The sequence below is a fragment of the Glandiceps talaboti genome, chromosome 23 (assembly GCF_964340395.1).
Source record: "Glandiceps talaboti chromosome 23, keGlaTala1.1, whole genome shotgun sequence".
NCBI classification, from domain to species: Eukaryota; Metazoa; Hemichordata; class Enteropneusta; family Spengelidae; genus Glandiceps; species Glandiceps talaboti.
This window is the reverse complement of record NC_135571.1, coordinates 14687634-14831812: the sequence shown is the minus strand read 5'-3', so window position 1 is coordinate 14831812 and position 144179 is coordinate 14687634. Positions and strand designations below refer to the sequence as shown.

At 35.8% G+C, this 144179-nt stretch overlaps 5 protein-coding genes across 7 annotated transcripts in view; 4 read left to right on the top strand and 1 right to left on the bottom strand.

Annotated features, from left to right (window-relative positions):
• LOC144453039 (DENN domain-containing protein 5B-like) overlaps positions 1-9617 on the top strand; it is a 77649-nt gene extending 68032 nt beyond the window's left edge. Inside the window, exons 17-22 of the mRNA XM_078144309.1 lie at positions 314-456; positions 844-962; positions 3785-4037; positions 6704-6830; positions 7652-7826; positions 9320-9617. Of these exons, the coding sequence (XP_078000435.1) occupies positions 314-456; positions 844-962; positions 3785-4037; positions 6704-6830; positions 7652-7826; positions 9320-9503 (1001 nt within the window). The 3' untranslated portion in view covers positions 9504-9617. The remainder of the gene's footprint in view (positions 1-313; positions 457-843; positions 963-3784; positions 4038-6703; positions 6831-7651; positions 7827-9319) is intronic.
• Positions 9618-24752: 15135 nt separating this feature from the next.
• Positions 24753-62372, top strand: LOC144453040 (G1/S-specific cyclin-D2-like). Of its 2 annotated transcripts, XM_078144310.1 has the most exons (6): positions 24753-24811; positions 49636-49876; positions 50394-50609; positions 51735-51894; positions 54850-54995; positions 60382-62372. In XM_078144310.1, exons 2-6 carry the CDS (start codon positions 49685-49687, stop codon positions 60529-60531), a joined length of 864 nt encoding a protein of 287 aa, XP_078000436.1. In that variant the 5' UTR covers positions 24753-24811; positions 49636-49684; the 3' UTR covers positions 60532-62372. The 2 variants fall into 2 exon arrangements, with proteins under 2 accessions (XP_078000436.1, XP_078000437.1); XM_078144311.1 differs by lacking the exon at positions 24753-24811 and having other exon boundaries at positions 49445-49876.
• A 2308-nt stretch (positions 62373-64680) lies between these two features.
• LOC144452979 (dynein axonemal assembly factor 3-like) lies at positions 64681-93296 on the bottom strand. Of its 2 annotated transcripts, XM_078144226.1 has the most exons (11): positions 93145-93296; positions 89427-89453; positions 84712-84818; positions 82185-82372; positions 78279-78425; positions 74231-74447; positions 71930-72052; positions 71209-71419; positions 69553-69667; positions 66438-66594; positions 64681-65457 (listed from the first exon to the last, which is right to left on the bottom strand). In XM_078144226.1, the coding sequence occupies exons 1-11, from the start codon at positions 93209-93211 to the stop codon at positions 65395-65397; spliced, it is 1422 nt and encodes a 473-aa protein (XP_078000352.1). In that variant the 5' UTR covers positions 93212-93296; the 3' UTR covers positions 64681-65394. The 2 variants fall into 2 exon arrangements, with proteins under 2 accessions (XP_078000352.1, XP_078000351.1); XM_078144225.1 differs by lacking the exon at positions 89427-89453 and having other exon boundaries at positions 84712-84854.
• A 280-nt stretch (positions 93297-93576) lies between these two features.
• On the top strand, positions 93577-116099 carry LOC144452798 (CWF19-like protein 1). Its single transcript, XM_078143953.1, has 14 exons — positions 93577-93657; positions 95903-95987; positions 101019-101103; positions 102138-102239; positions 104695-104912; positions 106305-106508; positions 107086-107202; positions 108250-108373; positions 109988-110073; positions 111290-111382; positions 112031-112147; positions 112577-112690; positions 112829-112926; positions 115640-116099. Exons 1-14 carry the CDS (start codon positions 93638-93640, stop codon positions 115779-115781), a joined length of 1605 nt encoding a protein of 534 aa, XP_078000079.1. The 5' UTR covers positions 93577-93637; the 3' UTR covers positions 115782-116099.
• A 20539-nt stretch (positions 116100-136638) lies between these two features.
• LOC144452826 (arylsulfatase J-like) overlaps positions 136639-144179 on the top strand; it is a 20882-nt gene continuing 13341 nt past the window's right edge. The window contains exon 1 of the mRNA XM_078143991.1: positions 136639-136885. Within this exon, the coding sequence (XP_078000117.1) occupies positions 136643-136885 (243 nt within the window). The 5' untranslated portion in view covers positions 136639-136642. The remainder of the gene's footprint in view (positions 136886-144179) is intronic.

The following is a 144179-nucleotide window of genomic DNA, read 5'->3' as shown; positions in this document are numbered from 1 at the left end:
ATCACATATATATAACGTAGATAACAAGTTGATTAGTAGACAAAGGAATAAACATTTTAAAATGTATGCGAATATATCTAGTAGCATGACCATGCCCATAGCAACAGCCAAATGATTGCAAAGATAGCAACATGGTTGGATAGTCATTCAACAAATGAACACCTATTGTTAGCATGGACTAGCATATGCATTTTTAAAAACTGTACAGTTGTGCTATAACGCCATTGGCGGTATTTTTTATTAATGTAAACTGAACCAAACCAAATTGTTGTTGTTGATCCACTATTAATCTGATTGATTTTTTCATTTCCAGGGATTAGCTATCGAGTGTTAATCTTCACCAGTAAAAAGTTCAACTCAGCAACCAGTGCTAATCCATGGCTTAGTGTGGCAGGTGAATTAGGAGATACAGGGATTATACCTCTACAAAAACACGCAGTGGAGTTGGTATTTGAGGTAAGCATTCACATCTATCATTGACATCAAAGTCAGCTGTTGAACTCATTCCATGACAATATTGAGTTCAGAAGAGATGTGGAGACATAGTTAGCCATTACACGCATTCCATGACAATATGTTCAGAAGAGATTCTTACAAAGTTAAAACGAATGAGTATTTTCACTATTTTAACTTTTGAATTAAAAGAGAGGTCAGAGGAAAAAATGTAAAAACAAAGTTAAAAGTAAATTTAAAATGTTATGATGCACTTTTAAGTTGAGAGGTCAGCCACCCTCCTCACCTACAAACAATCATACAAGGGCAATAAAATTGAATAATATTGAATCTGGAAAATAAGGAATGATATTGGTTTGAATTGTGAAGTTGGTTTGTTTGTATTTTCAGCATCCTAACCTTGGTTTGTTAAGTACAGTAAGGATAGGACATGATAATTCTGGTATGTCCCCAAAATGGATGATTGATTATGTACTGGTTAGAAATGAACTGACAGCACACACATACAAGTAAGTATTATGTACTGGTTAGAAATGAACTGACAGCACACACTTACAAGTAAGTATTATGTACTGGTTAGAAATGAACTGACAGCACACACTTACAAGTAAGTATTATGTACTGGTTAGAAATGAACTGACAGCACACACTTACAAGTAAGTATTATGTACTGGTTAGAAATGAACTGACAGCACACACTTACAAGTAAGTATTATGTACTGGTTAGAAATGAACTGACAGCACACACTTACAAGTAAGTATTATGTACTGGTTAGAAATGAACTGACAGCACACACATACAAGTAAGTATTATGTACTGGTTAGAAATGAACTGACAGCACACACTTACAAGTAAGTATTATGTACTGGTTAGAAATGAACTGACAGCACACACTTACAAGTAAGTATTATGTACTGGTTAGAAATGAACTGACAGCACACACATACAAGTAAGTATTATGTACTGGTTAGAAATGAACTGACAGCACACACATACAAGTAAGTATTATGTACTGGTTAGAAATGAACTGACAGCACACACATACAAGTAAGTATTATGTACTGGTTAGAAATGAACTGACAGCACACACTTGCAAGTAAGTATTATGTACTGGTTAGAAATGAACTGACAGCACACACATACAAGTAAGTATTATGTACTGGTTAGAAATGAACTGACAGCACACACATACAAGTAAGTATTATGTACTGGTTAGAAATGAACTGACAGCACACACATACAAGTAAGTATTATGTACTGGTTAGAAATGAACTGACAGCACACACATACAAGTAAGTATTATGTACTGGTTAGAAATGAACTGACAGCACACACATACAAGTAAGTATTATGTACTGGTTAGAAATGAACTGACAGCACACACTTACAAGTAAGTATTATGTACTGGTTAGAAATGAACTGACAGCACACACATACAAGTAAGTATTATGTACTGGTTAGAAATGAACTGACAGCACACACATACAAGTAAGTATTATGTACTGGTTAGAAATGAACTGACAGCACACACTTACAAGTAAGTATTATGTACTGGTTAGAAATGAACTGACAGCACACACATACAAGTAAGTATTATGTACTGGTTAGAAATGAACTGACAGCACGCACATACAAGTAAGTATTATGTACTGGTTAGAAATGAACTGACAGCACACACATACAAGTAAGCAGAGTCTAATATTCCTTTCAAGCTGGTCAAGTGAATTTCATTGTAATACAATGTATTTTCAAGTGTGCTTGATTATAAAGAAGTCGTGTCCTCTTGTACAGACAGCTGTCTACATTTCTTGTTAATCAAACATCACTGCCAGAAGATCTCAATCGCAATGGTTGGAAATGAACTGTTGATATTCAATGTTTGTTGATATTTGTTGATATTCAATGCATACATGTATGCCCATGACAAGTAAGACGCAACCTGATTGGATGTGTGTCTCACTGAGCAGAAATTCATTTGAATGGGTGCCATTTCAGATGTAGAGGAGGCGATCAGGCTAAAAAATGTAAATGTACCAAGAAGGTCAATTCAGGCAAAATAACGAAGGTAAAATAGCAATGAACGATTAGCCGACAGCTACATCGGATTTTAATCAGATTGAGGTTTACCTGTGGTTGGTGGTTAGTATCAGATGTACTACAGTGCCATTGACAGTATTGTTAATCTATTGTACAGGTTTACCTGTGGTTGGTGGTTAGTATCAGATGTACTACAGTGCCATTGACAGTATTGTTAATCTATTGTACAGGTTTACCTGTGGTTAGTATCAGATGTACTACAGTGCCATTGACGGTATTGTTAATCTATTGTACAGGTTTACCTGTGGTTAGTATCAGATGTACTACAGTGCCATTGACAGTATTGTTAATCTATTGTACAGGTTTACCTGTGGTTAGTATCAGATGTACTATCGCGCCATTGACAGTATTGTTAATCTATTGTACAGGTTTACCTGTGGTTAGTATCAGATGTACTATCGCGCCATTGACAGTATTGTTAATCTATTGTACAGGTTTACCTGTGGTTGGTGGTTAGTATCAGATGTACTACAGTGCCATTGACAGTATTGTTAATCTATTGTACAGGTTTACCTGTGGTTAGTATCAGATGTACTACAGTGCCATTGACGGTATTGTTAATCTATTGTACAGGTTTACCTGTGGTTAGTATCAGATGTACTACAGTGCCATTGACAGTATTGTTAATCTATTGTACAGGTTTACCTGTGGTTAGTATCAGATGTACTATCGCGCCATTGACAGTATTGTTAATCTATTGTACAGGTTTACCTGTGGTTAGTATCAGATGTACTATCGCGCCATTGACAGTATTGTTAATCTATTGTACAGGTTTACCTGTGGTTAGTATCAGATGTACTACAATGCCATTGACAGTATTGTTAATCTATTGTACAGGTTTACCTGTGGTTAGTATCAGATGTACTACAGTGCCATTGACAGTATTGTTAATCTATTGTACAGGTTTACCTGTGGTTAGTATCAGATGTACTACAGTGCCATTGACAGTATTGTTAATCTATTGTACAGGTTTACCTGTGGTTAGTATCAGATGTACTACAGTGCCATTGACAGTATTGTTAATCTATTGTACAGGTTTACCTGTGGTTAGTATCAGATGTACTACAGTGCCATTGACAGTATTGTTAATCTATTGTACAGGTTTACCTGTGGTTAGTATCAGATGTACTACAGTGCCATTGACAGTATTGTTAATCTATTGTACAGGTTTACCTGTGGTTAGTATCAGATGTACTACAGTGCCATTGACAGTATTGTTAATCTATTGTACAGGTTTACCTGTGGTCGATGGTTAGGTAAAGGAGTAGATGATGGCAGTTTAGAGAGACTACTTGTTGGTGAATTAATACCTTGTAATACTGATACCGAGGAGATTGTGAACTCGTGTCAAACGCCACCACACCCTAGATCTCCAGTACAAGTCAGAAGAAACACACCAATCAAGAGTTCAATCCCACAGATCCAGGAAATGTTGACAGATGCCATCAACCATATTGTGAAGTATTTCTACAAACCAGAGAAAGAGGTGAGATTATAGACTTATTGCCAGACTATGGTGACATTAGTAGATGTCTATTGCCATGAGGACTGTCATGTAATCTAGTCTAGCATTGTCCTTCATCAAGTCTAGTTCAATCAGGTGCCAAGGTAAAATTTCAAATCCAACTACGGCAATCCAAACAGTCATTAACATCGTGTCCATGTTAATCAATCATAGGATTCTACCCAATGATAAGTTAGTGTTAATTTCTGGATATAAAGGGAAGGGAGGGTCTGGTAATCAAATTGAAGTGAAAGGGCAAAAATATGTAGATGAGCTAAATGATTTCTATGCTAGATTTGAGTGTCACAATTTTTCACAAGATCGAGACTCTATATGTAGTCGACTTCATAAGACGACCGATGGGAATAGCTCTAGAATTACTATCAGTACTGAAGATGTGAAGCGTCAAATGAAGCGGCTGAAAGTTAACAAAGCTTCGGGTCCTGATACATGTAGTGTCTCAGCACACATACTAAAATTGTGTGCTGATCAGCTGTCACCTGTTCTTTGTAGGCTATTTACATCATTCTTAGGTACTTGTTATGGTCCATGTATTTGGTAAAAGTTGTCCATCAATGATTGTACCAGTACCCAAGAGATCTACTGTTTCCATATTGAATGACCTAAGACCAGTAGTGCTGACTTCTCAGGTTATAAAAGTGTTTGAGCGTTGTATAAGATCTCAAGTCATAGATTTTTTAGATCCTCTACAGTTTGGCGTCGAAGACACAATTTTGCGTCTTTTACACAAGGTCTATTCCCATTGGAAAAGAAAGGTTGTGTGGTTCAAATAATGTTCTTTGACTTTAGTATCACATTTAACACAATCCAGCCCCATCTCTTAGCAGAAATATTAACGAAAATGTCCATTCATCCATCCACTATTTTATGGATACTTGACAGGCCGCCCACAGTTTGTCCATGTACAGAATCTAGTTTCAGGTAATTTATACACAGATACAGGTGTGCCTCAAGGCACTGTGCTTTCCCCATTTTTATTTTCATCGTATACAGCGGATTGTCGCCATGCCGATGACACCTGTTCTCTTCAGAAATTTGCAGATGACTCAGCTTTGACTGGGTTTATTCAGAATGATGATGATACCATGTATAGAGAGGAAGTCGATAATTTTGTCCAATGGTGTGACAGAAATTTCCTGTATTTGAATGTTAGCAAGTGTAAGGAGCTGGTTATAAATTTTAGGAAAAAGTCAACAGCAATTACACCTATTTATATCAATGATAAAGAGGTTGAGATAGTTCATTCATATAAGTATCTTGGTATGGGGGATTGATGGAAAACTAAATTGGAGAGAAAACACTGAAAATTAGCTCAAAAAAATATAACTCCCAAATTCGTAAAGTGCAATCCTTTGACATCAGTCGTGAGTTTATTGGTAATTTCTACACATCTGTTGTAAGCAGTGTCTTGTTTTTTGGTGTTGTGTGTTGGGAAGGGAATTTGAATAAATAACTAAAATGTGGTATAGGTAAGATTGTTAAGAGAGCGGGTTCTGTGCGGTAAAAGACGAGAAATTTGAAGAGATATACAATAAGAGAGTTTTGAAAAAGCTGTTAACAATTCTGATGACCAGTGTTGATCTGCAGTGCAGTGATTATGTGGGTTTAACCCTTTCACCACCAATTCCCGCTACAATGGGAATACTCTAAGGTGCCCACCGATTCCTGTTACAGTGGGAACACCAAAGTTCATTTTTCTATTCTGCCATAATACCATTCAAGGCAGCTATTGCTGTAAAACTTGCTGCCATAACTAGTTCCACACATGCGTATTAGCCTTGTTTATCTAGCCTGCCAGTACAAAGTGGACGGTTTTTTGTGCATTTTTCACAGCAAAATCGAATTTCAACATGGCAGCAGTTATTAACGGCTCTCATAACATATCTTACGATGTAAATTTGTCAACTTTCCAAAGAAATTTCCACCGAATTTCACCAGAAATACAACATTGAATACATGTAGTTGGTCATGGGAACGGTACATACATCAGAAGTACTGCTAAGTTTGTATGATCTCCCAACAGGGAATTTACGGGTGTCGTAGTGAAAGTCAGCAAAATGCGTAACTTGTTGTCCCGTAGTCTGTGCCCATACTATCGTCTTGGGACCAATTTTTATCGATGTAAAGAATTAATTTGTTCATATTTCTTTGTGGTAATGTTCAATAATGAATAATACTCATACAAGTTCAATTTATACTGGTCAGTGGTGGGTAGATTACGCACGATCTGAGGATTTTCCGATCGGATTTTTAGCGTGGTTTTTTTTCAGGTTAAATTCAAATTTCAACATGGCCGTAGTCAAAATTGTCTCCCCAAACATTGTAAAATAATGGCTCTGTACATGACAATTTCTATTCAATTTCGACTTGGATAGCATTATTGACTACTAGTAGGTGGCTGTCGAAACTCGGTGTACTCTATGAAACGATCATATTACCGTGTGTGGCATACAAGATTACGTTGTCCTTATCAGTGTCAAGGTGTTAACATAACAGGTAGATTCCAACCCTCATCACTCAAGTAAACAATTGCCTTCCATTGATATTTTTCAACAGTTTCCTGTCTCTCTCTCTGTCTTCAAATGTCTGTGCAGAGAGACTGATAGCTATGTTTTGCTTTATTACAGAGAGGTAGCCTAACTCTACTGTTATGTGGAGAGAAAGGGTTGGTACAATGCTTGGATCTCCTGTTTCAGTGTGGTTTTAAGTCATCTAGACTCTTCAGAAATAATTTCTTCATCTGGGATTTTATAGGTAAGTCAATCGCATCATATTAACAAATTATCCTTCAATAGAAATTATTATTGTAATTCTGTTTCTGAGCTTGTACCATTATTATGTTGGTACAAGAGTAGGGGTTTCAGTCATGCAACTTCAGGAGGATTCCCACTGGGAGACCTCTCATAAATTTCCTTTTGTCAGAATGGTTCCAGGAGGCCTTTCATAAGTGTCCGTAGTCAGGACCTTTCACTTCTTTAGTCAGGAGGGTTCTGAGAGACCTTTCACGTCCTTAGTCAGGAGGGTTCTGAGAGACCTTTCACGTCCTTAGTCAGGAGGGTTCTGAGAGACCTTTCATGTCCTTAGTCAGGAGGGTTCTGAAAGACCTTTCATGTCCTTAGTCAGGAGGGTTCTGAAAGACCTTTCATGTCCTTAGTCAGGAGGGTTCTGAGAGACCTTTCATGTCCTTAGTCAGGAGGGTTCTGAGAGACCTTTCATGTCCTTAGTCAGGAGGGTTCTGAGAGACCTTTCATGTCCTTAGTCAGGAGGGTTCTGAGAGACCTTTCATGTCCTTAGTCAGGAGGGTTCTGAAAGACCTTTCATGTCCTTAGTCAGGAGGGTTCTGAAAGACCTTTCATGTCCTTAGTCAGGAGGGTTCTGAAAGACCTTTCATGTCCTTAGTCAGGAGGGTTCTGAAAGACCTTTCATGTCCTTAGTCAGGAGGGTTCTGAGAGGCCTTTCTTGTCCTTAGTCAGGAGGGTTCTGAGAGGCCTTTCATGTCCTTATTCAATGTGGTGTTCTGAGGGCTAAAATCACAGTAGCCCTCTAACTCCTATTGTGTTCTATTTTATCAACAGAGAAAGTAAGTACTTATTTTGAGAGTGTAGACTATGATGATGAGGGTAGAAGAGGGCCAGTGGATGAAAGACAGGCCAGGAGAATGTTTTGTAATTACGTCAGGAAAATTAATGATTCATCTCAGAACATTGGTAAAGATGGCAAGTTTCAATTACTAATGTGCCTTGGTATCAGGTAAGTCAGTCTTTAAATCATGTTATATTGTAAAGTGGATATATGGATGAGGATTTGATACCTATTTCAGATTTTTTTAATTTATAAAACAATGTTATTATGGCTTCCTACTTGAAAAATAAATATGAAAAACATTGACTAATTCCTTGTTTGTAATTCAATAAATTGCAAATAGATTATAATATTAAATGTGTAAAACTTTTAAAACATTTTCTAGTACAACTGAACTGTAAGGTTCAGTAGTACTATAGGCATGGCAAAGTGTATGTCTGTCTAACTGTGTGGATGTGTGTGTGTGTAAACAACTTATAAAAGTCAAAAACCACTGGACCGATTGCCATGATATTTGGTTGGTGTATTACATTGGATGTCTAGTTGGGAAATTGTTCAAATCAAAATGATCTTGCCTCCGGTGTGTGATTTGGGTCAAAAAGTGTTTTTGACCACACTCATTGGTGTATTCTCTATCTGAAATTTAATAGGGACATTCTTAGGGGTGTGTAGATTAAGATTTGTTCATGACATGATAATTCCATTAGTAATATGCAAAATTAGGGCTTAAAATACGTCTTTTTGGTCAAAAATCTTTAATTCCAAAACTATTCAGCAGATTGTGATGAAATTTAATGGGGATGCATCTGGGGGTGTATAGATGGAGAAATATTAAGTATTGGTTTAAAAATGTGAATTTTGGTCAAATTTCAAAAAGTACTTGGCCAGTGAGACTGAAATTTGGTGAGATGTTTCTAGATGTGTTATTCTGCAGATTTTGTGTAAAATATTTTGACACAATTGGCCCTAGCAACCATGACCACGCCCTTATTGACAACCAAATTCCAGTATATTTTGCTAAAGTAAAATAACAACATTATCTGGTAGGCAAGGAAGTAAACATTCAAAAAATGTATGCAAATTTCCCTAGCAACCATGACCACGCCCATAGCAACAGCCAAAAGATGATGTATTTCACAAAGATAACAGTAGGGATTAATAGACAAGCGAATTTTCATAGCAACAAGACCATGGCCATAGGAACAGCCAAATGATTATGTATATTGTAAAGATAACATCAGGGATTCATAGACAAGTGAATAAACATTCTAAAAATGTATGCTAATATGTCTAGCAACAAGACCACACCCATAGCAACAGCGAAATGGTCTTGGTATACATATTGCAAAGATAACAGGGCAACTGGATAATTATTCACCAAATGAACATCTCTACCCAGCATGTGGGTAAACATTTTATTTTAACTGTACAGTTGTGCTACGATGGTGCTATTTTTAGCTTTTTGCAATGTATTGAGTCACAAACAAGGACTTGGTCTGTGTTGTGTTGTTGTGACGTGTGTGTGTGTGTGTGTGTCTTTGTGTGTGTTTGTTTGTCTGTGTATGTATGTATGTATGTATGTATATTTGTGTGTGTATGTGTCTGTCTTTATAGAGTAGAGTGATTTGTGTAATAATTGTATCATTGTATTTTATTGACAGGGATCATGTACTGCAATTGTGGCTACCACAGATAGCTGCTACCCCAGTAACAACAAGTATGTATGAAGAAGTAGCTTTACTCAAAGATCAATCAGCTGTTACTTTCTTGACCCAGATTTTGGGAACACTACGAGAGTTCAATATCATGTTAGAAGCCTCACTAGTAAAAGGACTAGATGTTTAGTCAAGCTACAAAACATAACAACACAGTCACAGTTTGAGGACTTGGTGATAGAAAGCTGGAACTCAGACAAGGATGAATCATCAATAACATTACATTGTGTATCAATTGGCCATTTGTGATTGGATGCCACTGAATAGCAGCAAGTAAGCTGGCATGTGATTTGAGGCCATCAACTAGCAGCCAATAAGCTGGCATGTGATTTGAGGCCATCAACTAGCAGCCAATAAGCTGGTGTGTGGTTGGATGCCATCAACTAGCAGTCAGTAAGCTGGCGTGTGGTTGGATGCCATCAACTAGCAGCCAGTAAGCTAGTGTGTGATTGGGTGCCATCAACAAGCAGCAAGTAAACTGGCATGTAATTGGATGCTGTCAACTAGCAGCAAGTAAGCTGGTGTGTGATTGGATAACATTACAATGCAGCAAATAAGCTGGTTTATGCTTGGTTGTTATCACTGTGTAGAAAGTAATTGTTTTGTTATTGGAAACCACCAACTTGTAACTGTACCAAGTCACATGGTTTTTCATTTGATACAATTGACCTGCAGCATATCACCAGGTGTTTTTTATTTCTACGATTGAATGACAACCTGGTTTCAGGTGCAATATGTATAATACATGTAAATTTCCAGATATGTGTGACATAAAATAAGGCCTGAAACCATATAACTGACTACACACACACTAAGGCCTGAAACCATATAACTGACTACACACATACTAAGGCCTGAAACCATATAACTGATTACACACATACTAAGGCCTGAAACCATATAACTGACTACACACATACTAAGGCCTGACTACACATATACTAAGCCATATATTGTAGAAAACTGTAAAATAATTGTATAGATATTGACTAAAAAAGAGTATTTTTTAGATTTTTGAAAGATAAGGTGCCATGAAAGTTTATGAGTGTAACTTTTCATCTAGGTAGGATAAGCAATCAACATTTCTATTAATTACAAGAATTTTACATTTACAATGTTTTACTGGCTTCAAATTGTTATGTAGTGATTGTGTCTAGTTATAGTGAGACATGACTGTGTAGCTATATGTAGTGAGACAAGAATATGTCTAGATATGTAGTGAGACATGACTATGCCTAGCTATGTAAATGAATATACCTAGCTATGTACTATGTAGTGAGACAAGACGCTATCTAGATATGTAGTAAGACATGACTGTGCCTAGCTATGTAGTAAGACATGACTGTGCCTAGCTATGTAAATGAATATGCCTAGCTATGTACTATGTAGTGAGACATGACTATGTCTAGTTATGCAGTGTAAGACATGACTATGTCTAGCTATGTCGTGAGACATGACTATGTCTAGATATGTAGTGAGACATGACTATGTCTAGATATGTAGTGAGACATGACTGTGTAGCTATGTAGTGAGACATGACTATGTCTAGATATGTAGTGAGACATGACTATGTCTACCTATGTAGTGAGACATGACTATGTCTAGCTATGTAGTGAGACATGACTATGTCTAGTTATGTAGTGACATGACTGTGTAGCTATGTAGTGAGACATGACAATGCCTAGCTATGTAGTGAGACATGTATGTAGTGAGACATGACTGTCTAGTTATGTAGTGTAAGACATGACTATGTCTAGCTATGTGGTGTGAGACATGGCTATGTCTAGCTGTGTGGTGTAAGACATGACTATGTCTAGCTATGTAGTGTAAGACATGACTGTCTAGTTATGTAGTGTAAGACATGACTATGTCTAGCTATTTGGTGTGAGACATGGCTATGTCTAGCTGTGTGGTGTAAGACATGACTATGTCTAGCTATGTAGTGTAAGACATGCCTATGTCTAGCTATGTGGTGTAAGACATGATTATGTCTAGCTATGTAGTGAGACATTGACTATGTCTAGCTATGTAGTGAGACATGGCTATGTCTAGCTGTGTGGTGTAAGACATGACTATGTCTAGTTATGTAGTGAGACATGACTATGTCTAGCTATGTGGTGACATGACTATGTCTAGCTATGTAGTGAGACATGACTATGTCTAGTTATGTAGTGAGACATTGACTATGTCTAGCTATGTAGTGAGACATGACTATGTCTAGTTATGTAGTGAGACATTGACTATGTCTAGCTATGTAGTGAGACATGACTATGTCTAGTTATGTAGTGAGACATTGACTATGTCTAGCTATGTAGTGAGACATTGACTATGTCTAGCTATGTAGTGAGACATGACTATGTCTAGTTATGTAGTGAGACATGACTATGTCTAGTTATGTAGTGAGACATGACTATGTCTAGCTATGTAGTGAGACATGACTATGTCTAGTTATGTAGTGAGACATGACTATGTCTAGCTATGTAGTGAGACATGACTATGTCTAGTTATGTAGTGAGACATTGACTATGTCTAGTTATGTAGTGAGACATGACTATGTCTAGTTATGTAGTGAGACATGACTATGTCTAGCTATGTAGTGAGACATGTGTATGAAGTGTGTCTTATAGAATTCATAATGTTCTGTAGAATTTGTAATGCAAAATGTTTGTTTTATCATAAATTTATTGAAATGTAAGTTCCTGTTTAGAAAGTTTTAAAAGTTTGCTGTGTTTTAAAATAAACTGATTAGGTGTCAGTGTCTTAAAATAAAAGAGGGTTAAATTTGGATAAATGTGTACAAATACGATGCTGCAAATTATGACTGACTCAAACACTTCTAACTTAGCTATTACAATATTGAGGTCTATGGTTACTTAGAATTAGTCAAATTTACATTGAAGTGAGTGCTCAGAATAAATGTGTGCCTATTTGTAAGTAAATAATTGAACTCAGGACTCACAAAGTTACAGTGTTGTTTTCTCTCTCAAAGTAAGAAACCAAAGATAACCATTTGTACATTAATACAAAGTAATCTTTATTATAAGTATATCCATTGTACGATTTCATCATGAAGACCTGTTCACACTATAGTTTTTGGATGAATCAGGATTAATTTGATATTCATGTTCAGCACATTTCAAGATATTCTGAGACATCACTGACATATGATAAGTGTTTCCATGACAGTGTGAACAGGGTCTGAGATAGATAATGTTATATACATGAAGTCAAATATACTGTTTAACTACTTGTACATTTTCATTCCAAACTTGTGAGTATTCAACATTTATAACATAATTGTTATTGTTAACCCTTTAAAAGCCTGACACCCCATATTTAGGGTGTAATTACATAGAGTTACAGAAACCAAGTCATTAAAGCCTGACACCCTATATTTAGGGTGTAATTACATAGAGTTACAGAAACCAAGTCATTAAAGCCTGACACCCCATATTTAGGGTGTAATTACATAGAGTTGCAGAAACCAAGTCATTAAAGCCTGACACCCCATATTTAGGGTGTAATTACATAGAGTTGCAGAAATCAAGTCATTAAAGCCTGACACCCCATATTTAGGGTGTAATTACATAGAGTTGCAGAAACCAAGTCTTGAGAGGGTGACACCCCATATTTAGGGTGTAATTACATAGAGTTGCAGAAATCAAGTCATTAAAGCCTGACACCCCATATTTAGGGTGTAATTACATAGAGTTGCAGAAACCAAGTCTTGAGAGGGTGACACCCCATATTTAGGGTGTAATTACATAGAGATACAGAAACCAAGTCTTGAAAGAGTTCTTATCAATCCTTGCAAATCCTTTTTGTTTTAAAAACACTACCTTTTTAATCACACATGTAAGATTTTAGCACCATATTTTTTCAAGCACAGCCTGGGGGAGCATGTGCTATTACAAAAAGTTTCAGGTTTGCTATGGAGGTTAGTACTTGAACCCAGTCTGGTTTCAATAACTTGGCCACATGGTCAGTAAGAAGATTGTCATTTAAGTTAACTCTACTGTACGATAGAGATACGTGGTGATACTATCTGGTAGAGATAAGTGGTGATACTGTATGGTAGAGATAAGTGGTGATACTGTATGGTAGAGATAAGTGGTGATACTGTATGGTAGAGATAAGTGGTGATACTGTATGGTAGAGATAAGTGGTGATACTGTATGGTAGAGATAAGTGGTGATACTGTATGGTAGAGATAAGTGGTGATACTATCTGGTAGAGATAAGTGGTGATACTGTATGGTAGAGATAAGTGGGATATTGTCCAGTAGAGATAAGTGGGATATTGTCCGGTAGAGATAAGTGGTGATACTGTATGGTAGAGATAAGTGGTGATATTGTCCAGTAGAGATAAGTGGGATATTGTCCAGTAGAGATAAGTGGGATATTGTCCGGTAGAGATAAGTGGTGATACTGTATGGTAGAGATAAGTGGTGATATTGTCCAGTAGAGATAAGTGGGATATTGTCCAGTAGAGATAAGTGGGATATTGTCCAGTAGAGATAAGTGGGATATTGTCCAGTAGAGATAAGTGGGATATTGTCCAGTAGAGATAAGTGGGATATTGGCCAGTAGAGACAATTGGTGATACTGTACGGTAGAGATTATTATTGACTTGTAATGTAATTTAACTCCTACGTTATGTAATACTAGTACTATACAAGTAACCTAATGTATAACAGAGGCAATAATTGGTTTATAACACATATTAAGATTTGTAGATTTGAAATAGGATATGATGTCTTTGTTTTGAATCATGTACACTTCATAAAGTGCTAGGTCTGTATGTACACTTCATAAAGTGCTAGGTCTGTATGTACAGTATACATTGTCAGTTTTGGACAAACTAAAATGATCATAACAAAGTCCCTGGTGTGTATTTTGAACTGATGATTTTGGCAATGGCCCGTTCTCAAGGTTTGTTGTGGTATGATTTGAAAATCCAGACATTCATTGGGTATGATCTTAAAATATCATTTATCTCAGAAAAGAACATGTTAGATTCCAAGAACCATTAATTAATAAGTACTTTCATTCAAAATGTTGATTATAGTGCAATATTAAGATGAAATTTGTTAGTGTGATGTTTTATTTTTTACATTTAACACCAGTACTTTTAAGTTGACAACACTTTTGTCCTTTGATAATGTGACAATAACATCTGTATGCCCTTGTAATGTGCCCAAATGCCCAAATGATAGATATATCTACCCTTGTAATGTGCCCAAATGATAGATATATCTACCCTTGTAATGTGCCCAAATGATAGATATATCTACCCTTGTAATGTGCCCAAATGATAGATATATCTACCTTTGTAATGTGCCCAAATGATAGATATATCTACCCTTGTAATGTGCCCAAATGATAGATATATCTACCCTTGTAATGTGCCCAAATGATAGATATATCTACCCTTGTAATGTGCCCAAATGATAGATATATCTACCCTTGTAATGTGCCCAAATGATAGATATATCTACCCTTGTAATGTGCCCAAATGATAGATATATCTACCCTTGTAATGTGCCCAAATGATAGATATATCTACCCTTGTAATGTGCCCAAATGATAGATATATCTACCCTTGTAATGTGCCCAAATGATAGATATATCTACCCTTGTAATGTGCCCAAATGATAGATATATCTACCTTTGTAGACAGACTGACTGTTTTTTTTCTGCTTATTTAACCACTCATATGCTCTAAACTGTAGCAAGTGGTTTACAAGTGAAAACAACTGAGGATCTTTCTGACTATATTGTAGAACACCCCCAACAATAGGATAGTATGTATCTACCTGTACAACATGCCCCTATGACTACCTCTGTGGAGTAAACAAATTACAACTGAGCACTGTTTATGAAGAGACTTTCATTATTTATATTTTGATTTTTGATTTCCAATGTCTTCATAAATTTATTTTGAAAATGTGTACTGTCCAAATATAGAATGCATTATAATGTCCATGTATATATGTTGAGTGTATTTGCAGTACTTAAAAGCAATAAAATAAGTGTAGCACATTGTATCTATCAATAGATGTCAAGTTTTATGAATAGTTTAAAAATAATACTGAAGTCTTACTAAGTTTGCTACATGTAGGTTAAATGTAGTCTAACTCTGCCTTTACAAATGTTGACTTCAATGCATGTATTACTTATACATGTCTCAGTAGACACTATATGTTGTAATATTGAGTTGCAATCATTTTGTTAAAAATTAAACAATTCTGAAATAGGACATTACTATATATTTAGTTGTGTTTCAGTGCCATTGGCTGTACTGTTTTGTAGCCCCCAATGGGCACCACCTTGAGGGGCATATACATTGGTTCCGTCTTTGTGTCCATCCATCTTTGCATGTGTGCATTCACTCTCATATCGCTGCACTAACTCATACTATGTGAGACATATGCATGCCACTTTTGTTTTATGACCGAATCAAATATGGCCGAATAGCGGCCATATTTATTGTAAAATTCACAATTTGCATGATCTTTGGAAGTGTTATATGTAGCAACTCCATTCAAGTGTCTACACCCATATTATCAAACATGAGCTTTGTTTTATAAAGACCTTGACCTTTAATGTTCTTCAAAGGTCAAATAGCCAAATTTGGGGTTATGTTCCAGTGTTTTGGGTCAAACATTTCAAGTGATGATATTTTAATCTTGACAATGTGACTTAATTTTGCAACCTTTGCAAACAGCAGCCATATTTGTGAATACAAACACATTTTGCCTGTTATCTCCAAATGTTTGATATATATGGACACTATTGAAGTGTTTACCCCCACATTAACAATGTAAGCTTTCTAATGATACATTGACCTTTGACCTCGGCAAACAGTTTCAGAATGAGATGACCAAAATTGTTCTATGTTAACTCTAGAAGTTGAAGACACAGAAACTGTTTAAATGTCTATACCATATAAGCAAAGATCATAGCTTTCTTAAATTTATACCTTGATCTTTGACTTTGACCTCCATACTCAAGGTCAAATGATAAATTGGTTCATAAATTGTGCAGTTTTGTATCAATAGACACAATTCAAATCTGCAATTAACTTTGCCATAAAACACAACCAGTTGGGGTATTTGTCATTCATGAAGGCTTGTTGTTGCTGAAGTGATGTCTGATCCATATTCAAGTACTGCAGTGATCCCATGCACATTAAATTTAGAAATTTTATGATTTATTATTGACCAAGTTCATTTAAGATGTATTAACACCAACTGTCATTTTCAGATATAGACTGCCTGTATACACAGTGGCATAATCACATAGATAATGCCAAGACTTATTTTTTGAAAATTATCGTAACAAATAAAATGTAATTACAATTCATGATTGCCCTGTGGTTGTGAAATATTATATTATGTGTGTTGGGTATGGATGATGTCAATGAGACATGGGGCTGAATTGAGGAATGGGGTTGTACTGGACTGTGAATGAGACATGGGGCTGAATTGAGGTTGAATTATTTAGGGGTGGATGATGTTGAGACATGGGTTGAATTGAGGGGTTGGGGATTAGTGGACAGTTCATGAGGGGTGGGGACTAGTGGACGATGTTGAGACGGGTTGAATTGAGGGGTGGGGGTCTAGTGGACAGTGTAGTCTCAGTTACCCAAACTCTCACCAATGGGGTCTCTTCTACAAAACCATTCAGATGAGTCTGGGATAACGTGATCCAAAGCTGCCCACACTGGAAGAACAAATTATATTTCTTCCAAGTCATAAAAAATGGACTTATGAGGCCTTTTTATTGTGATTAGGTCTTGCCTTGGATAATTTACTTACCTGGTGTTTTCACATTGACATATGTTTTGTATCTCTCACTTTTAGACATGATAACCCATCATGAAGGTACCTAGATTGGTCAGCATGCAATGTACGATGTGAAGTATTCCCCAGCATGCACTGCTCTGGGAAAGAGATCCCGTGCAGGCGACTTTGGAATACATCTCCCCAGACACATCCGAGTGGTCTTGTAGTAGCGCCCTCAGTGGTGAGAGTTTGGGTAACTGAGACTAGCAGACTGTTGAGACACGAGGTTGAATTGAGTGATAGGGGGTGTAGTTACATTTGTAACGGTGGTGAAGGGGAGTGGCATTCAGTCTTTTCTGTGAGTCCTAATTTGTTGTGCAGCCTTCTATTTTCAAAAGACATTGACCATACTCCTTACATACACACAGTCTTTATTTTGCATTTTTTTCTTGTATGCTTTTACTACTTTTATTATAAAACATTGACTAATACAGTCACACATATTTCATTTGGATCACTCATGTGAATCCTAATGTGTATTTTCAGAAAAGTATTTAGAGTAAAACTTTGACTACGCGTGCTTCTTCCATACAACTGACATTTTGTTTATGTAGATTCCCATGTACTTTCTGATTCCAACTTGGAGTAAAATTGTGACCACACTACTTACATATGGTCTTTCATTTTCATTTGTGTGGATTTTCCTGTCTTTCTAGATTGTCATGTACAGTACATTTTGTGTAACCTTTGACAATTATTGATGTGTGTACATTTTATTGTCTATCTTTCTATCACAATACTCTATACAATGTTCAACAGTCTCTTCCTCCACATTATTGCGTTGTAGTTCTTGAAGAATTCTGGTTGTCATTGGTTACCAGCCCATCATATTCACGGCTTTATTTGCATTACACACATTGTATATTATTTCTCAACATTCTTCTTCATTAATGACTTCCTCCAATTTAACAAGTTCATGTTGACAAAGGTCATCTTTTATCATTGATTTATCTGTTAAGACATAAAATACAAATAAATGTACATTAGTGATGCATGAATGAATGTTCATTGAAATGAAATTTCTACTCCCAGAGACAAAAAAATGGGATTTACTTCCAAGAAATATTTTGATTCTGAGGAGAAATTTCCATTACATAAGTGATGATGAAATAGCTTTAAAGTAATCAAGTAGTTGATTCTATTTGCCAAAATGCAAGTCAATCAGTGCAGTACTTTTGGAGAAGTCCGAGATTTTTAAATTTTCGTAAAATCCAATATGGCCACCATAGCGGGCAACCGACTGCAACACTTTTCACAAAATTGAAAGACATCACTTTAATGATGCTATACACAAAAGATCACACCAAGTGGACTGCTCATTCTGGAGAAGAAGATTACTGAAGGAAAAATACCATTTCTCCGAAAATCCAATATGGCGGCCAAGGTCACATGACTACACAAGATTTTATTACAAACTTCAAAGTAGTCAAGTAGCTGATTCTATTTGCCAAAATGCAACTCAATCAGAGCAGTGCTAATGATAGCTGCAATAACACAGCTAACGATAGTCATAATAGCACTAGCTAATGATAGCTGTAATAACACCAGCTAATGATAGCTGTAATAACACTAGCTAATGATAGCTGTAATAACACTAGCTAATGATAGCTGTAATAACACTAGCTAATGATTGCTGTAATAACACTAGCTAATGATAGCTGTAAGAACACTAGCTAACAATAGCTGTAATAACACAGCGAACGATAGTCATAATAACACTAGCTAATGATAGCTGTAATAACACTAGCTAATGATAGCTGTAATAACACTAGCTAATGATAGCTGTAATAACACAGCGAACGATAGTCATAATAACACTAGCTAATGATAGCTGTAATAACACTAGCTAATGATAGCTGTAATAACACTAGCTAATGATAGCTGTAATAACACTAGCTAATGATAGCTGTAATAACACTAGCTAGTGATAGCTGTAATAACACTAGCTAATGATAGCTGTAATAACACTAGCTAATGATAGCTGTAATAACACTAGCTAATGATAGCTTTAATAACACTAGCTAATGATAGCTGTAATAACACTAGCTAATGATAGCTGTAATAACACGAGCTAATGATAGCTGTAATAACACTAGCTAATGATAGCTTTAATAACACTAGATAATGATAGCTGTAATAACACTAGCTAATGATAGCTGTAATAACACTAGCTAATGATAGCTGTAATAACACTAGCTAATGATAGCTGTAATAACACTAGATATTGATAGCTGTAATAACACTAGATAATGATAGCTGTAATAACACTAGCTAATGATAGCTGTAATAACACTAGCTAATGATAGCTGTAATAACACTAGCTAATGATAGCTGTAATAACACTAGCTAATGATAGCTGTAATAACACTAGCTAATGATAGCTGTAATAACACTAGCTAATGATTGCTGTAATAACACTAGCTAATGATAGCTGTAATAACACTAGCTAATGATAGCTGTAATAACACTAGCTAATGATAGCTGTAATAACACTAGCTAATGATTGCTGTAATAACACTAGCTAATGATAGCTGTAATAACACTAGCTAATGATAGCTGTAATAACACAGCGAACGATAGTCATAATAACACTAGCTAATGATAGCTGTAATAACACTAGCTAATGATAGCTGTAATAACACTAGCTAATGATAGCTGTAATAACACTAGCTAATGATAGCTGTAATAACACTAGCTAACAATAGCTGTAATAACACTAGCTAATGATAGCTGTAATAACACTAGCTAGTGATAGCTGTAATAACACTAGCTAATGATAGCTGTAATAACACTAGCTAATGATAGCTGTAATAACACTAGCTAATGATAGCTTTAATAACACTAGCTAATGATAGCTGTAATAACACTAGCTAATGATAGCTGTAATAACACGAGCTAATGATAGCTGTAATAACACTAGCTAATGATAGCTTTAATAACACTAGATAATGATAGCTGTAATAACACTAGCTAATGATAGCTGTAATAACACTAGCTAATGATAGCTGTAATAACACTAGCTAATGATAGCTGTAATAACACTAGATATTGATAGCTGTAATAACACTAGATAATGATAGCTGTAATAACACTAGCTAATGATAGCTGTAATAACACTAGCTAATGATAGCTGTAATAACACTAGCTAATGATAGCTGTAATAACACTAGCTAATGATAGCTGTAATAACACTAGCTAATGATAGCTGTAATAACACTAGCTAATGATAGCTGTAATAACACTAGCTAATGATTGCTGTAATAACACTAGCTAATGATAGCTGTAATAACACTAGCTAATGATAGCTGTAATAACACTAGCTAATGATAGCTGTAATAACACTAGCTAATGATAGCTGTAATAACACTAGCTAATGATAGTCATAATAACACTAGCTAATGATAGCTGTAATAACACTAGCTAATGATAGCTGCAATAACACTAGCTAATGATAGCTGTAATAACACTAGCTAATGATAGCTGCAATAATACATGTGCATATCCATTTGTTGTCATGATACGATCCAATATGGCCTCCTAGCAGCCATTTTGTTTGTGAATTTTCCATGTCCAAAGCCATAACTCAGACATGCTTGAACAGATCTCATTCAAAGTTGGTATTAGGACAGTGTTCTATGACATACATGTGCATATCCATTTTCATCATGATACGATCCAATATGGCTGCCTGGCAGCCATTTTGTTTGCGAATTTTCCATGTCCAATGCCATAAGTCAGACATGCTTGCACAGATCTCATTCAAAGTTGGTATTAGGATAGTGTTCTATGACATACATGTGCATATCCATTTTCATCATGATACGATCCAATATGGCTGCCTGGCAGCCATTTTGTTTGTGAATTTTCCATGTCCAACAAGCAGACACAACATATCTAAGTCTGTTTGATTTAGGTTCACAAGTGTTGTTGCGTGATCAGAGTAGTGAAAATTCCTTAAAACCCAATCATAGCGGGCTATGTCATTCTCAATGACTTGTTACAGCTGAAAATCAGTCATAAATTAGCAAATGATATGTGTGGGGTTTTTTTGTGTGTTTTTTTTACTTTGTTGTGTACAATGCACTGAGACGTATGTGTAGTGCGTTCTTTAAGAATTAAATAATAAATAATAATAATAATGATATAGTATGTCAGCAAAAATACAGTAAAAGCCTATTTGAAGATGCTTCATTACAAAATCCTGTTACCAAGACAACTGATATCAAGATCCACAATTATGAAAAATATCACAATACTGAAGATCTCAAGGTCTCCAAGTGCTATAAATGTGACCGAAGTGTCTGTATATGGGTTTCAGGGGACGGATAACTCACTTATCACATTATCTTTTCGATCAATAAGAGTTTAAGTCGTCAACACACACGCACACGTGCACACACATGCACACACACACACACACACACACACACACACACACACACACACACACACACATGCACACAGCCATTGATGGACAGACACTGCACCATGCCTATACACTAACTATTGAACCGTATCAGTCCAATTATGCTAAAATCATGATACAAGCTCTATTATCTTCTTGACTACCTATGCTCATAGTAAATTTCACGACTCCCTAATCTTAGTAATCTTGATGTAGACTTTCACAACCTTTTACAGTTACATCCATTGCAATGTAACACCTGTTGTTTCATTGTCTCTAACTGATAGACAGTGTATGATAGTGTGCATAGTATATCAGTTGAAATCTTCACCCCATTCACCTTTACCTAGAATTGTTATCTTGTCTGGACCTTACTAGGGTAGTCACATGACATACATCTATGCCATGCCATGCCAGGCCATGCTATGCTAGGCTAGCCTATGCTAGGCCATGCCATGCTATGCTAGGCCATGCCATGCCAGGCCACGCTAGGCTAGGCCATGCCATGTGCTGCCAGGCCATACTAGGCTAGTACTAGGCCATGCCAGGCCAGGCCATGCCATGCCATGCCATGCTAAGCTAGGCTATGCTATAGGCCATGCCATGCCAGGCCAGGCCATGCCATGCTAGGCTAGGCTATGCTAGGCCATGCCATGCCAGGCCAGGCCATGCCATGCTAGGCTATGCTAGGCCATGCCATATGCCAGGCCAGGCCATGCCATGCTATGCTAGGGTAGGCCATGCCATGCCATGCCATGCTATGCTAGGCTAGGCTAGGCCATGCCATGCCATGCCATGCCATGCAATGCAATGCCATGCCATGACATGCCATGCATTGCTAGGCTATGCAATGCCATGCTATGCCAGGCCATACTAGGCGAGGCTATGCTAGGCCATGCCATGCCAGGCCATACTAGGCTAGGCCATACTAGGCCATGCCATGCCAGGCCATGCTATGCTAGGCCATGCCATGCGCTGCCAGGCCATACTAGGCTAGTACTAGGCCATGCCAGGCCATGCTAAGCTAGGCTATGCTATGCTAGGCCAGGCCAGGCCAGGCCATGCCATGCTATGCTAAGCTAGGCTATGCTATGCTATGCTAGGCCAGGCCAGGCCAGGCCAGGCCATGCCATGCTAGGCTAGGCTATGCTAGGCCATGCCAGGCCATGCCATGCCATGCTATGCTATGCCATGCTATGCTAGGCTAGGCTATGCTAGGCCATGCCAGGCCATGCCATGCCATGCAATGCAATGCCATGCTAGGCTAGGCTATGCTAGGCCATGCCAGGCCATGCCAGGCCATACTAGGCTAAGCTATGCTAGGCAATGCCATGCCAGGCCATGCTAGGCTAAGCTATGCTAGGCCATGCCATGCCATGCCATGCCATGCCATGCTAAGCTATGCTAGGCCATGCCATGCCAGGCCATACTAGGCTAAGCTATGCTATGCTATGCCATGCCAGGCCATGCTAGGCTAGGCTATGCCATGCCAGGCCATGCCAGGCCATACTAGGCTAGGCTATGCTACATTACAGCCAGTATATTGTAGCAATGGCTTCAAAGGGATATACATGTAGGGCTTATAGTTGAAATGACCGCTTTTTATTTTCTACAACAATGCTCTATTTTTTTAAAGGTCTCAGAACAGAACAATTAACAAGACAGTATTCAGATTTGGTGATATTTAGTTTTCTATTCACTGACATACTATTTGTGACTCATATACAATGTACATTTGAATAAAGTCATATGATTCAATAGAAAATGTCTGAATACAGTGCAAGGAAGTCAAAGACAAGAAAAATCTGGTAGAATTTGCAGTTTTTAAAACAGTTTGACTAACTTAGTAGTAAGGAACACGTCAAATTGCTGTATAGCTTTGGGATAATATACCATCTAAACTGATTTGAAGGTTTTAGATTAGTAAGTAGAGATTAAAATCTACAGATAGTACATGTATTATATTCATTTTGTTATGCTTTGATTGACAAGTTTATAATCTAAATTGTGTCAAAATTCTTAGGAAATTCAGCCAGTTTTTACTGATGGCTAATAGTCCTACTTATTTATGCTAACATTTTATTCAAATTGTTATAATTCATGTTTTGGAAGAAATTGTGTCAAAAAACCAGGTAACTCAGATAGCACACACCTGATGGTAACTATGACAACCTTTTGGATGTAGTAAAACATTACCTTATGCCTCATAAATAAAAACACACCAAATAGACATGTATATATACATTTTAAATAGCCTGTGCTTGTTTGGTTGCCAAGGTGATAGCATTGCTGTAAACTGCAAGGTTAGCTAGGCTAAGGACAGGAGTTCTTTATTAAGGTCTCAACCAGTGTTTCAAGCTACAATACAATCTGATTGTAATAGAATCACAGAGGGTCACTCCTTTAAAGGAAAATTCCCCAGCAGGTCCAGACATGCTACTATTTACACCTACAACACGTACTTTAGTTGGGTAACATTTGACATCAACTTTGTACAACTAATAGTATGTATCAGTGAAGGACACTTGTTTCTCACAAACTTAACTTGTCAGAAAATCATCTTGATAGACATCATATAGAGATATCTAATCTTGTCAACATAAAGTCTTATCTAGAAGTGATACTCTGTACCTTAGCATTCAATATTTTACATTTAGTGTGAGGAAAGACTGTGCCTTACATCGGCTTCATTCTTACAAGGCTAGAAGACATTAAAGAGGTTCACAATACATTGTCACTATCACAATTAAATAAAACATGTAAATTTTGTCTTTTTAATGGTAAACTTTTCCTTTAAAGATTGTCGGCAGTTTTTGTGTAAACTGAAAACAAGTTAGAACACATCTCTAAGATTTCAATTGTCATGTGCCAACAAGTCATTGTTTCTTTCATTTCAAGTAGGTCATTCCTGTGTTGCTGTAGGACACAGAGTCCCACCTACTTGTATTGTACACTGTGTGTATTGACGTCAGGTGAATAACATAGCTGCAGCTTACCCTGTGTTACCTGTGACACCGCTGTCAGCTACCAATCACACCCTGGCACACACACATACATACACACATAGATAGTCAGTCCACATTCCATCCAAGTCTCTCTCTGCAAGCTTCTGCTAGACTCAGATTGTGGTTTGTGGAGCCGTCCTTTCCCACCTGCCCCTACAGACATCCGTCCATATCAACTAAAAGTAAGTGTTTTTAGACATTTTACTTTGGACTTAGGACATATCAAATTTTTTAACAGCATATGTGTTAATTTGTTTGAATTTTGTGTAGAAAAAGTTAAAGCAATACATACATGCATACAAAGCATAGTTGTAACTAGCTTGATCTGACGTGCCTTTAAATTATCTGCAGTCAATTTAGAGTGCATACATTATATTACAATAAATGTTGGTGAATGGCATGTTTGAACTGAATAATTTAACATTGTATTTATACACCTGTATATTTCATACTGAAAATACGCTGTGTTGATAAGAAATTTCCCGCTAACTTTTATAGCGAGCAATTGATTGGTATGCATTGGGATCATGTGATAATAGCGGCCTGAATCTATCCAATAGAAATACCACGTGCCAACTAACTGTAAGTCTCAGCTGTCGCGTGCCAACTGTCGCAGTCGTAACTGTCATACCATAATTGACAATGTTCAAGTTTGATATCGTGCCAAATCGCAAGAATAGAAGCAATAACATCCGACGCGTGCCAGAGATAACATTTCATATGATAATAGTGGTCTGAGTCTACCAAATAAGAATGACCACGTGCCAATTGTCAGTCATAACTGTCACGTGCCGTGTTGTAATTGGAAATGTTCAAATTTGATATCGTGCCAAATCGCAAGAAAAGAAGTAATAACATCCGATGCGTGCCAGATAACATATCAAGGTTTGACATAGACCTATCCATTCAACACACACAAAATAAAACCAAACATTTCAAAACTATTTCTGGGCTTAGTTTGTAACAGTTACTAACGTTTCTGAAACTTTCAGTTAAAGTCACATATCAAACTTATCGTTCCCATTGCTAAGTTGTATGCAGGCTTACAGCAAATATACTGTGTTTGTGTCTTGGTCTCACAAATATGACAACAGAGAATATCATAACTTGTCAAATTTCAAAAGTTTCCAAGACTGGATCATACTGTGGTATAAAAAGCCAGATAGAAAGATGATAACTATACTTATAATATGTACAGTAGTCAGATTGTTTCAAAGTGTAATAACTTCATCTCATTACAATGTTTACACTTTGCTAAAATCTTTAAATCATATTTCACTGGAAGCCTGGACACATATCATGAAGTTATCAAGGTCCAGGACACTGCCGACAGCAAGCATCAGTTGCTAGGCGATAACCTTATATGCAAATGAGGGTGATAGATCTAAGCGTGGGAAGTTGCTATAGGAGCTATTGGAGATCTGACTGGCCAGGGTTTGGAATTATTTGCACAACGACAATGATCAGTTATGCTTGAATAGAGGAGTACAACCTAGCAATCAATTAATTGTCATCACCTCCAAACACACCCTACACACTCTGTTTTGTATACACCAAAAACAAATCATAAATGTTGCAAAGAGATGTGATTGATAATTTTTGTGCATTTTTAAGTTAATGGGTTTCAACACCAATTATCCAAATATCACATATAGTTTTATTAGCACATTTATTATTTTAGTCAACTGCACCAATTGCCACCACTGCATAGTACATTGATATAAGATATTATCTGACAAATTAGTAACCCTGACTTTGCATTGCTTTTCACATGGCAGTATAATATGTTGATTAGATTTTGTGGTTTAGGAATGTGCAAAGTATCCCCAGGGGCGGACTGTGTAAAGTGTTTAGTGAGACTGGCACATTGAAGTAGCAGTGAAAAGGTCACCTCAGGCAGTTTGTAGACAATAAACATCACAATACACCTGTAGATTCCATCACCTGCTGACATCATCATGACCCTTCACCTTTACATTGTTGGTTTGACCTCTGACCCTTTATTATTGGTATATGTCACCGCATACCTACTTGATATATGTTAATCAAAACCAAAATATTTACTAAGGACAGAGTTTATGAACAGTTAATCTTACCTCCCCTGTTTAACCAAATACCAACTGTTCAAAATTCTAATTTCTTCTACAACTTTTAAATGTTTTGACTTTATTTATAGTATCAAAATGTCAGATAAACAATGAAAGTGATAACTGACACTACAAGATAAATTTCCCAAATGTTTGTTTATGTGACTGATAGTACAACTTCTATCTATCACTTCATGTGAGGTCATGTCACACCTTTAATGTGTACACTATGTGGGCCAATTCAGGTGACCTATACAAATCTTGTTCATTTTAGGGTGTCTGGCTATATAGTACATATCCTTATCCCAAATCTCACCCACTCCTGACTCCCTAGCTTGAGGTATTTCCATCAATAAAGTAGAAAATGCAAGATATGTCATTTGTAGAGTACCATGAATGATGATGACAACACATTATTCTTTACATGAATCATAAACAGAATCAGTTCTTTCTTTTTTTAGCCTACGTGTAGACTATAGACTTAGGATCTATCACTACCTGTATAGACTATAGACTTGGGATCTATCACTACCTGTAGACTATAGACTTAGGATCTATCACTACCTGTAGACTATAGACTTAGGATCTATCACTACCTGTATAGACTATAGACTTAGGATCTATCACTACCTGTAGACTATAGACTTAGGAGCTATCACTACCTGTAGACTATAGACTTGGGATCTATCACTACCTGTAGACTATAGACTTGGGATCTATCACTACCTGTAGACTATAGACTTAGGATATATCACTACCTGTAGACTATAGACTTAGGATCTATCACTACCTGTAGACTATAGACTTAAGATCTATCACTACCTGTATAGACTATAGACTTAGGATCTATCACTACCTGTAGACTATAGACTTAGGATCTATCACTACCTGTATAGACTATAGACTTAGGATCTATCACTACCTGTAGACTATAGACTTAGGATCTATCACTACCTGTATAGACTATAGACTTAGGATCTATCACTACCTGTAGAGTATAGACTTAGGATCTATCACTACCTGTATAGACTATAGACTTAGGGTCTATCACTACCTGTAGACTATAGACTTAGGATCTATCACTACCTGTATAGAATATAGACTTATAATCTATCACTACCTGTAGACTATAGACTTAGGATCTATCACTACCTGTATAGACTATAGACTTAGGATCTATCACTACCTGTAGACTATAGACTTAGGATCTATCACTACCTGTATAGACTATAGACTTAGGATCTATCACTACCTGTAGACTATAGACTTAGGAGCTATCACTACCTGTAGACTATAGACTTGGGATCTATCACTACCTGTAGACTATAGACTTGGGATCTATCACTACCTGTAGACTATAGACTTAGGATATATCACTACCTGTAGACTATAGACTTAGGATCTATCACTACCTGTAGACTATAGACTTAGGATCTATCACTACCTGTATATACTATAGACTTAGGATCTATCACTACCTGTAGAGTATAGACTTAGGATCTATCACTACCTGTAGACTATAGACTTAGGATATATCACTACCTGTAGACTATAGACTTAGGATCTATCACTACCTGTATATACTATAGACTTAGGATCTATCACTACATGTACCTGTAGACTATAGACTTAGGATCTATCACTACATGTACCTGTAGACTATAGACTTAGGATATATCACTACCTGTATAGACTATAGACTTAGGATCTATCACTACATGTATAGACTATAGACTTAGGATCTATCACTACCTGTATAGACTATAGACTTAGGATCTATCACTACATGTACCTGTAGACTATAGACTTAGGATATATCACTACCTGTAGACTATAGACTTGGGATCGATCACTACCTGTAGACTATAGACTTAGGATCTATCACTACCTGTATATACTATAGACTTAGGATCTATCACTACCTGTAGAGTATAGACTTAGGATCTATCACTACCTGTAGAGTATAGACTTAGGATCTATCACTACCTGTAGACTATAGACTTAGGATCTATCACTACCTGTATATACTATAGACTTAGGATCTATCACTACATGTACCTGTAGACTATAGACTTAGGATCTATCACTACCTGTAGACTATAGACTTAGGATATATCACTACCTGTATAGACTATAGACTTAGGATCTATCACTACCTGTATAGATTATAGACTTAGGATCTATCACTATCTGTATAGACTATAGACTTAGGATCTATCACTACATGTACCTGTAGACTATAGACTTAGGATATATCACTACCTGTATAGACTATAGACTTAGGATCTATCACTACCTGTATAGACTATAGACTTAGGATCTATCACTACATGTACCTGTAGACTATAGACTTAGGATATATCACTACCTGTAGACTATAGACTTGGGATCGATCACTACCTGTATAGACTATAGACTTAGGATCTATCACTATTTCACTATTATAACTATCCTAACTGACATTTTGATTTTTAAAATTAAATTGGTTTGTCTTTCCTTGTCAACACACAGACAGATTTCACATTCCAAAAGCACTACTGAACTTCAGTACAGTTCTCAAAACAAAAATAAAATAAAATAATATTACAAGATTTAAGGGTCTTAGACCATATTGTTATCATTGCTTTTAAAAACTAATTTGAAAACTATTTACCTATGATGGTTTTCAAATGGTATAAAATATTGTAACATGTCGGGTAGTATTGACTAGAAGCTAATCCTTCTACTCTATGATTAATTGTATGTGTACAAAGTTTAACAAATCTACAAGTGCAAAGTACAGATTACAGTTACATTCTAGTACAGGTTGGTAAGTCTGCTCAAAATACAGATTTACATTCTATTCTAGTACAGCTTGGTAAGTTAAAGCACAATTCATGTAAATTTCAGTACAAGTCAACAAAAAATGTCTAGAGTATTGAAAGAATTTGACCTGACCTGCCCAATGTAATAGATTAAAAAACGAAAGTAGAAAACCAGGCAACAAATAAGTAGAATCTAGGGTCTGTGTGAAGCACCGTATAGTTGCATAACATTCACCTTCAACACATATTGGTTTATACCTTGTTAGGACTAGGTATAAAAAAGGACCTCAATTGAAATTTAAATGACGAGGGTGTGATGAATATGTCTTGAAAAGACATCATTGTACATTACTAAATAGACAAGAAACACTCACAAACCTAGCAGTTCTTTACACTATATTTGTAAAGGGTGGTAAGTAGGTAAAATGTACCTGGGTTCTCCAGGTTTTTACCATGTTTCCCCAACATATTTTGTGTGACATGTTGTACTACGGAATATCATACTACTATACATAAATGCAGGACAGTTGACAAATACTGTAGTGTCAACTGGTGTGTTACAACATGCAATGTAAACAAAACAAAAACTACCCACTTTGTGTTATTAACTGTAATTGGGTGCAATTGTTCCTTTGCAAATTATAACACAGAGGAATGTGATTAGCTATGCCATGATTTAATATATTCTGTACACACAGTGACTCTTTCATTGAAATAACTGTTTTTCAAGTCTTCACAGGTTATGTGTACATAACTCATTTTAACATCAACATTTTTCTAAGATTTACTCAACTGATGTGTTAGAGATTAATGTGGTACAGGGTGAAATCGTTCAATCTGATAATATTAGACTTATCTTTTTGGGAGAATGAAATTACCAAAATCTTCAAGATATAATAAATCATCTTCAAGACATAATAAATCACACATCAACAGAATTCTTTTAATCACCAATATTTCAATCACATCTTTCAATCCAACAAAAAAAGAGGAATAACTTGTTGTAGATTTTTACTTTACTTTTAATTAGTTGCTAGACTAATTTCTACAAACAAAGTTCACTTCTAATTAATACTAAAGTGATTAACAGCATATCCAGCAAGAAGTCCCTTCTAAATGTCAAGTTACATCAGAATGCGACTTGTAAAAGGTATATATGTACTGTGTTGTAGGCCAGGAGAATATACTATGAAGTAATGGCTGTTAAAGTCTATAAAACCTATATACTGTGTTGTAGGCCAGGAGAATATACTATGCAGTAATGGCTGTTAAAGTCTATAAAACCTATGTACTGTGTTGTAAGCCAGGAGAATATACTATGAAGTAATGGCTGTTAAAGTCTATAAAACCTATGTACTGTGTTGTAAGCCAGGAGAATATAATATGTAGTAATGGCTGTTAAAGTCTATAAAACCTATATACTGTGTTGTAGGCCAGGATAATATACTATGTAGTAATGGCTGTTAAAGTCTATAAAACCTATATACTGTGTTATAGGCCAGGAGAATATACTATATAGTAATGGCTGTTAAAGTCTATAAAACCTATGTACTGTGTTGTAGGCCAGGAGAATATACTATGTAGTAATGGCTGTTAAAGTCTATAAAACCTATATACTATGTTGTAGGCCAGGAGAATATACTATATAGTAATGGCTGTTAAAGTCTATAAAACCTATGTACTGTGTTGTAGGCCAGGAGAATATACTATGTAGTAATGGCTGTTAAAGTCTATAAAACCTATATACTGTGTTGTAGGCCAGGAGAATATACTATGTAGTAATGGCTGTTAAAGTCTATAAAACCTATATACTATGTTGTAGGCCAGGAGAATATACTATGTAGTAATGGCTGTTAAAGTCTATAAAACCTATATACTGTGTTGTAGGCCAGGAGAATATACTATGTAGTAATGGCTGTTAAAGTCTACAAAACCTATATACTGTGTTGTAGGCCAGGAGAATATACTATGAAGTAATGGCTGTTAAAGTCTATAAAACCTATGTACTGTGTTGTAGGCCAGGAGAATATACTATGTAGTAATGGCTGTTAAAGTCTATAAAACCTATATACTATGTTGTAGGCCAGGAGAATATACTATGTAGTAATGGCTGTTAAAGTCTATAAAACCTATATACTGTGTTGTAGGCCAGGAGAATATACTATATAGTAATGGCTGTTAAAGTCTATAAAACCTATGTACTGTGTTGTAGGCCAGGAGAATATACTATGTAGTAATGGCTGTTAAAGTCTATAAAACCTATATACTGTGTTGTAGGCCAGGAGAATATACTATATAGTAATGGCTGTTAAAGTCTATAAAACCTATGTACTGTGTTGTAGGCCAGGAGAATATACTATGTAGTAATGGCTGTTAAAGTCTATAAAACCTATATACTGTGTTGTAGGCCAGGAGAATATACTATGTAGTAATGGCTGTTAAAGTCTATAAAACCTATATACTGTGTTGTAGGCCAGGAGAATATACTATGAAGTAATGGCTGTTAAAGTCTATAAAACCTATGTACTGTGTTGTAGGCCAGGAGAATATACTATATAGTAATGGCTGTTAAAGTCTATAAAACCTATGTACTGTGTTGTAGGCCAGGAGAATATAATATGTAGTAATGGCTGTTAAAGTCTACAAAACCTATATACTGTGTTGTAGGCCAGGATAATATACTATGAAGTAATGGCTGTTAAAGTCTATAAAACCTATATACTGTATTGTAGGCCAGGAGAATATACTATATAGTAATGGCTGTTAAAGTCTATAAAACCTATATACTGTGTTGTAGGCCAGGAGAATATACTATGTAGTAATGGCTGTTAAAGTCTATAAAACCTATATACTGTGTTGTAAGCCAGGAGAATATACTATGTAGTAATGTCTACAAAACCCATCTTTTTCCTCTAACACAGCAACTCACCTCTATAGATCTTGGAGATGTTTTAGCCAAATGATATGGGCTAAACCATTTGATTGGGGGGAGGGGGGGGGAACTGGAGGATTTGGACCAAGGAGAAGTTTTTTAAACCACCATGACAGCAAAAAAAATTTCCTCAAGCAACTAGACAGCAAATTTGTAAAGTTTAGGTGTTACAGCCACATGTGCTGATGTTGAAGACATGTATACCTGGGTGTTACAGCCACATGTGCTGATGTTGAAGACATGTGTACCTGGGTGTTACAGCCACATGTGCTGATGTTGAAGACATGTGTACCTGGGTGTTACAGCCACATGTGCTGATGTTGAAGACATGTGTACCTGGGTGTCACAGCCACATGTGCTGATGTTGAAGACATGTGTACCTGGGTGTTACAGCCACATGTGCTGATGTTGAAGACATGTGTACCTGGGTGTTACAGCCACATGTGCTGATGTTGAAGACATGTATACCTGGGTGTTACAGCCACATGTGCTGATGTTGAAGACATGTGTACCTGGGTGTCACAGCCACATGTGCTGATGTTGAAGACATGTGTACCTGGGTGTCACAGCCACATGTGCTGATGTTGAAGACATGTGTACCTGGTGTTACAGCCACATGTGCTGATGTTGAAGACATGTATACCTGGGTGTCACAGTCACATGTGCTGATGTTGAAGACATGTATACCTGGGTGTTACAGCCACATGTGCTGATGTTGAAGACATGTATACCTGGGTGTTACAGCCACATGTGCTGATGTTGAAGACATGTATACCTGGGTGTTACAGCCACATGTGCTGATGTTGAAGACATGTTTACCTGGTGTCACAGCCACATGTGCTGATGTTGAAGACATGTATACCTGGGTGTTACAGCCACATGTGCTGATGTTGAAGACATGTTTACCTGGTGTCACAGCCACATGTGCTGATGTTGAAGACATGTTTACCTGGTGTCACAGCCACATGTGCTGATGTTGAAGACATGTGTACCTGGGTGTCACAGCCACATGTGCTGATGTTGAAGACATGTTTACCTGGAAATTTGACAGTTAAAATTAGTTTCTGCACTGGCACATTTGCAGCACAATTTTTTTTCCATGTCATACCTGGTAAGCAAATTTTGTTCTCTTTGAGTTGGTAAGCAACTAGCTGCAACCATTTTTTCCAACAAATCCCCCCCCCCCCAAATCAAATGGTGTACCCCTAAGTAAACGGTATTCATTGGTTGAGCACATTAAAAGGTTAGAGGTCAAAATTAAAGCAGCTTAATATCTTGCTCAGCCTATTACAGCGCCCTCTATTGGGCACAAACAATATATCCATGATCATACTGGGCAGATTGGACAGTCAGCTTAATTTAAATATACCTAAAAAACGTACATTACTTTCATAGATTAAAAAATTATTTTCAATGATTTTACACTCTACGTAACAAGACAAAGTATTTAATATTTTTTACCTAGCCATATATTCGCTATATACTTGCCATATATATGTTTCACCTAGCCATATGTATACTTTTCATCTTGCCACTGTTCATCTTGCCACATACTTTTCTTACATATTACAGTTGTTATTGTGTTCATATAAATTTTGTAAATGGTTAGTTAGTGTTCATTCAGTGCTGGTATGTGATAACACTTTGTCAATTATCATGGAATATATCACTTATTATCACACAAACATGTGCAAATCTTCACCTGTGTGACGTCAAACAGAGCAGATCAAATACCCATATCACTCCTGTTCTACTGAAAAAAATACAGTGATAGCATACACAACAAGCACTTATCCAAAGTATACCACACTTGTACTAACACAGCATAGGGTTCTGTCATTACTAGTGGATAGTGCACAAAGGACACCGCTAGAATATCTAACTCCCTTTCAAACACAAAGTGACACATTTGATTAAGAAAATGGAAGAATTCAGGTTTTGTACTTTGGCAATCAGATCAATCAGATCAATCAGATCTTAAAGAACAAGCCTACAGGTACACTTGCATCACTTTCTTATTAGACAGTAAAACTGACCCAAACTCACTAACTGACCCAAACTCAGTAAAACTGACCCAAACTCACTAACTGACCCAAACTCAGTAAAACTGACACAACTCACTAACTGACCCAAACTCAGTAAAACTGACACAACTCACTAACTGACCCAAACTAACTCCATGCTAACTGCATGCTAACTCCATGCTAACTGCTTAATTTCTCTCTTATATAATGTCTACACAATAACCTCATCTCTGCTAATGAATACTTAACACAACCTGGATATGTATGATTCAATACATTGTAATACAAAGACAACTTTAAATTCCAAACATAGTACAGACATTGGAGAGAGATGCAAATGTCTATGGTTTAGTCAAAGACAGACCCTGAAAAACATGCCATGGTTCCTAGTAACATAGGACAGACATTGGAGAGAGACGCAAATGTCTATGGTTTAGTCAAAAACAGACCCTGAAAAACATGCCATGGTTCCTAGTAACATAGGGCAGACATTGGAGAGAGACGCAAATGTCTATGGTTTAGTCAAAAACAGACCCTGAAAAACATGCCATGGTTCCTAGTAACATAGGGCAGACATTGGAGAGAGACGCAAATGTCTATGGTTTAGTCAAAAACAGACCCTGAAAAACATGCCATGGTTCCTAGTAACATAGGACAGACATTGGAGAGAGACGCAAATGTCTATGGTTTAGTCAAAAACAGACCCTGCAAAACATGCCATGGTTCCTAGTAACATAGGGCAGACATTGGAGAGAGACGCAAATGTCTATGGTTTAGTCAAAAACAGACCCTGCAAAACATGCCATGGTTTCTAGTAACATAGAAGCTCTCAAAAATTGTTTCTTTTCTTTAAAAAAAACAACAACACTAAAAACAATGTAGCAGCTGACCCCAACACTGTTACTAGCTATGTTTAAAACATAGTAATAATTCATTGGAATGTAATGGAACTTTTAAAGTTGCTAAGAGTTGTGCATAGTTTAATACATTGCCTCTTTATAATACATATATAGCAGCTGCTGCTATCCATTCACTGTGTATTTGCATTGCCAGAGGAGAGATAGTACCGTTACAATGATACAGAACCACTAAAATGGCCTGTGACTTTATACAATGAGGCACGTGTGGCGGGAAATTAGCATGTGACAATTCAAAGGATCTCTCTTGAGTGTGCCCTTATAAATGAAGAATAATGTTTAGGAATTTGTCTAAACTTCTAATCTATTGATAAGAATGATAATGTACCGGAATTTGAAATTCAATGGCCTGCCACGTGCCAGTAAACATGGTATGAATGAAGGCCTACTGTAAGCACACCTGCCGTGGTGCCATGCCATCAGATGTCTGCTGCCTATAGCACTAAACAATACCCTATACATCAGCCTGATCTCAATTAGTTAAGAGACGCGTGCCTATAGTACCTTGTTAAGATATCCATTGTCAATCTCTGCAGATTATCTTCAATCTTAACCCCATTGTCAATCTCTGCAGATTATCTTCAATCTTCCCTTTGTCTTGCCAACTTCAGATCTGAAATCAGTTCAGCAGGTATTAATCACTTTGTTTTGTTCCAGTGCACAATTTGTCATTTCCATAATTATATCTGGTTTAAATGAGATGGGAAGTTAAAAAAAAAAACTGCCAACTTCAACCACATTTACTTCAACCTGAAAGAAGTCAGAACTGAACTTTAAAGTTTTTACAAACTTCTATTTTTAGCTTTATGGTATTTGTGAACCGTCATGCCTTGTTAACTGAGTACCAGTAGCCAGATAACTAGAACGAATATTTACATAAGTTTGTCAAAAGTCTTCCAGAACCCACCTGTCGCGTGCCGCACCCATTCATTCTATTGACCGTTGCACACGACCAGGAGAGGTCCTTATGTACACAGTATTGTTTAGATGCAAATTACCAGTTATAGAAATTCCACTACGTTCTTGAACATATCCGGCAGGACTAACTTCAAAAGAAAACACACTTCTAAGACGAGGTTGTATTATTTGGCAGATGTGGGGACAATTCAAGCCCAACTGAGCTGCATCAGATATCTTAGAGTTCAGTCAAGCATTGCTGTCTTTGTTCCATGTATAGATTTAGACCTATAGCCTTGTCTAGGGATATTTCTCTTTCAAGGGTTTTTAAATCAAGGCTGTCTAACTAACTGTATTCACAAATCATGCAAACAGTTAGAACCAAGTAAAAGCACCATGGCCTACACCAGTAATATGTATTGTAGAAATCTGGTGCACTATGTTCTCTAGTCATCGTCAACTGTGATGTGGTCCAAAAATGATATTTTAGTTTGTGAATTAAAATCTAGTACAACTTTACAAGAAAGACGTCAAAGAACGTGTGTTATTCAACAACTGAGTGCATGCAGACACCTATCACAGTGACAGACTTGATGCAGGTGATGAATTGATAACTGGAAATGTTTACACTCAGTCATCATCCACTTGGTAGGATTAAGCCAGGGACATTTATGTTGACAACTTTAGACTACATATTGACAAATACAATTGATTTAAAGGGGCACAGCTGTCCCCATTTGAAACTTTACATGAGTAACACTAGAATTACCAACATATAGTCATACTAGTAACTGACTGGTAACTGCTAGTAAACAGTAACTTAGTCTTTGTTCTATAATATCACACACAATTAAAGAGGTCAACATATGTCTTTACATCATTTCTCAATCATGTTATTTCAAATGTAATACAGACAAAACAATTAAACCTAAACATAATAACATAAGGGATGTCATCTTGGAACTGACAAATTGACTATGAAGGTGTTGTAGCACAAATGTCCAGTTTATGTGATAGTATTTTCAAATAATATTTATTGATATGCCAATCTATCCTTGTGGTCATGCATATGGACCATCATTTTTCTATTGCTACATGTATATGTATATGTATGTGTGTTATGTTTTTCTACTGCTCTAACTACCCCTGTTGATATCATTGTCATGTACACCATCATTTACTTAGCTGTTGCATGGACATGGTCTTGTTTCTAGGCATAAGTGTTCACTTTTTGGATGTTTATTCACTTGCCTACCCATCCCTGTTTAAATCTTTGCGATAAACACCATCATTTGACTGTTGCTAAAGGGCATGATCTTGTTGCTAGGCACTTAAACATACATTTTTGGAATGTTTATTCAATTGCCCACCACAATGTTATCTTTGCAAAATATGCTGCCATTTGGCTGTTGCTAAGGGCACAGTCATGTTTGTTAGGTTCAGGTGTGTCAATACATGTAGGTCTTGAACACTATGTACAGAATATCACCTCTAGTCACATCCCCACCAAATTTCAGCACTATTAACCAACTAGATTTTAGGCTATAACTTTTTGACCAAAAGCTACTTTTTTAGACCTAATTGCAAATACACATAATTTGCACTGTCATCATGTTCTGAATAATTCTTAATCCCCAGATACATTCTTGTCAACCCTATAATACCTGATACCCTATATTTAGGGTGTAATTACATAGAGTTACAGAAACCAAGTCATTAAAGGTAAAATTTCAGTCAAATCTGCCCAGTATATTTAGAATTAAATATCTTTGGCCAAAAAGACACATTTTTCCACCTTATTTGCATATTACTGATGGAATCTGACAAACTCTGAATTTATGAATTAAAATGAATCTGTCTTGACTTCTCCTGTAACCATGGTAACAATCCTAGTAGACAAGAATTATACATCATGAATTATAGATATTCTAAGACACCCTAGTTTTGTGGAGGATAATTTGATAAAATATTGTATACATTAAAGCCTATAACATTACAAGTTTTAGGTTTACATCTCTAATTAGTGACTGCAGACTAATTAGAGATGTAAGTTATTGAGCTGGTGTGCAAACACTTTTTTTACCCATTTGTTGTCGTGGGAAACACACTTATAACATGGCATGTTAGTTTGCTTCATTTCTGAGGCTGAGAGCTAGAGACAAATATTTGACAGGAAAAATGTAAAATAGTGGATAAAAATTAATACCATACCACACTCTCTACTTTATTTCATAAACTGTACCATACCACACTCTCTACTTTATTTCACAAACTATAATATACCACACTCTCTACTTTATTTCACAAACTATACCACACCACACTCTTTACTTTATTTCACAAACTATACCATACCACACTCTCTACTTTATTTCACAAACTATACCATACCACACTCTCTACTTTATTTCACAAACTATACCATACCACACTCTCTACATTATTTCATAAACTATACCATACCACACTCTCTGTTAACTAATGTGTATAGTAAAGATTGACTGACTGACTGACTGACTGACTGACTGACTGACTGACTGACTGACTAGACTGACTGACTGACTGACTGACTGACTGACTGACTAGACTGACTGACTGACTGACTGACTGACTGACTAGACTGACTGACTGACTGACTGACTGACTAGACTGACTGACTAACTGACTGACTAACTGACTGACTGACTGACTGACTGACTGACTGACTGACTGACTGATAGATCGGAATAGACTTTGATATCACAACTGCTATTAATTGTCAATTGTTCTACATTGATACATTTACACTACCTAACCAAGAAATAGGGCTGAAAGTAGTGGTGTGGATAGTTCAATATGTTAAAGTCAGAGAGTGTAATCTCACCGCTTTACATCATTGTAATCAATAAATAATCAAATTTTAAGACTATTACAAGGTCACCTTTTTTCATTAGCAAATATCATAGATAGTGTTCACTGTTTGTGGTCTGAAATTTAACAGTAAACAAATATACAACATGAATTGTAACTGGTCCTATCTCATATTCTTGAACCATTACTGTTACCAATGAATGAACAAATCCCAATTCATCACAATTTTACAAGATCACTTTTTTCATACTGACTCAGTAACAGCTGTCAGGGTTAACTGTGTGACAACTTTTAGACAATTCTGACTCTGAGTACAATATACCCTTTTCAGCAATACCTTCACTGATGGTATACTTCACTTAATTACTACTGGATGTCTTTACATTGTTATAAACACAGCATCTGCTAACAGGTCATATGCAAATTTCACAAGGTCATTAACTTGGTAAAGTTCAAGGAATATCTAATATAGTCACACTTGTCATTGAGATGTGTTACCATGGTAACATAGACATGTAATTTGTATATGTTAACGATTCATTGAATCCATATCATCCATACTACAGACAATACATGTAAGGCTAACTTAGACAGTCACTTGTCAACTCATATTCCATTCCAGGATGGTGATATTCTAGTCTAGGATGATCATAATACAAAATAATGATGTTATAATAGGTATTTACGATATTCAAAAAATTCTTTTACCGATGACTGTCTCAGATAAGAGAGAAGTTGGGAAACAGCAGAAGTTACAAGCTAATATAGCAGAGGTAGACGACAATTTGAACAATCTGATGTAATTCCAGAATCAACAAATTTAAGATGCACCCATGGCACTCCTTGGAAACACTGTACCCTACCTGAAAACTAATCTGTAAAAGGCATTGATCCAAAATGGGTTTATGAACGTGTTTCAACTTTCTGAAGCAATACCTCCAAATTTTGAACAATCTGCCTTTTCATGGTGATCACCAACATCTTAACGTTGGAACGAAAAAAAAGGCGCAAAAACAGACGAAAAAGCCCTCAAAATCACATCAAACGCTATAATTATTGCAGCTAGGAGAAGACGTGTCGAAACCCCGTAGCGTGTATATACACCCAGCGCTAGCGAGCTGTTTATTTTCTTACGGGGTTTGCAAAGAAGCGGAGGGCGCAACTTAGTGAAACCGCAATGATATCGCTGGCCTAAATATTCCATGCACTGTTGTAGAGTGTTGCATTGTATTTACCTGTGAACGTTGAAATGTGTCGTCGCGGTATCACTGATGTAATCTTGCTAATGGAGTCATCAGCTGTAGACTGTCCACCGCAGTATCTCCATTATATCTCGACTCACTTCTATCGTCAGCGAACGCTAATTAGATGACAATAGTGATTATGCAACATAGATACCAGGCTGCAAAGCTATAGTATTATAATATATCTTGGCTAAAACCAACATGAACATGTCTTCGTGTTTACATCTGTCGTTCCGAAACGATTTCATTTACATCTGCAACTCTCCCATGGAACCAATATCAACCATAGACATGCGGGTGAGAAAGACCCTTTAACTTTACGGTAAAAAGAGTTGAGTCTATCGTTCAGTAACACATTGGTCATTGGAATGTACACGTCATTTGTACAAAGTAAATGCTGCCTGCATTTCAATGTTCACGTTTCGGTGACAGCACAGTTCAACAAAAGTGTATGTTGACAAGTCGTAGAGTGACTATACGCAATAGAGGAAACGCCATGTAGATATAGCATATACTTTAATGCCGGTATTGGTCCTTGGCTTAAGTGGATCTTTCCGGAATTAATAAGCAGGTGCAACATTGACACAAACAACCAACAAATCACCAGTAACATACGTTGACTTGCCTTCCACTGGTGTGTGACCATGGTGACGAGAAACTGCTTGTGCACTCGTCCTGCTGAGTTGTAGACGATGCACGGGTCTAGATTGCTCACATGACCCTAGGGAGGGACGACTTACTCCGTATGCAAGCAGGACTACTTGTGCGCAAGTTACGATGTAGTTCTCTTGTATATGACCACTATGGCCGGGCCATCCTGCTGCTGCTCTACCAATTTATGGTTGTAAGGTGGTGAGGGTGGTGGTGGTGGTGATGGTGGTGGTGGTGGTGGTGGTGGTGGTGGTGGTGGTGGTGGTGGTGGTGGTGGTGATGATGATGATGATGATGATGATGATGATGATGATGATGATGATGATGATGATGATGATGATGATGATGATGATGATGATGATGATGATGATGATGATGATGATGATGATGTATACCTGTAACCCACTTTGCCATTCACCAAATAACTGTCTGAGGCAAGGCGTGAGTTAAGAGTCGCCATAACCCCTTGTCAAGCCTAAGAAACAAAACTATTGTAACAAGTGTGGGTGTGTGTTTTGTTTTATTTTTGTTTGGTCGTTTTTCTTTTCTTATCGGGGGGGGGGGGGTTAACAAGTTGTAATTGTTGCGATCGAAGTATATCACTATTTCAATAGCTAGTGTATTTCGTCGTATTTAGTTCTGAATTCATTCATAGACATGGACACAGCCTATAACACACACACATAACGCACACACACACACACACCACGTGTTTATGGACGTCACACGTTCAGCTTGGTACACCACAACCATAATATGCCAACACGAGGACTCGAAAAAAATTAAGCATGCTACCTGTAATACACTGCCAGACTTTCACCATTGATAACATTATTGAAAAGTTTAATAGACAGAAATTTAGGGTATTATAAATTTTCCATGAATGTTAGTGAAATTATCATTGTTATGCACCCCAGTTTGATGAGTACGAGGACGTGGTAGAGAGAAGCAGAAAGGTCGCAAAGTTATAGATATGAGTATTCCTATAATGCCGGTGATTGAGTATCGGTATCGTAGCCTCCCTTCCAAAGTTGTCAACATCTCAGTGATCCTGGAGGGGTACGGAATAGCCCTCTTCTCCGATATGGGGAGGGGGTAGCGGGATAAGATAAGATTGGTCAAGATTATATGTAAGGAGATTGCATTTCAATGGCAAGTTAACATACAATAATTGGGAAGAGATAAGAAAAAAATCTCGAACTTAAATACAGAAAAAAGTAGAATAAATAAAATAAAAGGCAATTTACATGTAAAACTAAAATTTACAAAGACATCTCGGGGATTTGGAATGGAATGAAACGATGGACGGCACTGCGACTACTATCATAAATCAACATATACATGATATAGGGAAATGAACACAAAACGAAATAAACACCGACGAGTTTAACCTATCATCTATTCCATTCCTCAAATTCTTCCTGATAGTTTCCCACGGATTGAACGGCCGATCAAGGGAAACTCTATAACGTGTTAAGTATACAAATATCTGTGGTTAACTGTGCCCAGCTCAGACCTTGGCCTATCTATGTAATGTGTGTGCACGCCGGCAATTCCCTCTACATCACTACTTCATCACACGACATAATTCGACAAATTTATTGTTTCCGATGTCAATATCATATATGCTTCTCTGTAGTATTCGACCTGAGCATAAGAAACAGGTAGGGAGACGAAATAGGCGATTGTACTCTGTTGCTATGGCAACGTGACATAGGGTGTTGAGTTCAAGTTAAAGTGTCGTAGGCTGGTCACATATAATCATCATTAAATGGGTATGTAGACCCCGGATGTAGACACACAGAGCTGACTATGAATATGATGATGTAGGAAGCATATGTTAAATGGACATTTTGACATTAATTAATTGTATGATTTGATAAACCATGTATAATCTTTAACTTGCCGAATACTCTATGGTTAAATGTTTGCGATAAACTATGGTCAACTCTGATATTGCTAATTACTTTTGGATTGCATGTTTCGTCTGGCAAAACGTCACTGTTTTAACTCGGTAAAGGTATACACCAACTATTAATTGGCCCGTATGAGGGTTTTGGGATCGTTTAGGGTAGGGCCAGCAATTTAAAATCATTTCATTTCAGGTGGTGGCATTGCTAATGGGGTACGGGTAAAGCATAATTATAGTTCCACGCCTGTGATATATCGACACATTATTAACGATGTACGAAGGCCTCACTCAACAAATACATTTTTCTTGAATTTTTACAGTTAACCCAACAGGCGTCGTTGGTTTTTCAAAATTTGACAAAATTATATTTTAGTAGTTATCTTTGCAGGTGTTACTTATATTTATTTAGCAAGTATTTAACACTATCTTCAGTTACGGATATTTCAGTGTCGGCTAGTCGAAATAAGACCTGTCATGACCTTTGTGTGACCTTTGTTGCCGACTCGTCTGTTTCGTCCCCGTGCTCGTAAAAGTCGACATTGACCTTTCATTATCAAGGTTGAGCCATCAATCACGTTCGTTCAGATTATTGTTATTGGTGAGATTGTTACCTTGACATGGCCGTAGTCATGACTCGGGTTGGACGTGTTGAGTTTATAACTTATTTTTTACATGTATTTTAACTGTCTACAGGTTGTGTTATATTTTAATACAACGTAAATGTCAACCAATGTAATGTATATGTAACGTTATAAATTATGAAATCGTTACGTAATGATACTAGGTTTGTAGCCTACCTGTAGACGTAGTGATACTAGGTTTGTAGCCTACCTGTAGACGCCAAGGGCTATATATACCTACCTAACACTATCATAAATGACATTTAGATTTTTTTTTAATTCTCGCTGTCATTCTTTGAATAGTGTAGTAGCGACAGTCGTTCAAGTCTACAGCTAGGCTAGTACTAGGTTAGTGGTTTATAGCAGAAAAGTCAACCTGGTAATTACATGCAACATAATGTGACGTCACAGACAGGTATCATGGTAATTAGTGAAGCGGTGCTGGCCTTGATAAGCCATGACAAAATGATAAGATTACAGAAGTTGTATCATTTGTGTACTCCTTATCATGTCATCGTACTATTCTACAGACTGGGTTTATAAACTTCTTTGCTTAAAGTAAAAATAATTACACAAACCCTTGACTAGACTATTGTAGTTATAATGCTAATATCAATGGCAATTGTCTTCTGGCATTGTTAGATTAGATGACATGGCAATTGTCTTCTGGCATTGTTACATTAATTGATTTCGTAGTAGAGATTTCCTGATATTTTTCATCAGCGTACAATAAAGACAGATTCAAATATAACTGGAATCATTAATACTTCTAATGTAATAAATATATTAATATTTATACATTCAGATTGACCAGAAACTAACAATTTGTGAAGTCTTTCATCAGTCATACCATAGCATTCTGATCAAACTCCGCCTAACTTCTCTCAGTCGCGACCATCTTTTGTTTTCATTTTAAAAAACAACAACAAATATAAGATATTCTTTCCCGTCTGAATCTTTGCAATTGATTATATTTGACAAAACATTTATATACGGTAATAGTTTCATAAATTGTACATTGTACATAATTCGTTACAAGAATAACATTGAAACTGGTTTATTTTTTTTAAAACGTACAAAATACGATTCTCAGAATAAACAAAACATGTTGAAGAATTCATCTTTCTTGACATGAATTTGGTTTTCTCAAAAAAGCATCTGTGGTCATGATATTTTTGCGTACTTGGGTCCTAAATGCTATATTCTGATATTCAGGGACAAAACACGGGATGGGTTAAACAACAATGTCTTTCAACTTAAAGTTCCCATATCGTCACTAAACTCTGTCAATATTTAGTTTTTAATCTCACACAATACAAAGTTGACCTCAAGGATTTTCTGAGGGTTAAATTATCAAAATATGAGCTGTGCAGTTTGTTTCATTAGACGTTGATCCACTGTCCAATATTTAGTTTTATTAGACGTTGATCCACTCTCCAATGTTTGGAAACCGACTATGTATACAGTGATACAAGTTATATACATGGCTAAAACAATACAACGTTCTCCACGTGATCTGTTCTTCGTGTGTCACTTTCATGTTTCGTGTCAAGTTCGGCTGGTTTACTTGTGAGAACACGATATGAAATGTCGATTACAGTACGTATTACGAAGTATATTTACTTAACTTGATTTGGATAGAGGTGGATTTGTGACCATTTAATTCATGGTGATATTTCCATGGTTACGTAAATCTGCATAGGCAATATCCCCCTCTCTATCTGTCTGTCTGTCTGTCTGTCTGTCTGTCTGTCTGTCTGTCTGTCTGTCTGTCTGTCTGTCTGTCTGTCTGTCTGTCTGTCTGTCTGTCTGTCTGTCTGTCTGTCCGTCCGTCCGTCCGTCCGTCCGTCAGCCCGCCCGCCCGCCCGCCCGCCAAGCCCGCCCGCCCGCCCGCCCGCCCGTCCGTCCGTCCGTCCGTCCGTCCGTCCGTCCGTCCGTCCGTCTGTCTGTCTGTCTGTCTGTCTGTCTGTCTGTCTGTCTGTCTGTCTGTCTGTCTGTCTGTCTGTCTGTCTGTCTGTCTGTCTGTCTGTCTGTCTGTCTGTCTGTCTGTCTATCTATCTAACTAACTAACTATCTATCTATCTATCTATCTATCTATCTATCTATCTATCTAACTATCTATCTATCTATCTATCTATCTATCTATCTATCTATCTATCTATCTATCTATCTATCTATCTATCTATCTATCTATCTATCTATCTATCTATCTATCTATCTATCTATCTATCTAACTGACTGACTAACTATCTATCTATCTATCTATCTAACTAACTAACTATCTATCTATCTATCTATCTATCTATCTATCTATCTATCTATCTATCTAACTAACTAACTATCTATCTATCTATCTAACTGTCTGTCTGTCTGTCTGTCTGTCTGTCTGTCTGTCTGTCTGTCTGTCTGTCTGTCTGTCTGTCTGTCTGTCTGTCTGTCTGTATGTCTGTCTGTCTGTCTGTCTGTCTGTCTGTCTGTCTGTCTGTCTGTCTGTCTGTCTATCTATCTATCTATCTATCTATCTAACTAACTAACTATCTATCTATCTATCTATCTATCTATCTATCTATCTATCTATCTAACGATCGATCGATCTATCTATCTATCTATCTATCTATCTATCTATCTATCTATCTATCTATCTATCTATCTATCTATCTATCTATCTATCTATCTATCTATCTATCTATCTATCTATCTATCTATCTATCTAACTATCTGTAGTTGTGTATCTATCTGTATGTGTCTATGCGGGTGGGTGCGTACTTACAAAGGTCTAAATTATTATATAGATTCCAAGACAGTTTAAAATAAACAAATATAATGTCACCTTTGTGTTTTTCTTTTATTTGGATAGCATATCAAAATTATAAACTTTGTACAATGGTAGACAGGCATTATCAAAACGGTGGTGGTTTCTAAGTTGAGTCCATGGAAACAATAGCTTTCTTTATGATGTATGGGTGGTTACCTCCAAGGTGCCGAACAAGGTCACAGTCTGCGCAGTCACGTGGGCCGGGGATATAGAAGATACCACTGGAAAGCAGTCTACTTTAATTTAGCGTCACGTGACTTACACTGTCCCGTGTCTTTTGAAAACAACCACCATTTCCAATATCAACGAAACAAAGGATTCCAACGGGGAAAAATTTAGTGTAAGAAATTTAGTGTAAGAAATTTAGTGTAAGAAATTTAGTGTAAGAAATTTGAGAAAACTTCCTACAACTACTCCTCTGATAAAAGTCATATGATAAAGATGGAAGCAATAAATAAAAAAACAACATGATACATGGATGGGTTGGTAGATATATGTGGTTGGCACGAACGATATACAATGTGTGTCGGATAGTTTATAGTCAGCAGATACTCAGGATACAGATGAAGAGAACTTAAAAAGAAAACAAAGCACACCATATATATATATATATTGAAAACGAAAATTTTGCAAATTTGATGAGCAAGCTTCTAACCGAATGCTGAGTACGAAAGTGAAACTGGTATCGCTTATGTCTCTCGAAGTCAAAACCCCCAAACAAGCAAGCATGCAAGCAAACATGCAAGCAAGCAAGCAAGCAAGCAAACAAACAAACAAACAAACAAACAAACAAACAAACAAACAAAAGAACAAACAAACAAACAAACAAACAAACAAACAAGCATGCATGCATGCAGACACACACATACATACATACATACATAAGCTTACATACATACATACATATACATACATACATACATACATACATACATACATACATACATACATACATACATACATACATACATACATACATACAAACATACAAACAAACAAACAAACAAAACCAAAAAAACAAACAGCTGATAGCTGACGAAGCGAAACTAAAGTGGAAGGCGGTGTTTCCGATTATTGCCATATTGCCACTACACTCACCAAACTGTTTTGTCGTACTGCATCTAACGATCGACTCAAAAGATTGAATCAAATAAAACATAAAAATAAATACAATAACAAATAAATAAATAAATAAATAAATAAATAAATAATAAAATAAATACAACAACAAACGGATTGATGGAAACTGTTTTCATATTATTACACATCCTTGATTGTAAATTACATTCCAACATAATTTTACTCCTCTTTTTACTCGTCTTTCTTTAACATTGTATATATTTTTTTAAATGACAATGTTACAATTTCTCAAAGGCGTGAATCATCCAACTTTCAAATAACATAGCACTGTATAATTCATAAGTTGGCAGAGACTTCGTACAAACACACAATATCGAAAGTTTGGTCAAACTTCGCCCACACCGTGCCCCAAGTTTATCAGAGCTTGTCAACGGAAAGTGTAAATACAAAGCGCATGCCACACACAAACAAATATTTCATGGTAAAGTGGAGTTCGTGTTTGACGACATCTAAATCCGAAACTTTTGCACGAGCGCTGGATTTCACGTGATGGTCTAAAATTTCAAAATCGAAGTAATACCTGCCCAAATGCCCTTTATTATACATCAATATATGGGTTCAACAAAGCAGCTAAATTGTGAAAGATTTAACAAAATTGTTTTCTCAAAACACTGTCACCATACCATTTCTTATAATTCGACTGGAAGGGAAAAGTTCGAAAATGATCTAGTAAGGCCTAGGTCGTTTTGTATGTATGGTATGATTATTTGGATTATTGGCAGTCGATTTTATCCCTATCAAATAACTTCACATGATTACAAAAAACAAATGGCAGTCGTTTGACAAGTTCCCTCTGTTGTCGCACACTCTAAGGAAACCCTTTGAGACCCGATTGGCTTGCTCATATTGTCTGCCTTGATTATTCCACTGGGCGGAGTCAATACGTTTGATCGATGTACGCCGTGTGTCTAAATATAGTAATCTCTGCCCGGCAACTGGCTCTTGCTGCTAGGGCCGAAGTGTGCGCCGTAACTATGGCAACAGACGTATAGGTTGTAGAATTTGCATCGGGAAAAAAGTTTCAGGAGAATCATGCAAATAAGGAGATTATTGGCAAAGCGTGGCTTTTTCACCCCAAAGAAAAATATTGCTAAACAATGAAAATTCCAACACATTCGAAGAGACAGGGCAAAGCAACTCCTTTCAATGGTGGCTTTATTATTGACAATATATGTGATTTTGGAACATATTGGGGCTATGGTAATTTTCCCGATACAGGAATTTCCCCCTTCCGTATACTTGTGTAAATGGGTATACGGTTACAGAGCAAACCGCACGATGTTCTTGCAACCTAATTAGATTTAGACCTATTGTTAGGAGAATTGGGTCCTGATCAGTTATCTGTTGGAATTTCGTCAATTTCTTTTACAAATGAAGAACAATTATGAATGAAATATGCCAAAGACCTTCTTAAATAGTTAGACTAACACTTCTGGTATCAATAATTAACCGTATTTTGAACAAAGTGTGTTCTACTGAACCTAGAGAACGCAGATGCGCTGAAAGAATGAATGAACATAGTGGAAGGACTGCGAAGGAAGTTGTGTTTACTGGCCTTAAAACATTAATATTATCGGTTTCCCGCCACACACCAGTTTACTTTAGACTTATATACATTACTGAATTGTATTGACTTCAAACTAAATGCAAATTACACTTTAATTAATATTTCTTATCGTAGCTGATTATTTCCAATTCTCCCCACCTATCTGTAAGGGTTCACCATACCCTGTTGTGTTTTGTTGATTTACAAATAAGGTACCATAATAAAATCGATGTGTCAATAACTTGTCAGATGTGTCCACTTCTTGGCCAATCACTACGAGTGACGCCCCTCCCACTTTTTTGCATGTTTCGACTCCCCTCCCGGCGAAACTTGGGTCACATCACCGATCTCCAACTACGCAGACAGCGGCGTGTTGTTGGCCGGATGAGTTGGCCGGAGTAAGATCGCTATAGCTAGCTCTTTGTTAGGAAACCGGCCATCCAGCAACCGCAACACCTCAGACGGTCTACCTCTTAGTTTGAAGAATGTACTAAGTATCTATGAATGTGTGATAGATTACTTAGATCGCCAAGCAGCCACGTTTTTTTTTCTTGTCTTTACCATTAGTTTTGGAAGGCTAGAGAAGTGAACGGTAGGACTTCCTTAGAAACATACAATGGAGCTCTTCTGCTGCGAAGTGGAGCAAATGAAGAGAGCCTATGAAGACCCTGTCTTATTGAACGATTCTAGAGTTTTAGCAAATTTGCTAGAATGTGAAGAAAAGTATATTCCTTCCTCTTGTTATTTTAAGTGGCAGACGGACTTAAAACCTTTCATGAGAAAAATGGTGGCGACCTGGATGCTTGAGGTACAGTAGCCATTCATGTGGTTATAACTTTGCGGAAACATTCTTATGACAATTTTCGAAATAATTGCAAAGATTTCTGAGTGAAAGTTACACTCAGTGTATAGAATACTTTATACTTGATGTTCATTGTGAAATTGAATATTTTTGGTGATTTCCTGATTTTTAATAAATTTATTTCTTTCGAGCGATATGTCAGTGACAAAGGTAGAAGAAGAGAGAGGGGCGTGTTAGTTCATCGGAGGGATTTTCTAAAGGTTTTCGCCCACGCAACCACAACGAAATGTTGATAATAACGTTGACAAGATAATGAACTTTAAATAAACGAAATTTCGTTAAATTTGGGCGACGGGAACAATTTTTAAGAATTTTTTGAAAAAATAATATCAAGTTCGGAAGTGTGGTTGGCGGGATTCCAAGTCAGCAGTGGTGTCATGAATACTAAAACGTCGCTGGTGGTATAATCACTCCCGTGCTCGTTACTTACTAACTTCTTTCGTTTTTCTTCTTTGTCTATTAGGTTTGCGAGGAACAGAAGTGTGAAGAAGAAGTTTTTGCATTATCAATGAATTACTTGGACCGTTTTCTTTCCCTTGTACCTCTAAAGAAAATCTACCTTCAATTGCTTGGAGCTGCCTGCATGTTCCTGGCTTCGAAACTCAAAGAGACTATCCCGCTAACAGCGGAAAAATTGTGCATTTACACTGATAACTCTATTACATGTGACGAACTTTTGGTAATTATGATTAAGAAAAATCCTTAGAAGTTTTTTAAACAATGAAAACGTAATTTGCACAATTACTGGTGATTGCATTGTGCACACAGTGAATTTATTGCTGTAGCAGAATGCTCATGTCCATTGCCCACTTTCAGTACTGGTAATGTGTGCGGTCTGATGTGTGGAGTCTTACAGCTAAGACCACGTGTTCACACAATTTCTTATCTCGCACAGGAAAGAGTACATCCGCTGCACATAATGTGTTATGACTAGAATACAATCAAACTGTTTATATATATGTTCAGTTTTGTACTCATATCTGTCAACATACAGATTATTTTTAGAGATTGGAGTAAACTCAACACAAAACATGGAAGTCAATTTGTACCCCCATGCTGTGCAATAGTTAGCTACAGAAACTTAAAAAAAAACCATATGAAGTTCCTTATTTCTGAAAATACAGAAAAATACAAATAACATTGAGATTTTTACATTATTTGTGCTTTATCTTTTGCAACTTTATTAAGTGTTGATAAATTCTAACATCAATATTGACATATCCTAAATTACCAACCATTATTTTAAGAACTGACCAGTACTTTCATTAACACTAATAACAGTTAGATAATGACTCTATATTGCCATTTCAGAAAGGCATACAATTAAAACAATGTTTACCCTGGCAGTGATACTATTTTTTAAAAAGTGGAAAATTCAAAATTCGAACTGTTTAGTTTCAAGGCTAAATTTCCAAGGTGTATCTCTTGTATACTCCCCATTATATTAATATATTCAAGATTTGTTGAAAATAAACCACAATTATGTGATATTATTTGTTACTTAGGCAAATCATAATTAAGTTGTATAGGTAAATATAATATTACTTGTAGACAACAACTTTTCACTATGTGTAGTGAGTTTTACTCTGAATTGACAGCCAAATTATATAATAGTGGTCTGTCATAGAAATAATATCCATATTATATAAAAGTTTTAGAAATTTTAAAAATCTTGGTAAAAGAGGATGAAATGGACAAGACTCGAAGTCAAATAATTTTACAGTTAAAGGTGTAACAGCCACATAGTGAACATAAGTAGATGGTAATAATATAGCTAACCAGCAGTTGACGACTATCTTTACAGGATATGGAACTACTAGTGCTATCAAAGCTACGGTGGGATCTGTCTGCTATTACACCACACGACTTCATAGAACAGATCCTAACAAGGCTAGCTATAGAAAGGAAGCAATCAGAAGTGATTAAGAAACATGCACAGACATTCATAGCACTATGTGCAACAGGTTGGTGTTCTACACATCTTGTATTACAGTCAGTGTACAGCACATTTTATAGTATTCAACTATTAAACTTGGTGTGTGTGTGTGTGTGTGTGTGTGTGTGTGTGTATGTGTATGTGTATGTGTGTGTATGTGTGTATGTAAAACAGTCAGACAATTTCAATTGGTTTATAGTTCATATTGCCATATTATCATTAGTCTTGTTACTAGACTATTATCATACCAGGACAATCAGAGGGGATAGGATGGGATAGTTGGTTAGATTATAATTCTCAATACGCAAAACAAAATGTCCTCTGTGTGTGTGTGTGTGGGGGGGGGGGGGGGGGGGCTAGGGTTTGGAAAGCCTGGGGCAGATGCAGAAAGAAAATTTAGGGATGATATTGCATTGTAATTGTTAAAGCTGATGGTTAATGTGGGTAAATAACTGTGGAGAACTATGGTTGATGTTATGTCCGTAAAACATAAATACTGGATGGGGTGGGGTAAAACTGAGATAGTATCCCAGTAGACACATCTATAAAAGTTATAAAATGAATTAATTTGTTGTCATCAAGTTGTAGGAAAGTTTTATCAAGTCATTAAATATATATTGAGATTACTACTGCAAGGGTAAATTATAAGTATGTATTTATATATCTATTGTAACTACATATACTGGGGTATATAACTACATGTATATATTGTAACTACATATACAGGGGTATATAACTACATGTATCTATTGTAACTACATATACTGGGGTATATAACTACATGTATATATTGTAACTACATATACTGGGGTATATAACTACATATATCTATTGTAACTACATATACTGGGGTATATAACTACATGTATCTATTGTAACTACATATACTGGGGTATATAACTACATGTATCTATTGTAACTACATATACTGGGGTATATAACTACATGTATATATTCTAACTACATATACTGGGGTATATAACTACATGTATCTATTGTAACTACATATACTGGGGTATATAACTACATGTATCTATTGTAACTACATATACTGGGGTATATAACTACATGTATCTATTGTAACTACATATACTGGGGTATATAACTACATGTATCTATTGTAACTACATATACTGGGGTATATAACTACATGTATCTATTGTAACTACATATACTGGGGTATATAACTACATGTATATATTCTAACCACTTATACAGGGGTATATAACTACATGTATCTATTGTAACTACATATACTGGGGTATATAACTACATGTATCTATTGTAACTACATATACTGGGGTATATAACTACATGTATCTATTGTAACTACATATACTGGGGTATATAACTACATGTATCTATTGTAACTACATATACTGGGGTATATAACTACATGTATATATTCTAACCACTTATACAGGGGTATATAACTACATGTATCTATTGTAACTACATATACTGGGGTATATAACTACATGTATCTATTGTAACTACATATACTGGGGTATATAACTACATGTATCTATTGTAACTACATATACTGGGGTATATAACTACATGTATATATTCTAACCACTTATACAGGGGTATACATATATACGTAGATATATTCTTACTTACGCACAGATGTGTGTGTGTGTATATATATATATATATATATATATATATATATATATATATACATATACATACCTCGGTGAGTATCAATCTGCTAAGACAGTGCTCTTTTCCGCAGTGGCAGAGCGTAATAGTTTTATATATATATATATATATATATATAATCTAACTTGTGTACAGGGATATGTATACATATATGGCTGTGATGTGTTATTTTCATCTATAGTATAATGACTTAAAATTTCACAAAATTAAAATGTTTAGTATGTCTTGGAAAATGGTTCTTATTTTGTTCTCACTATCTTTGTGAGGTAGATATATCATGTAAGAGTGTGCTTGGCAATGATGGGTAGTGAGGTAGATATATCATGTAAGAGTGTGTTTGACAATGATGGCTAGTGAGGTAGATATATCATGTAAGAGTGTGCTTGGCAATGGTGGCTAGTAAATACTTTATAACAACTTTACCAAGTTTCCATACGTCAGTAGATATTTATTTTGGTTTTCAATAGTGTCAAAGATAGTGCTGATATTTTGATTGATTTATTTCCATGTATTTCTATAAATTGTTAGGTGGGGTGGGGGGGGGGGGGTGGTGGTTGGTGGGGAGATACTATAAATAAATAATGGTTAAAGTAGTGATACTATGAAGGAGTGGCTTGAGATCTGATCAGAAAGTGAAAATATTTGTACAATACACATTCCTGTACTTTGTATAGCATTGGTATGGGTAACAAGGCATGTCATATTCATGGATAATAGACGTTTAAAATGATTGCAAAAAGTACAATGAATCAAGCTAGGTATTTGCCCAGGGCATGAACCGTACAAAGAACTCACAGTCAGGCTATGCCTAGGTGAGTTTGTATGCACACCCAGTAACGGTTTTACCTAGGCTGGGAATCCTCTGACTTGAAAAGAAAAATATGGGAGGTGTCACTGTTGATTGTGAGAACTGGGATACTGAGCTATCATAAAGTTAGTCAAGTGTCTTGAGTTGACATAAAGCCCTTAGGCTGTACTATGAGTTGCTATTCAAAAGACAAATATATTGCCATGAATTATTGACTGTGTTGTGGGAATAAGAGAGATACTATGTTCCCTCTTATTGTATGTGTTTCAAATTTAGACACAGGGTCAAAAATCTACACGTGTCTGTGGTCCACTGATCATATACTTTGGACCACTATCAGGTCATTATGTGGTTGTCCATAGACAGATATCAGAGTTTTGTTATATATGATAGCAGTAGTAGTACATCCTGGACCACCAAGGTCAAAGTTTGGACCACCACATATGGTTGTCCAATCGGACCACTAAGGAATATATGTTCTGATGATTGCAATCCATCCTTTTATTTCAGATTACAGGTTTGTGGTTAACCCTCCGTCCATGGTAACTGCTGCCAGTGTGTTAGCAGCAGTCAATGGTCTGAGTGGTCTTGGGGCCAAATGGAAGCCAATCCATGGACTTGCAGATCAACTTCAGAAGATAACATCTATTGATTCTGTAAGTTAATGTTTCTGTGTGATAGCTCAATTTCATATGGATTTTACTTAGGATCAAATCTAACACAGTTCATTGCTGAGTTGACCAGCTATAATTTGTATTTATACTAAGGAAACTTGACAGATTGGGTCCTCAATTTGCATTTTAGAACTTTCAAAAGTACTTGCTTGTTATAGGATGGCTAGTCTAGAAAGTAACAAGATGTGAAACAAACAGGAAATGATGGTGGTAGGTCTTCACTTTGCTATTGTCTGTAAAAAATACAAAAAAACTCACTTATTTTGAAGCAGGCCTAATTTGTTTTTCCAATATCTTATTTTGAGAGAATTAAGTTGTTTTGTAAGGATTCAATAGTGAATTGTTCACTGTAAAACAGCTGTTACACATAGCACTATTATGTAAAGGTGTGACTTAGAGTATCTTGGTTTAAAACAAAAGACACTAATTAATGGTGAGGGGAATACAGACAAGGGTTAAGAGGGGACATGTGACAATTCTCAGATGAGATGAACTTGACTTTGAAATAGACTTAAGTCCTAAAGTTTCAGTTATAATAGTCAAGTACTAGTATGTGAAAATGTACTCTGCCTTGGTAGAGAAACAAAAATGAAAGTATTTGAGTACTTGTTACTAAATTGGTAGGAATTATTTTGAATCATGTTAACATTTGTGGGAATTACACTTTTCCTAACCAGTGAATCCTTTAAGTATATAAGTTTATATATTTCTTTTTTATTCAGAACTTCGTTCTTAGCCATTAGTTGAATCTAAGGTCAAATTATTCTGATATGATCTTAGTAAATTAATAGCAAATTCACTCTGATACACAATGTGATGATAACCAGAGAATGTGAGAGTTGAATGAGATGTTAGTATTGGGCAATGCCTTTAACTAACTAGTCTTATACTTCTGTTGTTATCAGTGTTTATTATAAAGCCATTTACTCAGAGAAAAACTTTGAAATAACTTTTAAAAAACAAAACCTTTTTGTTTCTGTCTAGTCATATTGAAGTGTGTGTGTAGATGCTGGGGTCTCATCTTGCATGGAATGCATGCCTTTCATTCAGTCATTGATTTTTCACTCTCTGACAGTATGGCTCTGTTGTCGCTGTGTTTGTGTCAGTTCCCACACTGCCTAATATCTGTTTGTTAGTCTTTTTAAGGCTTACAAATGCCGAGACGAGCCTTGACTCTAGAATTGATTTTTCCTGAGTCAGCTTGAAGTTAATGAGCACTGAGTATTGATGGCTTTGTAGGGATGGTAAAACAATCCAATAGTCCATTGGTAGTGTCCATTCATTGTCCACACACTAGATAACTTGTAGGGACCATTTGCTTTCTCATTCATTCCACACACATAAATAACTAATAAAAGTGACAACTTAAAAAAGGGCTTTTGAAAAAAAAAAGAGTGTTTAAGGAAGATTTTAGAACCCTAGGTAAAAAGAAAGGATGGTTTTCATAAAAATAAGTTTTCCTTAAAATATTTTGTTGAATTTTGGTTAAGAAAGCCATTAAAATGTTGTGGCAGACAAACTGAGTCTATCTAGTCTTATGTAACAAAAGCATTACTTGGTTATAAAACTCACTAGTGGGTAGAACTAGCTGGATGTTGAAAAAGACAGAAATTTCAGTATGGCCATACTGAAAGTTAACATTTCTAGCCAATGCATGGCCATACTGAAAGTTTAACTTATACCAATGCATGGCCATACTGAAAGTTTACATTTCTAGCAATGCATGGCCATACTGAAAGTTTACATATCTAGCATTGCATGGCCATACTGAAAGTTTACATTTCTAGCCAATGCATGGCCATACTGAAAGTTTACATTTCTAGCAATGCATGGCCATACTGAAAGTTATGATTAAGGACACGTTCATTATAGCAGTGGTTTTCATCTATTCTTTATACTCACATAGTGAAATCTAACAAACTATCCACCGCTCCACTCCCCCTCACCCCCTACATTCACACGTCTTTATATTATTAGCCATGGTCATATTTCTAAATTGAGTGCCGTTATATTGCTGCCAGATGTTTCCGGCAAATCTGATTGCATTGAAATAAAAACCAGATGAAACTCGATAAACAATTCTTGGAAATTAGAAACTAGGGAAAGATGTAGAATTGTAGAATTTAGGAAATCATTGAAAGGTAATAGGGTAGTTACTGTTTTATGATTGGTGATAATATGAAAGAATGTCAATGATTGGACGATTTCAGTGACATTGTCATCACCTGTGAAATTGATTACTTCTATAAATGCATCAAAGAACATAGTTCAAAACCCTTGAGGTGTTTTTCCCAGAATCTCACTGTTTTTGTTTGTTTTATACTATTGATGTTAAAACTTAGTAATGTATTTAAGATATCTGAAATGATTTATTTAATGTGTAGAGGGTTGTTTCTTTCATGAGGTCTACTTCTCTGGTTTGTCTATTATCTGACTGGGTTGCTGTGCAATGACTTCGTGGTGTGTTAGGGTTTCAACTGAACACTCTGACTGGGTTGCTGTGCAATGACTTCGTGGTGTGTTAGGGTTTCAACTGAACACTCTGACTGGGTTGCTGTGCAATGACTTCGTGGTGTGTTAGGGTTTCAACTGAACACTCTGACTGGGTTGCTGTGCAATGACTTCGTGGTGTGTTAGGGTTTCAACTGAACACTCTGACTGGGTTGCTGTGCAATGACTTCGTGGTGTGTTAGGGTTTCAACTGAACACTCTGTACTCAAAATAAACTGGTGTCAAGTCAAACTGTAGTAAACTAAAAGAGACAAAAGTGACACAACCTAGAGACTAGACCAGTTTAGTTTGATTGAAACTGTTTGTAACTTTTAGTCAAGTAGGGGTTGGGCTGTTCATGTAGATGTCAATAGGAAATGTTTCATTTGATCTTGTCTTTGTTACCCACCCCTGCATGTTTGACCAGTATAAGCTATGTGGGAATATAAAATGACACCCAAGCCCAATACATTCCATACTTTTACAGTTCTTGGGAACTGCCTTGAAAATTCCTGAACATGCTGGTAGAGTCCATTTATAATGATAGGGGTAGCAGGATATGAAAGACAATGTCCATTTATGGTATAGGGGTGGCAGGGTTAATTTGAGGGGATATGGGTTAGTTTGTCTAGGGAGTGGAGAGTTGATGTGTAAAGGTTATAATACTTTCATTTCCCATTTGCCAACTCCTAGCTGGTATTTGACAATAGATATAATGTAATATAGATAGAGGATAGAGTGGTTGTAACATTGAATGCATTGATTATAAATAACCAGAATGGCTACCAGTCATGTTGTCTATTAGCTTACAGTAAACTAACTAAACTTATACTTTGAACTCTGTTTGACCTTTTGACTTCAACATATTTCCCTAACCACTTCTACCAATTTGTGTCTTTGTTTTACTACCAAGCCAAAGTATTGGTTGGGAGATTGTCAGGGTGTCTTGGAGATTGTCTGGAGATTGTTAGAGTGTCTTGTTAGAAGATTGTCAGGGGGGGGGGGGGTCTGGTTGGGAGATTATTAGGGTGTCTGGCTAGGATATTGTTGGGGTGTTTGGTTAGATGATTGCCAAGGTGTCTGGTATATGACTTATAACAGATGTTTGGTAATGAGTTTGTAAGAGGTTTAAATTAAGCGATTATTTAGTTTTGAGTTTGTACACTGAGTTTATACACTCTACATGAAACTAGATATTTTCATATGAAATTAGGTAACATTAGTGACTTTATGTTTGAATTTGAAACTGTACACAGTCCAAAGGTGACATTGGTGACATTGTAAATCTTAACCCAAGTAGATAGCTTGTAGTTGGACAAGTAACCTGCTTAGTAATTGAAACACTGACACTATGTTAACAGGGCTTTCAGAGTTTTATGTGCTGCCCTCGTATGTTTGGATAGGGAAATGTTAGGCCAATATAGAGAGTCACATTCCAGGACACAATGAGAGACTGAATTTTCTAATTTTTTTTTGCAATAGTTAATGAAATGTATGTAACCACATTGTTGGTTTGTTCAGTACATTGTTACTTGTAATGAGAGAGATTTAGAAAATGAACAATCAAAAGCTGTCTTCATTCATTTCTACAGACAAAAACAACTCACAATGTATGTCAGAAATTTATAGATACTATATGATTACATGAACAAGATATACAATATATATATATATATATGTATGCCAAGGCCTAGAGTTGGAAATATAGTATTATACTTGATAAGACTGTGATTGTGAAATCAAGATAGAGATAAAATGTAACATAAATCTATGTATAGTACTAGTAGGAAGTCAAATACATGATAGTTACATAACACAACATGACATTGGTTACAGATAATCCCATGGTATGTGGTAGGCAGGAAGTTATCTCTTAGGAATGTTTATTTTGTATAAAGACAATGTTTATGTTGGTTAGCTTTACTACCAGGAATGACAAACTTCCATATCTCAACTGAGACATTAGGCTATAACATTAGGCCTACATATTTCATTTCTGTAAGTAGTTAGTTGGTAATGTCTATTCAATTGGCTAATTGTCCCTGAAAGTGACAACTGTGTCCTTTATCTAACTGCTATAGTGTTGATATAGTGATAGGATATGTGTATTGAAACCTACAGACATTAACATAATGATATGGACACTTTATTGAGAGAAAAGAGAATACTACTATGTGGTCAAATCCTATAAGTTAACTACTAGTATATGAGATGAGTAAACTACTTAAGTTGTCAAGTATTTGGTTATTAAAATTGGTAGATGGAGTAATTGTTATTTAGGCTAGTAGACTCACCATCTGGATTTCATTCTCAGGATATTCATTTCATCATGTACTATGGGAAGCAGTGAACAAAATACTTAAATATTGCATATAGTGGTGTATACACAAGGTTTTCATTTAAGATTGGCTGTCAAAACAAATACAGCAAAGATAATGTATGACTTGTCAAGTGTAAAGCTATTTACAATTTGATACACATTCTCAATTGTTTTTGCTAAGGTTTTAGAACTCATGTAAGTGGGTGAAAATATTCTAACACTTGCATAGATTTTATAGGTTTTATAGCTTGAAATTAAAATGTAGAAAGATTAGAATTACGGTGAAAATCTTGTGGAACTCGGAAAGATTTTACCTAGTACCAATACTTGCAATAATCTGTCCTATACAGACTGATAAATGAGGTGGGGAATGCATTGTATGTAGCTAAAGGAAATGTAAATAAAGAGTATAAGATAGATATCTGGTAGTAAATGGATAAGAATACTTAGATAACACTTGACTCATCTAATCTGTACTTAGTTTGATTAAAAGTATTGAAATTTAGTTATGTTCGCAAGTTAACTAATTCCTATTTGTTTGTTTGTTTGTTTTTGTAGGACTGCTTGAGAGCTTGCCAAGAACAAATTGAACAACTGCTTACAAATAATATGGCGTCTGGATTCCAACCAGCTGATGTTTCTAAACAAGATCATGAGGAAAGCGGCCAACCACTCACACCAACAGATGTGCAGAATGTTCATTTTTAAATCAGAACCCTAATCTTATTGACTGCTAACAAAGACTGCCATCCACACTTCAATAGTTCTGAACTAAAATACTATCTCTGCTGCCAACCAAACTGTTATAATCGAACCACATCTGGAACAACTGCCAATCAAATTGACATGAATAGAATATTAGCTGGAACTGCAGCCAATTAAATTGATACAAATAGAATTTCATCTGGAGCCATAGCCAATCAAATTTGAAAAGAATGCAATTTCATCCGGAGCAGAAACCAGTCAAATTGACATAAATAGAACCACATCTGGAGCCACAGCCAATCAAACTGATATGAAGAGAATTTCATCCAGAACATCATACCAGGAAATAAGAATTGAAATGCAATGAATATGTTATATTGAACTTTACCCAATGAAAGTTACTACAATGATGAATTCAGATATTAAATCTACATCTAATGAAATGACAATTATCAACTTATCTCGATGAAATACAAATGTATCACAAACTGCTCCCCAGGTCACCATAGTGCTGTGGATTCTAACTTGCCATTTGTTATAACATATCTTGATATTTTTACATAAGTAATGCACCAGTTATTATGTAAATTAATTTGGACTCTACCATTATTTTGTAGGGAGAACACTATAAACCACATGATTTGACAGTTTTGTGCGAATGGTAATTTTTTTCACACAACACTGCACTGCTCCCATTTCAATGTGATACAAAGTAATCAACTTTATTGTATCTAAATTTAATTTAAATATTTTGTAGCAATGGTATACATACTTAACTGCCAAGGAACAACAACCAACAATTAATGGTTTCTATAGAAACTGCCCAAAATCACTCAACTGCCATAGTGTAGAACTTGGTCATTTCCATGGCAACAGATACATTGTTGTAGGTGATAGAAACTGTCGTTCGAGAGCAGATTATTTTTTGTCACAAAAATGAATTTTTATAGAATGGTATTGTGAAATCAAAATAATTGACCAATGTAATTTAGATTCTGATCAGTTATTGGTCACAAATATCGATATATTTGATGCAGAGACAGTTACAAAGCAGTCACTTAAAATACCAACTATTTTTATTTGGTTTGCAGTTTGCTGTTTATAATGTGTGATGGTTTGGGCGTTGCCTCTTATAACCTGTGTGTTTGAATTTTTATTTTTCATTTTATATTCTTACCAACAAAGTCCATGCAAGGAGATACTGCTTTACCTATTTATCAAATGGGACATCCCACCTTTCCATCATGCAACAGCAGGATGTATGATTGGGAATAGTTGAAATAGTGGGAAATATTACCGTATTATTTACAGTCAAAGTTTGAACTCAACAGTGAAAATTTACTATTAATTAAATGTATACCTCATTCTAGTCGCTTCAGTAAGTTAGATTGAAAATCTTTCTACCTCCCCAAAGTATTTTTAGAAATAAATAATTTTCATCTTGGACAACTTGACAATTCTATTCTTGATTAATGGGGAGGTAGAATTCAATATCCCCATGCAAAATAAAATTTACTTTTTCTGAGAAAAAATATATACATTTTTTTTTTACAATTTTGTGATTGTGCTCACCAAGGGTTGTTTCCATGGTGATGGTCATTTTCTGTGTCATATGATTATGTTTGTTTGATCTCATTATGCCTTCAGATATATGGTGGAATTCAGGCAGTTCCAAGTTGTTTGCTTGTTGTTATGGTGATATCTATACAATATAGATGAATATATAGTGTATGAAGAATTGGGGAATGTGTTCATTTAGGGGCAATTGTGGCCAAAATATTATACATAGCACTTGAGATTTATGACAGTGTCAAAGAGAGAAAACTGACCAAGATGATGCTTTGTACATGTAAATATTTTTGAAATGAAATAAAGTTTCACATGAACTGAGATGAAAAATGTGTGTACATTGTGATGTATGTGTACATGAACGGAATACATATGTGTGCATTGAGTACAAAAAAAGTATGTATACATAAACAGAGTACATACCAAGTATGTGTACATGAACTGTTCATGTATCAATGTGTGCATGAACTGTGCTTGCATCAAGTGTGTGTGTGTGCATGAAAGGAGTACATATAAAGTATGTGTATATGAACTGAATACATTTTACTGCACATTAGCAGAGTACATAAAGTACATACAATACTTGTATGTATTTGAACATGAGCTGATCTTGTATATGTATGTAAGCACTCTCACACACACACACAAACACACACACACCTGGACAGATGGCAGACAGACAACGGACACACAAACACGGACAGATGAAAGACACACACCTGTACAAAATGACAGACATACACACCTGAACAGATGACAGACACACCCCCTGGACAGATGACAGACACACCTGTACAAAATGACAGACATACACACCTGAACAGATGACAGACACATACACCTGGACAGATGACAGACACACCCCCTGAACAGATGACAAACACATCCCCTGGATAGATGACAAACACATCCCCTGGACAGATGACAGCCACACCTGGACAGATGACAAACACACAAACACACACACATCTTGACATTCCACAAAATTTGATAAACCTGTCCTGTAGATTTTTTACCAAAAACCCCATTTCAACCTAATTTGCATACTACTGAGCCGATCAATTTCATTTGAACAATCTCCTAACTAGACACCACAAACAACATCCAAATAAAAAAATAGCACCAGTGGCTTTGTAGCACAACTGCACAGTTGTTAAAAATGTTTAACCCATATGCTGATCCATACTAGGTATAGGTGTTCATTTGCTGAATGATTATCCATACATTCTACTTGTCTACTTATCCCTGTTATCTTTGCAATACATGTGATCACTTGGCTGTTGCTATGGGCGTGTCTTGTTGCTAGGCACATTTGCATACATTTTTGAATGTGTCTGTGTTATCTTTGCAAAATATGTGATCACTTGGCTGTTGCTATGGGCGTAGTCATGTAGGCATACTTGCATACATTTTTTTGAAAGGTTATTCATTTGTCTATCAATTCCTATTGTTATCTTTGCAATATACGTGATTATTTGGTTGTTGCTATGGGCATGGTCTTGTTGCTAGGCAAATAACATACATTTTTTTTAATGTTTATTCAATTGTCTACCCATCCCCATAGTTATCTTTGTGAAATACACCACCGATTGGCTGTTGCTATGGGCGTGGTCTTGTTGCTAGGCACATTTGCAAACATATTTTGAATGCTTAGACACACCTAAGAATGTTCCAACCAAATTTCAGACCGATCTGCCCAATAGTTTTTGAGTAAGTTTTTTGACCAAAAAATACATTTTTCGACCCAAATCACACACCGGCAGTAAGATCATTTTCATTTGAACAATTTTCCAACTAGACACCCAAGGTAATACACCCATCAAATATCATGGCAATCGGTATTTAACCTGCCAAACACAGTATGATCAGGGAGGTCTTGATATGACTATTTTTCTTTCCCCATAAAATGTGTGACTTCTTATTCTTTGTACAAACTGGCATTTTGAATACCTAAGGATTGTGCATTTTATATATCAACCTGTTTTAATCATAGTGTCTAAGATTTAATTTAGCTGTGCTAAAAACAGGCCTAGATTGACAAGCAACCTTAGACAGATGTTAATCTTTACGCTGTTGACACTAATATGTGAAGTAGCCCATAAAAGATTTAATGATTTCATTGCATCAATAAAACATGAATCTTTCATTTCCAGGCTGAAGTCAAAGCATTTTGTAATACAAATCACATTTTGAAAAGTAAAATGCACATTTCTGATGCGATCATTTTGATTTGAACAATTTCCCAACTAGACACCCAAGGTAATGGACCCACCAAATATCATGGCAATCGGTTCAGCGGTTTTTGACTTTAAGTTGTTTACACACACACACACACACACACACACAAACGCACACGCACACACACACGCACAGACAAACACAGGCAGACAGTCTCTCTCTCACACACACACACACACACACACACACACCATGCCATAAGCACAACTCAACCTTAGTGTTCAGTTGTGCTAAAACAGTACGACAGAAAAATAAATTATACTAAGAATTATATTACTTTTGTCTTTATTTTATTTTATCGTTTTCTCTTATTTTTTAATATATACAAAAAATAAACTCTGCAAGGAAAGATACTAATTAATGGTGCTGTACAAATATATTCAATTGAAAACAAACATTTTTATTCTTGTTTTTAAATGAATTCTTAAAAAGTTGAGTTACAAAGAAAATATAGATACAAAATGTAGACTGGTCAAACCATTGGGTATGTTAATACTGTACTGTTAGGTACTTCTCATTGGGTAAACATTTATCACCTAACTTCAATTTTTCTTTTAAAGGGTCACAAGCCGAGTTTATACATATTTTGGTAGTATTATAGTTTTTGCTGCATATTTAAAATGTATTCACACTATTCCATTATTATCTATATTTAAACCATCACTTGTAAGAGATTGAACTCAATGTTGGTACCAAGATATAACTTATAAATGACGTCATTTATTGTACGTCTCTACAAATGTACAGGAAATCCTTACTGCAGCCAAGTGTTCTAACAATGTCAGAAGACACTCGTAATGTTATAGACATTAACACTATATTGCAATGAGTTTTATTGAACTATTTTCACTTAAAAACTAATAAATCTTAGCTTGTGCCACTTTAGGTGAATCCACCATAGATATCATTTTAACAAATTGATATTTGTCTCCACAAGGTCAACTCCATCCATAGGTTGCAGAGTTGCACCTTTACTACAATACAATGTTTCTTTTAATATAATGTCTAATTTTGTTGCATTGTATACGAATCTCTATCATTGCATCTTCGATATTATCTTCATTTGCGTTGAAAATTAAACTTGGCAAAGCAATCATTTACAGGATCACATGGCTGTATTGGCTGAAAGACAAGAAAAGAAACAATTAGTAAGTCTTTGTCCTAACTAATCATGATACATTACATTCAAGATTACCGGACACATTTCAAGATTTATTCACCCCAATTGATCATTCTCACACCACACAGATAGACAGAAATGACAGTGGATGAGTGGTTAGTTTGTATACTTCTTATCACTGCAGTCTGTGTTGTTCGTGGCTGAGTGGTTAGTTTGTATACTTCTTATCACTGCAGTCTGTGTTGTTGGTGGCTGAGTGGTTAGTTTGTATACTTCTTACCACTGCGGTCTGTGTTGTTGGTGGATGAGTGGTTAGTTTGTATACTTCTTACCACTGCAGTCTGTGTTGTTGGTGACTGTGTGGTTAGTTTGTATACTTCTTATCACTGCAGTCTGTGTTGTTGGTGACTGTGTGGTTAGTTTGTATACTTCTTATCACTGCAGTCTGTGTTGTTGGTGACTGTGTGGTTAGTTTGTATACTTCTTACACTGCAGTCTGTGTTGTTGGTGGCTGAGTGGTTAGTTTGTATACTTCTTATCACTGCAGTCTGTGTTGTTGGTGACTGTGTGGTTAGTTTGTATACTTCTTATCACTGCAGTCTGTGTTGTTGGTGACTGTGTGGTTAGTTTGTATACTTCTTATCACTGCAGTCTGTGTTGTTGGTGGCTGAGTGGTTAGTTTGTATACTTCTTATCACTGCAGTCTGTTGTTGGTGACTGTGTGGTTAGTTTGTATACTTCTTACCACTGCAGTCTGTGTTGTTAGTGACTGTGTGGTTAGTTTGTATACTTCTTATCACTGCAGTCTGTGTTGTTGGTGGCTGAGTGGTTAGTTTGTATACTTCTTACCACTGCAGTCTGTGTTGTTGGTGGCATAATAACAAATTTGTAGCTACATATTGTGTGATGTTGTTGATATTTCTAGTTTGACTATTAATAGCCAATAAGAAATGTAAAGTGTTTATTGTAAACATTTACTTACTTCACACCCTACTGACTTGGCCATGCTAGTTATCTTTGTAACAAATTCTGGCAGTTGTTCCTTCTTCAAGTCTAGCATAAATTTAGCTGTCTCTAGTATGACACTGGCTTTATCTGTAAACGTCTTACTTAAGTCAGAGTTCAACAAATGCACCATACTGAAAATAACAATAATAGCAATATGCAGGTTAGAGAATGTGAGGCTTGTGTGTGTGTGTGTGTGTGTGTGTGTGTGTGTGTGTGTGTGTGTGTGTAAACAACATAAAGTCAAAAAACGCTGAACCGATTGCCATGATATTTGGTGGGTCCATTACCTTGGGTGTCTAGTTGGGAAATTGTTCAAATCAAAATGGTCGCATCAGAAATGTGCATTTTACGTTTCAAAATGTGATTTGTTGTATTACAAAATGCTTTGACTTCAGCCTGGAAATGAAAGATTCTTGTTTTATTGATGTAATGAAATCATTAAATCTTTTATGGGCTCTACTTCACATATTAGTGTCAATGGCGTAAAGATTAACATCTGTTTGTGTGTATATGTGCATGTGTCTGATTGTGTGTTAATGTGTGCAGGTGTGTTTGTTTGTTTGTTTGAGTGTGCATGCGAAACATATACATACCTGTTTGCAATGTAAACTACATGAAATAAAGTGTTGTACTTTGTCTGTCTGTACATATACATACCTGTTTGCAATGTAAACTACATGAAATAAAGTGTTGTACTTTGTCTGTCTGTACATGTACATACCTGTTTGCAATGTAAACTACATGAAATAAAGTGTTGTACTTTGTCTGTCTGTACATGTACATACCTGTTTGCAATGTAAACTACATGAAATAAAGTGTTGTACTTTGTCTATCTGTACATGTACATACCTGTTTGCAATGTAAACTACATGAAATAAAGTGTTGTACTTTGTCTGTCTGTACATATACATACCTGTTTGCAATGTAAACTACATGAAATAAAGCGTTGTACTTTGTCTATCTGTACATGTACATACCTGTTTGCAATGTAAACTACATTACATAAAGTGTTGTACTTTGTCTGTCTGTACATATACATACCTGTTTGCAATGTAAACTACATGAAATAAAGTGTTGTACTTTGTCTATCTGTACATATACATACCTGTTTGCAATGTAAACTACATGACATAAAGTGTTGTACTTTGTCTGTCTGTACATATACATACCTGTTTGCAATGTAAACTACATGACATAAAGTGTTGTACTTTGTCTGTCTGTACATATACATACCTGTTTGCAATGTAAACTACATGAAATAAAGTGTTGTACTTTGTCTGTCTGTACATGTACATACCTGTTTGTAATGTAAACTACATGAAATAAAGTGTTGTACTTTGTCTGTCTGTACATGTACATACCTGTTTGCAATGTAAACTACATGAAATAAAGTGTTGTACTTTGTCTATCTGTACATGTACATACCTGTTTGCAATGTAAACTACATGAAATAAAGTGTTGTACTTTGTCTGTCTGTACATATACATACCTGTTTGCAATGTAAACTACATGAAATATAGCGTTGTACTTTGTCTATCTGTACATGTACATACCTGTTTGCAATGTAAACTACATTACATAAAGTGTTGTACTTTGTCTGTCTGTACATATACATACCTGTTTGCAATGTAAACTACATGAAATAAAGTGTTGTACTTTGTCTATCTGTACATATACATACCTGTTTGCAATGTAAACTACATGACATAAAGTGTTGTACTTTGTCTGTCTGTACATATACATACCTGTTTGCAATGTAAACTACATGACATAAAGTGTTGTACTTTGTCTGTCTGTACATGTACATACCTGTTTGCAATGTAAACTACATGAAATAAAGTGTTGTACTTTGTCTATCTGTACATATACATACCTGTTTGCAATGTAAACTACATGAAATAAAGTGTTGTACTTTGTCTGTTTGTACATGTACATACCTGTTTGTAATGTAAACTACATGAAATAAAGTGTTGTACTTTGTCTGTCTGTACATGTACATACCTGTTTGTAATGTAATCTACATGAAATAAAGTGTTGTACTTTGTCTGTCTGTACATGTACATACCTGTTTGTAATGTAATCTACATGAAATAAAGTGTTGTACTTTGTCTGTCTGTACATATACATACCTGTTTGTAATGTAAACTACATGAAATAAAGTGTTGTACTTTGTCTATCTGTACATGTACATACCTGTTTGTAATGTAAACTACATGACATAAAGTGTTGTACTTTGTCTGTCTGTACATGTACATACCTGTTTGCAATGTAAACTACATGAAATAAAGTGTTGTACTTTGTCTATCTGTACATGTACATACCTGTTTGCAATGTAAACTACATGAAATAAAGTGTTGTACTTTGTCTGTCTGTACATATACATACCTGTTTGTAATGTAAACTACATGAAATAAAGCGTTGTACTTTGTCTGTCTGTACATGTACATACCTGTTTGCAATGTAAACTACATTACATAAAGTGTTGTACTTTGTCTGTCTGTACATATACATACCTGTTTGTAATGTAAACTACATGAAATAAAGTGTTGTACTTTGTCTATCTGTACATGTACATACCTGTTTGCAATGTAAACTACATGACATAAAGTGTTGTACTTTGTCTGTCTGTACATATACATACCTGTTTGTAATGTAAACTACATGAAATAAAGTGTTGTACTTTGTCTATCTGTACATGTACATACCTGTTTGTAATGTAATCTACATGACATAAAGTGTTGTACTTTGTCTATCTGTACATGTACATACCTGTTTGCAATGTAAACTACATGACATAAAGTGTTGTACTTTGTCTGTCTGTACATATACATACCTGTTTGTAATGTAAACTACATGAAATAAAGTGTTGTACTTTGTCTATCTGTACATGTACATACCTGTTTGTAATGTAATCTACATGACATAAAGTGTTGTACTTTGTCTGTCTGTACATATACATACCTGTTTGCAATGTAAACTACATGAAATAAAGTGTTGTACTTTGTCTATCTGTACATGTACATACCTGTTTGCAATGTAAACTACATGAAATAAAGTGTTGTACTTTGTCTGTCTGTACATGTACATACCTGTTTGCAATGTAAACTACATGAAATAAAGCGTTGTACTTTGTCTTTCGATACATATCTGGTACTGAATTGATAGGTAGAAAGTAGATAGTGACATCCTCCATCTTTATAGACTCTGAAATATACAAATTAATATTTGAACATTATTTTGGATTACTGTGTCTGAGTAAGAGCTAGTCTCCACGAAGATTTTCATGTTTACGTTGCCTTTTTCATCAACAGCTTTGTCAAGTGTCTATCTTAATAGTGACATTACAGTGATGATGTCATCATACAACTTGAAGCTCAGCTATCAAAATGATGTCATTACAGTGATGATGTCACCATACAACTTGTAGCTCTGCTATCAAAATGATGTCATTACAGTGATGATGTCATCATACAACTTGAAGCTCTGCTATCAAAATGATGTCATTACAGTGATGTCATCATACAACTTGTAGCTCTGCTATCAAAATGATGTCATTACAGTGATGTCATCATACAACTTGAAGCTCTGCTATCAAAATGATGTCATTACAGTGATGATGTCATCATACAACTTGTAGCTCTGCTATCAAAATGATGTCATTACAGTGATGTCATCATGTAACTTGAAGCTCTGCTATCAAAATGATGTCATTACAGTGATGATGTCATCATACAACTTGTAGCTCTGCTATCAAAATGATGTCATTACAGTGATGTCATCATACAACTTGTAGCTCTGCTATCAAAATGATGTCATTACAGTGATGATGTCATCATACAACTTGTAGCTCTGCTATCAAAATGATGTCATTACAGTGATGATGTCATCATACAACTTGTAGCTCTGCTATCAAAATGATGTCATTACAGTGATGATGTCATCATACAACTTGTAGCTCTGCGATCAAAATGATGTCATTACAGTGATGTCATCATACAACTTGAAGCTCTGCTATCAAAATGATGTCATTACAGTGATGATGTCATCATACAACTTGTAGCTCTGCGATCAAAATGATGTCATTACAGTGATGTCATCATACAACTTGTAGCTCTGCTATCAAAATGATGTCATTAGTGATGTCATCATACAACTTGTAGCTCTGCTATCAAAATGATGTCATTACAGTGATGATGTCATCATACAACTTGTAGCTCTGCTATCAAAATGATGTCATTAGTGATGTCATCATACAACTTGTAGCTCTGCTATCAAAATGATGTCATTACAGTGATGTCATCATACAACTTGTAGCTCTGCTATCAAAATGATGTCATTACAGTGATGATGTCATCATACAACTTGAAGCTCTGCTATCAAAATGATGTCATTACAGTGATGATGTCATCATACAACTTGTAGCTCTGCTATCAAAATGATGTCATTACAGTGATGATGTCATCATACAACTTGAAGCTCTGCTATCAAAATGATGTTACTGCACATATGATGTCATCATACAACTTGAAGCTCTGCTATCAAAATGATGTTACTGCACATATGATGTCATTATACAACTTGTAGTTCTGTGACCAAAATGGATCACTGCCGGAAAGATGTCATCGTACAACTTGTGGTTATGTTATCAAAATGCACAATACTTGCTATAATTAATTGTATGTAAGACTAAATAATCCTAATAAAGCTATAACTTGCATTCATAATGTTATTCTGACAAGTATTACCATGTTGTGATTCATTTCCACTGGTAGCATCACCTTGGTCTGTTACCTCCTTGTTAGACTCCTCCTCCTCCTCCTCCTCTGTGATTTCAGTTAATGTAACACTTTCTTTCTTGTCTTTTGCATCTTCCTTCTTTGGTAGTACATAGATTTCATGGTTTGTCAACTCATACAGTAGTGATAGAATGTTGTATTCTGAAATATCTCTAGCAGTCTGTAAGAAAATGTACCATAGATAAATGTCAATATTCCACCTTTAGTTTACTGATGTGTATCTTTATACTATGAGTCTTGATTTCAACAATGGCTATAATTACATGTTATTCCCCAATATTTTTCTTCTTTCACCAAAGAATATACAAGTGATTTTAGGTGTTTTATCGCTATTGAGTTGCTAAATGAGCAGTGACAAAACCCTTAGGTCACAAGTATTTGCCAGCTGAATGAAAAAAATATATTGGAGAATAACATAATTATACCAGTGCCAGTAATATTAAAGCACAGCAGAATCAGTGACGTACAATGTAGATGCACATTGAATGTAGAATGCATGTAGAATGACAAGGGTATAATTTAGATATTTTGTTGTATACCTTGGCTTGTCCATAGTATTAGATGATATATATTTACCTAGTATATGTCACTGATGTATAGGACATGACAATATGTCTTTCTCTTTTCTTGAAGTAACTTAAGGGGCATGATAGCAGACTGCAATACATACCTTGACATGAACACCATTGGCAGTTTTTAAAAGACTTTCTTCATCACACTCTATACCATATGATATGTATGGACTTGTTACTATATCACCCCAGTAACCACGCTGAGCAACCCTCTCACCTGCCTATAAACGAAATATGTAATATACAATGTACTCAGTTCTACAATTCAATTTATCATCAGATACTTTTGATTTCAATTTCTGAAGTTTAACACATTTAGAGGGCTGATAATCCCTGTAAACATTTAGAGGGCTGATAATCCCTGTAAACATTTAGAGGGCTGATAATCCCTGTAAACATTTAGAGGGCTGATAATCCCTGTAAACATTTAGAGGGCTGATAATCCCTGTAAACATTTAGAGGGCTGATAATCCCTGTAAACATTTAGAGGGCTGATAATCCCTGTAAACATTTAGAGGGCTGATAATCCCTGTAAACATTTAGAGGGCTGATAATCCCTGTAAACATTTAGAGGGCTGATAATCCCTAAACATTTAGAGGGCTGATAATCCCTGTAAACATGTAGAGGGCTGATAATCCCTGTAAACATTTAGAGGGCTGATAATCCCTGTAAACATTTAGAGGGCTGATAATCCCTGTAAACATTTAGAGGGCTGATAATCCCTGTAAACATTTAGAGGGCTGATAATCCCTGTAAACATTTAGAGGGCTGATAATCCCTGTAAACATTTAGAGGGCTGATAATCCCTGTAAACATTTAGAGGGCTGATAATCCCTGTAAACATTTAGAGGGCTGATAATCCCTGTAAACATTTAGAGGGCTGATAATCCCTAAACATTTAGAGGGCTGATAATCCCTGTAAACATGTAGAGGGCTGATAATCCCTGTAAACATTTAGAGGGCTGATAATCCCTGTAAACATTTAGAGGGCTGATAATCCCTGTAAACATTTAGAGGGCTGATAATCCCTGTAAACATTTAGAGGGCTGATAATCCCTGTAAACATTTAGAGGGCTGATAATCCCTGTAAACATTTAGAGGGCTGATAATCCCTGTAAACATTTAGAGGGCTGATAATCCCTGTAAACATTTAGAGGGCTGATAATCCCTAAACATTTAGAGGGCTGATAATCCCTAAACATTTAGAGGGCTGATAATCCCTAAACATTTAGAGGGCTGATAATCCCTAAACATTTAGAGGGCTGATAATCCCTGTAAACATTTAGAGGGCTGATAATCCCTAAACATTTAGAGGGCTGATAATCCCTGTAAACATTTAGAGGGCTGATAATCCCTGTAAACATTTAGAGGGCTGATAATCCCTGTAAACATTTAGAGGGCTGATAATCCCTAAACATTTAGAGGGCTGATAATCCCTAAACATTTAGAGGGCTGATAATCCCTGTAAACATTTAGAGGGCTGATAATCCCTAAACATTTAGAGGGCTGATAATCCCTAAACATTTAGAGGGCTGATAATCCCATAACATTTAGAGGGCTGATAAACATTTAGACATATCAAGAGTACAGGTTAAAATACAATCATGGCAACCACACCATAACTCTCACTTGTTTTCACTTACCACTTTCATGAAAAGTCCCGATGTTAGTGTTTTATAGTCACTTACCACTTTCATGATAAGTCCTGATGTTAGTGTTTTATAGTTACTTACCACTTTCATGATAAGTCCCGATGTTAGTGTTTTATATTCACTTACCATTCATGATAAGTCCCGATGTTAGTGTTTCATATTCACTTACCATTCATGATAAGTCCCGATGTTAGGGTTTTATATTCACTTACCACTTTTATGATAAGTCCTGATGTTAGTGTTTCATATTCACTTACCACTTTCATGATAAGTCCCGATGTTAGTGTTTTATATTCACTTACCATTCATGATAAGTCCCGATGTTAGTGTTTCATATTCACTTACCATTCATGATAAGTCCCGATGTTAGGGTTTTATATTCACTTACCACTTTCATGATAAGTCCTGATGTTAGTGTTTTATATTCACTTACCACTTTTATGATAAGTCCCGATGTTAGTGTTTTATATTCACTTACCATTCATGATAAGTCCCGATGTTAGTGTTTTATAGTCACTTACCACTTTCATGATAAGTCCTGATGCTAGTGTTTCATATTCACTTACCACTTTCATGATAAGTCCCGATGTTAGGGTTTTATAGTCACTTACCACTTTTATGATAAGTCCCGATGTTAGTGTTTCATATTCACTTACCACTTTCATGATAAGTCCCGATGTTAGTGTTTTATAGTCACTTACCACTTTCATGATAAGTCCCGATGTTAGTGTTTCATATTCACTTACCACTTTCATGATAAGTCCTGATGCTAGTGTTTTATTAGGGCATTCATAATCGCCTTCTCTAGGTTCAAATGCTATACCATTAGATCTCCATTGACAGTATTCATGAATATTAATAATCTTTGCCCCCTTCTCACTTAGTTTCATGCTATGGTCCCAGTCAAACGCACCACGTTTAGAGTCGTACCGAACACCAAGGTGTTGTCGTACTCTCTTATCCCTAGAACAAAGGCAACATAAACAAATTGTTACAGCAAGACAGGAGTATAAAAGGCCCCCTAACTTCATGGGGTTATCATCAAACTTGAATGCATTCAATGAATAATGCAGCAATTCCTCTATCAAAATCCATGACAACAATTAGCAGCTGGTGATTTTGGTAATAAATTTGGTATGTGTGGATGTCTTGGGAGTGTGTGTTTTGTTACAGAAAGTTGATATCTATACATGCTATATATAATTTTGGGCAAAACATGACATGACAGGGGCTTGTTCCTTACTTGTACTGACAGGCCATAACACTACTGGTAACATGAAGCTCCACATGCACTCACGTTAATCACTCGGGCATCCCGTGACGATCGCACAATTTTTGCGTGTTTGGCAAAGTACGGAAATCCCATGATGACTCATTTAACTCACCCGAAATCCTGTGATGACTCATTTAACTCACCCGCGGGCCAGCCGGGTATGAACATATTTTCTCGCGAGCTCAAGTTACTACACTTTGAAAATCCTGTGGGCTCACTTTACACATATGTATACATAATGGTACATGTACATCTCTAATTATTATGTCTGTGAGAATATTTTTGTCTTGGTCACTTTTCTAAAAGATCGATTCACATACGATTTTGATTTGTTATGTACATGTACATGTACATGGATGATAGTCGCAGCGATGCACTTGTCTGAAAACAGGAAGTTCAGTATCACAACTGATCGTCTCGATCAGTGTTAAGTACATTTGCTGTATTTTGATGTACAATTACATGTACAAGCTTTTGTGGTGGTGTTATTTCTCCAGTACCTACCATTTAATCAATGCTTCAGAAAAATGACTTATGAACACTTAGTCCTCATAGCATAAGAGGTGAACGCCCACTTTGTCACACATGTACATTTAGATTGGATTGATACTCGTAGGACAATCGCGAGGCAAATTTACTATTGCAATGAAAATGCAATTATCTTTAAGACCTCGACATCTGAATCGCAAATAGTTTATAATCTTCTTTGAGTTTAGAACTGTATTTAGATTGGCTAAATAGCGAGTATATAATTGGTAAGTTTTTCTTTTCACTAAAGACAGTATATTGGAATGGCGAATAGTTTGTAAACTTCTTGTAGTTTAAACGATATTTAGATCGGCTAAATAGCGAATACACCATGGTGATTTTTTGTTCATTTTCACTAACTTTAAAGGCCAGATATCGGAATGGCGAATATTTTGTAAACTTCTTGTAGTTTAAACGATTTTTAGATCGGCTAAATAGCGAATATGCCATGATTATTTTTTTTTTTCACTAAGGTGGTACATTGGAATGCAAATGGCGGATAGTTTATTAAATTCCTATACTTTAGAAAAGTATTTAGATCAGCTAAATTATAGTAATTGGTAAGTTTTTCTTTTCACTAAGGGCAAGATCTGAATGGTGAATAGGTTTTAAACTTCCTTTAGTTTACAATGGTATTTAGATCAGCTATTAAAATAGCAAATATATGATGGTTATTTTTTTTCATCTTCACTATAAAGGTGGGATATCGGAATGGCAAGTAGTTTTTAAACTTCTTTTTCTTTAGATCGGCTAAATATAGGAATATGTAATTGGTAAGTTTTTCTTTTCACTAAGGCGGGACATCTGAATGGGGAATAGTTTATAAACTTTTGATGGCTTTGCATACAACTGATTGGAACATCATGTTGTTTTCACAAATGATTGTTAACTGTGCGCATATCAAATTTCAATCCAAGTCACACACCTGTTATATGATTATATCACTTTGACAACACAACACTGGCCAACTAGACACCTTGATAATGACCACTCTAAATACTAAAGCAGTTGTACACAAACATACACATCATACCACACGTGCACAACTACTATTTCATTAGTACAGCTGTGTTAAACATAGGTAAATTGATGATGAACTGTGTTTGCAATTGAAATCGGGATTAATAATTCTTTTATTTCAATTAAAACAAGGGTTTGTCACATACATTCCTAAGAAAAAAATGAACTTAAAAAATTTCTGTACAGACAAAAGAAACTATTATACATTATACCAAGTTGGACGACAAGATGTCTAGTAGTGATGTCAATGACGGGTTGATATCAAATAAACTTATTACAATTCAAAGGAATAAAATTTGTATGGATCAAGAGTCTGCATCACTTGTCATAATACTTTAATAGTAAAGTATGTTTGATATATTTCTTAAGAATAGCATTAATAGTAATGGTAACGGTACGCAGAGATGACAATCTGAATATCACGTCATTGTATGCAAATATTATGAACTTCGATCCAATCAACTATCTCAAATGACTAGTGACGTGAAACTTGACATAAATAAGAATTGTGATATGCTTAACATATTGAGAAACACCCCTTTCCTGGGCTATAACTGTTGTAACTTTTAATGTTTCTGAAGATGATCTGGGTTGGATTATCTCGGCTGGACGATCTTTCTAATCAATCCAGCTGGACGATCTATGTTATCCATCAATGACCTCATCAACAATGTGTTTGGATTCAGACCTTGACGAGCTCTAGCCACGTGCATGTCGGCAATTCATTTCATGAATGAAATCTTGACACGGCTTCCAGTTATGTTTCTGGTTTACTGCAGCTGTGGGATATTGACGAAAGGAACATCACTTTATGAAAGCCACTATGTCCTTGTCAAGGCAACCTTTCCCCTGACTGCCTGAGATGTTTCTTGAGTTTCTCTCATCCTCCAAGAATAGGAGTTTGTTAAGATTGGCAGCAAAGTTGGGCTGAGAATGGCTTTGTTCCTGGATTTCTAATAGCTTCTTATCAGATATCCCATAATCTTGCCATTCCCGGTCCAACATTGTGTCATCTAAATGCCCCCTGTCCTCGGGGGATATCCGTGGACCATCACCTTCCATACTGCTTCTTCATTGGCACATCTTGCCATTTTCACATCCACATGCCGGTCTACTAGTTACAGCTGCGATCAGCGCTAAGATTGCTTGGAGTATCTTGTCTGTTTCCCTTAGTGATGGTGTTGGTGTACATGTATCTGGTGGTGATGTGTGTCGTTGTCAATGGTGGTTTGTTGGTGTATCTGGTGGTGATGCGTGTCGTCCTCAATGGTGGTTTTTTGGTGTATCTGGTGGTGATGCGTGTCATCGTCGCTGGTGGTTTGTTTGTATATCTGGTGGTGATGCGTGTCGTCGTCTATGGTGGTTTGTTGGTGTATCTGGTGGTGATGTGTGTCGTCAATGGTGGTTTGTTGGTGTATGTTTCAGGCAGTTTGATGAAGGTTTGAGAATACCTCCCATGAATTTTAGGTAGTTTGATGAAGGTTTGAGAATACCTCCCAGGAGTTTGAGGCAGTTTGATGAAGGTTTGAGAATACCTCCCAGGAGTTTCAGGCTGTTTGATGAAGGTTTGAGAATACCTCCCAGGAGTTTGAGGCAGTTTGATGAAGGTTTGAGAATACCTCCCAGGAGTTTGAGGCAGTTTGATGAAGGTTTGAGAATACCTCCCAGGAGTTTCAGGCAGTTTGATGAAGGTTGGAGAATACCTCCCAGGAGTTTCAGGCAGTTTGATGAAGGTTTGAGAACACCTCCCAGGAGTTTAAGGCAGTTTGATTAAGATTTGAGAATACCTCCTAGAATTTTTTGGTGGTGTTCAGGATATCTTCACAGTTTTTACATACACATGAAACCATCCTAACCTCAGATAGCTACAGGAAGTTTTATGATGCAAATACAATTATGGGTTATTATCTTTTAATGGCAACTTACCAATGATCAGTACAATTATGGGTTATTATCTTTTAATGGCAACTTACCAATGATCAGTTATATCAAACACTTTGATGTCTGGATTCCTCCAAAATTTCATAATGGCTTCTAATTGGTCTCTCTCTTTAAATTTGAGTGATGATAAATCTAATACTGGCATCTCTTCATTCATGTAATCTAAATCTGTAACATACCTACAAACAATATAATGACAAACATGGCATAAATTAATAAGTATCAAATTATGTGTCCCATCATAAGGTCTGCAAAAGTATATGGGTGATAATCTCAGACAAGCAAATGTAGATGGGTGATAATCTCAGTCAAATAACTAAGTATATTTTGTAGTCCCTGGTGTAGTAGATATCTGACTATCTCAGTCAAATAACTAAGTATATTTTGTAGTCCCTGGTGTAGTAGATATCTGACTATCTCAGTCAAATAACTAAGTATATTTTGTAGTCCCTGGTGTAGTAGATATCTGACTATCTCAGTCAAATAACTAGTATATTTTGTAGTCCCTGGTGTAGTAGATAACTGACTATCTCAGTCAAATAACTAAGTATATTTTGTAGTCCCTGGTGTAGTAGATATCTGACTATCTCAGTCAAATAACTAGTATATTTTGTAGTCCCTGGTGTAGTAAATAACTGACTATCTCGGTCAAATAACTAAGTATATTTTGTAGTCCCTGACATAGTAGATATCTGACTATCTCAGTCAAATAACTAAGTATATTTTGTAGTCCCTGGTGTAGTAGATATCTGACTATCTCAGTCAAATAACTAAGTATATTTTGTAGTCCCTGGTGTAGTAGATATCTGACTATCTCAGTCAAATAACTAGTATATTTTGTAGTCCCTGGTGTAGTAGATAACTGACTATCTCAGTCAAATAACTAGTATATTTTGTAGTCCCTGGTGTAGTAGATATCTGACTATCTCAGTCAAATAACTAGTATATTTTGTAGTCCCTGGTGTAGTAGATATCTGACTATCTCAGTCAAATAACTAGTATATTTTGTAGTCCCTGGTGTAGTAGATAACTGACTATCTCAGTCAAATAACTAGTATATTTTGTAGTCCCTGGTGTAGTAGATAACTGACTATCTCAGTCAAATAACTAAGTATATTTTGTAGTCCCTGGTGTAGTAGATATCTGACTATCTCAGTCAAATAACTAGTATATTTTGTAGTCCCTGGTGTAGTAGATATCTGACTATCTCAGTCAAATAACTAGTATATTTTGTAGTCCCTGGTGTAGTAGATAACTGACTATCTCAGTCAAATAACTAGTATATTTTGTAGTCCCTGGTGTAGTAGATAACTGACTATCTCAGTCAAATAACTAAGTATATTTTGTAGTCCCTGGTGTAGTAGATATCTGACTATCTCAGTCAAATAACTAGTATATTTTGTAGTCCCTGGTGTAGTAGATATCTGACTATCTCAGTCAAATAACTAGTATATTTTGTAGTCCCTGGTGTAGTAGATAACTGACTATCTCGGTCAAATAACTAAGTATATTTTGTAGTCCCTGACATAGTAGATATCTGACTATCTCAGTCAAATAACTAAGTATATTTTGTAGTCCCTGGTGTAGTAGATATCTGACTATCTCAGTCAAATAACTAAGTATATTTTGTAGTCCCTGGTGTAGTAGATAACTGACTATCTCGGTCAAATAACTAAGTATATTTTGTAGTCCCTGACATAGTAGATAACTGACTATCTCACCCAAATAACTAGTATATTTTGTAGTCTCTGGTGTAGTAGATATCTGACTATCTCAGTCAAATAACTAAGTATATTTTGTAGTCCCTGGTGTAGTAGATATCTGACTATCTCACCCAAATAACTAGTATATTTTGTAGTCCCTGGTGCAGTTGATAACTGACTATCTCAGTCAAATAACTAAGTATATTTTGTAGTCCCTGGTGTAGTAGATATCTGACTATCTCACCCAAATAACTAGTATATTTTGTAGTCCCTGGTGTAGTAGATATCTGACTATCTCAGTCAAATAACTAAGTATATTTTGTAGTCCCTGGTGTAGTAGATAACTGACTATCTCGGTCAAATAACTAAATTAGTAAGTATATGTTGTAGTCCCTGGTGTGTAGATATCTGACTATCTCAGTCTATCTCAGCCAAATAACTGGCATTACTACAGATATCTGACTATCTCAGTCTATCTCAGCCAAATAACTAAGTATATTTTGTAGTCCCTGGTGTAGTAGATATCTGACTATCTCAGTCAAATAACTAGTATATTTTGTAGTCCCTGGTGTAGTAGATATCTGACTATCTCAGTCAAATAACTAGTATATTTTGTAGTCCCTGGTGTAGTAGATAACTGACTATCTCGGTCAAATAACTAAGTATATTTTGTAGTCCCTGACATAGTAGATATCTGACTATCTCAGTCAAATAACTAAGTATATTTTGTAGTCCCTGGTGTAGTAGATATCTGACTATCTCAGTCAAATAACTAAGTATATTTTGTAGTCCCTGGTGTAGTAGATAACTGACTATCTCGGTCAAATAACTAAGTATATTTTGTAGTCCCTGACATAGTAGATAACTGACTATCTCACCCAAATAACTAGTATATTTTGTAGTCTCTGGTGTAGTAGATATCTGACTATCTCAGTCAAATAACTAAGTATATTTTGTAGTCCCTGGTGTAGTAGATATCTGACTATCTCACCCAAATAACTAGTATATTTTGTAGTCCCTGGTGCAGTTGATAACTGACTATCTCAGTCAAATAACTAAGTATATTTTGTAGTCCCTGGTGTAGTAGATATCTGACTATCTCACCCAAATAACTAGTATATTTTGTAGTCCCTGGTGTAGTAGATATCTGACTATCTCAGTCAAATAACTAAGTATATTTTGTAGTCCCTGGTGTAGTAGATAACTGACTATCTCGGTCAAATAACTAAATTAGTAAGTATATGTTGTAGTCCCTGGTGTGTAGATATCTGACTATCTCAGTCTATCTCAGCCAAATAACTGGCATTACTACAGATATCTGACTATCTCAGTCTATCTCAGCCAAATAACTGGCATTATACAGATATCTGACTATCTCAGTCTATCTCAGTCAAATAACTGACATTACTATAGATATCTGACTATCTCAGACTATCTCAGTCAAATAACTGACATTACTACAGATATCTGACTATCTCAGACTATCTCAGTCAAATAACTGACATTACTACAGATATCTGACTATCTCAGTCTATCTCAGCCAAATAACTGGCATTACTACAGATATCTGACTATCTCAGTCTATCTCAGCCAAATAACTGGCATTACTACAGATATCTGACTATCTCAGACTATCTCAGCCAAATAACTGGCATTACTATAGATATCTGACTATCTCAGTCTATCTCAGTCAAATAACTGGCATTACTACAGATATCTGACTATCTCAGTCTATCTCAGCCAAATAACTGGCATTACTACAGATATCTGACTATCTCAGCCAAATAACTGGCATTACTACAGATATCTGACTATCTCAGTCTATCTCAGCCAAATAACTGGCATTACTACAGATATCTGACTATCTCAGTTTATCTCAGTCAAATAACTGGCATTACTACAGATATCTGACTATCTCAGTCTATCTCAGTCAAATAACTGGCATTACTACAGATATCTGACTATCTCAGGCTATCTCAGCCAAATAACTGGCATTACTACAGATATCTGACTATCTCAGTCTATCTTAGCCAAATAACTGACAGTACTACAGATATCTGACTATCTCAGTCTATCTCAGCCAAATAACTGACAGTCCTACAGATATCTGACTATCTCAGACTATCTCAGTCAAATAACTGACATTACTACAGATATCCACATGGTAAATTATTAATAATTTCATTTTTTTAAAGATGTAATAAAAGATTTTGTAGAATATTCCTGGGGACTTACCTGATAAACTTGTTGGCTTGATTGATGATATATTGATTGGAATGTGGCCGTACATGTGAGTTCCCAAAAATTTCAAGAAATAATTCAGTTTTTTCTTGTAAACCCATCTGTGGGGGTGACTGTAGTGCTGTCGTCAGTAGCAGCATATGTCTGGCATAGATCTCTAAGTTATTCTCTACAACATAGATCTGAATAGCAAATATATATCTCTAAGTTACTCTCTACAACATAGATCTGAATATCAAATATAGATCTCTAAGTTATTCTCTACAATATAGATCTGAATATCAAATATATATCTCTAAGTTACTCTCTACAATATAGATCTGAATAGCAAATATAGATCTCTAAGTTATTCTCTACAATATAGATCTGAATAGCAAATATATATCTCTAAGTTATTCTCTACAACATAGATCTGAATAGCAAATATAGATCTCTAAGTTATTCTCTACAATATAGATCTGAATATCAAATATATATCTCTAAGTTACTCTACAACATAGATCTGAATATCAAATATAGATCTCTAAGTTATTCTCTACAACATAGATCTGAATAGCAAATATAGATCTCTAAGTTATTCTCTACATTATAGATCTGAATATCAAATATATATCTCTAAGTTACTCTCTACAATATAGATCTGAATAGCAAATATAGATCTCTAAGTTATTCTCTACAACATAGATCTGAATAGCAAACATAGATCTCTAAGTTATTCTCTACAACATAGATCTGAATAGCAAATATAGATCTCTAAGTTATTCTCTACAACATAGATCTAAATAGCAAATATAGATCTCTAAGTTATTCTCTACATTATAGATCTGAATAGCAAATATAGATCTCTAAGTTATTCTCTACAATATAGATCTGAATAGCAAATATAGCTCTCTAAGTTACTCTCTACAATATAGATCTGAATAGCAAATATAGATCTCTAAGTTATTCTCTACATTATAGATCTGAATAGCAAATATAGATCTCTAAGTTATTCTCTACATTATAGATCTGAATAGAAAATATAGATCTCTAAGTTATTCTCTACAATATAGATCTGAATATCAAATATATATCTCTAAGTTACTCTACAACATAGATCTGAATATCAAATATAGATCTCTAAGTTATTCTCTACAACATAGATCTGAATAGCAAATATAGATCTCTAAGTTATTCTCTACAACATAGATCTGAATAGCAAATATAGATCTCTAAGTTATTCTCTACAACATAGATCTAAATAGCAAATATAGATCTCTAAGTTATTCTCTACATTATAGATCTGAATAGCAAATATAGATCTCTAAGTTATTCTCTACAATATAGATCTAAATAGCAAATATAGATCTCTAAGTTATTCTCTACAACATAGATCTGAATAGCAAACATAGATCTCTAAGTTATTCTCTACAACATAGATCTGAATAGCAAACATAGATCTCTAAGTTATTCTCTACAACATAGATCTGAATATCAAATATAGATCTCTAAGTTATTCTCTACAACATAGATCTGAATATCAAATATATATATAGACTCTGAAAGTTAGAATATTTCCTAGAACATGCAAAGATTTATGGGAAACTGTGAAATAACATCCCATTTATCACAATGTGTGTCAACACATTAAGATTGTAAATATGATGTCATTTCTTAGGTTAAAGTGTTCCAGATAGACGATTATATACCATTGTATAGTGTACCAGACTATTATATACCATTGTATAGTGTACCAGACTATTATATACCATTGTATAGTGTACCAGACTATTATATACCCTTGTATAGTGTACCAGACTATTATATACCCTTGTATAGTGTACCAGACTATTATATACCCTTGTATAGTGTACCAGACTATTATATACCATTGTATAGTGTACCAGACTATTATATACCCTTGTATACAATCTACTAGACTATTATATACCCTTGTATAGTGTACCAGACTATTATATACCCTTGTATAGTGTACCAGACTATTATATACCCTTGTATAGTGTACCAGACTATTATATACCATTGTATAGTGTACCAGACTATTATATACCATTGTATAGTGTACCAGACTATTATATACCCTTGTATACAATCTCCTAGACTATTATATACCATTGTATAGTGTACCAGACTATTATATACCATTGTATAGTGTACCAGACTATTATATACCATTGTATAGTGTACCAGACTATTATATACCATTGTATAGTGTACCAGACTATTATATACCCTTGTATAGTGTACCAGACTATTATATACCATTGTATAGTGTACCAGACTATTATATACCATTGTATAGTGTACCAGACTATTATATACCCTTGTATACAATCTACTAGACTATTATATACCATTGTATAGTGTACCAGACTATTATATACCATTGTATAGTGTACCAGACTATTATATACCCTTGTATAGTGTACCAGACTATTATATACCCTTGTATAGTGTACCAGACTATTATATACCCTTGTATACAATGACCAACACTAGGAGGTATCTGCCATTTACTTACATTTATTTTTTTCTTACTGTATCGATGTTTTCTTGAAATTGTTTTCAGAATATGACGACAGTCAGCAGCTCCAATCAATAAAATATTCAACACATTGTGGGTACTGTCTTTGATATCAATGTTATATAATGCTGGAATAATATCTAGAAATAAAATAAACAAAGATATTCAGGAAATAGGATTTGCTATAGTATAGGTAAGTATATTATACTTCTACATGGTACACGACTTTAGTAAAATATTTTGGTAATTGATCCCAAGAGATTCATAAACTCAGTATCATAACATTATGTGTACTTCAGTGAAATATCTGTATATCATTATGTCCAAATGAAACATTATATACAATGTCGTGTATATTGTAATCTCTAGTTTATACTTGAAATATATATAAACTTATACAAAGTTATCTAGCAAGTTGCTAGATTTTAATTATAGTACTAATGAGAACATTTTAATCATATAGTGATTAATTCAATTGATACTACACAATATGCTATTGTGTAGTCGCCCCTATGATAAAATTGATGAAGGCCAAGACTCACACTTTTCTCTTTGTTCTGTATCCCAAGTCTGGCATTTATTTGTGTGTGCTGGGAGAAAGCTGGTTGTGTGTGTGTGTGTGTGTGTGTGTGTGTGTGTGTGTGTGTGTGTGTGCGTGCGTGTGCGCTGGGGAGAAAGTTGGCAATGTGTGTGCTGGGGAGAAAGTTGCATGGGTCAATTTGTGTGTGTGCTAGGAGAAAGCTGGCTATGTGACCAGTCCTGGATGGAGTGTCCATTTAATAACATGTGAAACAGTAGTACTATTCATTTATCTCATTTATACACACAAACCAAACTGAATGTGTTTGACTGTGATTTGTATACCCTGGTGATTCTACCGTCAGATATACTGAGTACCTTGTCTACACACAAACCAAACTGAATGTGTTTGACTGTGATTTGTATACCCTGGTGATTCTACCGTCAGATATACTGAGTACCTTGTCTACACACAAACCAAACTGAATGTGTTTGACTGTGATTTGTATACCCTGGTGATTCTACCGTCAGATATACTGAGTACCTTGTCTACACACAAACCAAACTGAATGTGTTTGACTGTGATTTGTTTACCCTGGTGATTCTATCGTCAGATATACTGAGTACCTTGTCTACACACAAACCAAACTGAATGTGTTTGACTGTGATTTGTATACCCTGGTGATTCTACCGTCAGATAATACTGAGTATCTTGTCTACAGTACATCTACATTGTACTCTATGGTACTTTAAAACATTAAGTCACTCTTATTCTTCTTGAGTTTCATAAATTTGGTTGATATATTATTCCCCGTTTTTTTCTTTAGTCAAAGATAACAGTTTGGTGATTTCTCATCATTGACTGAAAGTGACAAGGCCCCTTAGGTTAAAGTCATAGTTTACTTGACTGAACAAAGAAATATATTGGAGAATAATACTGTACAATGTAACATGATTCATTTGCATAACAATTACTTGTATGTAAGAAAATGTCCATTGTTTTGTACACACGTCTACTAATTAGGCCCTTATACATGTGATCTACAGTGTGTCTGTGATTTACCCCGCACTAAATACATACAAAGACTTCTTTAGTTTGTGTCCTGGGAAGTAAATTGAGATATAATAGCAATATAACACATACATATATACAAGGTGTTTAATCTTTGGGAAAACACTGCAGTACAGGAGGGCAACACAAAACTTTCTCACTGGTGGATGCATTGTAATGCCATATTGACAGTAAACTGTATGCATCGGGATGTTGAATGGTGAGATAGCCAAACCATGTTTGATCACACACACTCTTAGTAGTCAATTTGCACATATGGTACAGACAGTACAATTGGAATTCAACTTGTGAATGAAGTTTAGTTAATGGTCTCTCTGTCTAAAACACAACTCATCACATCACCTTATGGTGAGAAATGACTCAAATATTGTGATAACAAATGATAAAGTCTGACTTTTACAACACAAATTTCATATCTACTAAAGTGTTACACAGTTCTTTTTCAACACTTGGGTAATACATGTACTTCTAATCTTATCAAATGTTATCACACTGGCTTGGGAATATATAAAAAAATGAAATCACAAATAATTAGGTTTAGGGTAAGCTAGTTTGGGCAATTAATGTGTTGTTACTTCCAGAAAGCCAGTATCTCCTAAGTAACATGCCATTGATGCATAGCATTGTGACTCACAACTTAAAGTCAAAAACCAGTGGACCGATTGCCATAATATTTGGTGGGTGTATTACCTAGGGTGTCTAGTTGGGAAATTGTTCAAATCAAAATGATCTTACTACCAGTGTGTGATTTTTGGTCGAAAACTACTGGGTAGATCAGTCTGAAATTTGGTGGGAACATTCTTAGGGGTGTTTAGATTAAGAATGGTTCATGACATGATGATTTCATTACTGAAGTACAAATTAGTTGTAAAAATGTGTCTTTTTGGTCAAAAACCTATATCTCAAAAAATATTTGGTCAATGAGATTGAAACTAGGCAAGATGTTTCTAGACATGTTATTCAACTCCCTGGGGAGCCTACAATCCATTGTAGCCATTTAAGCACATAGGATTAAAACCTTCACATTGCAACCTACATCCTACCAGGTCCCCAGTTACACAGCTGGGTTGACTGAGGCACAGTTGTGGTTCAAATCTTGCCCAAGGACTTTAGCCACTCAGAAACAAACAGCAGGCAGCAACAGGGCTTGAACCTGCAACCTGCAGATTCCAAGCCGGTCACACTAACCCTTCACCCATCATGACTCCACTTGCAACTCACTGTTACCAAAATGTTGAATAAGATGCTAAGCCTTCATACTGGTAGTCTTACTACAAAAAATATCATAGATTTTATAGCTTAGAAAATGTACCATTATTACTATTATTCATTGGTAAAATATTTGTACCAAAGTCCGGTGTATCGGAGAGAATCTTTGATTCACATTTACAATGTATTGCCTACTCCATCTAACACTGAACCTCGCTTCCAGGGTCGGGTATTGCCTACTCCATCTAACACTGAACCTCGCTTCCAGGGTCGGGTTTTCACCTACTCCATCTAACACTGAACCTCGCTTCCAGGGTCCAGTTTTCACCTACTCCATCTAACACTGAACCTCGCTTCCAGGGTCGGGTTTTCACCTACTCCATCTAACACTGAACCTCGCTTCCAGGGTCGGGTTTTCACCTACTCCATCTAACACTGAACCTCGCTTCCAGGGTCCAGTTTTCACCTACTCCATCTAACACTGAACCTCGCTTCCAGGGTCCAGTTTTCACCTACTCCATCTAACACTGAACCTCGCTTCCAGGGTCCAGTTTTCACCTACTCCATCTAACACTGAACCTCGCTTCCAGGGTCGGGTATCGCCTACTCCATCTAACACTGTACCTCGCTTCCAGGGTCGGGTATCGCCTACTCCATCTAACACTGAACCTCGCTTCCAGGGTCAGGTATCGCCTACTCCATCTAACACTGAACCTCGCTTCCTGGGTCGGGTATCGCCTACTCCATCTAACACTGAACCTCGCTTCCAGGGTCGGGTATCGCCTACTCCATCTAACACTGAACCTCGCTTCCAGGGTCCGGTTTTCACCTACTCCATCTAACACTGAACCTTGCTTCCAGGGTCGGGTATCGCCTACTCCATCTAACACTGAACCTCGCTTCCAGGGTCGGGTATCGCCTACTCCATCTAACACTGAACCTCACTTCCATGGTTGGGTATCGCCTACTCCATCTAACACTGAACCTCACTTCCAGGGTCGGGTTTACAATGTATCGCCTACTCCATCTAACACTGAACCTCACTTCCAGGGTCGGGTATCGCCTACTCCATCTAACACTAAACCTCACATCCAGGGTCGGGTTTACAATGTATCGCCTACTCCATCTAACACTGAACCTCGCTTCCAGGGTCGGGTTTTCAGTTAAAAATTTGACCAGGTTTCTGATGACACTGTTAGGAAAATAATTCTTAAATCTGCCACCAAAACTTGTGATCTTGATCCTTTTCCAACTGGTTTACTAGTTGAATGTCTGGATACATTGTTAAACTTGCTAACATCTATGATTAATAACTCACTCTATTCTGGTTCTTTCTCTATTGTCTTCAAAACTTAATTTGTAACATCTCTCCTAAACAAAGCATCCCTTGATCCAAATGGACGAAACAACTACTGCCCTGTTTCAAACTTACGCTTTCTTTCTAAGCTCTTAGAGCAAATTGTTCTTCAAAACTAATCAATTATCTCAAGTCAATAAATTTATTACATCCCCTTCAATCAGCATACAGACCATTTCACAGCACAGACACTGCACTTATTAAAATTATTTAAATTCTCAATGACCTTCTCAGTTCCATGGACAATGGTAAAATCAGTATTTTACATGTATTCTATCATAGTCTTCTTTCTGATTGTCCTAAGATTCTTATTAACAAGATACAGAATGCAGCCACACGCCTTGTGTGCAAAGCCACAAAGTTTGACCACATATTGTATTCAGGTATTGTCTAAGGATTTTAAATTAAAATTGTATTATGAAACTCAGAGAGTGTGTGTGTGTGACTCAATATACATGTACATTGTCAAACATTATTTCTGTGGACTTTACATGTATGTGGGTACATGTACACCCCACCCACCCACACCTGCAGTAGGTACATGTACACCCACACCTGCAGTAGGTACATGTACACCCACACCTGCAGTAGGTACATGGCCATTTTTGCATATAGTTTAAATGAAAACTTAAAGTGTTTGTTAACATCTAATGGTTAGTTAAATTGTATTGTGGTTTTACTGAATTCAACAATAATGTGTACTCACAATTCAAGCCTACACGTTGAGTTAGTTTAACATGTAGAACCCCTATGCCATTGAATGGGATGGGCACTTACAAAGGCTTTCCTAATTGTCCTGAGTACATGCATGTATAGTGGGCTGAGCTATAGTTCTAAGGAAAACAATACGGGCTAATCATGTAAGATGAATATATACAATTGCTTCCCACTGGTGTCAAAGGCAACTAACAAATCAACCAGACGTACATGTAAGAGCTAAATACCAAATGAGACATGAGACATATATGGGTCAGCATCTAGTGTTTTTCATAAGAATTGTTACATAAGGGTACCACAGATTGATTAGGGATCAGCCTAGACTTAGCTGGAAGCTATTTCTTGTTTCCTCATTTACCCCTCTTTTCATATTCAGATTCACTTTACTTTTAAATGGTTTGTAATCAGATGAGTTCTTTCCATCACAGTGAGAACACATACATACATACATACATACATACATACATACATACATACATACATACATACATACATACAAACATACATACATACATACATACATACATACATACATACATACATACATACATACATACCTACATACATACATACATACATACATACATACATACATACATACATACATACATACATACATACATACATACATACATGTATGAACATAAATTAATCCTGGAAAAATGAAACTGTTATTTTGCAACCATACATTTGTATTTGGAGATATTCTCTTCAAGTTGTGACAAGGGTTTAATATTAATTGTTAATTCTATTTTCATGTGTTCATGTACTTTATTCATTTTGCATACTTTATTTACCATTAGTATAGTTGTCAAAGTGGTTTTCAGTCACTCTCCATCTCGCTAAATACAATCATATGTATGATGGGCTGAGGTGCTGTTATGCAAAATGAACTGAACTGACCTGTAATTATTTCTACAAATGTATATGTAAGGTGAGTGATGTATAAGCAGTCACCAAATGAAAGGTGAGTGATGTATAAGCAGTCACCAAATGAAAGGTGAGTGATGTATAAGCAGTCACCAAATGAAAGGTGAGTGATGTATAAGCAGTCACCAAATGAAAGGTGAGTGATGTATAAGCAGTCACCAAATGAAAGGTGAGTGATGTATAAGCAGTCACCAAATGAAAGGTGAGTGATGTATAAGCAGTCACCAAATGAAAGGTGAGTGATGTATCAGCAGTCACCAAATGAAAGGTGAGTGATGTATAAGCAGTCACCAAATGAAAGGTGAGTGATGTATCAGCAGTCACCAAATGAAAGGTGAGTGATGTATAAGCAGTCACCAAATGAAAGGTGAGTGATGTATCAGCAGTCACCAAATGAAAGGTGAGTGATGTATCAGCAGTCACCAAATGAAAGGTGAGTGATGTATAAGCAGTCACCAAATGAAAGGTGAGTGATGTATCAGCAGTCACCAAATGAAAGGTGAGTGATGTATAAGCAGTCACCAAAATGAACTGAACCACTCCTACTCAATTCCAAGGCACTGATAAACAGCACTCCTAGTGGCAAAACTATAAATGTATAACACTTTTGTTTATCTTTGTAAGTGGCTCAATGTCCTCTGGGTAACAAACAGATGCTGTTTTGTTATATACATACAAAATGCACATGTTTATTGTTTTCATACAACAATAGGACCCATATAGTACATTGCACTATAAGGTCTTAGTCTAGAACTATCAACCACCCACACCAGTCCTACCTGATTGTCTGCAATTTGCTAGACACTAGTCTGGGGATATACATGTACATACACCCACAGATTGAGAATGATTGGCTAGACAACTAAAGAAAGGAGTCACTGTTTTTTCTCAATGGTTACAGTGCAGTGTTAACAGTGAACGTGAGGTAGACATAGCGTGGCGTGAGCATGAGGCAGACATAGGGGGTGTGAACTCGAGTACAGATGCATGCACTGAGTGAATGTATGAGTGTGAACAGGCAATTTATTAACAGTTACTACTGTAAACACAGCATCAGTGATTTGTCAGTCATCATTTTCTGTTCATATCATTCCAAGCTTATCTGTAGGGTGACAAAATTAAATTTCAGCTTGTCTAAGTCAGATCAATGTGGTGTGCATTATCATGCCAAGGCAGTGTATATCACATGGTATGCATGAGGCAATCTGATTGGTTGTAGTGTTGATGTACAAAACGACGAAATTAGCTATTCAGGAATAACCATATTGTATGTGAATGGAATCACGGCCTCTTGGCAGTGCGTCTTGGACAGTGTCGTAAAAGAGGCGATGGTTTACCACGACTACTTGGCAGTGTGTCTTGGACAGTGCCGTAAAAGAGGCGGTGGTTTACCACGACTACTTGGCAGTGTGTCTTGGACAGTGCCGTAAAAGAGGCGGTGGTTTACCACGACTACTTGGCAGTGTGTCTTGGACAGTGCCGTAAAAGAGGCGGTGGTTTACCACGACTACTTGGCAGTGTGTCTTGGACAGTGCCGTAAAAGAGGCGGTGGTTTACCACGACTACTTGGCGATGTGTCTTGGACAGTGCCGTAAAAGAGGCAGTGGTTTACCACGACTACTTGGCGATGTGTCCTGGACAGTGTCGTAAAAGAGGCGGTGGTTTACCACGACTACTTGGCAGTGTGTCTTGGACAGTGCCGTAAAAGAGGCGGTGGTTTACCACGACTACTTGGCGATGTGTCCTGGACAGTGTCGTAAAAGAGGCGGTGGTTTACCACGACTACTTGGCAGTGTGTCTTGGACAGTGCCGTAAAAGAGGCGATGGTTTACCACGACTACTTGGCGATGTGTCCTGGACAGTGTCGTAAAAGAGGCGGTGGTTTACCACGACTACTTGGCGGTGTGTCTTGGGCAGTGCCGTAAAAGAGGCGGTGGTTTACCATGACTACTTGGCGATGTGTCCTGGACAGTGCCGTAAAAGTGGCTACATTGTAACTTATCAACTAACTAACTAATCCACCAACCAACAAGCCATCATACATGATAGTTCCCACTGTTTGGGAGCTGTTGATCCCTGTTTTGATTGTAACACTTCTTGTCTGTTATAGGTGCAATCACAAACTGACATGCATATGTACCTAATACTAATAGTATACTACCCTTATACCAAGATTGACTGAAATTGATCTGCTCAGATATGTTTGCCAAATGGCTCCATACATGAACAAGACATAACAGAATGGCTGCCTAGCAGTCCTGTCAGATCATATTGTGACACAAGTTAAGGTATAATAACGAAAGACTGAAGTAAGTATTATGATGGCGGTATAAGGGGGGATTCTGTTGGTTGTTTCCTGATTGTCTGGGGCATTGCAGGCACCAGCACAAGCATGACAAGTCCATACACAGCAAGTGAGAGCTGAACACCCCAAACTTAGCCTACATTAGCTGCAATAATTGTAAAAGCCCTCAAAATCACAGCAAACGCCACAATTATTGCAGCTTGGTCCTACATTGTATGACCTACCTAACTACTGGTACTACTAGTAGTACTACTACACTAGTCATGCTAGTGGTAGGAATTACTAGGAAGTAGTGTTTTGAAATGGGTACGATTTCTTTACCTTTCTCCTGAAGGTCCAACGCTGGACTGAACCCCCAGAAGGTAATTGCTCCAAAACCATCGACCATATTCGACAATTTGCAATACGAGCAACAAAATGCAGTTACTATGGGAAACTGTCAACAACCACGAAAGCGCACGACCAAACAGGTGATCTGATAGTATCCAGAATGCAAAGCGTTACTATAGCTGGAGTTGAATTTTTTCACTTCCGCCATATATCATAATACTTTATTCTGTCTCTTTGAGGGTTGAAATGTATTTCAAAATACTCTGAATACTATGGTAACGCCTTTCAGATCATATATATTACTGCATGTAGCCAATTTTGTGCAACTAAAGCGGACGCGGGCAGTAACATTTCCAAAAGACACCGTTGGTGACGCACAACACAGCGATGTACACATGTGCACAGACAACTTCCGCCTTGAACATTGACAACAACTTCATTGCAGTCTGCTGTACGGAGCAATGCCATTGATTTATGGATAATCATGCAGAATAACTTGAAAATGTAAGTGAGATCACATGTTCTTTGTTGATGTAAAGCCATTTCATCACTGCCTGGAGATCGAGAAATTGATCACAACTGTGCCATGCGCGCCAGTTTAACTTGGAACCAATGGAAGTTGGAGGTAACACTGCAATGTGTATAATAACTTGTTTTGCCTTGTTCGTTGGTACATGGTGATCTGATTATATCATGGAGCCAATGCAAACAAAGCAAGTTTGATAGTTTTGGGATAGAAATAATAGTATGTAATATGTCATTCTGATGACGATCGTTGGTCTTACGTCGACTTGGCAGATCGAAAGGTCAACTTAGTTCTTGCAACTGTAAGGGGCTGGTGGACGTGCCGGGTGGGGGGTGCCCCCCCAATCGTGTCAGTTAAAAATGCCTAGTCCCCAAAAGTTGAGCTGTTGCATTGTGAGTTTATAAACTATGCTTCACCTTGGGCATAGATTATAATGTTTGGTAGGTAAAAATATGATTGCAGCTTTTTAAGCTGAAAATTATTCATGTTGAAAGTTAGGATACCACATCTACATGGCAATATATTGTCAACTAAAATTATAACTGTTGAAGCTTCCATACCACATCTACCTGGCAATATATTATCAACTAAAATTATAACTGTTGAAGCTTCCATACCACATCTACCTGGCAATATATTATCAACTAAAATTATTTCCGTTGAAGGTAAAGATACCACATCTACCTGACAATATATTATCAACTAAAATTATTTCCGTTGAAGGTAAAGATACCACATCTACCTGGCAATATATTGTCAACTAAAATTATAACTGTTGAAGGTTCCATACCACATCTACCTGGCAATATATTATCAACTAAAATTATTTCTGTTGAAGGTTCCATACCACATCTACATTTGTACCTGGCAATATATTGTCAACTAAAATTATTTCTGTTGGAGGTTCCATACCACATCTACCTGGCAATATATTGTCAACTAAAATTATTTCTGTTGAAGGTTCCATACCACATCTACCTGGCAATATATTGTCAACTAAAATTATTTCTGTTGAAGGTTCCATACCACATCTACCTGGCAATATATTGTCAACAAAAGTTCACCCAGAGATCCAGATACTTGCAGCGTTTCACTTACTACAATGAGGAGGGTTACAGTATTCATACATTTGTACATACAATGAGTAATTGTTTCCAAGAGTGGATCGATAATTTTGCATTGACCACATCTACCCAAATTCAAAGTTTATTTGTTGAGCACCCAGTTCTGCTCTTGATGTTCAAGACGGAGAACAATGCATGTGAATTACAATAACATTATGCAGATATTAAATAGTTGTCTTTTTTGAGAAGAATCTGTTTTGTTAATTATCATAATGTCAGAGTTATGTGTATGTGCTTCAATCATTGGCATCATGGCACAATAAAGCTAAGATTGTGAATATCTAAAATAAAAAAAATATCAAATAAAAAATTTAAAAACCCATCTTATTGTAGTGGTACATGTAGCTTTATGTGTAATTACTTGTCTGTGGTCTAATGCATATGATGTGTGAGTTCTAGAAATACATATGTCAACATGAAAGTTGATGGCTCTCTTCTGTAGCTTGAGAGTGTCTGGTGATACATTGTTGCAATTGTATGCAAGGGGCACAGACAAGCTCGCTCATGTCACCTTCTCTGCACTCTATATTTTAGACACTGTCTTCATATATAGTATACTAGATGTACTAGATGTAGCACTTGTTGAAACTAGTAATTTATGTTTTCTAATATAGGTACTAGTACAATGTATTTGTTGTTATGTGGAAGACTTCCACTGTATTGTACCTTGTACCTCGTACACTTAACTTCCAAAGTTGGTGTCGTGAAAGAATGTTAATTTGTTGATGTTTACAATTTGTGTAATTGTGTAATTACGCCATGATTGACTTTTGTTTCAGCACGTGACATAGATAATCTTTTAACCAATCAGAGATCTTCTCAACCTTATCGTGAAAGCGAGGCTATTAATGACTTTGGCTCTAGCGCTGAAAGTTCTGAATTTTTTTTAACAAACGTTCTCCTGTAAGGCTGTTGAGTTGTGTTCGACGGTGATTGCAAGTTTGTAATCACCTAACGAGTTATCAATAAATATTTGTGTTTGTTGTTAACTACTACGAGTCTGGAGTTATTCTGACGTCCGATAACAAAGAATCAGTTCTAAAATTCAATTCTTCCCCACAATTGGTCCAGTGAACTAACTATCTTCCTTTTCTTTTAGACTTATCTGTGGGGATGTAGAAGGCAAGTTAGACCAACTCTACACCAGAGTGAAAAATGTACAGAAAAAGGCAGGAACATTTGAGGTTAGGCTTTAAATATTGTTATTATAGTGTTTGCAATAATGTGATGGGCAAATAAAACCCATATTAGGCTTAGCAGCAAAAAAAACTGTGATAAAGGGTAATACTACTCACAGAAATGAAACATTTTTATAAAGTTTTGGTTCCCGAGAGTAATGTCATGATTTCACATCAGTTAAATTTAGTGTTCTTGGTAGGAAACAACAAATTGATTGTTCATTGTCCTAGCAGTATTCTAGTATGCAGCATGGAGGTTAGTGTATTCTAGTATTGCAGTATGGGGGTTAGTGTATTCTAGTATTGCAGCATGGGGGTTAGTGTATTCTAGTATTGCAGTATGGGGGTTAGTGTATTCTAGTATTGCAGTATGGGGGTTAGTGTATTCTAGTATTGCAGTATGGGAGTTAGTGTATTCTAGTATTGCAGCATGGGAGTTAGTGTATTCTAGTATTGCAGTATGGGGGTTAGTGTATTCTAGTATTGCAGCATGGGAGTTAGTGTATTCTAGTATTGCAGCATGGGAGTTAGTGTATTCTAGTATTGCAGTATGGGGGGTTAGTGTATTCTAGTATTGCAGCATGGGAGTTAATGTATTCTAGTATTGCAGCATGGGAGTTAGTGTATTCTAGTATTGCAGTATGGGAGTTAGTGTATTCTAGTATTGCAGCATGGGAGTTAGTGTATTCTAGTATTGCAGCATGGGAGTTAGTGTATTCTAGTATTGCAGCATGGGGGTTAGTGTATTCTAGCATTGCAGCATGGGAGTTAGTGTATTCTAGTATTGCAGCATGGGGGTTAGTGTATTCTAGTATGCAGTATGGGGTTAGTGTATTCTAGTATTGCAGCATGGGGGTTAGTGTATTCTAGTATTGCAGCATGGGAGTTAGTGTATTCTAGTATTGCAGCATGGGAGTTAGTGTATTCTAGTATTGAAGCATGGGAGTTAGTGTATTCTAGTATTGCAGCATGGGGGGTTAGTGTATTCTAGTATTGCAGCATGGGGGTTAGTGTATTCTAGTATTGCAGCATGGGGGTTAGTGTATTCTAGTATGCAGCATGGGAGTTAGTGTATTCTAGTATTGCAGCATGGGAGTTAGTGTATTCTAGTATTGCAGCATGGGAGTTAGTGTATTCTAGTATTGTAGCATGGGGGTTAGTGTATTCTAGTATTGCAGCATGGGGGTTAGTGTATCCTAGTATTGCAGCATGGGAGTTAGTGTATTCTAGTATTGCAGCATGGGGGTTAGTGTATTCTAGTATTGCAGCATGGGAGTTAGTGTATTCTAGTATTGCAGCATGGGCGTTAGCATATTCTAGTATTGCAGCATGGGCGTTAGCATATTCTAGTATTGCAGCATGGGCGTTAGCATATTCTAGTATTGCAGCATGGGAGTTAGTGTATTCTAGTATTGCATCATGGGGGTTAGTGTATTCTAGTATTGCATCATGGGGGTTAGTGTATTCTAGTATTGCAGCATGGGAGTTAGCGTATTCTAGTATGCAGCATGGGAGTTAGCGTATTCTAGTATTGCAGCATGGGGGTTAGTGTATTCTAGTATTGCAGCATGGGAGTTAGTGTATTCTAGTATTGCATCATGGGAGTTAGTGTATTCTAGTATTGCAGCATGGGAGTTAGTGTATTCTAGTATGCAGCATGGAGGTTAGTGTATTCTAGTATTGCAGTATGGGGGTTAGTGTATTCTAGTATTGCAGTATGGGAGTTAGTGTATTCTAGTATTGCAGTATGGGAGTTAGTGTATTCTAGTATTGCAGTATGGGAGTTAGTGTATTCTAGTATTGCAGCATGGGAGTTAGTGTATTCTAGTATTGCAGCATGGGGGTTAGTGTATTCTAGTATTGCAGTATGGGGGGTTAGTGTATTCTAGTATTGCAGCATGGGGGTTAGTGTATTCTAGTATTGCAGCATGGGGGTTAGTGTATTCTAGTATGCAGCATGGGAGTTAGTGTATTCTAGTATTGCAGCATGGGAGTTAGTGTATTCTAGTATTGTAGCATGGGAGTTAGTGTATTCTAGTATTGCAGCATGGGAGTTAGTGTATTCTAGTATTGCAGCATGGGAGTTAGTGTATTCTAGTATTGCAGCATTGGAGTTAGTGTATTCTAGTATTGCATCATGGGGTTAGTGTATTCTAGTATTGCAGCATGGGAGTTAGTGTATTCTAGTATGCAGCATGGGAGTTAGTGTATTCTAGTATTGCAGCATGGGAGTTAGTGTATTCTAGTATTGCAGCATGGGAGTTAGTGTATTCTAGTATTGCAGTATGGGAGTTAGTGTATTCTAGTATGCAGCATGGGAGTTAGTGTATTCTAGTATTGCAGCATGGGAGTTAGTGTATTCTAGTATTGCAGCATGGGGGTTAGTGTATTCTAGTATTGCAGTATGGGAGTTAGTGTATTCTAGTATGCAGCATGGGAGTTAGTGTATTCTAGTATTGCAGCATGGGAGTTAGTGTATTCTAGTATTGCAGCATGGGAGTTAGTGTATTCTAGTATTGCAGCATGGGAGTTAGCGTATTCTAGTATTGCAGCATGGGGGTTAGTGTATTCTAGTATTGCAGCATGGGAGTTAGTGTATTCTAGTATTGCATCATGGGGGTTAGTGTATTCTAGTATTGCAGCATGGGAGTTAGTGTATTCTAGTATGCAGCATGGGAGTTAGCGTATTCTAGTATTGCAGCATGGGGGTTAGTGTATTCTAGTATTGCAGCATGGGAGTTAGTGTATTCTAGTATTGCATCATGGGGGTTAGTGTATTCTAGTATTGCAGCATGGGAGTTAGTGTATTCTAGTATGCAGCATGGGAGTTAGTGTATTCTAGTATTGCAGCATGGGAGTTAGTGTATTCTAGTATTGCAGCATGGGAGTTAGCGTATTCTAGTATTGCAGCATGGGGGTTAGTGTATTCTAGTATTGCAGCATGGGAGTTAGTGTATTCTAGTATGCAGCATGGGAGTTAGTGTATTCTAGTATGCAGCATGGGAGTTAGTGTATTCTAGTATTGCAGCATGGGAGTTAGTGTATTCTAGTATTGCAGCATGGGAGTTAGTGTATTCTAGTATTGCAGCATAGGAGTTAGTGGACATGCATATTCATTTGAAGGTAAAAACTATTTATGAGTCATGAATAAATGTATGTATTGTTCATCTAATACACATACATGTGTGCTGATTTCCATGAGGCAATGCTGGATTACTGCTGAGACAGTCACAAAGTAATGAATGTGAAACAAGATTGAATCTTGTGAAATGAAATGACTCTCCAAAAACCAATACATTTATTTCCTCTGATGGTGTTCCCCTTAACCTCACTTTTATCAGTTATTTACGCTGCACTATACATGTAGGTAGTACTTGTAAGTTGTGATAGGCAAATAAGTTAATTCTTTCTTTGTCTTGTCTTAATATAGTTCCCAAGAGTACCCAGTACATGTATTTACAGAGATATCTCTCTCACATTGGCCCTACATGTACATTTGAAAACAATCTTTCTTTATTTAATCTTAACATTCCATCATTCTGCCACTCTCTTAAGACCTACTGTAGATCTTTAGCCTCAACCCCTCTCTGTTTTCCCTGTATCCTGTATCTCTATGTTCACTTTTCATTCTTGCCATACTGTAAAAATAATGCCTCTTCCTGCAGCTTAGCTTATAGAGAGTAGGTACATTAAAGTATGGCTAATTACATGTACATTTATGGTAATGATGTAGCAGTTTATCAAAGTCAACTGGGCCAATGGTAGATGTATTTTTAATATACATGGCAGGTATTACAATATACTCCTTTCTGAGTGGAGCTGACTGGTTTAAGGAGCAATTACTGCAGGAGCAGTTTACAGGTCCTGGGTTGGTGTGAATATCTCCACTACAAATGAGTGGAAAAACAAAAAGAAAGCAATACGCAATAGCCAAAAAACAGATGTCAATGAACTTGAAAAGCTCTTTTTGAAGTTCCAATTTGAGCCCCGATTGTTAGCAAAAAGTTCTTTGATACATGTACTACATGTATATTTGCAGTTCTGTGTAGAATTAGCAGGTTGAACCACCACCATACACATACCACCACCATACACATACCACCACCATACACTGGTACACACATACCACCACCATACACTGGTACACACATACCACCACCATACACTGGTACACACATACCACCATCATACACTGGTGCACACATACCACCACCATACACATACCACCACCATACACATACCACCACCATACATTGGTACACACATACCATCATTTATTAGTCCCTGCCGGACGAAGTCCGGGACGGGGACTTATGGATTGGGTTCCATCTGTCCGTCTGTCCGCAGCCGTTTCTTTGAGATGCCTTGACCGATTTTTTTCAAACTTGGTACAGGGGTAACATACAATGGCATACATATGCACATCAATTTGTTTCATGATGAGATCCAATATGGCTGCCTGGCAGCCATTTTGTTTGCAAATTTTCCATGTCCAAAGCGATAACTCAGACATGCTAGAACAGATCTCATTCAAAGTTGGTATTAGGACAGTGTTCTATGACATACATGTGCATATTCATTGTTGTTGTGATACGATCCAATATGGCCACCTGGCAGCCATTTTGTTTGCGATTTTGCTATGTCCAAAGCCATAACTCAGACATGCTTGAACAGATCTCATTCAAAGTTGGTATTAGGACAATGTTCTATGACATACATGTGCATGTCCATTTTCGTCGTGATACGATCCCCCATACCCGACCCATCCTTTATTGTTGTAGGCATGTTCCATGTCCAACAAGCAGACACAACATATCTAAGTCTGCTTGATTTAGGTTCACAAGTGTTGTTGCGTGATCAGAGTAGTGATAATTCCTTAAAACCCAATCATAGCGGGGACTATGTCATTCTCAATGACTTGTTGTTCATATTTCCTCCATGGTGAGTTTTCTGATCACATGACATGAATCATGACATTTTAGTCTATGTTCTCCCCTGCTTTGTTAGAGTTTGTCATATTTTTGTTAAAAATTGCAGATGTTATTTTGTGTTGGTAACTTCTTTGGTCATGGTCCTAAGGCAGAAGAGGAATGGAAGAAATATCAATCTGGTGATGAACAAGGTAAATATTGTAATAAATCATGTAGTCAATAACATACAACAAATGTAAATGTAAAGGTTTGGTTATGGCACAAAGCTAAGAATTTACTGTGTATTTTTGATGACAGGAGACATCCTAGTCCTGGTATGATTTGGTGTACAGGACATAAATGCACTTGTACCACAAGTTACCAACTTTCAACTGTAAACAATACACTATTTATAAAGTTATTAGTTGTAAACATTAGATTCTGTACTGTAAATGTTACGGTCTGCACTGTCAATGATAGAGTCTGTATTGTAAACTTTATAGTCTGTACTGTAAATTTTAGTGTACTGTAAATGTTAGAGTGTACTGTAAACATTAGTCTGTACTGTAAATTTTAGTGTACTGTAAACATTAGTCTGTACTGTAACCGTAATCATTAGTCTGTACTTTAAACGTTAGAGTCTACTGTAAACGTTAGAGTCTGTATTGTAAACGTTAGAGTGTACTGCAAACATTAGTCTGTACTGTAAATGTCAGAGTCTGAGTGTAATGTAAACATTAGATTCTGTACTGTAAATGTTAGAGTCTGTACTGTAAACATTAGTCTGTACTGTAATCGTAATCATTAGTCTGTACTGTAAAAATTAGAGTCTGTACTGTAAATGTTACAGTCTGTACTGTAAAAATTAGAGTCTGTACTGTAAATGTTACAGTCTGTACTGTAAAAATTAGAGTCTGTACTGTAAATGTTAGAGTCTGTACTGTAAAAATTAGATTCTGTACTGTCAATGTTAGATTCTGTACTGTAAACATTAAATTCTGTACTGTAAACATTGAAGTCTGTCCTGTAAATGTTAGTCTGTACTGCAAACATTAGATTCAGTACTGTAAACATTAGATTCTGTACTGTAAACATTAGATTCTGTACTGTAAACATTTAAGTCTGTCCTGTAAATGTTAGTCTGTACTGCAAACATGTACTTTTTGTTGATTTTACTATTACTGGTGAGTTGGATGGAATACTAATAGACATGTACACAAATAAAATAAACATAATTTATTTACAGTTCCAATAGCTACCTATATTCTTGGTGCAAATTTATCAGAGCACGAGGACAGCTTTAAAGATAATAATGGTGGAGAATTGGCAGAAAATATTACATATTTAGGTAAGTTTTTCTTTGTAGATTTTACAGTGTATTTGTCAGGTTTTTCTTTAACAGTACAATGTTATATCACAGCTACTGTGGAATGGGGGTTGGATGAGGGTGGGGGTATTCACAACAAAAGAACTATTTCTGTTATGCTAACATACAATCTACGCAATCATATCCACTGATGTGCTGTAGACATGATGGGGTGTAGTTGGTTAGCTGTACAATATAGGCTGTACACAGAGGTAGTGGGCTGTAGAGAGAGGTGGTGGACTATTGACAGAGGTGGGTCAGTTTTCGGTGCAGAAAAGGTACGTGTAGTGGGTTGTGATGGATCTGAGGCTGTAGATAGGTGGTGGGCTGTAGAGAGAGGTGGTGGACTATTGACAGAGGTGGGTCAGTTTTCGGTGCAGAAAAGGTACGTGTAGTGGGTTGTGATGGATTGGAGGCTGTAGACAGGTGGTGGGCTGTGTTGGGCTGTATACAGATGTGATGGGTTGTACACAAGTGGTGGATTTTATACAGAGGCAGTGAGCTGTGGTGGGCTGTACACATAGGTGGTTGGCTGTATACAGAGGCAGTGAGCTGTGGTGGGCTGTACATGTAGGTGGTTGGCTGTATACAGAGGCAGTGAGCTGTGGTGGGCTGTACACATAGGTGGTTGGCTGTATTCAGAGGCAGTGAGCTGTGGTGGGCTGTACACATAGGTGGTTGGTTGTATACAGAGGCAGTGAGCTGTGGTGGGCTGTACACTTAGGTGGTTGGTTGTATACAGAGGCAGTGAGCTGTGGTGGGCTGTACACATAGGTGGTTGGCTGTATACAGAGGCAGTGAGCTGTGGTGGGCTGTACACATAGGTGGTTGGCTGTATACAGAGGCAGTGAGCTGTGGTTGGCTGTACACTTAGGTGGTTGGTTGTATACAGAGGCAGTGAGCTGTGGTGGGCTGTACACATAGGTGGTTGGCTGTATACAGAGGCAGTGAGCTGTGGTTGGCTGTACACTTAGGTGGTTGGTTGTATACAGAGGCAGTGAGCTGTGGTGGGCTGTACACATAGGTGGTTGGCTGTATACAGAGGCAGTGAGCTGTGGTGGGCTGTACACTTAGGTGGTTGGCTGTATACAGAGGCAGTGAGCTGTGGTTGGCTGTACACATAGGTGGTTGGCTGTATACAGAGGCAGTGAGCTGTGGTGGCTGTACACATAGGTGGTTGGTTGTATGCAGAGGCAGTGAGCTGTGGTGGGCTGTACACGTAGGTGGTTGGCTGTATATAGAGGCAGTGAGCTGTGGTGGGCTGTACACATAGGTGGTTGGCTGTATACAGAGGCAGTGAGCTGTGGTGGGCTGTACATGTAGGTGGTTGGTTGTATACAGAGGCAGTGAGCTCTGGTGGGCTGTACACATAGGTGGTTGGCTGTACAGAGGCAGTGAGCTGTGGTGGGCTGTACACATAGGTGGTTGGTTGTATGCAGAGGCAGTGAGCTGTGGTGGGCTGTACACGTAGGTGGTTGGTTGGCTGTATATAGAGGCAGTGAGCTGTGGTGGGCTGTACACATAGGTGGTTGGCTGTATACAGAGGCAGTGAGCTGTGGTTGGCTGTACACTTAGGTGGTTGGTTGTATACAGAGGCAGTGAGCTGTGGTGGGCTGTACACATAGGTGGTTGGTTGTATACAGAGGCAGTGAGCTGTGGTGGGCTGTACACATAGGTGGTTGGCTGTATACAGAGGCAGTGAGCTGTGGTGGGCTGTACACATAGGTGGTTGGTTGTATACAGAGGCAGTGAGCTGTGGTGGGCTGTACACATAGATGGTTGGCTGTATACAGAGTCAGTGAGCTCTGGTGGGCTGTACACATAGGTGGTTGGCTGTACAGAGGCAGTGAGCTGTGGTGGGCATATGTGACGTATTGTTAGGTGAAAAAGAACTGATCTACTTGAGATTATACTGGTCATCAAATTGTACACCAATGTTACATGTTGAATTCACAGAACATGATCCAATGTTGATGTGGTTGATGGGACAAGGAAGCCTGTTGAACTGAGACCTTATAAGGGGGACATCAGTTTTGCCATCATTTAGCTGTACATACCGGGTAGTTTTATTTTGGGTCATCCATGCTTTGATATCATGTGCAGCAGTTTCCATCTTAGTTACTGTTGTTGACATGTCTGATTGGGGAAGATATTGGTAAATCTGGTTGTCGTCTGCATGTTGTTGGAAATTGAGATTCTGATGCCGGATTAGCTTTCCAAGTGGTGATATGTATAGACAGAATAAGAGTGGCCCAAGGACAGAGCCTTCCGGCACTCCACACTGCAAATGGTTGGGTTTCTGATAATACAGATGGAACAAGTGATGATTTGTATACAAAAATATCTAAGCACTAAGTAAGTATCATTTCATTGAGATTTTTAAAGATATGCAGTAGTATCCAGGTAACACTATTTTTTATTTTATTTGTTTTTGTAGGAAGGAAAGGCATTTTCACCAGCACTTCAGGATTACAAGTAGCCTACATAAGTGGAATAGAAGCTGGGGCAGGGTTGCCTTCCAAAAAATACCATTTCACAGACAGTCATGTGACAGAGTTGATAGAATCACTGACATCCGATTCCCAATTTAAAGGCATTGATATATTATTAACATCAGCATGGCCTAAAGGTGTATGTCAATATGCTACATTACCAGTGAGTCACATGTATTTAACACTAAAACTTAGTGAACTTTACAACCAGTTTTATGATAATTGCAAAGCTTATTTAAGAGGGACATGCTCTGCAACTTGTATGTAGTTTTTGTCGTTTTTGTTTCCAAATAAAAGGTTACTTATATTTTACCCTTCACTATCTAGTAATCACTGGTACCTCTCCTACCGTATTAACTGAAGTATAATGCCAAAATAACACTGCTGAAGGGAAGGTAATTGAATGAGCATTACAAAATTGTATGTAGATATACCTAGCAACAAGACCAAGCCCATAGTAACATTAAATGATGGTGTATTACTATATTACAGATATTACACCATTGATGGGAAGGCATGGGGAATAAATCTTCAAAAAATGTATGCAAATATGCCTAGTAACAAGACCACATAATCATTAGTTACAAATTAAAGTACATGTACTGTCAACAGTTGTGCTACAATACAATTGGCACTTTTATTCTTGTACATATAAATTAGATTATAGTATCATAGCAGTTTATAGGGTGTACAGTATCATAGCAGTTTATAGGGTATACAGTATCATAACAGTTTATAGGGTATACAGTATCATAGCAGTTTATAGGGTATACAGTATCATAGCAGTTCATAGGGTATACAGTATCATAACAGTTTATAGGGTATACAGTATCATAGCAGTCTATAGGGTATACAGTATCATAACAGTTTATAGGGTATACAGTATCATAGCAGTTTATAGGGTATACAGTATCATAACAGTTTATAGGGTATACAGTATCATAACAGTTTATAGGGTATACAGTATCATAGCAGTTTATAGGGTATACAGTATCATAACAGTTTATAGGGTATACAGTATCATAGCAGTTTATAGGGTATACAGTATCATAACAGTTCATAGGGTATACAGTATCATAACAGTTCATAGGGTATACAGTATCATAGCAGTTTATAGGGTATACAGTATCATAACAGTTTATAGGGTGTACAGTATCATTACAGTTCATAGGGTATACAGTATCATAGCAGTTTATAGGGTATACAGTATCATAGCAGTTTATAGGGTATACAGTATCATAGCAGTTTATAGGGTATACAGTATCAAAGCAGTTTATAGGGTAGGTGTTTTACCAGTGGCTGGTGGTGTATAGACAAGTGATAGTGAATGGTCAAATATACATGTAAGTAACCTTTTATTTGGAAACATCATTTATTTAAAAGAATACTTGGATGTTGTAGACCATGTCCCTTAAAATATAAATATGGTGAAACAAATAAAACAAGGTTACTGAAAAAATTACTGAAGCAATGAAAGTAAAGATGAGGTAAAATACATGTAAGGTAATCATTGATCAAATTTCTTACCATAATGACTATTTTTGTGATATTACAGGAAGGAGTTGATGATAAAGTGAAAGGCTCCAGGCTCTTGGCTAAATTGGATGTTCATTTAAAACCCAGATATCACTTTGCTGGTTTACATCAAATCTACTATGAAAGATTACCATATAGAAACCATAGAGTACTGGCACAAGCTGCACGTCATGTCACTAGATTTATAGCATTGGCTAATGTAGGCAATAAGGAGAAGAGAAAGGTAAGTCTTCTTCCAGTTCTTTTACATCACCTGCCACCATGCATTAATCCAAGTATTTTGTGTACACATACATAATAACAAACCTTGTGAACATAGTTAGTAGACTGTTTGTAATTTATTGAGTTACATTGATAGGACAAACCAGATAGATTGTTAGTAACTTAATAAGACAAATTCATTACTAATTTTTTTATGTCAATGGAGTGGAAACCCATTCATAAATTTCAAATTTTGATATATGGGTATTTTGGTTACAAATGTTGACTATATAGACTATAGTATACTTTAAGGTAGGGCTAGCACTCTCAGTATAGACTATAGTATACTTTAAGGTAGGGATAGCACTCTCAGTATAGACTATAGTATACTTTAAGGTAGGGATAGCACTCTCAGTATAGACTATAGTATACTTTAAGGTAGGGATAGCACTCTCAGTATAGACTATAGTATACTTTAAGGTAGGGATAGCACTCTCAGTATAGTGCTACCTTAAAATAGATGTGTGTAGATTTTAGAGCATAGACATTATGATATACCAGACTAGTTAACATTCTATCTATAACTTGTTTTTTCACAGTATCTGTATGCATTTAATATAACACCACTGTGTGATATGGATGAGAAGGAACTGACAAAACAACCCCAAGATGTAACCCAGTGTCCCTTTGCAGTGCAAGATATACAACAAACACAGGTAGGTTTATAGATGTAACCCCAGTGTCTATTTAGAGTAGGTAGGTTTATAGATGTAACCCCAGTGTCTATTTAGAGTAGGTAGGTTTATAGATGTAACCCCAGTGTCTATTTAGAGTAGGTAGGTTTATAGATGTAACCCCAGTGTCTATTTAGAGTAGGTAGGTTTATAGATGTAACCCCAGTGTCTATTTAGAGTACAAGATAACAACCACAGGTAGGTTTATAGATGTAACCCCAGTGTCTATTTAGAGTAGGTAGGTTTATAGATGTAACCCCAGTGTCTATTTAGAGTAGGTAGGTTTATAGATGTAACCCCAGTGTCTATTTAGAGTACAAGATAACAAACACAGGTAGGTTTATAGATGTAACCCCAGTGTCTATTTAGAGTAGGTAGGTTTATAGATGTAACCCCAGTGTCTATTTAGAGTACAAGATAACAAACACAGGTAGGTTTATAGATGTAACCCCAGTGTCTATTTAGAGTAGGTAGGTTTATAGATGTAACCCCAGTGTCTATTTAGAGTACAAGATAACAGACACAGGTACAATGTGTTGTCAGAGTTTTAGATATGTACACTGTGTTGTCAGAGTTTCATAAATGTACACTGTGTTGTCAGAGTTTCATATATGTACACTGTGTTGTCAGAGTTTCATATATGTACACTGTGTTGTCAGAGTTTCATATATGTACACTGTGTTGTCAGAGTTTCATATATGTACACTGTGTTGTCAGAGTTTTAGATATGTACAATGTGTTGTCAGAGTTTTAGATATGTATAATGTGTTGTCAGAGTTTCAGATATGTACAATGTGTTGTCAGAGTTTTAGATATGTACACTGTGTTGTCAGAGTTTTAGATATGTACACTGTGTTGTCAGAGTTTCAGATATGTATAATATGTTGTCAGAGTTTCAGATATGTATAATGTGTTGTCAGAGTTTCAGATATGTATAATGTGTTGTCAGAGTTTCAGATATGTATAATGTGTTGTCAGAGTTTCAGATATGACAGTCGAATACTTCGTTCTGTTACTTTTTCCTCACAGCCAGATATGTCAAATCAATACTTCTTTGACTCTAAAAGTTATGAAAAAAAAGACGAGAAGCAACAAAGAGGAGACAAAAGACAACAGAGAAAAGATGGCGGTCCTCATATCAAGAAACACAGACGTAAGTTAATTATTATTGGTCTATAGTTAAACATAGACCTATGTTGATTATAAATGGTCTATAGTTAAACATAGACCTATGTTGATTATCAATGGTCTATAGTTAAACATAGACCTATGTTGATTATGAATGGTCTATAGTTAAACATAGACCTATGTTGATTATAAATGGTCTATAGTTAAACATAGACCTATGTTGATTATGAATGGTCTATAGTTAAACATAGACTTATGTTAATTATGAATGGTCTATAGTTAAACATATACCTATGTTGATTATGAATGGTCTATAGTTAAACATAGACATGTTAATTATGAATGGTCTATAGTTAAACATAGACCTATGTTGATTATAAATGGTCTATAGTTAAACATAGACCTATGTTGATTATCAATGGTCTATAGTTAAACATAGACCTATGTTAATTATCAATGGTCTATAGTTAAACATAGACCTATGTTGATTATGAATGGTCTATAGTTAAACATAGACCTATGTTGATTATGAATGGTCTATAGTTAAACATAGACCTATGTTGATTATCAATGGTCTATAGTTAAACATATACCTATGTTGATTATCAATGGTCTATAGTTAAACATATACCTATGTTGATTATGAATGGTCTATAGTTAAACATAGACATGTTAATTATGAATGGTCTATAGTTAAACATAGACCTATGTTGATTATAAATGGTCTATAGTTAAACATAGACCTATGTTGATTATCAATGGTCTATAGTTAAACATAGACCTATGTTAATTATGAATGGTCTACAGTTAAACAGACGTAAGTTACTTATGAATGGTCTACAGTTAAACATAGACCTATGTTAATTATGACGACCTCTCTCACCCTCTGTGTTCTCAGTTCAAACTATTGCCTTCATTGGCTGTGACCGATGACCTCTCTCACCTTCTGTGTTCTCAGTTCAAACTGTTACCTTTAGCCAGGCATTATAGAATGCCACTTGATTGCAATAATGTTTTTAAGAAATCATTTCCACCAAGCACAATAAACATTCTTAATTCAGGTTGATAGTCAACTGGTATCTTAGAATTAACATCTTATCATGCTGAATCTTAATCTGTCATTTACATTCTATTCTTCATTTATATATCAGTCTTTCCATCTTCAGTTGTCTATATGTTGCATGTCAATTATATTTGTGTCTCTTTGGAGTTAAGAGAAATTTAAGAGAAATTTCCAATGTAGACAAGAAAGTGATATTGATTTGAATTGAATTGAATAGACGTAAGTTAATGATAGATTTATGAATGGTCTATAGTCAAGAAACATAGGTGTAAGTTAATAGATTTATGAATGGTCTATAGTCAAGAAACATAGGTGTAAGTTAATAGATTTATGAATGGTCTATAGTCAAGAAAAATAGGTGTAAGTTAATAGATTTATGAATGGTCTATAGTCAAGAAAAATAGGTGTAAGTTAATAATAGATTTATGAATGGTCTATAGTCTATAAAGATAAGTGTAAGTTAATAATACTGGTAGATTATAAATAATGATGATGATTAAGAATAATACTAATACTAATAGTACCATGAGGACAGAATCTGTTCAAAAGTGACTTTTTCCCTATTTTTTTTCTTAGCTCCTCCAAAACCTACAGGGCCATGTTGGTTTTGTCTAGGAAGTCCTGAAGTTGAAAAACACTTAGTGGTTAGTGTTGGTACTCAGGTAAGTACAGCTGATTTCATTGGTATAGTATTGGTACACAAGTAAGTACAGCTGATTTCATTGGTTAGTGTTGGTACACAAGTAAGTACAGCTGATTTCATTGGTTAGTGTTGGTACACAAGTAAGTACAGCTGATTTCATTGGTTAGTGTTGGTACACAGGTAAGTACACCTGGTTTCATTGGTTAGTGTTGGTACACAAGTAAGTACAACTGATTTCATTGGTTAGTGTTGGTACACAGGTAAGTACAACTGATTTCATTGGTTAGTGTTGGTACACAAGTAAGTACAGCTGATTTCATTGGTTAGTGTTGGTACACAGGTAAGTACACCTGATTTCATTGGTTAGTGTTGGTACACAGGTAAGTACAACTGATTTCATTGGTTAGTGTTGGTACACAGGTAAGTACAACTGATTTCATTGGTTAGTATTGGTACACAGGTAAGTACACCTGATTTCATTGGTTAGTGTTGGTACACAGGTAAGTACAACTGATTTCATTGGTTAGTGTTGGTACACAGGTAAGTACACCTGATTTCATTGGTTAATGTTGGTACACAAGTAAGTACAACTGATTTCATTGGTTAGTGTTGGTACACAGGTAAGTACACCTGATTTCATTGGTTAGTGTTGGTACACAAGTAAGTACAGCTGATTTCATTGGTTAGTGTTGGTACACAGGTAAGTACACCTGATTTCATTGGTTAGTGTTCAATGGTACACAGGTAAGTACAACTGATTTCATTGGTTAGTGTTGGTACACAGGTAAGTACAACTGATTTCATTGGTTAGTGTTGGTACACAGGTAAGTACACCTGATTTCATTGGTTAGTGTTGGTACACAGGTAAGTACACCTGATTTCATTGGTTAGTGTTGGTACACAGGTAAGTACAACTGATTTCATTGGTTAGTGTTGGTACACAGGTAAGTACAACTGATTTCATTGGTTAGTGTTGGTACACAGGTAAGTACAACTGATTTCATTGGTTAGTGTTGGTACACAGGTAAGTACAACTGATTTCATTGGTTAGTGTTGGTACACAGGTAAGTACAACTGATTTCATTCGTTAGTGTTGGTACACATGTAAGTACAACTGATTTCATTGGGTAATGTTGATGGTACACAGGAAATTAGTAGGACTGATTTCATTGGTTAGTAGGGAAGTTATGTAGATATTGAAGACAAACATTGTGTGGTATTTTGTATATTGACAGACATATCTAGCGTTGGCCAAAGGAGGTTTAGTAGCTGAGCATGTGTTGATACTACCAATTGGACATTATCAATCATCCGTTGACTTACCACAGGTAGGTAATAGTAGAGATACCACAGGTGGGCAGTCATAATGTTCCCACAGGTGGAAAGTCATAACGTTCCCACAGCTGGGCAGTCATAACGTTCCCACAGGTGGAAAGTCATAACGTTCCCACAGGTGGGCAGTCATAACGTTCCCACAGGTGGGCAGTATTATTTTTTGAGGTATAATATAGATACATTTTTACATTATTTTTTATTCTATTCAGTAGTATTGCATGGTGACTCCTCATTTGAACTTAATATGACATTGAGTTTTAGGAGCCTTTTAAGACTTTTATTTATAAGGCACATATACACTCTATATATTGTTATTAATAGACACATACTGTTAATACATTCTATATATTGTTACTAATAGAAACATACTGTTAATACATTCTATATATTGTTACTAATAGACACATACTGTTAATACATTCTATATATTGTTACTAATAGATACATACTGTTAATACATTCTATATACTGTTACTAATAGACACATACTTTTAATACATTCTATATATTGTTACTAATAGACACATACCTTTAATACATTCTATATACTGTTATTAATAGACACATACTGTTAGTACATTCTATATACTGTTATTAATAGACACATACTTTTAATACATTCTATATATTGCTGTCGACAGGATTGTGTAGAAGAAATAGAACAATACAAGACCAGTCTCCGGAAGATGTTTAAGAGTCAAGGGAAATCATGTGTTATATTTGAACGAAACTTTAGAAGTCAGCATCTCCAAATGCAGGTATTAACAATTATAGTGTAATTTATGAATTAGAGAAAAGCAGTGTGGAGTCAAGTTTATTAAGTCTTAAAACCAGTTTTGATACACATTGTACATCCAGCTAGGATACACATTATGCCATTAATATTTTCAGTTTTCTTTTTCATTCACTCATCATATTTTGATGATGTCATTTACTCATGTTTTGATGATGTCATTCACTCATGTTGATGTCAATTACTCATATTTGATGATGTCATTTATTCATACTTTGATGATGTCATCCACTCACATCATATTTTGATGATGTCATTTACTCATATCATATTTTGATGATGTCATTTACTCACATATTTTGATGATGTAATGTATTAAACATGTTTTGGTGATGTCTGATGTAATTGTTTGTCAACTACTAGCTAAGTTGTTAAATTGTAAATGTTGTTCTAGGTTGTACCTGTACCTGAAGACAAAGCTGTCACTGTAAGTGAAGTATTCCAAGAATATGGTGAACAACAGAAACTAGAAATCAATGAAATTCCAACACATTCTGATTTAAAACAGGTAAAGATGTATACTTTGGTTGTGACCATTGTCCTCATATCCTAGCTATCTTCACAGTATTAACATCTTGTGTAATTTGTCTGTCAATTTGATAAGACTATAATTTCAATGATTTAAAAAACATTCAATTTGTTTCAGATCATTTCAACTGGTTCACCATTTTTCTTTGTTGAATTGGATTCTGGTACTAAATTACTACATAGGATAAAGAAAGGTTTTCCACTACAATTTGGCAGGTAAACAAGTTTATTTACAATTTGGCAGGTAAACAAGTTTATTTACAATTTGGCAGGTAAACAAGTTTATTTACAATTTGGCAGGTACTAGGTAAACAAGTTTGTTAGCTCCGCTGTCAGTGACATCTGACGGAGCTTAAGGGTTAGGTTGATTTTCCGACAGTGTCTGTCGTACGTCAGTTCTGTCAACTTTTTCTATTTATCTAAAAATAACCGAAGTGTAATGATGTATTAATAAGAAATTAATTCATAATTATTGGGAAAACATTTGATGATTACGCAGTAAAACAAGAGTGGCCATGCTATCACTAGCGAAACCTTCAAGGTGAATTTAACCCTTGACCTAGTGTCATACGGACGTCAAAGGAAGCATGAGGTCAATGTGACATCTCATGATGCATGATGCAACAACGCAAAGTTTACGTGTCGGAGAGTATAACTAAATGTTGTCTAAACTTCAGGAGTATTAAAAAAAACATAAGTGTGACCCTACAAGTGGAGAACGCAGTAGCCTATCTTAAGCACCAGGGAGGCTCCAGGTCTCCAACTCTATGCTAAGTAGCACTCCAAATATGGTAATATTGTGAACAACAGATATCAACCTGAACAGTAGAACATCTACAGGGACAAATCAATGCCCTAGCAGACAAAATGTCCAGAGTGTTCCACGATCACCACGATTACCAGCTGAACACTTACATCGAATAGAGAATCTGCAATCATTTTCGTCAACCCGAGATAGACTTGTTTGCAAGTTGAACAACAAAACAACTTCAACAGTATGTGTCATGGAGAAGAGATCCACAGGCCTTGGCATACCGAAATACTCCTCAAGGCAGTCCGCCATGGGACTTCCAGACAATATGACTTTGAATGGAAGAAATATTCTTGCTGGTGCCATCAACGGAAGGCAGATCCAACTCATTGTCCTATCACTGTAATCATAGATTTCCTGACTGTACTATCCCAGAAAAACAAGATCATTCATACAATACAGTGAATGGCTATAGAGCTGCTGCTATCTCATCAGTACACCGCAAGATAGATGGTAATCCTATAGGAACCCATCCATTATTATCTGAATTATTCTAAATCATATTCGCCCATCAAAACCATATTATCCAGTAACCCGGGATGTTACCAAGGTATTGAATTATCTGAAGTCTCTACACCCTAGCTCTATTTTGAGCCTCAAACAACTGACTTTTAAGACTCGTTGCTCTGACATCCTCAGATAGAGGCCAGAATTCAGACTATTAACAATGTAGTGAATCCTTGGGGATTTTCAAATAAATTTGGTATGTGTAGACTTCTGATAGTCTGTGGAATGTGGATGTGGTCACAGTCACCATACTTAACACTGTTCAAACTTGGATAAAATATCTTTATTTATATGTCATAGTTTTGGTCGGTAGTCTTTTGGGAGACTTTCACAAAATTCCCATATGTCCGTCTTGGTCTTTGTTGATGAACTTGTAGTCATATTGACGTTGTTAAACTGATGTTCATTTATACGTCTGATTCAAACTGCTCAATGCAAATTCTCCTCTCAATTTCTTGTAATAGTGTTATGCTCAGAAACATCAAAAAGACTCATCGAGAATAAAATTCTGACAAAAACTAAATGGCACGCAAATACACTTTTCAACAATCATGCATTTTGGCAATAATCATGATCAAAACTAACACTGGATATTTGCGCCGTGATACTACAACACATCATAGGACTATTGGAAGTCATATTATAGGACTGAGAGCTAGATCAGAACAGACCACAGTAAACAGTCATCAACACGTAGCTCAGTAGCATGCGTTTGTGATATTATTATTGGCTCGGAATGTTTTGCGGTTTTTTGACAAATACATGGCACAATGTCTTGGAATATTTTTAGTCAAACTTTGAACAGTAACTTATCAAACCTGGAAAAAACATTAAATGTTTAGTAAAGCACAGCTGTGTGAATACTCAAGTCACGGGACAAGCAAGTACATTTACAGTTTATAAATGATATAAATGCACAGTATACAAACCATTCAGTATATTTCAACCCAGTATGGTAAACAGCACAGTTACTCTCGGTAATCCAAATCAACCCTTGTTTTATTTCTTTTTGTCGTACGTCTTACCAGTATTTACCGAGAAAGATAGTGATTCTCAGCTTGGTCGTTAATTCTTCAGGATTAAGTTAAGATTACATCGTTTGGGTGGAGAAGTGCATAATGAACCCGTGTGATAAACTTACTCCCCTTCAATTCCAAAACTACTCAGTTGATTGAGCTGAAATTTAGCTTTGGCTTTGACTAACATTTTCATACAAATATCCAAAATTTCTTTTTCATATATGACTCAAGAAGTTGATTACACAAAGACAACATTCAAGTGTCTACACCCATGTCACAATTGAGTTTTCTTTTTATACTTCGATCTTTGACCTTGACCTCCTTAAAGGTCAAATCAATTAATCAGTGACTTGTGAAGTATTGTATCTAGAGACACCATTCAATACATAGAGACACCAGACACCACTCAAGTGTCAACAGAATGTAAAGACAACATAATATTTTCAATGTTTAAAGTTTGTAGCAATGTCTGTTTGACAGACAGACAGACAGACAGACAGACAGACACACAGACACACAAACAAACAAACACACAACACTACTTAGTGACTAAATACAAAATTAAAAATGTTTGTGTTTGTTTGATTTCCAGGGAAGTTCTTGCAAGTCCTGAAGTTCTTGATATGGCAGGTAGAGTAGACTGGAAGGCATGTGCTGGAAATAAAGACACTGAGTTCAAACTTGCCGCTAAATTTAGAGAAGATTTTAAACCTTTTGATTTTACCTTGACATAGAGAAAGTGACAACCACCTTGGATGTTTTACCTTGATGTAGAGAAATGACAACCACCTTGGATGTTTTAGGATATTTGGTGGTCTAATGACATTGAAGAAACATAGGCATTTAGGCAGACATTTCTACAGTTTTGTAATTGGTTACTATGGTAACTCTTTTAACATGACAGTATATTTTCATAAGGTAATCTTTACATTGTGCTTTGTCAGAAATAATATGAGAAGATGTTATTCTAATTCATCAGTTTGACGTGTAAAGTTTTTATAATCACAACTGAACTGATAAGTGTCTGTCTGTCTGTCTGTCTGTCTGTCTGTGGGTGTGTGTGTGTGTGTGTGTGTGTAAGCAATTTAAAAATCAAAACTGCCGGACTGATTGCCATAGTATTTAATGGGTGCATTATCTCGGGTGTCTAGTTGGGAAATTGTTCAAATCAAAATTGTCTTACCACAGTGTGTGATTTGGGTCAAAAAATGTGATTTTTGGTCCAAAAATTTAAACTCAGAAAATACTGGGCAGATTGGTCTGAAATTGGGTGGAGCATTCTTAGGGTGTGTTTAGATTAAGAATTGTTCATGACATGATGATTCCATCAGTGATATGTAAATTAGGGCTAAAATGTGTCTTTTTGGTAAAAAATCTTTAATTCCAAAACTGCTCAGCAGATTGGGCTGAAATTTTAATAGGATGCATCTGTGGGTGTATAGATGAAGAAATATTAAGCATATAATGATCTCATCATTGATATGCAAATTAGTGTAAAAACGTGAATTTTGGTTAAAAACTTGTCTCAAAAAGTACTTTGTCAGTCAGACTGCAACTGGCTGTTAATGGGTGATTTTAACGCAAGAACTGCGCAAGATTATGACTATATCATAGATGATTGCATTAGTTATATGCCACTCACACCTGACAGCTATAAGGTTGATACATTCAACATAAATCGGAAATCAAAAGATCTAGTTACAAATAGATTTGGGAGAAGACTTCTTGAATTATGTCGTGACCACTCAATTCACTTTCTAAACGGTAGATGGGGAAATGACACCTTAGGTGACTTTACGTGTATAGCAAATAGGGGGACTAGTGTTGTCGACTATATCATTGCTTCAACTGCCCTTTTTGAATCTATACTGCAATTTGATTTCGATTCAACAGCTGTACCTGAGGATAGAGATGTCGATGAAATTTTGAATGGCCCAATCACAGATGTTGAAATAATGTCGACACTTAGTAAACTTAAACCCCCAGGACGAGGCGGTATTTGCAATGAGTTTTACATGTACTCCAAAGCCAGTGTTATTCATCTTCTAAACTTTGTTTTTAATGCTATTTTTGATATTGGGGAGTTCCCAAATGAATGGAGTAAGGGCATAATTGTCCCTCTACATAAGAAGGGAAATATTCATGACACAAATAATTACAGAGGTATTACTCTCCTTAGTTCACTTGGGAAAATCTTTACTTCTATCCTTAATCAAAGATTAGTAAATTGGGCAGATGCCGTTGGTTGTATTACTGATTGTCAAGCCGGTTTTAGAAGCGGCTTTAGTACAGTAGACAATATTTTTGCGTTACACGTTATAATTCAAAAATTCAAAAATTCTGTTCTGTTGGAGTGCGGCAAGGATGTATGCTGAGCCCATTTCTGTTTACCCTATTTATAAATGAACTCAACACTATGCTAGCAAACTCAGGTAACTGAGGAATCCAGATTACGCAAGAGTTTTATGATTTGTTTTCACTCCTTTATGCGGATGACGTAACCATTTTTGGTGACACTCCCATTGGATTGCAAAGATTGCTGTCTGTTCTTGAATCTTTCTGTCAGAAATGGAACTTATCTGTAAATATGAGCAAATCTCAAATTATTGTATTTCGTAGAGGGGGTATTCTGAAAAAATCTGAAAAGTGGTTCTTCAGAGGTGAAAAAATGAAAACTGTCAGTTATTACAAATATTTAGGTTTAATGTTATCAAGCAGAAACCAGTGGAGCAAAGCAGTAGAAACTCTAGCGGATCAAGCCAGAAAGGCCATGGGAATAATTTTTCGTATTGTCAAAAATACAGGTAGTTTACCTTACAAAGAATATTTTAAACTTTTTGACTCTATGGTCTTGCCAGTCTTGACTTACGGGGCAGAAATTTGGGGTTATGCTAAGTTCCAGGTTGCAGAAAGAGTACAGCTAAAGTATTGTAAAATGTTTTTAGGTGTAAAGTCGTCAACACCTGACGTATGTGTACTAGGGGACTGTGGCAGATCTCCAATTGTTAATCATACAATCAAAAAAGTTTTGTCATATTGGTATAAACTCTTACAAATGCCACCAAATAGAGTAGCAAAGCAGAGTTATAATCTTGCTATTGAACTCGATAGAAATAACACGGTATCGTGGGCAACACAGGTCAAATGTCTTTTATTTGAATATGGTTTTGGAGAGGTTTGGTATTGGCAAGGCCCTGGTGACTTTGATATCTTCCTATGCCACTTCTTGACCAGAGCAGTGGATATTTTTAAGCAGGACTGGTGGGCAGAGGTGTGTTCTAAGGACAAACTACGTTTATATAGAAATTTTAAATTTTTGTTCCAGTCAGAAGATTATAGTTTGTTAAAAATGGAAACTAAATTCAGACGAGCATTGGCTTGCCGTAGAAGTTCTGGTCTCGAACTGGCTGTGGAAAAGGGCCATGCTTTGGGTATTGATCTCGAAGATCGCACTTGTAAAATATGTATGTCAACAAATATTGAAGATGAATACCATTTTACTTTAGTTTGTCCCCTGTACCAAAATCTCAGACAAAAGTACTTACCAGAATGGTCATATATAAATCCTACTATTGAAAAGTTTCACTTATGTCGTCAAACAAAGGTCCAGTAATTCTAAACCTAGCTGCGTATGTATATAGAGCAGAGGTTTTAAGAAAGGAATTCTGCTAATTTGTTTTCTGTACACTTCCGTGAGATTTTGTAATCTAGTACTGTAATTTTTTTGCGATATGGGCTGGAGGCCTTAAGAAGCAATAAACCATTATTATTATTATATTATTATATTGTCAGTGAGACTGAAACTTGGTGAGATATTTCTAGAAGTGTTATTTTGCAGATTTTATTCAAAATATTTTGACACAACTGGTCCTAGCAACTATGACCACGCCCTTAACAACAACCAAATGGTAGTATATTTTGGTCAAATAAAAACATCTGATAGCAAGTGAGTAAACATTCAAAAAATGTATGCAAATATCCCTAGCAACCATGACCACGCCCATAGCAACAACCAAACGATGGTGTATTTCATAAAGATAACGGATCCTTTGACAAGTGAACAAACATTTAAAAAGTATGCAAATATGCCTAGCAACAACACCATGCCATGGCAGCAGCCAAATGATCAAATATATTGCAAAGTTAACAAGGATTAGTTGACAAATGAGTAAACATTCAAAAAATGTACGCAAATAGACATAGCAACAAGACCATGCCCATAGCAACAGACAAATGAAACTTCCTTTGTGCTACAATGCCATTGGCGCTATTTTTAGTATAAGTAATAATTAAAGCTGTACTAGCTGCAATGAGGGTCGGTTTATTTTCCATCAAGATAACCAGAGTATACCAACCATATATTTATAGAATATTGTTGAAATACCTATAAAATGGTAGCATACCTGTTAATTTGTGGTCAATTTCATCCATATACAGTATTATACCGGTTTGAAATCTTTTGCGAACAGTCGATTTTGAATTTTGATTTTCAGAGTCTTATGGTATTCAACAAAACGAAGTGAAACATCTGATGGTATTTGGTGAAATGAAATGAAACAAGGCAACTGTGAATGAAAAATGTTAGGACATAGGTATCGACAACTATGGCTTTCAATTCTGTTTACCACAGTTTTTGTCTTTTGTAATTTGTAATTATTGCTTTTAGTCTTGTAACATATGGTAAATCAGCACAGCCCCCCCCCCCCCCCCCCATGATAGCTAGTGGTGAGGGTGTTGGAAAATAAACACTTAGAGAGACCATTTAGTGGCATAAATTATCAAACATCACATACAACTTCTGACATGAGACTATATATGAAAGGACAAACAAATTGACAGTTCCGTTGGCATTTCATGTACACATAAAAGGCAATAAAACTATTCTTATCAAATCAAGGTATGTAGTAAAACTCTCTGCTGTGATATGATAATTATGATAATATTATGATGCCAATTAGGTCTGAAAATGTGCCTGTTTGGTCAAAAATCTATAATTCCATAATTACTGGACAGATTGAGCTGACATTTAATACAGATGCGTCTAGGGATGTGTAGATGAAGGTGAATTTATGCAGTTCAAAAAAAAACCGTTGCTACCCCATATTTTCTGTTCAATCTCTAATAAATGTGTTTTGTAAAAATAGTGCAACTGAAGCACAACTGTGTATGTTTTGTTTGTGTGTCACTGTGTATGTTTTGTTTGTGTCACTGTGTATGTTTTGTTTGTGTCACTATGTATGTTTTGTTTGTGTGTCACTGTGTATGTTTTGTTTGTGTGTCACTGTGTATGTTTTGTTTGTGTGTCACTGTGTATGTTTTGTTTGTGTGTCACTGTGTATCCAACCCTGTTGTTACCTTAACCATATATGCTATCATTTGACTGTTGCCATGGCATACTCCTGTTGCTAGTCATATTGGCATATATTTTTTGAATGTTTATTCTCTTGTCTATTAATTACTGTTGTTATCTTTGCAATTGGCACCACAATTTATTTGTTGCTATGGGCACCACAATTTATTTGTTGCTATGGGCATGGTCTTGTTTTTTTATTTTATTTTACACACTACAGTTACACAACAGATAAGGAAAAAAGACAAGATAGAGAAAAGCAATAACAGAATCCTAGATCTCAAAATATTCTATAACCTCCCCCCCCCCCCCATGGATATTTGTTAGCAATTTACCAGACACACTTAAGCAGTGAATAAAGTGTCTTTTGCAAGAACAAAAAGTGTTTGTCAACAGATGGGGGGGGGGGGGGGGGGGTTGCAGTGTGTTTTTTTATTTGTCAGAGGGGGGGGGAAGGGTTGGATTGTTTTGTGGATGAATTGCAGGGGGGGGAGGGTTTCACTATTTTTAAGTACAACATGAACAAATAGTCACTGACCCATCCCTGGCCGTAAAAACTGATCGCTCCCTTATTCAGTTTTCATTATTTTGTGAAAGTTTGTATGATATGCTTCAATTTGATATATGACACGTACACCAATGCTACCCCTATCTCTGTGTATAAGGTCATGAACTTTGGGTAATGACCCTTGACCTCACATCTATTTCCTTTCAAGCATGTATAGGTATTAGGTACATCACAGGGAGCTCAGGCTCAGTTAGTTTTGTTTACAAATACAAACAGACAAGTAAACAAACAAAACACAAAAAAGTAAAAACAAACATACAAAAAATAAACAAGTAAACAAACAAGTACACAAACAAAATAAACAGACAAATGAGTAGATACATACATGAGTAAACGACAACAAACAAACAAACACTGCCCCCCCACCCACCCCCACCACCAAAAAAAACCCCAACCACAACAACAAATATAGGTTTAAAATATTCTGGACATTTATTGCATATTTACACAAATACATTGTTTAGTCTATTCTGAGTAATCTCAGGGTATCTGTGATACATTTATTTTTTCACAAACCATTTACTACAATGTCTATGCGGCACTCTATTGGGAATTTGTAATAGAGTTGTTTCATTGTAGTAGGGTAGAGTTATTCTTCTCTTGAACTTAACTACCAAGGAGAACAATTCTCTATTCATAAAATATCATTCTATTCATACAATGGACAGAACTCTTCTCTAAATGGCTCTCTGACATAGGGTAATATCTGTTGATGTAACTCCCTGTGTCTTTGTCGGCCAAGACCCCCGGCAGACAACAAATTTGGCCTGATGTTTACTGGAGGAGGCCATGAAACACCACGTCTTAGCAAACATACCCTGTCCTCAGTTGCATCAGTAACATGAAATTTACAATAAACTACTCCAGGATCAGTTGATTTAAAACGAAAATGATGATACTTACTAATACCTCTCAAAGGCTTCAAATAACTTATCCCATTCATACCAATTAAAAGTGGGAACACCAGATGGACTCTTATAAGTTATAACCTCATTAATATAACCTCAACCTCATTTCGCTGCTTAGCTGTTTGGGAAAGTTGTTTACCGTTATCTTAAATGAGAGAATTAAAGACTGGGATGGTGATGTAAATTTCTTGAAGGACAATCAGTCTGGTTTTAGAAAGTATCATTCTACTGTGGATAATATATTAATTTTGAAAACACTTATTGAGAAAATGAGAGTTGAGAAAAAGAAATTGTATGTTTGTTTTATTGACTTTCAAAAAGTCTTCGACTACGTTGATCGAGCAGGACTTTTTGTGAAACTGATAAAGTCGGGAATAAAAGGGAAATTTATGAAGGTGCTGATAAGCATGTATAACTCTGTTAAGTACACCGTTAAGTTACCAGGTGGTCTGTCAACAAGTTTTAAGTCAGATGTGGGTGTACAACAGGGTGGCATACTTAGCCCTATTTTGTTTGCGTTTTTCTTAAACGATGTCGAAGACTGTTTGAATAGGCCACCTTTCCAAGGTATTACTTTAGGTGATTATAATTTATCATGCCTGCTTTATGCAGATGATAGCATAATTGTTTCCACATCACGACAGGGTCTTGAATTATTGCTTTCAAGATTTGAAAACTATTGTAATAGTTGGCGTTTACTTGTAAATTTAGTCAAAACCCAGGTTGTTGTTTTTAACAGAGATTTGTTCTCAAATGAAAACGACCAGACAGACTTTGTCTTCAATGGTCAAGGTATAAAGACAGTAACGAGATATACATATTTAGGTATAGTTTTTACAGAGAACGGGTCTTTTAAAGCTGCTTTTAAACAGCTGGCAGATAAAGCGTCAAAAACTATTTTCTCGGTCCGAGCGGCACTGGGAAATGAATTATCACCTAAACTGTACATGAAGATTTTTTACACCAAAATACTTCCAATATTAAATTACGCAGCTGCTGTACTTGGTAATTTACATGTTAATTTGCTCGAAAATATCCAAATTAAATGGGCAAAGTTTATTCTTGGAGTTCCACAACACACAACAAATGCAGCTATTCTAGCAGAACTTGGAAGATACCCAGTAGAGCTTGGTCGACAATTAGATATCATACGTTTTTGGCACAGAACATCGAAGTTACCATTTGATAGACTTTCTCATAAAGCACTAAATGTCGTAATAACCCTCGGCTAAAGTGGAAAATCAAAATGGGCAAGGTCTATCAAGGGGGTGATTTTCAATGCCTGTGACCAGGGAACATTGTGGAGTAATCCTTTGAGCATTTGCATTGGAAAATGTATAAGTGAAAGGGTACAATCTCTGAAAGGTGAATATTTTCGTGAATGGAAAAAACAAGTTTTTGATGATAACCGTAGAAATCCAACGCAACGAAATAAACTTAGGACGTATAGAACATTTAAACCCAACATTTATTTTGAACCATATCTTGTTATTTTGAAAAGTTTTCAACTCCGACATTTTTATACAAAGTTTAGATGCTCCTGTCATAAGTTAATGATCGAAATGGGTAGATATATACCAGTAGAAGACAGAATATGCTGTGTGTGTGACTCCAATGAAGTGGAGTCTGAAATTCATTTTTTGATAAGTTGCTCAAGGTACAGTCAACAAAGGCAGAGTTTCTTTCAAACGATATCCACTATTTACTCTGATTTTATGGATAAGGATGACGAGACTAAGTTCATCATAATTATGTCAAGTATAGATAAAACTATTGTAGTGACGACTGTAAAATTCATTATAGATTGTTTTAGGATCAGGGACAGTATTTGATCTCCTTATTGTTTGCATTGTAGTCTTTTATATAAATCATATTTATTTCTCAGCTGTTTTGTGATTTTGGCTCACGTGACCTCCTTTATTCGTTCTTATGTATTTATGTAACCCTCCTCCGGGGATAAACGGAGGTATGTTCCGTTATTGGAATAAAGAAAGACTATATATTAATTCTGGCACTTTTATCTACAACTTCAGCAAGCTGATACACAGTATCAACATCAGACCTACGATATAGCTGTCTGATCTTACCAAAACAAGCATCACATATGCACTTTGTGTGACCAACTTGCATAAAATGATAATCTATTTCCTTATTTAAACCTAATAAAATAATGAATTAAAGTTTGGTTCTTATTTTGTCCAGCACAATTGTCAGCATGGAAGGAACTTTTCTCCTCACCAAAACTAGAATGACGCAAGTAGTGATCTAGGATGCTCACAACATTGTTAGGACCATGACACTTTTTACCATCGGGTTCAATTGTTTCAGTCTCGTCAAATAAATAATTAACTTGTTTCTTAACACCTTCACAACAAAAATACCAAAACAATTTACACGTAAAGGGTTCAAAAAATATAAAGGTCCAACTTGTCTTGATTGATGTGGTAACATAAATGATTGAGCAAAATCAAATGTATAATGGACATGACTTAAATTTGTAGAGCACGGAGAAACATTTCCTGCAGTGAAACTGTTCTGTATATGTGAGTTTGTCTTGTTCACTGAAAGAAAACTGTATTTTCTTTCTGAAGTCCTCACATTTATAACAGACATCAGTCTGAGGGGTCATACATTGTATATGAGGAAGGCAACTATTCCAGACACTTCTGAATGTACTCTCACCTACTGCAGTTAGATTTTTTTCACTTCAAGATTTGACATAATGTTCAAACACATTAAACTTTGAGTCACTTGAAGGAAGATACACAGGTGGAACACCATCTCTACCACGAGGAGCTGCTGGCATTGGCAATCCTACCTCATCTCCATATCTCTGAAGGAACTTGACAACACCATGAATGACCTGGGTGACCAAAAATAAATTTATCATTTTAATATTGTGTGTAAATACAGCAATAATTATTCAACCAGGAACAGAATATAAACATTGTTACATTTCTACTTAGTGAAATATCATCTCACTAAATGAGTATTAGTTTTACTTCTTAAACAAATCCCAAAGTCATACTTATGGACAAGATCAATATGTCCAATGTTGGAAAAAAAAAACTAAATTTTTTAAGTTAAACCTCAGAAATCTCCAACTCCCTCTCCCCCACCTTGCCGCTTTCTAACTTAATTTGCCAAAATTGAAAAATTGTTTCAGACAGCAAATAATTTCAATAGTATGTAGTAGGATGTAGTGCTACAAATACAAAGCTAGTATGTACTATGTTGTAACACGGAAAAAATTAATATCTTTTATCAACACTTCGATGTATTTTAGATCCATACATTTACTAAAACGGAAATTCCTCCATTTCTGTGATTTGATAGTTAAAAAATAATATTTCTACGTGTATTTTGGGGTACTGAACAGATTCTATTCAACGTAAAATTGATCTCGTAGAACTAAAATGGTTGAAAACCTTACCCTCACACTACAACAATTTAGTTTCTTTATCCTACATAATACATTGGAATTTGAACTATTGATCTCATCCTTAGATATTAAAGATTGTTTTGTATTAAATACTAGTCAAGGGAAGTTAACTAAATATTGTATCAATCTACTTTCTGAAAGCTACATTGTACCACCACTGAGACCTAAATGACTGTAATTGATGTAGTTTGATACATGGTATATTTGGCAACATTGTTTGATAACACTGGTTCTCATCTCAGCACAAACATAGCTATGCAAAAATTAAAAAAAAGTATATATTCAAAAGGGAAAACAGAAACTCACCTCATAAGAATAAGCATTATGAGGACGTCTTCCCTTATTGCCATGATCACGGGGTGTCACACCATTTAATTTGTAATGCTTCAGGATATTCTTGAATGCTTTTGGACCTGACAACATAACAGGATATAAAATAGTTATTACAATACAAATAGTCAACATGTATGAATAAAGAAAAGGACAATTTAGTGTGCTATTAAATTGAATAAAATAATTGCTTAAAATTAATACATAACAAAGTAAAATAATGATGAATGCAGTAAGTCAAAATAAATGTTAGGAAGGCCAGATCAACATAATACAAATTAATCAATTTGGAGAATTTCACCAACGATATTGAAAATGTAATCTTAATAAATCATCAAATATAATATATTTCAAACAATTTCAAACACTTTGAAGAAAAAATAGTTTTGACCAACGACATTTAGCAAAATGTAAAACAATCAAAAATTGCAATTTACCTAACAGAAAACAATTATGAACCAGATGTAAACTGAGCGCCTCCCGTAAGGGAAGCACCAATTATTAAAATAAGACTAAAAAAAAAGTGGTATAAACAAATTTGTATTGCTGATGAGAACTATGAACTTGGTATACACCATGATAATTTTTATTTCTGAACGATGTATACCGTACTACATTACATACAGACCTCGTTAAATTTTTAATCAAACCCAGCTGACACCTGCGTTGTTCGGTAGAGTCAAACTGAACGACACTTTTCTTACTTACAGCGTGGTAAATTTTAATCGAACCCTGAATGGGGTCCAAACCCCGACCGCAGTGGTAAGAGGCAAGTGGTTTAACCACTCGGCCACCGATAATCCCATTATCTGTGCCAAATTTGGTGTCTCTACCTTATGTGGTCTATATTTTGTACAGATTTCAATCTAACCTTGCAAGTTGTCAAAGAGTACATTCAATTCTGATGACTGTCTATATAGTGTCTGTTGTAAGTTGTCAAAAGTGATGTAAAACCCTGACTCAAGAATACTAACCTGACTAAGTACCTTGACTAAATCCTGTCATTTTTCATCATGATAAAATAATTTTAAATGGTATGGCATGCAACGATATACTTTGAGGATTTTTCTCAGTGATATTTTTCTAAATTCATATTGCAGTTAAGATTGGGAAAGGGTATTGTTATCACCTGGAAATGGTAAACTAAGATCAGGCAGCACTCTTGTAGTCTTTACATTTCAAAATATGACCATTGTGGACTAAAATTTTGCTGTCTACATGTACTTACTCTTAATTGCTGTCATGGTGGTTGAAAAAAAATTGTCCAAATCCAAAGCCCCCCGCCCCCTCCTATGACTGAACACACATGTAGAGTCCTGTACAGGGATAACCTGCAATAAACAGTTAATGTGTCTATCAAACCTAGCCGTATGCAAAACACAAAGACATTCAAATTGCATACACCTAACCTGTCTCCACGTTCTGCCTTCACTAGTGTTATTACAATTCATACAGTCACATCGACATGTGTGTGTTTTTGAAAACGCCATTGTTTCAGGTCAGGGTGACATCTTTTAACTGATCGTGGCGTCATCATCACAATTACATCCAAATTACACCTTTGAAAACGTTGCAAATTCGAATAAAGCATTACTTCCAAGACTTTCGAAGTAAATAGAGTCAAGTAAGGTTATCGGTGACACTACATGGGTAAAACCAAGGCGAAAAAGACGGATTTCAAAAATGGCTATGTGCAGACTAACCTCTACCGTCAATGTCCAGTTCAACGTGTGTCTCATTGTGGGATATGACCCCTGACCTTGCATAAACGCAGATTTGTTGTGTATTCATGAATAGACTAAAGTCTTTTAGGAGAGAACCATTTGATTTTTGGGGAACCAGAAAAAAAAATTTGATCCTGTAATGGCTTGAGAAAAAAAGTTGCCATAAACAGACAGAAGTGAAAAAAAAAATTGTCACAATGCACCAGAAATGAGCAAATTTGGAAACCTTATTCTCATGTATTCTTTGGTGGCGCGCCGCCATAGGCGGCGCAAATGTTTTTTTTTTGAAAGTGTGTCTCTATTGGTTATGTTTGTGTACAACTCAACATGTTCAGGTCAATGGAGGCACAAATTTTAGAGTCAGTCCATCCAGTAAATTTCCAGGTATTTCATTTCTCATGTGTTACGTGTACAGCTACACATGCAAGTTTTTATACCACATGATGACACAATGCTACTAATGGCCTGCAATAATGAAACTGGGTCGTAAGTCACACAATAATCACCTCTGGCATATGCATTCATGATTGTGAAAATGCCATCATATGATGATTACACAAACATTTCCGTGGTGTACAACCCAACAAATCATGTTTTGACACAATTTTCAAGGTTAATTTTTCATATTAGATAAGATAAGATAAGATAAGATAACACTTTATTTTAGCCGTTTAGAAAATTTTACATTTCTAATTTGGTATTTAAACAAAATAAAGTTAATAATGATCTATGAAATATAAATATTAAAGTATACAGTAGTTCTAGTGTGTGTCTATTGACTACATGTATCATCCAGGTATATGTAGAGAGCGGTTATAATATCCTTATGTTTTGATTGTAGTATATATCTAAATTGCTCTCCTCTATCTAAGTTTATAAAGTTTGAGTTGAGGGTAGTGATAATACTAAACATTTTTTCTCTTTGTTTTGTATATAATTTACAATGAATTAGATGATGTCTTTCATCTTCTATTTCTTTACAATGTGTACATAGTCTGTCTTCTACTGGTGTTTTTGGTTTTGTATATCTACCCTTCTCAATGGCAAGTTGATGGCAACTTAATCTAAATTTGGCTATTGTTTTGATGTGTTGTTTATTGTTCATTACTTTAATGTATTCTTCTTGTTCCAGGGAATTTTTGAAGTTGTTGTATGTACGTAACTTAGAGTTTTCCCTTTTGTTATTTTCATTCCATTGATTGATATAATATTGTCTAATTGAGTTGTATAGTTCTTGTTTTGTTAAATTGTTGATATTCTTGCTGTTATATAATTGTATATTGTGTTCAAAGGTAGTTAGCCATGAACCTGTGTAATCATTGTTCTCCATGTCATTCATTGCATAATAGGCTAAGTTGTTATTGTCTAATGTCTTGAGGTATTTGTAATAGTTTATTGCTGAGTAGTATATTCTACTAATCAGTGGTTCTCTCCCAAGTTCCATTCTGCATCCTATTTTGCTCACTCTGTTGCTGACATTTAATATTTGGCGACAAAAACGTAGATGGAATTTTTCTGTCTCTGTTTTGTCCCAAGTTGTTTGATTTTGGAGAACACCCCATATTTCGCCAGCATATGTCAGGATAGGTAGCTGTGTTGTATTCATGAGTTTTTCCTTTATCTTAGTACTGTTTATCTTTGTCGAATATATCTGTGACTGGATTCTTGCAGCTTTGCTGGCTTTGTCTGACAATCTGGTTGCTGTGGAGCTCATAGAGCCATTTGTCTTGAATGTTACACCGAGATATGTGTATTGTTCTGTATATATTGATCCAGTCCATGTGTAAATGTGTAAATTGAATAAACGTTATAACATAAAATTTGCAAGTTGTCAAGTTACTGTGACTGTGGCTATGTTGTGTCTGTGTTACACTTTATATGGCAGACAAGGTGGGTTGCTGTGCTTGAAATAACACAACATTTCCAGGACTAAAATTTAGTTTATATTATTATTATTATTATTATTATTAATAATAATCTTTATTTATACTGGATAGTTCTTTAAGCATATAAACACTTGTCTTCCAAGAAGTCCAGTGCGGGCCATCCCTCATGGGTTCAGTGTTAATGCAGGAGGAAATCGGAGTACCCAGGGGAAACCTGCATTGTTCGGTAGAGTCAAACTGAACGACACTTTTCTTACTTACAGCGTGGTAAATTTTAATCGAACCCTGAATGGGGTCCAAACCCGACCGCAGTGGTAAGAGGCAAGTGGTTTAACCACTCGGCCACCGATAATCCCATTATCTGTGCCAAATTTGGTGTCTGTACCTTATGTGGTCTATATTTTGTACAGATTTCAATCTAACCTTGCAAGTTGTCAAAGAGTACATTCAATTCTGATGACTGTCTATGTTGTGTCTGTTGTAAGTTGTCAAGTAGTACATTCAATTCTGATGACTATACATTGTCATGTATGGTAGCATAGAATTCTTCATTGCAACAACAATTTAAAGGTTTGCCCCAGCGGAAGGCATTCACTTTACGTCTGCTTGGAGACGATATGGCATGTGATATTAAAAGTTTATCACCATTTTGTTGCAAGGTACTGTCATCAAGGTGATGCCAACAAGGTTATGTCATCAAAGTGGTATCATCAAGGTGATGTGTTCAAGGTGCGGTCATCAATGTGACGTCATCAAAGTGCTGTCATCAATGTGATGTCATCGAAGTGGTATCATCAATGTGATGTCATCACTCAGAATTACCCAGAAGACAGAGCTGTTTTAGATTTGAATTACCCAGATAATAATGCTGTTAGGTAGTTGAATTACCCAGATAACAATGCTGTTAGGTAGTTGAATTACCCAGAAGACAGTGCTGTTAGGTATTTGAATTGCCCAGAAGACAGTGCTGTTAGGTATTTGAATTACCCAGAAGACAGTGCTGTTTATGTATTTGAATTACCCAGAAGACAGTCCTGTTTAGGTATTTGAATTACCCAGAAGACAGTGCTGTTTTGGTTTTTTGAATTACCCAGAAGACAGTGCTGTTTATGTGTTTGAGTTAATCAGAAGACAGTGCTGTTTAGGTATTTGAATTACCCAGAAGACAGTACTGTTTTGGCATTTGAATGACCCAGCAGACAGTGCTGTTTATGTATTTGAATTAATCAGATGGCAGTGCTGTTTATGTATTTGAATTACCCAGAAGACAGTGCTGTTTATGTATTTGAATTACCCAGAAGACAGTGCTGTTTATGTATTTGAATTACCCAGAAGACAGTGCTGTTTATGTATTTGAATTACCCAGAAGACAGTGCTGTTTATGTATTTGAAATACCCAGAAGACAGTGCTGTTTATGTATTTGAATTACCCAGAAGACAGTGCTGTTTATGTATTTGAATTAATCAGATGACAGTGCTGTTTATGTATTTCAATTACCCAGAAGACAGTGCTGTTTATGTATTTGAATTACCCAGAAGACAGTGCTGTTTATGTATTTGAATTACCCAGAAGACAGTGCTGTTTATGTATTTGAATTACCCAGAAGACAGTGCTGTTTATGTATTTGAATTACCCAGAAGACAGTGCTGTTTATGTATTTGAATTACCCAGAAGACAGTGCTGTTTATGTATTTGAATTACCCAGAAGACAGTGCTGTTTAGGTATTTGAATTACCCAGAAGACAGTGCTGTTTATGTATTTGAATTACCCAGAAGACAGTGCTGTTTAGGTCTTTGAATTAATCAGACGACAGTGCTGTTTAGGTATTTGAATTACCAAGATGATAGTCAGGAATATTTTCCAATTGAGATAATTATCCTTGACGGAACAAACGCTAGGGAACTTTCCGTTTTTGTCCTGATCTGGATAACAGTTTGAATTAGATTGTTGACCAGTACAATTAGTTTATTCCAATTGTTGACCAGTACAATTAGTTTATTCCAATTGTTGACCAGTACAATTAGATTATTCCAATTGTTGACCAGTACAATTAGTTTATTCCAATTGTTGACCAGTACAATTAGTTTATTCCAATTGTTGACCAGTACAATTAGTTTATTCCAATTGTTGACCAGTACAATTAGTTTATTCCAATTGTTGACCAGTACAATTAGTTTATTCCAATTGTTGACCAGTACAATTAGTTTATACCAATTGTTGACCAGTACAATTAGATTATTCCAATCGGTAAATTGTTGACCAGTACAATTAGATTATTCCAATCGGTAAATTGTTGACCAGTACAATTAGTTTATTCAAATCGGTAAATTGTTGACCAGTACAATTAGATTATTCCAATTGTTGACCAGTACAATTAATTTATTCCAATTGTTGACCAGTACAATTAGATTATTCCAATTGTTGACCAGTACAATTAGATTATTCCAATTGTTGACCAGTACAATTAGATTATTCCAATTGTTGACCAGTACAATTAGATTATTCCAATTGTTGACCAGTTCAATTAGATTATTCCAATCGGTAAATTGTTGACCAGTACAATTAGTTTATTCCAATTGTTGACCAGTACAATTAGTTTATTCCAATTGTTGACCAGTACAATTAGTTTATTCCAATTGTTGACCAGTACAATTAGTTTATTCCAATTGTTGACCAGTACAATTAGTTTATTCCAATTGTTGACCAGTACAATTAGTTTATTCCAATTGTTGACCAGTACAATTAGTTTATACCAATTGTTGACCAGTACAATTAGATTATTCCAATCGGTAAATTGTTGACCAGTACAATTAGTTTATTCAAATCGGTAAATTGTTGACCAGTACAATTAGATTATTCCAATTGTTAACCAGTACAATTAGATTATTCCAATTGTTGACCAGTACAATTAGATTATTCCAATTGTTGACCAGTACAATTAGTTTATTCCAATTGTTAACCAGTACAATTAGATTATTCCAATTGTTGACCAGTACAATTAGATTATTCCAATTGTTAACCAGTACAATTAGTTTATTCCAATTGTTGACCAGTACAATTAGATTATTCCAATTGTTGACCAGTACAATTAGATTATTCCAATTGTTGACCAGTTCAATTAGATTATTCCAATCGGTAAATTGTTGACCAGTACAATTAGTTTATTCCAATTGTTGACCAGTACAATTAGTTTATTCCAATTGTTGACCAGTACAATTAATTTATTCCAATTGTTGACCAGTACAATTAGTTTATTCCAATTGTTGACCAGTACAATTAATTTATTCCAATTGTTGACCAGTACAATTAGTTTATTCCAATTGTTGACCAGTACAATTAATTTATTCCAATTGTTGACCAGTACAATTAATTTATTCCAATTGTTGACCAGTACAATTAATTTATTCCAATTGTTGACCAGTACAATTAATTTATTCCAATTGTTGACCAGTACAATTAGTTTATTCCAATTGTTGACCAGTACAATTAGTTTATTCCAATTGTTGACCAGTACAATTAGATTATTCCAATTGTTGACCAGTACAATTAGATTATTCCAATTGTTGACCAGTACAATTAATTTATTCCAATTGTTGACCAGTACAATTAGTTTATACCAATTGTTGACCAGTACAATTAGTTTATTCCAATTGTTGACCAGTACAATTAGTTTATACCAATTGTTGACCAGTACAATTAGTTTATTCCAATTGTTGACCAGTACAATTAGTTTATTCCAATTGTTGACCAGTACAATTAATTTATTCCAATTGTTGACCAGTACAATTAGTTTATTCCAATTGTTGACCAGTACAATTAATTTATTCCAATTGTTGACCAGTACAATTAGTTTATTCCAATTGTTGACCAGTACAATTAATTTATTCCAATTGTTGACCAGTACAATTAGTTTATTCCAATTGTTGACCAGTACAATTAGTTTATTCCAATTGTTGACCAGTACAATTAGTTTATTCCAATTGTTGACCAGTACAATTAATTTATTCCAATTGTTGACCAGTACAATTAGATTATTCCAATTGTTGACCAGTACAATTAGATTATTCCAATTGTTGACCAGTACAATTAATTTATTCCAATTGTTGACCAGTACAATTAGTTTATTCCAATTGTTGACCAGTACAATTAGATTATTCCAATTGTTGACCAGTACAATTAGTTTATTCCAATTGTTGACCAGTACAATTAGATTATTCCAATTGTTGACCAGTACAATTAGATTATTCCAATTGTTGACCAGTACAATTAGTCTTCAAATACATTTACTCTAAAATTGCCTTCGACGTACGCGTCGTATTCGAACTACTGTCTTTTCCGTAGGTCTTTGAGGTCATTATCTTTGCACACACATCTGTTTCCACGTGCGCCATGTCATATTTACATACACATCTGTTTCCTCATTTGCCAATTTACGTGCGTCAGAGAATTCAAAGGATATTTAACCCGATCCGAGGATGTTCCTATCTGAAGTACTTGTACTTAAAAGTTACCGTGTTTGATAGCAACTGCATACATCATGTACATGGAGCAAACTAATAATATGGAAGTATATAATGATATGTAGTTGTTTAAACACAGTGAAGGAGGAATGACACAAGACCCTTATCAAATTGATCAATCAATCAATCAACCTTTCAATTGGGGAATAAATCCTACGAGTACACTTTCAAAAAAGGATTTAAGTCACTTGTTACTTCATTATGTCATGCACATTGCAATGTGGTGTATCAAGTAGGTACTTTATGTTTCAGTGAAGTGTTTAAACTGCTATTTAGAAAAAAATCCCCATAAAATGTTAGCAATTCCTGTCTAGTACTCCGCATCATGTACAAAGCTTGCTTTCAGTCGATCTTTCAGGTCTATTAAAGTGGTCACATGGACTTAAAAATAGCTGGAACTTATTTAGTTTTTATTTTTCATAACCGAAAAAGCATTATTGTTTACGTTTTTACTACATGAACAACAAAGAAATAAAGACTGAGTCCAATTCAAATCTAAGAAATGTGTCAACTGTAGGAAGTGAGTAAATATAATTAATAACTACATCATATACCGTCTGCGTTGGATAAGTCGATTCCTTACATTAAAACATTACCGTGCATAAATAGTTTAGTTTCAAAATAAAATAGTTGGTTTACTTGTGATTACATGGAAACCCAAGTTTGCTTAGAAACCATTTCCAGTAAACTGCACCATTTTTAATCCATATCTATACATGAACTCATAATACCTGTCATTTACATTAACAATATATGTGTTACGAGTCACAGATCTAAATTATATCCATTCAGGATATTTTGGTAATTTTTTATTATGAACTCTAAATTGAAGTCAAAAAGCATTTAAACTTTGTACATACAGAGACATTACATTACGTAACAACATAGGTCTTTGACATCTCAACATTTGGTAGTTCGGAATAGTTTGTATCAGGTACGATTGAACTGTCAACAAGTTTTAATATGACATGATGTGTTAATTTCAGAACTTCATTATATGACTTCATTGTTTTGTAGAAGTATAGTTATAATATTACACAACTATGTTATGGTCTTTGAGATATGAACTTTTATTACTAATCAAGACAAGGTGATTGGATATTGAATCTCAGATGATGTCTTTCATAAGACTTAAGAATACGCCATACTCTAAGAATAGAGATTTGTGTAAACTTTGAAATGTATTTAAGATGAGTTTTTAGCCCATCGGAGGAGGAACCAAGACGGAGATTGGTCATGTAATAAAATCAACCAAGTGGTTAGCTTGATACGTATGTTTCGTTGTGAGTTCTACTCAACATAATCCAAGTCGGTACGGTACCTCGTAGAAAAGATGGTTTGAGAAGAAACTAGTTGGTCGGCTAATTCAACGTTATAGTCTTAAATGGAACAGACTGACAATTTAAACAGCAGTGCGAGTGAGTACTTCCCCGTTTGAACATTAAATATCGATAAACTGCACAGTAAGCCGGTCAACAACATTTCAATATGTACAGTAATTGTATCGTCACAAAATTAACATATAGCATTAGCATATAATTAGCATATAAGCACAAAGCCTTTCATTACAATTTTACAGTATGGAATATTGTACAACTAAACCTTGCACAAAAATGATACCTCATCAATTCAAGTCGCGCGTCAGTTCTTTATCTGTTTACACATTTAATTACTATTTCTAAAACTAATGTAAAATCAAATCGAATCAAATAAAATAAAATCATATTACGCAGGTACCTGCCATCAAATTCATTAACCTATTCTAGTATAATGCTATTTCGAAGCATGACATATTTGACACTGAGGCGGAAAAAATAACATGGGTCAGAGAATAGGGTAGGTAGGTAGGTCGGGGTCTTATTTTATTTTATCGTAATTGTTTTTATTTTTGCGTCGACCTAAAACCAAACGAAATGTCAGTCAGAATGTCTCTTAGTGATAGTTTAATGACATTTGTACAGGCATCACTGAGTAAAGAAAAGGGATGTGTATGATGGTCAAGGAGACAGAATTTCTTATCTTCTTGTTTTAGATGTTAAAAATGTTTAAGGCTTAAACATCAGGTTTAAGTTCAGTTAATTACAAGTGATGGTTAGATAGACATCAGTAAGTAGAATATTGTGTGTACAGTTTAATTACAAGTGATGGTTAGATAGACATCAGTAAGTAGAATATTGTGTGTACAGTTTAATTACAAGTGATGGTTAGATAGACATCAGTAAGTAGAATATTGTGTGTACAGTTTAATTACAAGTGATGGTTAGATAGACATCAGTAAGTAGAATATTGTGAGTACATTTTAATTACAAGTGATTGTTAAATAGACATCAGTAAGTAGAATATTGTGTGTACATTTTAATTACAAGTGATTGTTAGATAGACATCAGTAAGTAGAATATTGTGTGTACAGTTTAATTACAAGTGATGGTTAGATAGACATCAGTAAGTAGAATATTGTGAGTACATTTTGAATATGCAGCAAAAATTTACATGAGCTAATGAACTGCCTCAATGACGAATCTCGTGAATATCATATCTACTATGAGATATATCATGGACCATGTTAAATCTGGTACAACCATGAAACCAAGTAAATCTCGTCGATATATCTATTCAATATATACACACCTATTTTGTAGGCATTCGTTCTTTAATGTAGAGATATGTATGTGATATATATGTTCAGATAGTATCCTTTCCAAACCAGTTATATGGTATGTCTAAACTCATACACGTGATTATTGTTGCTACTATTAATCCGCTTTCAGAGATGAAACATATGGCACTTATCCATTGTATGTCAATAACTGACTCGTTCAATCATTGTGTTGCCATATTTTAGATAGCAAACCGTCACCAACCATAATGTATGTACTATGTATTTACATTCTAACATTCACCATCACAGTCTTTGCAAATTCTCGACAACCACATATAGTATTCATTTTAGCTGATGATTTGGGATGGAATGATGTCGGTTACCATGGGAGCGTCATAAAAACACCAACCATTGACAGCCTGGCTAGGGAAGGAGTACGGTTGGAGAATTATTATGTGCAACCAGTGTGTTCACCGACCCGGAGCCAGCTACTGACAGGCCGATATCAGGTAAATGTGGCAGGAATAACTTATTGTTAGAACCTTCGTCTCTCTCAGGCCGATATCAGGTAAATGTGGCAGGAATAACTTATTGTTAGAACCTTCGTCTCATTCAGGCCGTTATCAGGTAAATGTGGCAGGAATAACTTATCGTTAGAACCTTCGTCTCTTTCAGGCCGTTATCAGGTAAATGTGGCAGGAATAACTTATTGTTAGAACCTTCGTCTCTTTCAGGCCGTTATCAGGTAAATGTGGCAGGAATAACTTATTGTTAGAACCTTCGTCTCTTTCAGGCCGTTATCAGGTAAATGTGGCAGGAATAACTTATTGTTAGAACCTTCGTCTCTCTCAGGCCGATATCAGGTAAATGTGGCAGGAATAACTTATTGTTAGAACCTTCGTCTCTTTCAGGCCGTTATCAGGTAAATGTGGCAGGAATAACTTATTGTTAGAACCTTCGTCTCTTTCAGGCAGATATCAGGTAAATGTGGCAGGAATAACTTATTGTTAGAACCTTCGTCTCTCTCAGGCCGATATCAGGTAAATGTGGCAGGAATAACTTATTGTTAGAACCTTCGTCTCTTTCAGGCCGTTATCAGGTAAATGTGGCAGGAATAACTTATTGTTAGAACCTTCGTCTCTTTCAGGCAGATATCAGGTAAATGTGGCAGGAATAACTTATTGTTAGAACCTTCGTCTCTCTCAGGCAGATATCAGGTAAATGTGGCAGGAATAACTTATTGTTAGAACCTTCGTCTCTTTCAGGCCGTTATCAGGTAAATGTGGCAGGAATAACTTATTGTTAGAACCCTCGTCTCTTTCAGGCAGATATCAGGTAAATGTGGCAGGAATAACTTATTGTTAGAACCCTCGTCTCTCTCAGGCCGATATCAGGTAAATGTGGCAGGAATAACTTATTGTTAGAACCTTCGTCTCTTTCAGGCCGTTATCAGGTAAATGTGGCAGGAATAACTTATTGTTAGAACCCTCGTCTCTCTGAGGCCGATATTAGGTAAATGTGTCAGGAATAACTTATTGTTAGAACCTTCGTCTCTTTCAGGCCGTTATCAGGTAAATGTGGCAGGAATAACTTATTGTTAGAACCCTCGTCTCTTTCAGGCAGATATCAGGTAAATGTGGCAGGAATAACTTATTGTTAGAACCCTCGTCTCTCTCAGGCCGATATCAGGTAAATGTGGCAGGAATAACTTATTGTTAGAACCTTCGTCTCTTTCAGGCCGTTATCAGGTAAATGTGGCAGGAATAACTTATTGTTAGAACCCTCGTCTCTCTTTCAGGCAGATATCAGGTAAATGTGTCAGGAATAACTTATTGTTAGAACCCTCGTCTCTTTCAGGCAGATATCAGGTAAATGTGGCAGGAATAACTTATTGTTAGAACCCTCGTCTCTTTCAGGCAGATATCAGGTAAATGTAGCAGGAATAACTTATTGTTAGAACCCTCGTCTCTTTCAGGCAGATATCAGGTAAATGTGGCAGGAATAACTTATTGTTAGAACCCTCGTCTCTCTCAGGCCGTTATCAGGTAAATGTGGCAGGAATAACTTATTGTTAGAACCCTCGTCTCTCTCAGGCCGTTATCAGGTAAATGACGATTACTGTACACCAAATATTTAACACAATTCCAAAGCTTAGAATCATTGTTATAATTCCCTTGAAATACGACAAAACTACAACAGAAAATTTTAGTCAAACGGTGATTGGCGGGAATTACAGAAGAACAAAACTTTACAACTTCTTGCGACGGAGTTTTACCAAAGTGGATAACATTGTAATTTTCTGTAATACTTCTGGAGATATCAATCGTAATAAAGTTGGATGTAGAATCTATGTTATTGAAAGTATATATGTTCATTAAATACAATACAACATTGTAAACAGAGTATATATACGTTGTGTACCTTACATTATCATACAATATAACATTGTAAACACAAACTGGTCATACGTTATTTCATCTAAATGCCAATCGCTCACTCGTGTGACTTCTGTAAATGCAGTATATAGGTTTTTCAGTGTCACGTGACCCGACATTACATTGAGCGGTAAGAGCGCCACACTCAAAGGAGGTGGTGTGTCTTCTGTTTTGAACTTTGGTGACTGGCGCTAAATTTCTCTCTGAGTGTTCTGTTTATAAATTGTAGCAGTTTCCACCACATAGCTGACTGGCGCTTAATTTCTCTCTGAGTGTTCTGTTTATAAATTGTAGCAGTTTCCACCACATAGCTGATCCTAAAGTTGTACAAAGCACAATTTGGTTTTCGGCATCACATGACCAGATTCACCACACTCACCGGTGGTCGTGCGTCTTATGTTTTATATCTATCTATTTTGTTTTTGTTACAGACACTTTTTGTCAGTAAATACTAGTATATCTCTGTGAGAGTTCTCTCAGTTTACTGTCTAACAAATCACAATTTAGTTGATTAAAAAGTTCTATGTGTACATTTGAATTTATACTGTGACTTCAGTAAATGTATATGATTAACCATGATATTGGAATCGCTTCAGCTCGATAAAGATTATATCCAGACCCAGGTAAACAATGGCAAGAGCAACAAATTTATCGGTGGTCAATGTCAAAATGCAAACCCCTGGCTACCAGGTCTTTCAAATTAAATTACGAAGTACTTTACCAAGGAAATTGAGAAACGACCTAGAGGAATTGTGGCATTGACAACACAGTCGCCACTTTAACCCAACACAAAACGCTCATGTTTAACCAATCACATATCTCTTTCAAAATCACAAAATCCACAAAAGATTATTTCTCTCTATATAAAGAGAAATAATCCTTGGTTTATCAGTTACACCTTTTTATTTATCAGTTACATCTTTTTATTTCAACTGGTTGGAAAGTAAGTTGACGAGGCTGACAATACTGAGAATCCTGCAAGCCACGCCTACATTACGTTGAGTGACAGGAGGCTCATACGTCATTAAGTGATATTGAACAAACCGATTGAGAGAATAGCATATATTGACCGATTTACTATTTACAATACCTTAGTGCACGTCCATTCGTAATCCGCAATTGGTAGCACCATTTTGCCACTTGATGTCACGGATTTTAAGCCCTTTCAATTCACATATGTTTCCTGTGATGTATTTCAATACCCTGTTGATGACGCGGTATTCTGCATGTCACTATTATCAAAGTGAACTTACATAACAACGATATATGCTTTTGAAACCAAATCAAACTAAACCAAACCTAATAATGAAAGCTACGATCTAATATTCCAACATATATATTAATCAAAAATTAGTCAGTTACTTATAAAAAAAAAGACATTGTATCTGTCAATTAGTGGTCAGGTAGTGTAGTGACAAGTCTAAATCTTGAGTGAAAGCTTGGTTTGGAATCTGTCGCCATGTTAAAACTGTAGTAGTTGTAACTGTAGTATCGTTTTTCGATTAGACAACCACAATCTATTCACTGAAACGTGTTAAAATACCAATAATTGGACATTGTACATGTTGACCAGTGATCAATCTTAGCCATTAGTATTGCAATAAAATGTTTCAATCGTGATCGTCGTTGAGGGCGCTGATTTTGGGTGCGAATTCAAGTTAATTTAATTTATCAATTACAACAACAAAAGATGTACTCAACTATAGGTGATATCAATACAGTTCAGGGTGTATGGTATTACAATGTAGTTATTTTATATAACAAAACATTAAAAAATAATGTGTTCAGTTGCAGCTAGACAATCACAACAGTATCACTAATATGACAAAACAAGAACTCGAGTCTCTGTATTACAGTAATAGATTGAACACAGACAATAGAAAATGCAAAATTGCGTTCATACAGTACCTACAAACATTTACTGGAACCAGCAAACTACATAACAGTTATGAATAATATAAAACACATCAAAACATTACCACAATTAAGCTGCCATATTCTTGCAACTAAGAAGGGACGCCAGACACAACCCAAAACTCCAATTGAAAATAGACTAAGTAAAAATAGCGCCAATGGCGTTGTAGCACAACTGTACAGTTTTTACAAATGTTTACCCACATGCTGGAGTCATGATGGGCGAATGGTTAGATTGTGTGATCACACATATTGCAAAGATAACATCAGGGATTCATAGACAAGTGAACGAACATTCAAAAAATGTATGCAAATATATCTAGCAAAATGACCACGCCTATAGCAGCAGCCAAATGAACAGGGTGTGGTCTTGTTGCTAGGCGCATTTACATACATTTTTTATTAGTCTCATTGACCAAATACTTTTTGAGATATAAGTTTTTGACCAAAATTCACATATTTAGCCCTAATTTGTGTATCACTAATGAGATCATTACATGTTAATACTTCTCCATCTATACACCCTTTGATGCATAACCATTAAATTTAAGCCCAATTGGCGCAGTAGTTTTAAAGATTAAAAGGCACATTTGAGCCCTAATTTGCATATCAATCAAAGGATCATCATGTTGTGAACAATTCTTAATCTAAACACCCTTAAGAATATTCACACCAAATTTCAGACCGATCTGCCCTGCAGTTTTGGAGTTTAACTTTTTTGACTGAAAATCACATTTTTGACCCAAATCACACACTGGTGGTAAGGTCATTTTGATTTGAACAATTCCCAACTAGACACCCAAGGTAATACACCCACCAAATATCATGACAATAGGTAAAGCGTTTTTTTTTTGCACTTTAAGTTGTTTACACACACACACACACACACACACACACACACACACACACACACACACACACACACACAGATAAATTATTTAGTATAATTTATAATATCAATTCACAACTCAATAGTATAAAACGAAAGAGCATGCAATTGAAATTTATAATGCAATCAAAATAAAAAGATTAAAATAGCTCTCTATATTTATCTAACCTCATATGAAATTATTTAATCAACAAAATTGTTTTACTAACAAAACTTCTAACATTAGCCTATTCCGTTGTAGTATTCTTTAATATCATTATTAAACTTATTTACCCAAGTAGAGTTGTCAATTTTCTATACGGTTGTAATAAAGTTATATTTTATCTTATCTTATCTTATAGATACATTGCATTGAATTCAATACTATAATCCATTAATATAATATACCAGTCTGTTGCTGACATATTTTTGTTATTGTGGACCATTCTTTGTTTGAAATAACGTGTTCTGATACCTTTCCCTGCTGTTGCATGAACTATGACGTATTTGTGGCGCGCATATATGCCACATCTGTATGAACTATGTCTTCTGGGAAAGTTGATTGATTTGAAATTAAAACATATTTTATAATAAATTTATTATTTATTGTTTTGCGTCAAAGGGGTATATAGTAGGCGAGAAGTTGTATTGCGGTGAAAAATCATTGTGAAAACTATACGTTTGTAAATAATAACAGACCAACACTATCCTATCGATATTCTTACATTTGTAAATAATAACAGACCAACACTATCCTAGCGATATTCTTACATTTGTAAATAATAACAGACCAACACTATCCTAGCGATATTCTTACATTTGTAAATAATAACATACCAACACTATCCTAGCGATATTCTTACATTTGTAAATAATAACAGACCAACACTATCCTAGCGATATTCTTACATTTGTAAATAATAACAGACCAACACTATCCTAGCGATATTCTTACATTTGTAAATAATAACAGACCAACACTATCCTAGCGATATTCTTACATTTGTAAATAATAACAGACCAACACTATCCTATCGATATTCTTACATTTGTAAATAATAACAGACCAACACTATCCTAGCGATATTCTTACATTTGTAAATAATAACAGACCAACACTATCCTAGCGATATTCTTACATTTGTAAATAATAACAGACCAACACTATCCTAGCGATATTCTTACATTTGTAAATAATAACAGACCAACACTATCCTAGCGATATTCTTACATTTGTAAATAATAACAGACCAACACTATCCTAGCGATATTCTTACATTTGTAAATAATAACAGACCAACACTATCCTAGCGATATTCTTACATTTGTAAATAATAACAGACCAACACTATCCTAGCGATATTCTTACATTTGTAAATAATAACATACCAACACTATCCTAGCGATATTCTTACATTTGTAAATAATAACATACCAACACTATCCTATCGATATTCTTACATTTGTAAATAATAACAGACCAACACTATCCTAGCGATATTCTTACATTTGTAAATAATAACAGACCAACACTATTCTATCGATATTCTTACATTTGTAAATAATAACAGACCAACACTATTCTATCGATATTCTTACATTTGTAAATAATAACAGACCAACACTATCCTATCGATATTCTTACATTTGTAAATAATAACAGACCAACACTATCCTATCGATATTCTTACATTTGTAAATAATAACAGACCAACACTATTCTATCGATATTCTTAGTATTTCTCAAATTAATATAAATGCACTTGTCAACTATACCCAACTTATTAGAAGTTCGTGATCCGTATTAGTATTGGAGTCCTTTTTTATAAACTTTTAATATCGCAAACCAGAGTTGATATTTTGTTGGGCGATACTGACAAATATTTCATATATCCTATACCTCTTGACATTGTCGTAAAACAGGCAGTGGTTTAAAATGGTCTCAGATTTTTTATATCTGTTTTTGTTACGAGGAAATATAAATAAAAAAATAGAGTATGTTTCATTTAAAATTACTTTTGAACAACAGACGCAATTGGAAATCTGAGACAGTATTTGTAGCCACTGACTTGATGATAAATATCGTGCGTTGTTTTCTATTGTTGGTCCTAATTTGAAGGAACTAATTTTCATTGAACCAAAAATGCAAACTATCACGTATGAACACGTATGTGACCGGAAGTACATAAGAAGTACAGAAAACCAAATGTTACAAATTTAATTGAAAAGAGCGGATAAAGAGCTTTCAGAAAATATATAGTTATGGATGTGTATAATCACTACTTTCTTTGACTACAAACCAATATTAATAAGGGACACTGAAGGTGACCTTTAACCTTTTAATTAATGGCATAAAATTTCAAACCATACACATTATCGAAAATCATAGAGTACTTGCAAATTGTCTTCAATATCTCGATTTTACTCAAGTCAATGGATTAGAGAGAGAGAGAGGAGTCAGTGTGAGATACAGACTCTATATATATATATATATATATATATATATATATATATATATATATATATATATATATATATATATATATATATATATATATATATATATATATATATATATATATATAT

Coding starts and splice junctions, on each gene's coding strand:
- LOC144453040 (XM_078144310.1), top strand. CDS start 49,685: ATGGAGCTCTTCTGCTGCGAAGTGGAGCAAATGAAGAGAGCCTATGAA. Junction 50,610..51,734: donor TTACATGTGACGAACTTTTG/GTAATTATGATT, acceptor CTATCTTTACAG/GATATGGAACTACTAGTGCT. Junction 51,895..54,849: donor CATAGCACTATGTGCAACAG/GTTGGTGTTCTA, acceptor CTTTTATTTCAG/ATTACAGGTTTGTGGTTAAC.
- LOC144452979 (XM_078144225.1), bottom strand. CDS start 93,211: ATGGTCGATGGTTTTGGAGCAATTACCTTCTGGGGGTTCAGTCCAGCG. Junction 82,373..84,711: donor ACAGTAAGAAAAAAATAAAT/GTAAGTAAATGG, acceptor TTTGCTATTCAG/ATCTATGTTGTAGAGAATAA. Junction 78,426..82,184: donor CAAGCCAACAAGTTTATCAG/GTAAGTCCCCAG, acceptor TATTGTTTGTAG/GTATGTTACAGATTTAGATT.
- LOC144452798 (XM_078143953.1), top strand. CDS start 93,638: ATGCAGAATAACTTGAAAAT. Junction 95,988..101,018: donor AAAAGGCAGGAACATTTGAG/GTTAGGCTTTAA, acceptor TAAAAATTGCAG/ATGTTATTTTGTGTTGGTAA. Junction 112,927..115,639: donor TTTCCACTACAATTTGGCAG/GTAAACAAGTTT, acceptor TTTGATTTCCAG/GGAAGTTCTTGCAAGTCCTG.